Below are 143,158 nucleotides of genomic sequence, written 5' to 3' on the forward strand. Positions count from 1 at the left end.
GAAACCTGGAGAGTCCATCAAACTGACCTGTGCTGTCTCTGGGGCCCAGGTCAGTGCTGCAGAGTGGAACTGGGTCCAACAGTCACCAAGGAAAGGACTGGAATGGATGGGGCGCATTCTGAGTAGCGAATATGGAGGAACCACTGGCTACAATCCAACATTCAGCGGTCGAATCAGCATCTCCAGGGACTCCTCCAGAAATCAAGTGTATCTTCAGCTGAAGTCTCCGACAGCTGCAGACACGGCCGTGTATTACTGTGCGCAAAACACTGTGAAGCAAAGCAATGGGGAAGTCATGCCAAAACCACACGCAGACCTCAAAAGCTTCTGCACGGACAGTTTGCTGCTTCCACCAGAAGTCCACAGAGCTCATATTACTACTGTGGTGAAAGTCCAACACACCTGATCATGTCAACACCAGAACACAAAATGATATGCAAGCCACTGAAATGCTTCCTCTGCATTGCTTACCTCTAGACTCCATTTCTTGGATGTGCTCAGTGTGAGAAACAAATAGGGACCTGGAGATAGCATAGCTGTGAGGCAGCCTCCCCTGGGGGCTGGGGGATAAGAATAGGCCCTCAGTTTGGCTGTACTTGTCGTAAGAGGCGACTAAACAGCCACCGGGTAGATGGGACTTGTTAGCCTGGGAAGGCAGCTCATCCGAGAGAAGGAAAACTCTGATCCCAAACCTCCACTGCCTTGTGGCTACATCCAGTTATGGAAAAGGCTTCAGGAGTCAACCTCAAGGCAAAATCCGAAGCCAGAGTCCCTGAGGCAGTTCATGGCTGAACACAGTCACGTTCTGGCAACTCCTGCGATGCCGCTGGAACCAACCGTATTGGCTTCTGCCTTTCCGTTGGACCATTTCAGCGATGTGGAGAGGGGGGATTTGCTGCATGGGTAACAGTCTATCCTCCATATCTGCTTTACCCAGGCTTCGCGCAATGGAGAAGGCACTGTTCCAGAACCACTATTCAGAGCGCAATACCATAGTCTTCCGAGACTGAAGGATGCCATCCCAAAGAGGCAGTCAGCATCATCCTCCAGTGATGGCCTCCGGCTCTGTCCATATTTTAGGACCGTGCATCTCTTGCCTGCCCACCCACCCACCCAGCGCCCAGTTGATGGTGATTAGTGATTTGTGGTGGTGGTGATGAGTGGCCACAAACTGGGAGAATGACCCACAAAATGGCAGATGCGTTTCAATGTCAGTAAGTGTAAAGTCATGCACATTGGGACAAAAAAAAATCAAACCTTCACTTGTAGGCTAACGGGTTCTGAGCAGTCTGTGACAGATTAGGAGAGGGATCTTGGGGTGCTGGTGGACAGCTCGATGAGAGTGTCGACCCAGTGTGCCGCGGCGGTGAAGAAGGCCAATTTCACCTTGGGGTAATTAGAAAAGGTATTGAGAATAAGACAGCTAATATTGTAATACCATTGTGCAAATCAATGGTAAGGCCACACCTGGAGTATTGTGTCCAGTTCTGGTCACCACATCTCAAAAAGGATATAGTGGTGATGGAAAAGGTACAGAAGAGAGCGTCTAAAATGATTACTGGGCTGGGGCACCTCCCTTACAAAGAAAGGCTACAACATTTGGGACTCCAGTTTAGAAAAAGGGCGCCTGAGGTGGACATGACTGAGACATGCAAAATTATTCAGGGGATGGATAGGGTAGACTGAGGGATGCTCTTTCCCTCTGACACAATACCAGAACCAAGGGACATCGTCTAAAATTGAGTGCTTGGAGATAAGAACAGACAAAAGAAAATATTGCTTTACCCAACATGTAATTAGTCTGTGGAACTCCTTGCCACAGGATATGGTGATGGCATCTGGCCCAGATGCCTTTAAAAGGTGATTGCACAGATTTCTGAAGGAAAAGTCCAGCATGGGCTACAAGCCATGATGGGTATGTGCAACCTCCTGATTTTACAGTAGGCTGATTTTAGACATTGGAATGCCAGTTGCAAGGGAGGGCCCCAGGATGCAGTTCACCGAGGCTATCTAGTAGGCTATATGATAGTTTTTGGGTCTCCTCATCCCTCTTCTCTCAGCCCTGCACCAGCCGATTTGCAGAGGAAGTCCAAGGAGAAGCAGTGGGCATGTCGAGCTGGAAAATGGGGAACAGGATCTGGCAAAAGTCACTGCTGCCAGATCCATACCCTCCAGCCTTCAACACGTCTGCCAGTTCCTCCCCCTGCCTTCCCCTACCTACAAACTACCCCCACATGGTTTACACTTGTCTACCTCCCCATCTTGCTTGTTCCTGATCCTTTCAAAGGACCCCCTCCCAGGCCACCCACACACAGTTCTGGCTTGCAATTGCCTGAGATGTTAGCTGCATCCTGCAATACCTGGGCACCAAGCTATGACATCACCGCCAGGAGTGTTGAGGCAGTTTGGGCAGCCAGTGCAGTCCTGCCTGGTCCCAGGGAGGCAGCCCAGGGTCACGGGGCATCAGGGGGCCCACAAGCTCCATCCCTTGACTATGAAACCCACAAGCTCCATCCCTTGACTTCTTCCTAATTAAGACCTATCAAGCTCCCCCCCCCCTCCTAAAAACAGCAGCGATGCTGATGAATTACAGCAGAAATCCCCAGTTCATGAACCAGGTTCATTGCTGAAGGAGGAGGAAGTCATATCCAGATGTTTCCTACCAAGGGTGTGCTGGTGATATTCAGCACGGCCTTCACTTTTGGACTGTTCTGTTCTTTCTTACGGTGCTGCTCACCGAAGTCAAAATCAGAAGGGGCTTTCCTCTTGGAGACAAAAGGCTGCTGGTAACTGCAATGCCATGTATCCTGCCATACTTCCCACGTCCTTTAGGTGGCAGCATTGCCTCTTCAGGAAAGAGTTCCAAGGCTGCATTTCTCAAGGGAAATGGACCATGGTGAGACCAGCTGAGAAATGCAATTCCTGGGAAACTGCAAAGTGATCTGTACTGACCAACAACAGTCTCAGTGCTAGCTAGAGGTGTTGCCAGGGCTTGGAGCTGGGCCCTTCAATATGCCATCATCCCCATGTCCTGTAGGTGACAGCCTTGGCTCTTCAGGGACGAGATCCAAGGGAGTGTCCCACTACCTGTTAGCCACCCTCTGGCTTGCAACCTGATTGCCAGCACTTTCAGTTCTTGAGTGAAGCACGAAGGACTAACCAAGGAAAACTAGTGCTTCCAGCACCACTGCACAAGAAATAATGGAATGGGTGCACGGGAGGGTCCGGATCAGTGGATCACTCAATCTAAGGATACCAGATCTGTGAATACAGAAGCCACCTCTATTTCTTATGGAAATTAAACAGCCACTGGTCCTGTGTGTGCTTATTGATAGCAGCAAAATAACTTGGTGGTAGAATTTCCCATAGGAGAAGTAAGAACATAAGAACAGCCCCACTGGATCAGGTCATAGGCCCATCTAGTCCAGCTTCCTGTATCTCACAGTGGCCCACCAAATGCCCCAGGGAGCACACCAGATAACAAGAGTCCTGCATCCTGGTGCCCTCCATTGCATCTGACATAGCCCATTTCTAAAATCAGGAGGTTGCACATATACATCATTGTTACCAAAAAGGCTGTTTTGTTTAGGGGAATTATTTATATTAGCCTTCTGGAAACTTTTGGGACCATAGGCTGGTTACAAGACAGCATAGAGCAAAGAAATTCCTTGTTTAGCTTAATGAGGAGAGTGGGATGAAGGTAACTTTCAATCAAAGGTTTATATTTTTATGGAAAAACACACAAAGGTAACATAATACACATGGAGAATTGATAAGTATATACTTGTCTGGTGTGCCTAACTCGTGGTGGATGCATGTGCTATGTATTTGGGTGCATCCGAAAAGGAAACAGAAATGGATTAGGGAGGTATTTTAGGGGTTCCTTAATCTGCTAAACCCAGTTGCTGACTAAAGATGGGGGAGAAGGGAGGGGTAGGTAGGGAAGAAGGGGGGGAAGTTTAGACGCACAATATATTTACCTGTCGGGGGGGGGCAGTTGGAGGAAGAGTCCCGCAGGACCACTCTCGCATGAGAGCAATCAGAGAGAGACCACATGTGCTCTGAGTTCTCTCTTATAAGAGTTGTCTTTGACCTGGAAGTTGACCTAAACTGAGGGAAGTATCCCAGAGCTGTGGGCATGCTCAGTAACACACAATGGTACACGTGGAGTACGTGATGAACCGGAAGGAAGGCAGCTTACCAGCCAGGCTGACCTTCTGGGGGTAGGGATGCAATCTGCATAAGGTGCTTAAGAGTACAACAACAGAACAATAGACCTTTTCCTCTGGTGCAGGCTTGTTTTGCATAATCAGGAGACAAAGTGATTAGGTTATACATTGACCTGCAAGGAATTGGGGGTTTGTGTAATTCATGTGTTTGTAGCTTGGCCATGGCCCTTAGAAACATGTGCTGGGGGAGGAGTGGCCTGCTTGCTTGGTCTATATAGTCCAAAATACATAACTAGATATAAAAACACAACTTGGAAGGGAAAAGGGGATTTTCACGTAACATCATGGCTTGTAACCTCTAATGGATTTTTCTTCCAGAAACTTGTCCAATCCCCTTTTCCAAAGAGATGAAGGAAAACAGCAATCTTTACTACTGGTTTCATAAGAACAGCCCCACTGGATCAGGCCATAGGCCCATCTAGTCCATCTTCCTGTATCTCACAGCGGCCCACCAAATGCCCCAGGGAGCACACCAGATAACAAGAGACCTCATCCTGGTGCCCTCCCTTGCATTGGCATTCTGACGTAGCCCATTTCTAAAATCAGGAGGTTGCACATACACATCATGGTTTGTAACCCATAATGGACTTTTTCTCCAGAAATGTGTCCAATTCCCATTTAGAAGCATCTAGGCCCAATGCTATCATCACATCTTGTGGCAAGGAGTTCCACAGACCAACCACACGCTGACTAAATAAATATTTTATTTTCTCTGTCCTAACTCTTCCCACACTCAATTTTAGTGGATGTCCCCTGTTTCTGGTGTTATGTGAGAGGGAAAAGAGCATCTCTCTATCCACTCGATCCTTCCCATGCATAATTTTGTACGTCTCAATCATGTCTTGAGATTCACCCTTCGTCCCCACACGAAGGAGGGGCAACTGCCCTCAGTGGTCTTGAGGGGGTTATGCAGGACAGCAGAGCTCAGTGATGGACTCTCCACACACATTTAGGGACAGAACGTTTCCCCCGTATTCTCCATGAGGGGGGTTCAGTCCATGGAAGCTGCAGGAGGGATTCCCAGAGTCCTCCTGTTTTCCCCAGTAGTTTCCCTCCCTCAGGTGGACAGGGGCACCTGGGGAAAGGTGAGAGTCGGCTCTACTCCAGCCTGGTTTTCATTCATAAATAGGGACTGAAATGCTCTTTTAAAGCCAAATCAAACTCCTCCTCCACTTTCCTCATAAACCCCAATTCTGCCTGGTAAGTTGATAATAGGAATTTGTATCAGTTCCGTGCCAGGTTAAATGTCAGAGCTTCTGCCCAGAGAATCCTGGGTCTTGGTCTTGGATGGCTGCTGAACATTCACTCTTATTGATTGACAGCCCATCTCCCAGACCTTCTCAGCAGAAGAAAACCTGTCACCCTTACCTGCCTTCCTGGAAATTCTCAGAGATGCTAGAACAGGTCCAGGTGTGCAGAGGGGTGTTGGTTCTGGGCTTGGCTGAGTCTCCTCACCAACGGCATCAGTTTTCGCTCAGGTACTGCACGGGAGAACCGGAGTCCTTTGATGGAGTTTGGGGCAGGTCGAGTTAAGTCAAAGGCGCTGGAATCAGCAGACACACCGTGGCTGTCATCTGGGGAATACAGAAAACCTTGTCAGGCCCAAGGCCGCCCACCCTCATTCTCTCCTTTCATTCTGCTTACAGCTCCATGGTCTTGAGTGTCTCTCTATGAATTGACCACTGCCAGCCCCTCCACGGGCTCACCCATCCTGCCCTTTTGCCCCCTGCTTGCTTTTCCAGTGTGATGCCATTAACCAGAATGCCTGCAACAGGCCCTGCTGGGTAACCCCAGAGGGATCCGCTACCTTGGAGCGCTCCAAGAGTCTCTTTCTCACAGCAGAATCAAGGGGAGCAACAAGTCCACCTCTGCCGGCCATCACTGAAGGAAGCAAGCAGGTGACTGCTGATATCCAGGCCAGTGTTCCACTCTCAGGGAAAAGCAAGCAAGCACACACAGAAAATCAAGTTGCAGGCACAAAAATCACAAAACTACGTGACTCGAGCACTTGCGATCGCGACTATTTTCCAAGTCATTGTCATGAGTCACAACCAAAGCAGTGACATTGGTGACTGAAGTTGACAAGAGTCGCAGAAAAACACATGTTTTCAGGACTCAAGACAAGTAATCAGGACTCAAGTACCCATCCCTGCTTATAGCTTCCATGTGCTGTCTGTGAGAAGGAGGGCATGCTTTGGTGGCCTAGTGGGGAAGCGAAAGGGATTTTGGCAGTGGTGGGCAGGACTTTTAGTCACCCAAATGTGGAGTGAGACAATGGGGCTTTCTGAACATTTCTCCTTCTTTTGAATAAAAAGAAGAGGAAACCAGGATCAATCAAAACACTGCCTATAAAAGTCAAAGAAGCCATTGTAGGGGGTGGGAGACCGCTAGAGCTTATTACCCCTCCATGCAAAGATTACCCCCACAAGGAAAACTAGATAGCAAAGGGTCGAGCCCAGTTTCCTATACAAGGGGACTGAAGGAGGCTGCGTTGTGATGAAGATGCATTCAGTCATGTGGCAAACTTGGGAATGCTAAAGCGATACCACTTAGACACAAATGAGATCTGGATCAACATATTTGGGAGCTGCAAGATTTAGGGTGCCTGATGGAGCCTGTTTCCCAGTGTGTTGAGTGGTCCCGAAGCAGGAAATGAAGTACCTCCTGCTGTCTGAACTGCTATGTGTACGTTCCCAAGAATGGTTAAGAACTTCCAAGGCTCAAAGAGAGCAGCCCCAAAGGAGAGAGTTGGTCCCTTACCTGACTCCTTGGAAAGAAATGTGGGACATGCCAATCGTTCTGAAATTTGCACTTCATCGGTAGAGATATTGAACACACGTCCACAAGGCTCTTGTTCAAGGGCCACGGTTCCATGTATCAGTTGTGAGAAGCTCCCTACCAGCTCCATTTTACCTGCCAAGTTGACCAATATGCAGGTGAGTTTGGCTTGCCTGTTCAAATACCAATCTTCAGGTTCTGGGCGATGGGCACAGACTTTAACGCCTGGATTGCTGACACCTAGTGCAGGGGTGTCAAACTCACTTCATCTCGGGGGCCACACTGGATTCATGGAATTTACTGAGGGCCGGTATTGTACATCACATTTGTATACCAACAGAGACAATGGCTACTAGAGCGGGTAATCCCCATTCACAGCCATTGTAAGCCATTACAGCTAGATCCACCTAGCTAATTGGGTAAGAGGCACATTTTCAAGTGGGTGCTCCTTCTTTTAGCAGGGGGAGAGTAACTGGCCCACCTCACCCCAGCACTGTCAGTTCTAGTGGCTGTCTGCTGGTATTCCTTTGCATCTTTTTAGATTGTGAGCCCTTTTGGGACAGGGAGCCATTAGTTATTTGATTTTTCTCTGTAAACTGCTTTGTGAACTTTTAGTTGAAAAGCGGTATATAAATACTGTTAATAATAATAATATGCTGCCACCACGGCCCTCAGAATGCTCCTCTGGATGCAACTGGAGCTCTGCTGCGCTCACAGTTGGAGCTCGCAGGGGTAGGGTGGCCCCAGAACTCCCCCAGTGCACAAGGACCACTGGAAAAGGCTCCACGGGCTGTATCTGGCCCGTGGGCTGTATGTTTCACACCCCTAACCTAGAAGTTAAAAACAGTCCCCCGTCTAACAGTAGCTGAGTTTGGGTTAGCCTCTCTCCGATTTGAAATAGCCCAATTGTAGGAGCAGGGGACAGAACTCTGTCCCAAAAAGCTTAGCGTTAACTCTTGCAGCACAGCGCCCCAGTCAGCTGGCTCTCAGAAACTCCATCTCACAGCCCCCTCCTACAGCTTCGCTCAGACCTTATCCCATTCAAAGACACTGGCACTTACTGCCACCATTGCCTGTGCACATCCCTTACTCGGGGCCCCAGGCAAAAGAGCCAATACACCTTTAAAAATTGCTTTCATTACCCAAATTAGCCAAGTCTTATCTGGGGCTTCAGGATGTAGACTCAGCACACCTTGCGATCCACCCAAGCAAATCCAAGACCTATACCAGTGCCTTTTACTTACCACTGATGTTTTGGTCGCAGGTAAAGTGAGTAGCCCCATTGCAGGGCTGGTTACCTTACCTGGGAGAAGGGGACGGAGATCCCCTTCTCCCAAGGCGCCTCCCACAGTAGCACGTTTTTTAAAAACGCTTTTTTAACAACGCTGTTTTTTAAAAACGCTTTTGTGTATGTGTGTATCTGTTTTGTGTTTGTTTTTAATAAAATTAAAAAAGTATTATAAAAAAAGAATTCAATTGAAAGTGACATCTGCTGGTGAAAAGTGGAACCATTTGGATTTTTTTTTCCTCTTTGAGATACACAGAACTCCACTCATATTTCAGTATAAGCTTTCCTATATGGGAGTATATCAATATGACAACAAGCAGAAGAGCCAATACTATGGAACAAGCAAAAGAACAACCAAAACACCCAAGATCACCAATACAGACTCCAAAGAGAGAACTTAGTGTGGAATTTTTGGAACATGTTTCAGCAGTTTCAGGTTAAAATTGAATTAAAAATAGACTCCGTTGAACAAGAGCTTGAAGACCTGAAATTGGATTTGAGAAAGGATATGGTTCAGCTGGAAGAATCTGTCAAACATATCAAAGAAGAATCATTGATTGTAGAATGGAAGTCCCGAGCTTGGAACAAGAGAAAACATTGGATATGATATGTCTGATGGAGCAAGCAAATAAAGAAAAGATATTGAGATTCAGAGCTGTTCCAGAGAATTTTGGAGGAGCTGGAGAAGATTGGAGACAGCGAATGGTAGAGGTTCTAGCTCAGTATTTGCGAACAGAAGAACAAATCATTGATTCAGAAGTTGACCAGGTTTAGAGTTAAAACAAGATTTGCCACACTACATAAAGCTGCTAGAGATATTCTGATCCATTTTACTAGGAAGAAACTGGGAGATAAGGTATGCAAAAGCAAGTCTGCAGACTGAAGGATGTTGTCCTCAATAATACATCCTCAAGGACATATTATAATCTTTAAGGAGATCCCTCTTAGGGCCAAATTCTGATTTTCCATTGCCAGTGCAGCAGAGCCCATGGGGCACACACAGCAGTCAAAGAGGCCTCCTCAAGGTATGGGAACATTTGTTCCCTTACCTTAGGGCTGCATTGCAGCTGCACCGGTGCTGGAAAATTGAAAAGACTCGGGCCCTTAAAATCCTATGGAAGAGGAAGGATTATGTATTTTTGACAGAAGAGTTGAAAAAGAGGAAGGTTACGTTTAGATGGGGAAAGCTGGAGGGTTTGATTTTCAGATTTCAACAAAAAATCTACTGGCTGGATACAGTTCAAAAGACAAGAGATTGTATGCAGAAATTGAAAGAAGAACAGGAAGACTTATGAGGAAAAGAGGGAAAAATCAGAAGATGTGTAACAGGATTAATGTCAGGAGGAGGAGACTCTGATGGACAATGCTGTTCTTGTTAAAATAGAAGAGGAACTGAGTTTGTTGATTAAAAGACTGACATTTACTTTGAATGTAAACTTTAAAGATAATTTTTATAAAATCATGTTGAGATGATATTTGACTCTAGATAGATTGGCAAAAATGTATGAAAATGTACCGAATAGATTTTGGAAGAGTAAAAGATATGAAGGAATTATCTATCACATATGAGATATGTATCACATATGTGATAGAACAATCCTTCTTATCTTTCACCCTTCTAACATCTATTTGGTCTATGCAATTGGCTTGGAATTCATCTATCATCTATCAATAAAGCTTCCAAACCCTCCTAAAGACCTTTGACTGTTTTAGAAGCATGTCAATAAAAAGAACCCCAAAATATTTCTGTCACTATGAAGCAGGAAACACTCCCAATTTGTCTTTGCTCTGTATGTCCCATGTTCTCTGCTATTTCAGGAGCTCACATCCTTGGGAAAAGGATGCTTTCTACATTGGAGTTAAAAGCAAGAACTCCACACCTGGGGACCTGCTGAAAGAAGCAAGCAGGTGCTTGGAGCCCTTGGCTGTCCCTTGACACTGTTCATTTATGAGCTTCCAATGAAGTTACCACTGAACTGGGGGGGAGGAGGGGAGAGGGAGGAGAACATGGCTGTTGAATGATTCATGAACGGCGGCTGCATGTAAAAATTGCCACCCAGCAAAGAAGACCAGTCATTCAAGGGGAGAACTCTAGCCCATCTCGTGGATGGACAGGCTTTGTACTACTGGGTGTGGAGCTGCACAAATTGTGGATAAGCAAGCCAGGTTAAGCTCCTGGGACCTGCCCCATCCACAGTATTTCATGGTAATAACGCGTAGATGGCCCTAAGAAGGAAAATTGATCTAAATGTGAGGCCAAAAGGAGGGCTGGAAAGCGACACTCACCTGGATCTCGCTGGTCAGGAGGAAGAGGCAGGCTTAGCCCCAGAGCAAAGAGCCCCACAAGTAGGAGGAAGGTGCTGGAGAGCATGGTGGGATCCAGAGAGTTGTCTGAGCCCAGCAATGGAGGCACTATATAGCATTGCTGAAGAGATTAGGGTGGGTACCGGCCAGCAATTGCCTACGTGGTGCCACCCAGAGAGCCTGGCAAGACAATTCCAAAAACCTCTTGGCTGTCTTGTTGGTTTGAGCAAACACAAGGCGTAACATTAACAGCAACAACAAAAAATTCACTCCATACCTGCCATCCTGAAGATTCTCAGACGCTAGAAAAGGTTCATGTGTGCAGTGGGGTGTTTATTCTGGCCTTCGCTGGAGTCCTCACCCACTGCATCAATTCCCGGTCAAGTACCATGCGGGAAAACCAGAACCCTTTGAAGCCAAAGGTGCTGGAATCAGGGGACACACCATGCCTGTTATGTAAGGAATGCATAAGAACACAAGAACAGCCCCACTGGATCAGGCCATAGGCCCATCTAGTCCAGCTTCCTGTATCTCACAGCGGCCCACCAAATGCCCAGGGAGCACACCAGATAACAAGAGCCCTGCATCCTGGTGCCCTCCCTTGCATCTGGCGTAGCCCATTTCTAAACTCAGGAGGTTGCACGTGCACAACATGGTTTGTAACCCATAATGCACTTTTTCTCCAGAAATGTGTCCAATTCCCTTTTAAAGGTATCTAGGCCCAATGCCATCATCACATCTTGTGGCAAGGAGATCTACAGACCAACCACACGCTGACTAAATAAATATTTTATTTTCTCTGTCCTATCTCTCCCCACACTTTAGTGGATGCCCCCTGGTTCTGGTGTTATGTGAGAGGGAAAAGAGCATCTCTCTATCCACTCCATCCTTCCCGTGCGTAAATTTGTATGTCTCAATCACGTCCCCCCTCAGGCAGCTCTTTTCTCCACAGGCTCACCCATCCTGCCTTTTTGCCCCCTGCTTGCTTTTCTGGTAGTGATCCCACTAACCAGAATACCTGGAACAGGCCCTGCTGGGTAACCCCAGAGGAATTTGCTACCATGGAGCACTCCAAGAGCCTCTTTCTCACAGCAGAATCAAGGGGAGCAACAAGTCCACCTCTGCCGGCCATCACTGAAGGAAGCAAGCAGGTGACTGCTGATATCCAGTCCAGTGTTCCACTCTCAGGGAAAAGCAAGCAAGCACACACAGGCACAAAACCGAGTCGCAGGCACAAAAATCACAAGACTCAGCAACCAAAAAATAAAATCAAGAAGCAAAACATTCAGGATCAATGGAAAACCATGACTAGAAAAGCAAAAGAAGCCATTCAGGGGGAGGCATGCGTGCTTCTTGCATGCAAAGATTGCCCCTCAGCAATTCAAACCAGGCATTCAAGTGGGAATCCTGGCCCATCTCATGGGCAGGCAGGCAGGCAGGCATCGTACTACTGCATGGGGAGCTGCTGGCATTTGGTGATAAAAAGCCACGTTTAGCTCCTGCTGCCTGCCGCCCTCCCCAATGTATTTCCTACTAATTGTTATCTAGTGGATCCATGCGAATGAAGGAAGGCTTAGAGATAACAGCTCAATACGATTATTCCATCTTCAGAAGAGGATCTGGCAGAGTTCTGTGCCAGGGTGAAGGGTGCCCCCCAGACCTGTGCCAGGGGTGCCAGGGCTGCCTGAAATGAAGGGGGCGCCCCATACCCTCTGCCAGGGGCGCCAGGGCTGCCTGGGAACTCCGTGCCAGGGGATGAAAGTGCCACTCCCAGACCTGTGCCAAGGGAGCTCCTTGCCAGGAGAGGAAGGGTGAGCCCCCAGACCCTCTACCAGGGAGCCTGGCTGCCTGGGAGCTCCTTGCCAGGGCTGTCAGGGCTGCCTGGACGAAGGGGGCCCCCAGACCCTCTGCCAGGGGCGAAGGGGGCCCCCCAGACCGTGCCAGGGCGCCAAAGTGCACCCCTACCGGTCGGGGCGGGGCCGCGACACACAGCTGTCCTCCGCCGGAGAACGAGGCGCCTCGCGGGGGCGGGACTCGACCCTGTTCGGACCCACCCGCCGGACGAGCCCAGGTCCCGGCGAGACCGCGTCCCGGCGCGCCGGGGGGAACCTCTGCCCTGCGGAGCCTGGGCGAACCCGCTCGGCCACCGCAGCCGCCGGCAGGGAGGGAGCCGCGCGCCCCCCAGAGGCTCTGCGCTGCGCTGCGCGGGGAACGTGGGAGCGCGCAGACACGCGTCTCCGGGGGTGTGCGGGGGAGTCTGTGCCCTCTGCGTGCGTGTCTGCCCCTCTGTGTGAAAGCTGGGTAGGACTGGGCCCTTAGTCTTCCTGGGGGTCAGTCCCTCCCACTTACTTGTGAGTAGACATGCCCAGGATTGTGCTCTTAATGCTCTTTCTATACTGCCACCCCTGGCAGAGTGGAAATCAGTCAGAGCCCCTGCCCAGGGTCTTGCAGCCTGAGTGTTGACAGGGGAGAGGGAAACCGCCTGCAGTTATGGGCACAAGTGGACAAGTCCCCTGCCCCGAGGGGCTTACAATCGCCATGTTGACCTGAGACAAGGGGGAAGGGGTGGCAGAAGTCATATGAAAGGGAACGGGTGTAAATAGTCAGTGGATGATTTGCAATGAACACCCTGCTAGATCAGGCCAGAGGCTCACCCAGTCCAGCTTCCTGCACCTCCCAGATGCCTCCGGGAGCACAGGGACAACAAGAGACCTGCCCCCTGGTGCCCTGCCTTGCAGCTGGTATTTGGAGAGAACATACTTCTAGGACCAGGAGGTAGCAGATCCCATAGCAAGTCAGCCTGTGATGGACTTTTCCTCCATCAATCTGTCCAATCCCTTTTTCAAGCATCTAGGCCAGTCACCATCAGCACTTCCTGTGGCAAGGAGTTCCACAGATTACCTGCACGCTGGGTCAAGAAATATTTTCTACTGCCAGGGAAACTCTGCCCTGAGGAGCGTGTGTGTGTGTGTGTGTGTGTGTGTGTGTGTGTGTGCGTGCGCCGCTCTGTGTGAGTCTGTGTCCGTCTGCGTGTGTCCCTGTGTCTCTGCACCCCTGTGTATGTGCTTCCCAGTGTGTGTAGGGGCCTCTGTGTGTTGTGTGTCTGCTCCCCGGTGATGGTAGGGGCCTCTTTGTGTCGCGTGTCTTTATCTCGGTGTGTGTAGCTGCCTCTCCCTGTGTGTGTGTCTGCTCCCCGGTGTGTGTAGTGGCCTCTGTGTGTTGTGTGTCTGCTCCCTGGTGTGTGTAGGAGCTTCTGAGTGTTCATGTGTGCACCCCGGTGTGTGTGTGGGCCTCTGTGTATGTGTGTCTGCTCCGCGGTGTGTGTAGGTGCCTCTGTGTGCTGGGTGTCTGCTCCCCGGTGTGTGTAAGCGCTTCTGTGTGTTGTGTGTCTTTATCTTGGTGTGTGTAGGGGCCTCTTTCTGTTTGTGTGTGTGTTTGTGTGTGTGTGTAGGGGTCTGTTTTTCTTGAATTTCTGATTGTAAGCGTCTTGGTGCAGAGCCCTGTGCTCTCCTAGGGATTGTACAAATTCTGTGGATATTATGGATCTGGATTTTCAGAACTGTGTTTGACGCAGTCCCTCATCAAAGGCTGCTGAGAAAACTCCACAGTTAGGGAATAAGAGGGCAAGATCTTCTGAAGTTCTTGAAGAGATGCCAACACAGAGATGCTAGAACAGGTCCAGGTGTGCGGAGCGGTCTGGCCTTGGCTGGGGGGTCCTCACTAACTGCATCAATTCCTGCTTAGGTACTGCATGGGAAAACTGGAACCCTTTGACAGCATCTGAGGCAGGTTGAGCTAAGTCAAAGGTTCTTGAATCAGGGGAAACACCATGGCAGTCATCTCAGGTATACAAAAACCCATGTCAGGTCCTTATTCACTGCAAGTTGGATAGATTTGGGCCCTTAGGGTGTCCTATTAGTAATTTGCAAGCTGCTGAACCAGTCAAGGAAGGCTCTTCTGCCGAGGAAAGGTCCACCCCTCCTGGTCCAGACCAAAGGTCTATGAACGGCCTGTGTCAACCCAGATCTCACTTTTGCTGAGTGGTATCACATCAGACTTCTTATACGTCCCATGACCAAATGCTCCTCCTTCAGCCTTCCCCCCTCCATCTCAATGGCGTAGCTGGAGGGAGTGCAAAGTACTATGTTTTGCGGAATGCAAGGGACGTACGCCTCTGTTTTGCTCCCCATATGGAATGGCTCCAAAGGGGAGTGGGAGGGGCCCCTTGCACACTGCGGTGTGGCTCCCTTGAAAACCTAAGGCTTCGCACCACCTCTAGCTATGCCACTACTCCATCTGCCCCCCTGAGGAGATAGAGAAATGGTGCACTGCATCCCAGATGTTTTTTGTCCATTTTATGGTCATGGTTTTAATTGATCCAGAATATTTTTCCCTTTTTGTTGCTGAGGGTTCAGAGTGTCCCTATGGCTAGAAGGGTGACATACAAATCTGCTAAGTAAAGAAAGGGACAACACACATGGATATTCCTGGTTCCCTGTGGGGTCTTACTTAAAAAAGAATGGCACACCTCACTCCCATTTGTATGGCATCTTCCCATCGGGGCAAGAGATTTTATTATCCTGTTCTCATAAGACATACGTGGATTGGTGGGAAGCAGCCAGGATAATGCCTTCCAAGCTGCAATGTCCTTTCTTTCCCATCATGTCTTGTGACTTTACAGACATGACAAACAAGTGATTTCATTATTGCTTATGTGAACAAGATCATCTTTGGCACAGTGGATGCAACTTTCCTGCGACTTTCTCTCTCTGGAACAGATCGTTCAGGAACCTGCAAATTAATAGATTCACGGTGCCTTGAGCTGGGGTTTGTCACATCTTTATTCTTTCTGGTGCCCAAACAAGCGTTCCCTTACGTTGAGGAGGTCTGCCCCTCCAACCTTGACTTGCCCCTCCAACTTTACCTTGACTGCCCCTCCAACTGCAGGATGCAACTCAACCCCCCTCAGAGCTCTCTGAGGTCCACTAGATGCCTCAGAGAGCTCTCAACAAGATACCTGCATAATTGTGTCACTCCCGTGCACTAAGTAGCCTACTTCTAAAACCAGGAGGTTGCACTTACCCATCACGTAACCTGTGATGGGCTTTTCCTCTATATGTCTGTCCAACCCCCTTTTAATGACGTCTAGGTCAGGTGCCATTACCACATCCTGTGGCAAGGAGTTCCACAGATTAATTATGTGCTGGGTAAAGAAATATTTCCTTTGGTCTGTTCTAGCTCCCCCACCAGTCAATTTTCATGGATGTCCTCTGGTTCTGGTGTTGTGTGAGAGGGAAAAGAACTTTCCTCCACCCTCTCTATCCATCCCGTGCGTAAATTGGGTAAGTGCACTCCTGGCTGCTACTGGAATGGACCTCAGTACTTAAATAAAAAGCATGGTCACAATTATGCTTCGAATAGGACGACATTTTCCGGACTTTATGTGTCAACTGTATTTAACTGCAGTTGACTTTGTGTGTCAACTGTATTTAACTGCAGCCACATGTTCAACCCTGGCATCTTAAGCATTTTGGGGGTGCATTCTGGGCTCCCCATTTTGAGGGAATGACTACAAATTCACACTTTCAGAGACTTTTCCTCTAGCAATTGCGGTGTGTGGCTTTCAAAGCCTAAACCAGTGATTTTCAATCTTTTTCATCTCACGGCACACTGACAAGGCACTAAAATGGCCAAGGCACACCACCACGTTTTTGACAACTGACAAGGCACACCGTGCTGCCAGTGGGGGCTCACATCTCCCATGTTAATAAATGACCTACCCCCAAATTCCTGTGGCACACCTGTGGACCACTCATGGCACACCAGCGTGCCACAGCACAGCGGTTGAAAATAGCTGGCCTAAACCTTCGGAAATTTCACTCTGAAACGAACCCCTGATGTTTCAGTCATGCTGTGTCCTTAGCAAGAATGCTTTGAATTGCAGCCTTGGACTGTACGTAGACCCTGTTGTTGTGTTTCAAGCCATATGGAAGAATCTACCAATTATGAAACCCACATCTGTGAATGAGAGCCCAATCCTGAGCTGCCCGGGGTGCAGGGCTGCAGTGACACCGAAAATGGGTAGCCACCGCCACTTTTGTCCCCTTCCTCCGGGTAAAGCAAGTAGTCCTGCAATGGGGCTACTCGATTTGCCGCCAACCCAAAGCTTGACGGCGAATCAAGAGTCACTGTGTAGGGTGGCGAGCCCAACATGGAAGCTCTGGATCCGGTGTTGTAAAACTCCACCAGTTCTGCCTCCCTCCTTCCCTGCTCCCTCCCCCCAGGATGCCTCCTCCCTGCCCTCCCCCTCCCCCGAACGCCTTCTCCCTGCTCTCCACCCGCCTCCCCCTTCCCAGAACGCCGCCTCCCCTTACCTCTCCACTTACCCCACTTTCCTCTTACAGTCCCCGTGACTCCCGAGTGGAGGAGCTCTGGTGGGCTGCCCAGCAGTAGCCCAGCACTGGGGCTCACGCAGCAGTAGGGACTGCAAACATGCCTTACGGCACATCCAGGATCGGGCCCTGAGTCTGTGTATCTGAAGCGTCTTCCTCTATGTGACAGAGATTGCACAATGTCATGAATGAGCTTGCTCAACCACTTCCCTTCCTGCTTTTTGCCTTGGCCTCTGCCTCACTCGGCTCACTGTGCCTCCTGCGCAGTAATACGTGGCCGTGTCTGCAGCTGTCAGGGAGCTCATGTGAAGATAAATTTCATTCTTGGAGGAGTCAGATGAGATGGTTACCCGGCCTTGGAGAGAAGGAGCGTAATCTGTACTCTCAAGTGCTGGGGATATATTTCCCATCCAATCCAGTCCTTTCCCAGGTGGCTGCCGGATCCAGCTCCAGAAGTAGCTGTCAATGTCGTTGCTGTCATCAGAAAACGTGGCCGCGCATGTCAGGTTGAGGGTTTCTCCAGGCTTCACCATTCCTGATCCCGACTGGACCAGCTGCACATCTGAGAGGACACCTATGCAAAACACATGAGAAAAGAGTCTCAGCACTGGGGCTTCTTTTGGGAGTAACCAGGTTTCATAAGCAACAACAGCAATAATAAGGGGCAGTCCAAAGAGCGTTTTGTCTCTCCAGCGTTTCATCAGAATGAATCTATTGGTTGTGAAGTGCGATGTGTGTCAGTGAGTGCCATCCAGGTCGATTGAACTTGTCTCTGGGACGCCACCACTAGGGAGACCCCAATGAGGATGGGAAGCATAATAGGCCCTTATGGGCAATGACAAAATACTTACAGAATGGCCCAACCATTAAAAGAACCAAAAGTGCAGCAAACAGGTTCATGATGTTTTGCGGTCAAGAATGGTAACCCGTATTCAGGTGCAATCAGGGAGACACTGTAGAGCCACCAAATTCCCGTGGCTGCCTATTAAAGGGCAGCTCCCTGGGAGGAATTTGCATATCTGTCAGCCAGGAGACTTAAGGCTCTGTGGCTGGATGAAGCAAACTGTGAGCATTTCTGCTGCCACCTTTCTTTGAAGGAGATCATAGCTGATGTTCGAATCATAGGCCCTTTGTCCCTCTAGCTCAGTATCGTCATCTCTGATTGAGGGGCGTTCATCAGGGTGTCCAGGGGGGGGGGTCTTTCCCAGAAGCCAGCAGGGTTGGAGTGGGACTTTCTGCCTGGAAAACAGGAGCTCTACCTCTGAGTTACGGATCTCCTGCTCTCTTAGGGAGCTTCCTGAGGGCTGATCTCACGGGCCACACTAGATGTGACTTGGAGAATCTCTTTGCCCCAGTGTTATGTGCTTTGTGAAAAAGCGACTGTGTTGAGGCAGTGGAAGGTTTTGGACCAGGAGCTAAATGAGTGCAGAGGAAAGATTAAACTACTTGCCCTGCCACAGTCTTGCATTTAATAATTTCTCTAGGATGTGTGACCTGTGTCTCTTGTCTGAGGGAAGATTCCCTGATAGGCTTTCAAGCAGCCCCAAAGTGTATCAGGATATCACCCCTAAGAAAAGAGAAATTGCTACAGTCCCTAAAGGCTCTGCTTGCAGATGCTGCCTGGGAAGAGCTCCTCCCCATGAATAGGGAAGTTGGCAAAATGCAAGAGCGTTCCTGGGAAGCAGTGCCATAGCTTCCATAAGCTGCATGGAACCACATGGTACTGCGTGACGCTTCTGGTGTCCCCTGGGGGGTGGCAAGTCCTCCTGCCCACAGCCCTCCCAGTGATTCCTGGTACAGTCTGCTCCGACTGCTCTGAGAAAGGCTCTGTGGGTGAGTTTTGACCACCCCCAGAGCCTTCACCGGGGCCGATTGGAATTGGCTGCACAAGACATAATTGTGGCCAATTGGCTGCACCGAGGAAGGATTTGGGGATGGGCAGAACCTGCTGTTCTCTGAGCCTTCCTCGGTATGGCAGAGAAAGACTCCATGGGTGGGTTCTGCCTGATCCCAGAGCCTTCGTTGATGTGGCCATGCTAGAAGTAATTGCGGTGACATCATCACATCACTACAATTACTTGGGGGGGGGTAACCAGAACGACCCAGGGTGGTGCGCCGGTTGGCTACACCACTGCTGGGAAGAGGCCAAACAGATCGGAAATGTTCAGGGACTGCTGCAAAGAGAAAAATCTTCTCTGTTTCCTATTAACTATGAAATGCTGCCACCTGCTGATGGGCAAGTATTTATTTCTCATGCTGAGCATGATAGAGCAGGGGGTGCCCAAACCCAAGCCTGGGGGCCACTTGCGGCCCTCGGGGGCTCCCAATCCCAATGGTAGAGCTTAGAGCTGGGGTGCTCAATAGGTGGATTGCGATCTACTGGTAGATCGCGAGGCAAAATGAGTAGATCGGGGAGTGCCGACCCCCCTCCCTTCAGGTGCCTCTGGGAGGAAACGCCGGGAGTAAGGCCCATTGTACTCAATGAGGCTTACTCCCAGGTAAGTGCGGCTAGGATTGCAGCCTCACAGCCTAATCCTAGGCATGTCTACTCAGGAGTAAGTCCTGTTATACTCAGTGGGGCTCAAGGTACACCAACATACATTGTACACATAAATGTTATATGTTATGATGGCGCGAACATTGTAAAAAAAACTCTGGTAGATCTCCGGGCCTTGCTGGGTTTCAAAGTAGCTCTCGAGCCAAAAAAGTGTGAGCACCCTTGGCTTAGAGAATCAGCTCTAGCCAGATGAACTACAAGTATAGAGGAGGGGGGAAACGGTGATAACAAAATAAAAACACATAACCCTGCCTTCTGAATTTCTCATTTTTGTAAAAAAAAATAAAAACCCCAAACCTGCATGAATAAACTGTTTTATTTTTATTTATTATTTAATGGGGGAGGGGGCATGGCTAATGACTGCAGCTGCATCTGCTGACACTATGCCAGCGATATCATTTTAAAATGATTATAATTTAAAATTGTAATGTACAGTACATTTTGAATTTAAAAAAAAGCAAAAAACATACCACCGCATTTTGCACTTCTAACTTCAGGAAACACTGAAATCCGTGGGAAAAAATAAAACTGCTTTCTCCCACCTCTAGATATATGAACTCTGCGGAATTCTGGGAGAAGCAGTGCAGGTCACGAGGTCTGAGCAGGTCATGAGGTCTGGTTTTGGCATGACTGCTCCATTGCTTTGTGCCACTGTGCCTTTAGCACAGTAGTACACAGCTGTGTCTGCAGCTGTTGGAGACCTCAACTGAAGATACACTTGGTTTCTGGAGCTGTCCCTGGAGATGCTGGTTCGGCTGCTGAATGCAGGATTATAATAGGAGGTCCCTGCATTTGCAGAGCTCCGAATGGTCCCCATCCATTCCAGGGCTTTCTCTGGAGGATGCCTTATCCAGGTCCAGTAGTGATCGCTGACCTTGGCACCGGAGACAGCACAGTTCAGTTTGAAGGACTCTCCAGGCTTCACCTTATCTGGGCCCCATTGGGTCAGTTGTAGACTGCAGATGTCGCCTGCAAACAAAGGCAGAAACCTAAACTGAGCACTGGATTATTTTATGTGCTTGTATTGGCAACCTTCAGTCTCGAAAGACTCTGGTATCGCACTCTGAAAGGTGGTTCTGGCACAGCGTCTAGTGTGGCTGAAAAGGCCAATCCGGGAGTGACAATCCCTTCTACACCAGGAGCAAGTTCAGTCTGTCCCTGGTCTGTCTCCCTGGCTATGGGCCTTCCTTCTTTGCCTCTTAGCCTCAGACTGTTGGCAAAGTGTCTCTTCAAACTGGGAAAGGCCATGCTGCACAGCCTGCCTCCAAGCGGGCCACTCAGAGGCCAGGGTTTCCCACTCGTTGAGGTCCATCCCTAAGGCCTTCAGATCCCTCTTGCAGATGTCCTTGTATCGCAGCTGTGGTCTACCTGTAGGGCGCTTTCCTTGCACGAATTCTCCATAGAGGAGATCCTTTGGGATCCGGCCATCATCCATTCTCACGACATGAGCGAGCCAACGAAGGCGTCTCTGTTTCAGCAGTGCATATATGCTAGGAGGAGCTAGAAGGGAAGATATAAGTTTATGTGCTTATAATACCATTTACTCATGATATAAATCCTCACCTGGTGTGACACTCAGTACAATGAGAAGAAGCAACAGGGACTTCATCTTTTCTTCTCCCTTCCTTTGGTGCAGAACAGGGCAAGGAGGGCAGAACAGGGCAACCAGGGCAAGGAACAAACCCTGATGATGCTATTTAAACAGAAGGAGCCTGCAGGGAAGATTTGCATAAAGGGCATTGGCCGGTCTTGGGCTGATGAAGCAAAGAGGCTAATAGAGGGAGTCATGCCAGGCTTAGAGCGCAATCCTGAGCTCAGTGCACTGGCCCTACACCAGTATTGGCACAAGCATGCCATAAAGCATGCCTGCAACACTCAGCACTGGTTCAGGGCTGGCACCGACTCAATGCCAGTCCGCGCTGAGCCAGCACCAGCCAGAAGTCCACTACACGCCACCTGGAGCAAGGGAAGACCTTTGGGTGGTGAAGAGGTCTGCTGGGGCTGGGGGAGCTGTTCTGGGGTGGGAGGAGGGCTGGAGACGGGGTGGGGCCAGCGTCACTCTGCTCTTCCAGATCCAGAACACTGCGTCATCTGACACGGGGCCTCTCAACTATGCACCAGCAAAATAGCCGGTGTAGACTTGAGTAGTCCTATTGCAGGGACTGTGCCCTTACCTGGGGGAAGGGGACAAATGTTCCCCCAGGGAGACGTCCATGCCTGCTTGGTGTACATAGGATGCAGCAGCCGCCATTTGGCCATTCTGGGCACTGGGTAGCTCAGGATTGGGCTGTGAGTTGAAAGAGAATGGATGCTGTACAACCACAGCATCTGATCTTAAGATTGGGAGAAGCCTTCTTCTTTGTCTAGATTGGCAAAACACCCATCTGGGTCACTTACGTCTTGTGCCTTCAGACTTTTGTCTTGAAGGAATGTTTGGAAGATTCCACAATTCACATCTCTATGTGAATCTCTATGTGAATCTCTATTGCCTGGTGAAGGAGAGGGTAGTGGCGAAAGGCAGAACGTTTGAAGGGTGTCAAGAGATGTTGGGCTGGGACCAAGTTCCCTGGGAATCATCCCCATGTCACAGGGCATCAAGGCAGTTGATCAGAGGCAGGAAACTTCCGGAGGCTGGGACCACCAACTTACAGCTGGAGAAGAGTGATTGCGAGGAAACAGTCATTTGGCCCCTCGAAAACTTCATCTTTGTGCAGTGCAGTGTGTGAGGATCCCCAGGCTGTGGAGGAGAATGACTAGGCCAAAAACATACTATACACAATGTGGTGTCAACACCATGTCATTAACAAGGCACCCCAGGGCTGGCTGTAGACTTCCTTATGCTGGAGATGCCATGTCCCCTTATCCAATGGTGTGCATCTGCGCACTTCCTCATTTCCTCTCCTCTCTGCCCCCTTCTTCTTTTTCCTATCCTGGGGGTGTAAGGTGAAGGAGCACTGAAGGCAAGTAGATTGCCTCTTGGTTCTACCTACTATAATGTCTCTTGGATGGTTTGGGTGAAGGAGGCACCTGGGAAGGGATTGGAGTGGATTTCATGATGTAGAAGCAAACAATACAGTTGACCTAGTGAAAGAGCATTTTGCCCTCTCCAGAAGAGCCCCTCAAAGGCCCTGCATTGTCTGCACATGCTGAAATTGGACAACACTGCTGTGTATGATGGAGGAGCATTGCAGTGTCTGTTGGTGTTTGAAGCAGAGCTGAAGAAAAAGAAATGCATTTCTGGAGAGTCCTTGGCGATGGCACTTAGACTGCTGAGCAGTACAGGGTGTTTCGTCCATCTCTAGTGTACAGTGCCTCCTGGTCACAAGGTGTTGGGTGGGTGGATGGTCAAAAAGGTATTTGGTCCAGAAATATGGCTAGAGCCCGAGGTCATCACCAGAGTATGATGCTGACAGTCTCAGTGCTGTGTTAGCTCTAGGTCCCAATTCGTTTCTCAGGCTGAGCGTGGCAAAGCAGTGGAGCCTACAGTCGGGCTCTGCACAGGTAATATTTCTGTCCCTTGGATATCATTTGATGGGATAAGAGGCACTCCTTCCTTACACCCTCTCTGCCAGCCATCATAAGCGAGATGTTGGTAGAGCTGACAGGATCGGAAGGGCTTTACCCAGACTAGCTACATGAGCTGTGTGTATTTCTGGGAGAAACAGTGACGATTATGAGGTCTGAGGGTGGTTTTTGCATGACTCCTCCATTGCTTTGCTTCACTGTGTCTCTCGCACAGGAATAGATGGCCGTGTCTGCAGCTGTCACAGAACTCAAGTGAAGATAGACTTCATTTTTGGAGGTGTCCCTGGAGATGACGATCCGATTGCTGAATGCAGGATTGTACTGGGTGGTGCCTCCTCGTTCAGTATCCCGAATGTAACCCAGCGATTCCAGTCTTTTTACTGGAGTCTGTCGAATCCAGATCCAGTAGGAAACACTGACCTGGGCCCCAGAGACAGCGCAGGTCAGTTTGAAGGACGCTCCAGGCTTCACCATTCCTGGGCCAGACACGGTCATCTGTGGACCGGAAAAGATGCCTGCAAAAGGAGCAGAAATATGAAGTGGGCACAGGGTCATGTATTCAGCCCATATTGTTTTTCACTATTAGCTAGGATGCAGGGCTGGGAGGATTCAACCATGCTTCAGTCTCTCCTTTCCACACCTGATTCTGAGACTCTGGATAATGTCACTTCCTTTTTATCTGGGGTAATAGCCAGGCAGAGCCCTGGGACTCTGGGCAGCGACTGATGTTTATGCTTATGTTGTGTTGTGTTGTCTTTGTATATTCCTGTTTTGTTCTGTTCTTTCTCTGTATTTTATGCCAATAAAGGTCTTACTGAACTGAAACTGTTTTTCACTAGTGACGTAATTCCTCACCTGGTGAGACACTCAGTAAGATGAGAAAAAGCACCACAGACTTCATCCCTTTTCCCTCTCTCTCTCTCTCTCTCTCTCTCTCTCTCTCTCTGGTGCAGAAGGAAGGGGTCTCAACCAGGGCATGGAGCAGACCCTGATGATGCTATTTAAACAGGAGGAGCCAGCAGTGCAGATTTGCATCAGGGGCATTGGCCAGTCCTGCACTGAAGAAGCAAAGAAGTTAAAAGGGGGAGTCTAACCAGGCTTAGTTCACAACAGATGCTGTAGAACCATGGCACCTGGTGAGCTAAAGATTGAGGGAAGCCTTCCTCTTTATCTAGCTAGGCAAAACATCCATCTGGGTCATGTACATCTCTCTTTCTGACTCAGACTTGTGCCTTAAGGTGGTGAAGATCTTACTGGAGTGTGAGGCTGACAGTCTCACTGCTTTGTCAGTCCCAGGTTCCCACTCATTTCTCACACTGCACGTGACCAAGCAATAGAATCTAGAGTTGGATTATGCAGAAGGAATACTTCTGAGGCTCGTATATCATTCTATGGGATAATGTGCACGCCTTCCCCTCACCCATTTTGCCTGCTATCGTAATGGTAGAGCTGAAAGACGACAGATGTGCTCAAACCAGACTGGCTATATGTGCTCTGTTCTATATGAGAAGTCCCCCAGGACTTCTGGGGGAAACGGTGAAGGGTCTGTGTGAGGTCTGAGTGTGGTTTCTGCATGACTGTTCCATTCCCTTGTGTCGCTGTGCGTTTTGCACAGTAATACACGGCTGTCTCTGCAGCTGTCAAAGACCTCAACTGAAGATAGACTTCATTTTGGGATGTGTCTCGGGCGATGCTGATTCGACCATTGAATGCAGGATTGTACTGGGTGGTGCCTCCTCGGGCAGTATCCCGAATGTATCCAAATGATTCCAGTCCTTTCCCTGGAGCCTGTCGGGTCCATTCCCAGTAGTAACCGCTGACCTGGGCACCAGAGACAGCACAGGTCAGTGTGATGAACTCTCCAGGCTTCACCATTCCTGGGCCTGACTCCACTAGCTGTAGACTGGAGGAGATGCCTGGAAAGAGGGGCAGAAATATGAAGTGGTCACAGGGTTATGTATTCAGTCCATATTGTTTTTCACTCATGACATAACTCCTCACCTGATGAGATGCTCAGTACAATGAGAAAAAACAACAGAGACTTCATCTTTTCTCCCTTCCACAAGGAGTCACAACCAGGGCGGGGCAGATACTGAGGATGCTATTTAAACAGGAGGAGCTTGTGGGGCAGATTTGCGTAAAAGGCGTTGTCTACTCCTTTACTAAAGAAGCAAAGGGGAAAAAAAGTCATGTCAATATCACTTGATGATTATTTCAAAGGCAAGGGACACTGGAGAACCATGGCATCTGGAACTGGTGATCTTCTTGCAATTGTTATCTGGTTCATAATTCTTCACCTGGGGAGATGCTTAAACATTGAGAAGAAACAACATGGAATTTATCCATTTTTCTTTCTTCCTTTTGAAACGGGTAAACATTTCAGAACATTTCAGGGGATGGACAGAGTGGATAGAGATATCTTTCCGCTCTCGCGTAAGACCAGAACCAGGGGACATCCACAAAAGCTGAGTGTTGGGAGAGTTAGGACAGACAGAAGACTGGAGACATTGCCTGCAAAAAAGGCAGAAATATGAGCTGGGCCCTGGATTCTTTTTGTGTTGGTTTTAATGTTTTTCATCCATTGCACAATTCTTTACCTGGTGGGACACTCAGTAAAATGATCAGTAGCAACATAGACTTCATATCTCTCTCTCTCCCCTCCCCCACGTGCAAAATGAAGGGGTCTCAACCATGACATGGAGCAACTCCAGATGTATTTATACAGGAAGAGCCTTTTGGGCAGATTTGCATAAAGAGGTTGTGCCCCTTTAAGAAGCATTCAAGAAGCATAGAGGATTAAAGAGGGAGTCTTGTTAGCAGAAGGATATTTTGATAGCAATGGATGCAGTAGAACCCCAGACCTGGATTTGGTGAGCTTCTTATGACTGGAAGACACGCTCTTCTGTGTTCATCTAGATTTTGCAAAAGTGTCATGATTTTTCCATCAGTATCATGTACATCTCTCTTTGCGAGTCAGACATGACCCAAGTGCTAGTCTATAACTTCTAACATGTTCTGTCTTGGACAATTTTTTGGAAGCCACCATAATTAACATCTCAATGACTCATTACCTGGAGAAGGAGTGGGTAGGGCTGAAAGGAAGAATGTATGAAGGCTGTCAGGGTATGCTGGGAACAGGCTGTGTTCTCTGGGAGTCTGGAGACTCTCAGGAATCTGGACCTTCTTATTTCCAGCTCAAGATGAGTGATGGGAAGGACTGTCAGCTCAATTAGAACAAATGTCCCTTGGTGCAATGCAGTAGCACCAGTGCAGTCTCCACTGCATTCAGTTCTGGAATAGAGGCTGCTGGTGGTCTCCGCAAGGGAAGAGGAGATTTGTTCCCCGCCCCCATGATAAGCCCTAGAAGCCTCTATGTAACTGCTTTTGCTTGCATAAGCAAAATAGCTGATGCAAATCCAAGTAGCCATATGTTGGAAGATCAGGCCTGGGTAGCAGGGTGTTGGGTGGTTATATTGGTGGTCAAAGAGATATACGGCCCCCAAATATGGAGAGAGTTTGAGGTCCTCACTGGGGTATGATGCTGACGGTCTCCGTTATGTTTGCTCCAGGTCCCTTGTAATTTGCACCCTGACAGCCCAACTCTATAGGAGCATAGTGCTTTGTGGAACAAATGTTATGGCTGTTGTAAAAGTGATTCTGGCAGCGCACTACTTCGGGAAGGCCAGAGTCTTCCATACTGCGTCAAAGGATTGCTGGCCAACAGAGGAAATGTATCAATGGCTTGTGCCATGGGGTTTAAGTTTTCCTTGTTCTTGCTGCCCTTAAGTCTCCTCTATATTAGGAGCCTATTTCAAAACCCTGATATGCCAAGTCCTACTCTGGGAGCTGGCAAGCTGTTAGGCTGGATTTAAGTGAGACCCCCTCCCCACCCCGATCCCCTGATAATCAGTGGAACTCCATTGTTGCAATAAAATTGGTTTATCTAAGAAATAGCCACAGTTTGGTTACAAAATAATAGAAGGCATTTAAATTAGTCAGACCGAAATGCAATTAGAAACACATCAGAATAAAGCAGCACACACAGTTTCTGTTCTCTAACACTGTAACCCGCACTCCAGACCACTAAGCCTCTGGGCCTGGGTTTCAGGCAGGTCCTTCTATCAACTCTCCTGCATTTGAAAAAGATCCAAGACATGAAGAAGGTCTGACTCTTCCCTTTTGAATGACATGATGACCCGTTCCAACCAATATGAAGGCTAGCCCCACCGAGTCTGACTGACTTATCCCTAAGGTAGGGGTGCCCAAACCCTGACCCAGGGGCCACTTGCGGCCCTTGCGGACTCCCAATCCAGCCCACGGGTAGTCCCCAGTTTCCAATGAGCCTCTGGCCCTCCAGAGACTTGTTGGAGACTGTTCTGGCCCAATGCAACTGCTCTCAGTGTGAGGGTGACTGTTCGATCTCTCACATGAGCTGTGGGACAAGGGCTCCCTCCACTGCTTGATGTTTCACATCTGTGATGTAGCAGCAGCAGAGAAGGAAAGGTCGGTCTTGTTTGAGTAAGGGCTTTTATAGGCCTTGAGCTATTGCAAGTCCTTCATTCATTCATATAAGTTCCATCTCTAATATATTCATTTATGTAAATGTATGTAAATTTATTCAAATTTGAGGTGTGAATTTTCTTTTTTTATTTCTGGCCCCTGACAGTGTCAGAGAGATTTTGTAGCCCTCCTGCCAAGAAGTTTGGACACCCCTACCCTAAGGCAATCTGCCCTTCCTCCTCCCAGCCAGATCTTGCAGGTGCTTTGAGTTAAGCTTGGCCGCTATCTTGTAGGCAGCACTGTGAGATTTGTTACCAGGGTCTGAGCTGGTCGCATCCAGACTCTGTCAAGAACTCTCGCTGCTGAAAATACTGTTGCCAGGATCATGTAACAGGAAGGTGGAATTTCGACAGGCAGGGATTTTCCTCCACAGCTGGCATATCATTCTGTGGCATTGTTGTACACCCTTAAAGGTGGGCAGGCGCTGGAGGCAGAGTCTAGGTTCGCCTCAGGTCTGAATTGAGCCAGATGTCCACACCTTAGAACAGAGAACTCTATCTTTTAATCAGAATGAAGGAGGTGCAAGGCAGGGGAGCGTCTGCAAATAACAGTATAAAGAGTTAACTCTTTGCACTGGTATTTGGAGATGCTCTCCTGCTTTGCGCAACCTGAGTTGCTGCCAAGCACAACCTGAGGAGCTCATCTGTCCCACCCCCCTTTGGCTAGCCAGCCAATCAGCTGGCAGCAAAGACCTGCTGCTGGCTGACAGGGGGTGGGGAAAGCCTGGCAATTTTTGCTAGCACGCCAGAGAGACTAGCAGTTCATATGCTTTGCTTCAAGCACTTAAAAGCTGCGTCACGTTACCCCAGCACTCTTTTCCCAAACATACAGTTTCTTGCCAACTCTTGCACATGCCCGATCTTGTCTGATCTTGGAAGCTAAGCAGGGTCAGGCCTGGTTAGTACTTGGATGGGAGACCACCTGGGAATACAGGGTGCTGTAGGTTTATGCCATAGTCTTTCGAGACTGAAGGTTGCCAACCATTGGCAAAGTTGCACAAAGGAACAGTACACCCTGCAACCTTTCTCTACTGTGGGGCTTATCTGTTGGGAAGGCTCTGGGAAGACCTTCACCTTGCTACCTTGCTGTTGTAAGTGGTTTTGCAGAAATGAGGTTAAGCTACAGAATTTTACTAGCTGCTTTTAGCAAAAAGAAAGGGGGGGTCTTCTGTTCTGAACCAAAGCTTTGAGGCCCAGAACTTAACCACTACATCTCCATATATTCCCATCACTTCCATGGCTAAGAATGACCTGGGACCCCTGTCTGTTCACAACACTCTCTTCCATCCACTCTGTCTGCTGCCATCACGAATGGGCATTTTGGCAGTGCTGACACAAGCTGGCATGTCAGACTTTTACCAGGTTAGCTATATTAACTCTGCAGGCTTCTAGGAGAAGACTGAAGGGTCTGTGCAGGCAATTGTGTCTGAGTGTGGTTTTGGCTTGAGAGCTCCATTGCTTTGCTTCACAGTGTTTTGTGCACAGTAATACTTGGCTGTGTCTGCAGCTGTGAGAGGGTTCAACTGAAGATACACTTGATTTCTGGAGGTGTCCCTGGAGATGCTGATTCGACTGCTGAATGTTGGATTGTATTGGGTGCTTCCTCCATCTGCAGTATTCTGAATGTACCCAATCCATTCCAGTCCTTTCCCTGGAGGCTGAAGGATCCAGCTCCAGTACCAGTCACTGACCTGGGCCCCATGGACAGCACAGTTCAGTTTGAAGGACTCTCCAGGCTTCAACTTGTTCGGGCCCCACTGGGTCAGCTGTAGACTGGAAACACTGCCTGCAAACAAAAGGAGAAATATGAATTGGGTACTGGATTCTTTTATGTGCTGGGCTTTTAATGCCTTTCCCACATGACATGAATCCTGACCTGGTGAGATGCTCAGCACAATGAAAAAAAGAAAAAGCACCCCAGACTTCATCACTTCTCCTTCTTTCTTTCTTTGATGCATAAGGGAGTCTCAACCAGGGCATGGAGTAGATCCTGATGATGCAATTTAAACAGGAGGAGCCAGCAGGGCAGATTTACATAAAGGGCATTGGCCAGTCCTGCACTGCAGGAGCAAAGAAGATAAAAGGGGGAGTCATGCCAAGATAGCTTGAGGATTATTTCAAAGGCAAGCAATGCTGCTGAACCATGGCTTTTGGATCTGGTGATCTTCTTCTGATCGTAAGAACTTAAGAACAGCCCCACTGGATCAGGCCATATGCCCATCTAGTCCAGCTTCCTGTATCTCACAGCGGCCCCACCAAATGCCCCAGGGAGCACACCTGATAACCAGAGACCTGCATCCTGGTGCCCTCCCTTGCATCTGACATAACCCATCTCTAAAATCATGAGGTTGCACATGCACATCATGGCTTGTAACCCGTAATGGATTTTAACTCCAGAAACTTGTTCAATCCCCTTTTAAAGGCATCCAGGCCAGATGCCGTCACCACATCCTGCGGCAAGGAGTTCCACAGACCAACCACATGCAAGTAAAGAAATATTTTCTTTTGTCTGTCCTAAATCTCCCAACACTCAATTTTAGTGGATGTCCCCTGGTTCTGGTGTTATGTGAGAGTGTAAAGAGCATCTCTCTATCCACTTTATCCTTCCCATGCATAGTTTTTGTGTGTCTCAGTCATATTCCCCCTCAGGCATCTCTTTTCTAGGCTGAAGAGGCCCAAACGCCGTAGCCTTTCCTCATAAGGAAGGTGCTCCAGAATTGTAAATGAGTTCATGATGCTTCTTCTGGGGAGATGCTTAGAAAATGAGAAGGAACTGACAGTGGTCAATGCTCTTTGCCAACATCAGAGAGAGAGAGAGAGAGAGAGAGAGAGAGAGAGAGAGAGAGAGAGGCTTTTGATCATCTTACGGAGTGTCCTACCAGGTGAAGAATTATGCAATGGGTGAAAAATATTATAAGCCCAACACATTAAAAAGTCCATTGTGGGGCCCAGGAATGGTGAAGTCTGAGAGTCCTTCAAACTGAACTGTGGTGTCTCCCATGCCTTGGTTGCTGATCACCACTGGAGCTGGAATGGACAGCATCCAGGGAAGTGGCTGGAATGGATAGGGCAGATTGGAAACCATGGGACCACTGGCTACAATCCTGCATTCAGTAGTCGAATCAGCATCACCAGGGACACACACCACAAGCATGTGTATTTTCAGTTGAACTCTGCAACAGCTGCAGATGTGGCCAAGTATTACTGTGCAAAACGCAGTTGAGTGAAGCAATGGAGATGCCGTGACAAAACCATACTCAGTCACAACTTCCTGCACTGCTCCTCCCAGAATCTGCAGAGCTAATGTAGCCAGTCTGGTTAAAGTCTGACACTCCAGATTGTTTCAGCGCGACCAAAATCTCCATCATGATGGCAGCAGTGAGGGTGGATGGAAGGAGTGTCTATTATGCTACAGTCTACGGCAGTGTTCTTGGGGTTGGGACCCCAACTGGGTTGCGAAGCCCAAGTTGTGGGGTTGCGGCAACTTACAGGAATGAAAAGGGTTGAAGACCACTGGACTAGAGCACCACCATGTAAAGGGGGAGGCATCTGGTGTCCCCCTTCAGGAACCAGGAGATGGTGTCCCAGTCCTGCTCAGATTCTGAGCAATTGTGCTAAAATAGCTTTTGCTAGTGCCAGGCTTCATGGTAACTTTCTCTGCTCTAATAAGACTAATTGGCTACAGTGAAGAGTGCTAGGAGGTCATAAGAGGGGTAGGGATTGGAGGGTGATGGGGTGGCTGTGGGCATGGGGAGATAAGGTCCTGGGAAGGGGGATGGGACTAATGAAGGAGCCCCTAGTCACATGGTTTACTTATTGATATATTACGACAAAAAGGCTAGCTATGTTCGTTCTGCAGACTTCTGGGAGAAGCAGTGAAGGGTCTATGCAGGCAGTTCTGTCTGAGTGTGGTTTTTGCACGGCAGCTCCAATGCTTCGCTCCACTGTGTCTCTGGCACAGTAATACGTGGCCGTGTCTGCAGCTGTCGGAGAGTTCAGCTGAAGATACACATGATTGTGGTGCGTGTCCCTGGTGATGCTGATTCGGCTCCCAAATGCCGAACTGTACTGGGTCTTTCCGCCATCTGCAGTATTCTGAATGCGCCCAATCCATTCCAGCCCTTTCCCTGGAGGCTGACGGATCCAACCCCAATAGTAATCACTGACCAGGGCACCAGAGACACTACAGCTCAGTTTGAAGGACTGTCCGGGCTTCACTATCCCTCCGCCCCACTGGGTCAACTGTAGACTGAAAACATCGCCTGCAAAGAAAGGCAAGAGGAATTGGGCATTGGATTCTTTCACATTATGGGTTTCTAATGCCTTTCACTCATTGTATGAATACTCACCTAGAGAGATGCTCAGTACAATGAGAAAAAGCACCACAGACTTCATCTATATTGCTTCTCCCTTTGGTGCAGAATGAAGGGGTCTCAACCAGGGCATGGGGCAGAACCTGATGATGCCATTTAAACCAGAGGAGTCAGTGGGGCATATTTGCATAAAGGGCATTGGCCAGTCCTACACTGAAGAAGCAGAGGATAAAAGAGGGTTTAGCCAGGCTTAGTTCACTGACAAAGGATGCTGCAGAACTATGGCATCTGAATCTGGTGATCTTCTTAAGATTGGGAGAAGCCTTTTTCTTTATCTAGACTGGCAAAACACCCATCTGGGTCATTTTTGCCCCTCTTTCTGACTCAGACTTGTGTCTTACGGCTATGACATTTGTCCTAACAAGGTTTTGCCAGGGAGCACTGGAAGATTCTGCTGTTAACATCCCAGTGACTCATTGCCTGATGAAGGAGAGGGTAGAAGGAAGGTTTTTGAAGGCTGTCAGGAGATGCAGGGCTGAGACCGCAATCCTATGCACCTGAGAGCATGTCCCATTGAACTCAGTGAGACTTACTTCTGTGTAGATAGGTATAAGATTGTACTGCAAGTTATCTCGGAATTCGGCATCAGGTTGCAGGGAATGAAGACAGCTGATGGGAGAGGTCTCAGGAGCTTGGAACATACAAAAGAAGAGTGTTTGGGAGGAATCCATCAATTGTCCCCTGCTCTCTAAAATCAGACTTGAACCAGACTGGCTATATGAGCTCTATAGACTTCAGGGAGAAGCAGTGAAGGGTGTGTGCAGGAGGTTGTTAGGTCTGAGTGTGGTTTTTGCATGATTGCTGTATTGCTTTGCTTCACTATGGATCTTGAACAGTAGTACTTGGCTGTGTCTGCAGCTGTTGGAGATTTCAGCTGAAGACACACAAGACTGTGTGTGGTAGGTGTCCCTGGTGATGCAGAGTGCTAGACTGTACATAGGGGTCCCACTGGTTCAAATGCGCCCCATCCATTCCAGCCCTTTCCCTGGAGGCCATCGGACCCAACTCCAGGAGGCATAACTGACCAGGCACCAGATACTGAACAGCTCAGTTTGAAGGACTCCCCAGGTGTCACCATAATGTTTTTCGCTCACTGCATAATTTCTCAGCTGGTGGGATACTCAGTAAGATGATCAACAGCCACACATTCATCTCTTTTCCTTCACTTTGTCTTCGAAGAGTTCTCAACCAGGGCACTGAGCATCTCCTGGTGATGCTATTTAAACACGAGGGGCCTGAGGAGGACATGTGCCCATTTAAGAAGCATTGAAGAAGCAGAGAGGATTAAAGAGGGACTCTTGTTAGGGTTAGCAGATGGATATTTTGACAGCAATCGATGCTGTGGAACCCCAAAATCTGAATTTGGTGAGATGCTTAAGACTGGAAGGCTTGTTCTTCTCTTTTAATATAGATTTGCAAAAGATCCGAAAGTGTCACGTACATCTCTCCTTGTGACTCAGACCCAAGGGATAGACTATAACATGGTAGTGTCTTGGACACTTTTTGGGAAACGGACTCTCAGGGACAGAGGGGGAGGTGGTATGAGTTGAGGGAGGGTGGAACGAGGCAGCAATGTGGGGAAATCAGGTCTGGGAAGGGGGCAGAGGTTGGCAGCAGTTGCAGCCACTGAATCCTAGCTCCCTTCCCAGAACTGATCCTGTGGTATGGATCCATGCATAGCTGCACCAGCAAATTTGTGGGGCAGGAGGTCTGGTCTAGAGGGTAGAGCCTCCATTTGCCTGAAGATAACATCTGAAGGTCGCCAGTTTGAGGCCACCGGCACCGTGCGACCTTGAAGCAGCTGACAAGCTGAGCTGAGCTATTCCATCTGCTCTGAGCGTGGGAGAACGGAGGCCAGGATGGAGGCCAGATCAGAACGAAACATCTGAATTGTTGTGGCTCTTGAAAGATAGAGCCTTCTTTCAATTGTAAAAATCCCTACGGGGATTTAAATTATCCTGCCTATGTAAACCGCCTTGAATAAAGTCTTGAATAAAGATCAAGAAAGGCGGTATATAAATACCTGTATTATTATTATTATTATTATTATTATTATTATTATTAGTAGTAGTAGTAGTAGTAGTAGTAGTAGTAGTATGAGTAAAGTCTCTTCTCTGCAGAGGTTCAACTAGAGGGGACCTCTGCAACTGCCCCTCTCATGGACGCAGCAGTAGCCATTTTGGTGTCACTGCACCAGAGGGGGTGGAATATATACAATTGGGCTCGGAGTATGAATGAAGTCAAAGTTTGGGCTGTACAGAGGAACTGCATCAATGGCTTGCATATCATTCTATGGGCCGTAGACTATGTGTAATACACACACTCCTTCCATCCACCCTCTCTGCCCAAAATGATGGGCATTTTGGTAGTGCTGACACAAACTGGCATGTCAGACTTTAACTAGGCGAGCTGTATTAGCTCTGCAGCCTTCTGGGAGAAGGTCTATGCAGTGAAGGGTCTACGCAGACAATGATACCCGAGTGTGGTTTTTGCATGGAAGCTCCATTGCTTTGCATTACTGTGTCTCGTGCACAGTAATACTTGGCTGTGTCTGCAGCTGTCAGAGAGTTCAACTGAAGGTACACATGATTGTGATACGTGTCCCTCGTGATACTGATCCGACTGCTGAGTGTTGAATTGTACTGGGTGGTTCCTCCTCGTGCAGTACTCTGAATGGACCCCACCCATTCCAGCCCTTTCCCTGGAGGCTGACGGATCCAACCCCAATAGTGATCACTGACCAGGACACCAGAGACACCACAGCTCAGTTTGGAGGACTCCCCAGGCTTCACGCTCCCTCCGCCCCACTGGGCCAACTGGAGACTGGAGACGTTGCCTGCAAACAAAGGCAAAAAAAAAAAAATGACTTGGGCTTTGGATTCTCATTATGTTGGGCTTATAATACCTTCACCCAATGTGTAATTCTTCACCTGGTGGGACACTCAGTAAGATGATCGACAGCCACACAGACTTCATCTCTTTTCCTGCCCTTGCTCTCCCTGGTGCAGAATGTAGAGATCCCAGCCAGGGCATGGAATGACCCTGGATGATGCTATTTAAATAGGAGGAACCTGTGAGGCAGATTTGCATAAAAGGCACATGCCCCTTTAAGAAGCACTGAAGAAGCCGAGAGGATCAAAGAGGGAGTCTTGCTAGGGTTCACAGAAGACCATTTTGGGAGCAATGGATGGTGTAGAATGTCAACATCTGGATTGACGGGCTTCTTATGACCGTCACATTCAAGACAGAATGTTCTTCTGTACACTTCTAGATTTGCAAAAGGCCCATCAGTATGATGCATGTCTGTCTTTGTGACTCAGAACAGATCCTAGGGCTATGATATGTCCCAACAAGGTTTTGTCTTGGAGGATTGCTTGGAAGCTGCCATAATTAACATCTCAATGACTCATTAACTGAAGAAAGTGGATAGGAGTGAAAGGGAGAATGTCTGAAGGCTGATGGGATACAGGACACAGTCCAATTCTCTGGGACTCTGGCACCAGGTTGTAGGGCACCAAGATAGCTGATGGGAGGGGAGGACTCCATAAGAACATAAGAAGAGCCTACTGGATCCAGCCAAAGGCCCATCTAGTTCAGAGTGTATCTTCCAGCGGCCCACCAGAATGCCTCAGGGGGAATTCAACAAGATACCTGTATGGGAGAAGGCAACCCTTCAAGAATCTGTATCGGGCTTCAAGGGCACCAACCAGCACCTTGAATTGGGCCTGGAAGCACACCAGCAACCAGGTTGGCAAAGCAGGGGACTGAGGCATTTGGATCAACAGACCCCAGGAAGGATTTGGGTTGCTGCAGTCTGTACCGATTGAATTGGAAATCAAGGTCCGCAATGGCACCCTGACAGACTGTGGTTGATCCCCCAGTGCAAATTCACCCCCCACTACTCGCCTGGGGCTAACGGAGCCTTGCGCAATCCAAGGCTGCGTTGGGGAAGCCTCTCTTAGGTTCCCCAACGCTATAAACTGTGCTTCTGGGAAACCAGAAGCGCAGTTTCCGACCCCCAATCGGGAGCTTCAGAGAGGCTTCCGTGGGGTCCTAAAGCCTTGCGCCTGGGGCATTTGCCCCATATAACATAATTCGAGGTCCGCAACTGACCCACTTCTAGAGGCTGCATGGATGGGTGGGCTATGGTGTACTTTGCACAACCAGTTCTGGGTTAAAGACATCACTGCACAATGAACTCTTCCAGAATTTTCATTTTAAAAATGGTTCTGTGAATTATTGCAAATTTTAATATTTGGAAATTTAAGCTTTTGGATTCAGTGAATTCAGAAAGCCTTATTGTGGATTTTGTTCCCTTTCTTTGAAATGCAAGAGGCAGGTGTCTAGCCTAGAAAAGAGGCGCCTGAGGGGGGACATGATTGAGACATAAAAAGCCTGAGGGGGGATGGACAGAGTGGATAGAGAGATGCTCTTTACACTCTCACATAACACCAGAACCAGGGGACATCCACTAAAATTGAGTGTTGGGAGGGTTAGAACAGACAAAAGAAAATATTTCTTTACTTGCATGTGGTTGGTCTGTGGAACTCCTTGCCACAGGATGTGGTGATGGTGTCTGGCCTGGATGCCTTTAAAAGGGGATTGGACAAGTTTCTGGAGGAAAAATCCATTACGGGGTACAAGCCATGATGTGTATGCGCAACCTCCTGATTTTAGAAATGGGCTATGTCAGAATGCCAGATGCAAGGGAGGGCACCAGGATGCAGGTCTCTTGTTATCTGGTGTGCTCCCTGGGGCATTTGGTGGGCCGCTATGAGATACAGGAAGCTGGACTAGATGGGCCTATGGCCTGATCCAGTGGGGCTGTTCTTATGTTCTTGTGTTCTTATGTCCTGCCTCAGTTGCTTCATCCCCCAACTAGTCCTTTCATTCACAATTTCCTTTATCTCATTCACACCCATCTGTGCCCAACCAGCCTCTGAACCATTGACCAGTTTCCTGCTCTAACTGTGGGAGGAAACAGACAGTCCTGAGGAGAGGAGAGGCAGGAGGGGCAAAATCCCTGGGGCCTGGGCTTCCAGGGGGCCTGGGCCATTACTAAACAAAATTTATTACAAAATAAATGTGGGTACCTCAACGTCAGACTATCCAGGGCTGCATTTCCACCACAGCTTTAATCCACTTTTATGCTATTATGCCAATGCATTATGGAGGGTAACGCTATCATAGGGATGTCAATTCATACAGAGGGCTGAAGTCAGCATTCATGATGCCTCCTGAGGGCCAGAAGGTGACATCATTAATCAGAAAGTGATATCATTAATCAGAAAGTGACATCATTAATCAGAAAGTGACATCGTTCAGCAGATGATGGCCAGAAATAAGCACTTCGTTCTCACATAGAAAGCTCTCAGATTCCTTAACAAACTACAGTCCCCCCATAATGCATCGGGGAAATAGAAGTGCATTGAAAGAGGATTAAAGCTGTCGTGGAAATCAAGCCCAGGTCTTCTCCATATGCACCACGGTGTATTAGTACAATGCACATATGAGCAAGTGAAATTGACACCCTCACACCAGAACGACTGGGCCCAAGTAGTAGGTCACCCAGTTCCGTTCACATAATTTCCACCTCCCAATAGTCAGCTCCTAGTTTAGTGTGTGTCTAGAACAGGGGTGCCCAAACCCCGGCCCTGGGGCCACATGCAGACCTCAAGGTCTCTCAATGTGGCCCTCAGGAAGCCCCCAGTCTCCAATGAGCCTCTGGCCCTCCAGAGATTTGTTGGAGCCTGCACTGGCCCGACGCAACTTCTCGCAGCGTGAGGGCGACTGTTTGACCTCTCACATGAGCTGTGGGATGAGGGCTCCCTCCACTTCTTGCTGTTTCACATCTGTGATGCAGTAGCGACAGCAAAGGAAAGGCCAGCCTTGCTTTGTGCATGGCCTTTTATAGGCCTTGAGCTATTGCAAGACCTTCATTCATTCATATAAGTTCGTCTTTAATATATTCATTTATGTAAACTTATGTAAATTTATTCAAACTTTAAATGTAAATTAATTCTTTTTCCCCCCGGCCCCCGACACAGTGTCAGAGAGCTGATGTGGCCCTCCTGCCAAAAACTTTGGACACCCCTGGTCTAGAACACATGGCACTGGATCAAGTTGACATGTATCTTGGCATTGCTTGAAGGTGAAATTAACAGGTTAGAGGACGAATATAAGACTGGAACACAGAAGAGAAAAGAGAAACATAAAATAAAATATTAAAAAGGCCAGGCAAGTTGACTTCACCTGGGCTTTGTTTCAAAATCATCACACAGTAATGAGGGAGAGAGTGAAACCCAGTTATTGGACGCCCGTGCATTTTTTGAAGAAGAAAACACACATGAGGAGGACTTTGCTGAGGTAGAAGAAAAGAAACCCAGTAGCATTCCTCAGAGTAAGGATGTCAGAGGGTGGTGGGGATGAGTGTGCTAGAGGAAGGGTGGGGAAGGGGGCCTAATCAGGCATCTTGCCCTGGGCCCAATGCCAGCTGCCGGCAGCCCTGCAAACAGAAACAGAGCAGGTTTCCTGCCCAAGGTTAATGTTGAAAACCCCAAGAGAGGGAGGTGCCACTTTGCTAAGTGTTTGGGGGTGACAAGGTGCCCTAGCCAGATATCTGAGACAGATGTGACATCTGCAAAGATGAGAGAGAGAGAGAGAGAGAGAGAGAGAGAGAGAGAGAGAGAGGTGTTGAATTAATGAATAATTCTTTAAGGCTGCCTTATTAAATGCAGTGGGACTTGATACTCAGTACACATGCATAAGGCAGTGTAGAGGAACAGCATTGGTGTAGCACTTGAGTGTTTGAGAAGGACACACAGGATTGTTATGGACATCTACCTGAACTTTTCCACAGCACGCCACTACTTTTCCATACAGCAGCGTTTCCTGAATCTGCCCCATCAGGTTATTCCGAAACTGGACTTGATTTTGCTTTGCATGTGGAAAGGCCGACAACAGCAACGTATATTTGAAGAACATCAGACCTTTGTCAGTTCCAGGAGGCTGAGAACAAATGGCTTGCATCATGGCACAATCTTATGTTTGTTTGCTCGGAAATAAACTTCACTATGTTCAATAGGACTTAATCCCAGGTAAGTGTGTATAGGATTGCAGCCTAAGGGCCCAATCCTATCCAATTTTCCAGTGCTGGTGCAGTGGTGCAAATGGGGCACGCACGGCATCCTGTGGTGGGGAGGCAGTCACAGAGGCCTCACCAAGGTATGGGAACATTTGTTCCCTTACCTTGGGGCTGCATTATTGTTGCACCAGGGCTGGAAAGATGGATAGGATTGGGCCCTAAGTAAGTTCATAGCAGGTGAGATTCCAACCAGGGAAGATCCTATTCACAGTTACCCACTGTGCTACATTCACCCCAGTGTGCCTAATGTTTTCAATTACGTTGAGGACCCATAGAAGGATGTACAAAGAGAAATCTAATTTATAGGCCAAATTCAAGTCATGTTACTGTGATTACTATCCATCCAAACATCCTTCCACTCCATCTCTTTGCCCATCCTTTAAACTTGGGGTGGCAGAAGTCTGGTTTTGATGGAAACTTCTTCTGAATAAGGTGTGTAGGATCATCCTGTATATTGGCTTGAGGCTCTTGTTTAACTGGTTGATGAATAATGACCATCATTTGCATTCTCTGCCTCTGTCAAGACAGAGTTCCACTGGGCTTCCACTAGGACTTGTGCTTTCTGTAAAAGCTTCAGCATCAAGCCCTATGTAAGTCAGTGCAGTGACATACAAAGAGAACTAGACTAGATTTGACCAGATGGAGAGTGAAGTAGAAAAAAATGGAAGAACATAAGAACAGCCCCACTGGATCAGGCCATAGGCCCATCTAGTCCAGCTTCCTGTATCTCACAGCGGCCCACCAAATGCCCCAGGGAGCACACCAGATAACAAGAGACCTCATCCTGGTGCCCTCCCTTGCATCTGGCATTCTGACATAGCCCATTTCTAAAATCAGGAGGTTGCACATACACATCATGGCTTGTACCCCGTAATGGATTTTTCCTCCAGAAACTTGTCCAATCCCCTTTTAAAGGCGTCCAGGCCAGATGCCGTCACCACATCCTGTGGCAAGGAGTTCCACAGACCAACCACACGCTGAGTAAAGAAATATTTTCTCTTGTCTGTTCTAACTCTCCCAACACTCATTTTTAGTGGATGTCCCCTGGTTCTGGTGTTATGTGAGAGTGAAGAGAGAGAAGGTAGATCAGTGTATGGAGAACAATGGACATTTTATAGATAGGTACTTGAGTGTATGTTTAGGAAGATGGGGGGCAGGGGGAATAATTGACCAGTTTAGTTTCCAGCAGACATTTCAATCATACTTTTATTATTGATGTGTATCCCCAGTTCAGTTGGGTACATCATGGTGGTCTACACTTTTTCCATTTTCCACTGGTGTCCTTTCTTGCTGAACATGAGAAGTTTTTGCAAGAGTGCTAGTCCATGAGCCACAGTGATGTACTGCCATACAAAAACTCTCTGAGTACGTGATAGAAGATGTGTGTGTGTGTGTGTGTGTGTGTGAGAGAGAGAGAGAGAGAGAGAGAGAGAGAGCCAATGTAGTAGAATGGTGCAGAGGGAGGTCAATGATGGGGGGTTGGGTTGGGCAGATCAGGCCAAGATCAGGGTGTGAATGATGGTATTGGCACACACTCTGTCCTATTCCCATTCCCGAACTTGACGAGCCTGTGTGAATAAAACTGGAACTTGTGCCAGCTGGCACAGGTCCAAGTTGACCCATAGCATTTGCTGGGACTTACCCAGGGAAAAGGGCACATGTTATTGCACTCAAGAGCAGTGCTTGGATCTGGGGGGGGGGGGGGAGAGAGAGATTTGCTAGGAGACCAAACTTTGCAGAGATAATAATTTCCTCTTCAATTATCTAAATTGCAGTACTTACTGCTCCCTGCCAAAGCTTCAAGATATTCCCAGAAGGTCCTAGCAAAACAATCCAGAAGTAAATCTGAAAGCCATTATAAACCCCCCTTCATTTATACTGCTGAGTGTTGTGACACGGGTGTAGAGATAGGCAGAGAGGGCTCAGTCACGGTGACTCTGGCACTTTCCTTATGAGGTTTTGTTTTCAAATCTTGGGGGTTGTTTCAGGCTGGCTTCCTAACTTTGTTGCTGTTAAAACAAAAGCCAGTAGATTTCTCTGCGTGAAGCAGATTCTCAATGCTGGCTGCCTTCCAAAGGGGCTCAATCAAACTCTGCTGGTGCCAGCGGAGAGACTGTAGATTGAGCAACATGACGGTTTGTGCGTAAAGACCATTTTTGTGTCTGATGGTGGTGGTGTTGCTGCTCCTGTTGTCTCGCATCGTGTGCAAAGTCGAGACTATCAAGTGCCCTGGGAATGATCCCATCCCAGTTCTACACGAGTGGTATCAGCCTGGTGACCTCCTCGTTGGTGGGGTTGCTTCTCAGATTGTTTACATTTTCAACAAAGTGTCCTTCAATGTTCAGCCTGCTGAGGAGCTGGGTACTGATTTTCCAATGTAAGGAATAATAATTTTTTTTTTCCCCTTTTCCTCCTATGTCCGGTGAGCTCAGAAACCTAAAAAATAGAACGTGGAAAAATATACTTATTAGGACATTCTTTCCTATGCATGTATGTATTGTGGGTTTAGGCTGTCAAGGTCCATGGTGTACCCCTTCTTGCAGTTTATATTACAGTTATTATTTTAAAACATCCACATGAATTAAACTCTTCACCATCCACTTGGAAGGAGGTCAGTGAAAGAGGCAGAAATACCTGTCTTCACTGGCCCTCTTACACTGTGAGAACCATAACTGAGAAGTTCCCTCCCTCTCTTATCTCAGGTTGGGCTGGGAACTATGGTGCCCCCAAAGTGGAGGGAAGGGCTTGGGCAATTTCATAGAAAGGAAATGGGGTTTCTGAGATAGTTATTTTATTTTTTAGATTCATATAGACCAAGAGATCCTCAGAACATCTTATCACACTTTCACACCACAGTTTCTGCTTTCCGGGAAGCAGAGCATGACTGATGCTCTTCTGCTTGGAAAGCCTTCATTTTGTAGACATATACTTGAACTGGAGAGTGCTCTCTACTACCTTTCTCCTAATCCCAAACCATTGATAGCTTTATAGGCCAAATCTTGCACCCTGAGCTGAGTTCAGAGGCAAACTGCAGCCTAGAAAAGAGACACCTGAGGGGGGGACATGATTGAGACATACAAAATTATGCAGGGGATGGACAGAGTGGATAGGGAGATGCTCTTTACACTCTCACATAATACCAGAACCAGGGGACATCCACTAAAATTGAGTGTTGGGCGGGTTAGGACAGACAAAAGAAAATATTTCTTTACTCAACATGTGCTCGGTCTGTGGAACTCCTTACCGCAGGATGTGGTGCTGGCGTCTAGCCTAGACGCCTTTAAAAGGGGATTGGACAAGTTTCTGGAGAAAAAACCCATTACGGGGTACAAGCCATGATGTGTATGCGCAACCTCCTGATTTTAGAAATGGGTTATGTCAGAATGCCAGATGCAAGGGAGGGCACCAGGATGAGGTCTCTTGTTATCTGGTGTGCTCCCTGGGGCATTTGGTGGGCCGCTGTGAGATACAGGAAGCAGGACTAGATGGGCCTATGGCCTGATCCAGTGGGGCTGTTCTTATGTTCTTATGTTATGTTAAACTAGTAACTGTTGCAGCAGATGAAAAATTGGTGTAATAAGGTCCGAATGGGCACTTTTATGTCATAATCCTTGTAGCTGTATGTGGACCAAATGCATTTTCTGTACTGTCCTCAAGGGCAGACCCACAGAAAGTACACGGGAATAATCCAAGCTAGAGGGAACAACAACATGAATGACTCAGGCCCAGTTTGATCTATCTATTGATAGGATAGCATGCACTGCAGAGGTGTGTCTGAATAAGCCTGTCATTCCCTTTGCAGTTTCGTGACCAAGTTCTACCAACACATCCTGGCCTTGGCATTTGCAGTAAATGAGATCAACAAGAATCCCAAAATCTTGCCCAATGTCACACTTGGGTTCCACATCTATGACAGCTATTATGATGCAAGGATGACCTACCGAGCCACTCTGGACCTTCTCTTCAAATCACATCGATTTATCCCAAACTATGAATGCAGTACCCAAAAGAATGTTGTAGCCATCATTGGAGGACTCGGCTCTGATACCTCCGTCCACATGGCAGACATCTTGAGTCTCTACAAAGTTCCACAGGTAGGATTTGTTATGTGGATTCTTATATATTATACACTTGGTGGATAAAGTTTTTTCCCCTCTTACACAACACCAGAACCAGGGGACAGACACTAAGACTGAGTGTTGGGAGAATTAGAGCAGACAAAATAAAATATTTCTTTATCCAGTGTATAATTAGTCTGAGGAACTCCTTGCCACAAGATGTGGTGTTGGCATCTGGTCTGGGTGCCTTCAAAAGGGGATTGGACAAATTTCTGGAGGAAAAGTCCATCACAGGTCACAAGCTATGATGGGTATGTGCAACCTCCTGATTTTAGAAGTAGGCTATCTCAGAATGCCAGGCGCAGGGGAGTGCAGCAGGATTTAGGTCTCTTGTGCACTCTTTGTGGCATGTGGTGGGCCACTGTGAGATACAGGAAGCTGGGCTAGATGGGCCTTTGGCCTGATCCAGTGGGGCTCTTCATATGTTCTTATGTACGTCTTGCTATTCTGGGAGTGATTTTGAGGTAAATAAGAAGAAGGAGGGACAAAGAACAGGAATTTTGTCTGAAAAGAATACAGTTAGAACAAAGCCAGTTGTCTCAGAAAAGGAATTAATTGGTACATTCCATAACTTTTAGCCCATTTTTTGCATTGACTAGTTCCAAGAACCAGTATGATGTCCTTTTTTTCCCCACACTGAGAAAGTTCAGGCAAATGGATAAATGAATTTCAGGAATGCTAAACTTGAAAATTCAAGTTTTTATTCAAGTCATTTGGTTTTTAGCTTGACAAATAGTCACTGGGCAAAAAGGCACTGAATAAACATATTCACTGAGACATTCCTCATAACAGCTGTATAAATTTATCAGTGTTTTCCTTTTAGCTCACTTATGGCCCATTTGCCCCGGATGAGAGTGACGCAAAACAGTTGTCTCCCTTTTACCGCATGGTCCCGAACGAAGCACATCAGAACCAGGGCATCATCCTATTGCTTAAGCATTTTGGATGGAATTGGGTGGGGCTCTTTGTGGTGGATGACGAGAGCGGAGACCACTTCTTGCAGGCCCTAGAGCCATTGCTTTCCCAGCATGGAATCTGTTCATCCTTCACTGAAAGAATCAAACGACAAGCCCAGTTGAATCCTATGGGTGAAATTAATGACATGGTAGAGAGCGTATCTCAGCCTTTCACGGATCTCAGAACCAATGCATATGTTGTCTATGGAGAAACATTGTCCATTATGTGGCTGAGCTATTTCTTGCTTCTAGGTGCTCCTGGCTATAGTGAAACCACCTCCCTTGAAAAGGTGTGGATTATGACAGCCCAAACAGATTTCGCACTAACCGCTCTGCAAAAGGGCTCTGATCTGAAGTTTTTCCATGGTGCCATTTCTTTCACTGTTCACGCCCATGAACTTCCAGAGTTCCTGAAATTTCTTCAGGTCATAAAACCTTGCTGGACACAGGGAGATGGGTTTCTCAAGGACTTCTGGGAGCAGGCCTTTGACTGTACATTTCAGTGTCCGCCAACGAGAGATGATGAAATATGCAGTGGGGAGGAGAGGTTGGAGACCCTTTCTGGGGTTGTCTTTGAAGCACGCATGACTGGCCACAGCTACAGCATCTATAATGCTGTCTATGCTGTGGCACATGCTTTGCACACCATGTACTCATCTAGATTCAATTACAGAGCAATGGTGGAACATGAAAGACCTGAACTTCAAAATTTACGGCCTTGGCAGGTAGCTATGACTACACTGTATCTGTACAAGGTGGGGATATTTTTATATTATTTGTTTACTTTTCACATTTGCACGCCACCTGTCATCCAAGGAACTCAGATAGTTCCTTATCTCCTTTTGTCATCACCACAACCTTGTAAGGTAGGTGAGGCTGAGAGAGAATGACTGGCCCAATGGCACCCAGAAAGCGTCATGGCTGAGTGGGGATTTGAACCTGGCTCTTCCAGGTTTAAGTTCACCAGAAACACTATATCATCATGGCTCTCCATTGCTAGGATGCACCGCTTTCCATCTGAATCTGTTGGCAACCTTCAGTCTCGGAAGACTATGGTATCGCGCTCTGGATGGTGGTTCTGGCACAGCGTCCAGTGTGGCTGAAAAGGCCAATTCGGGAGTGACAATCCCTTCCACACCGGGAGCAAGTGCAGTCTGTCCCTGGTCTGTCTCCCTGGCTATGGGCCTTCCTTCTTTGCCTCTTTGCCTCAGACTGTTGGCCAAGTGTCTCTTCAAACTGGGAAAGGCCAAGCTGCACAGCCTGCCTCCAAGTGGGCCGCTCAGAGGCCAGGGTTTCCCACCTGTTGAGGTCCACTCCTAAGGCCTTCAGATCCCTCTTGCAGATGTCCTTGTATCGCAGCTGTGGTCTACCTGTAGGGCGCTTTCCTTGCACGAATTCTCCATAGAGGAGATCCTTTGGGATCCGGCCATCATCCATTCTCACGACATGACCAAGCCATCTGAATCACTGGAATTGATATTGTACCCTTCAACCATTGACAACAAGTACTTGTTCATCTGCTCTCCTTTCCTGGCAACTCTTGGAAAAGAGAAGCTCAGTTCTCACAAGAGAGATTTGCAAGATTTGGAAATCAGTCACAGTCTTACTCATTGCTTTCTTTTTCTTTTCATAACTAGATTCATCCTCTGCTTCAGGGCGTTACCTTTAACAACTCGGTTGCAGAAACAATGTCCTTTAATGAGGACCAGGAAATGGGAGGTGGATTTGACATAACGAACACACTCATGTTCCCAAACAACTCCTTCTATAAAGCGAAAGTTGGGAAGCTGGATCCCAGTGACCTTGAAGGCAAAGCACTCACCATTAATGATGATTTGATTATGTGGCCCAGACGTTTTAACCAGGTATAGATACCAGGCTGTGCTTGGAAGTTTTTTTTCTTTTCTCCTGATGGGTAATTTGGGAGGCCAAATTTTTCTTTTCCTGAATCACCTGATCCCATCAATCATTTTATAAGAAAGTCAGTGCCACTTGTCCCATAGAAACATTAAGAGTGAAGTAACATTTCAGTGCTGCAGAAAAGTCTGTTCCTTGCTACATTTTGCATCGTAAGAAAGTACCTTCTAAGCATCCCTAAAATCAGTGAGACAATTTAATCGTTTCCAACTTGCACAGGATTGAGGAACTCTAATTTTCTTAGGATACAACCCACTCTCAGTATTTCTAATGCTTTTTATTGCATACCAATAGAGCTGTAATGAAGCCAGATAAGATTTCTTCGTAAGTCACCATCAGTAGCCATCTCTCCTTTCTGGCTACTGGCTATTAGGTCTGTAAGTGGTTATTTCTATGTGATACAGCATTTGTGTTGATCAGGGGTTTCAACATCAGGGCTCCTGGACCTTTAACAACTGTGTAAAAGAGGGAATTTCAGCATTGCAGCTGGTCATCTCATGCAACTTGGCACCCGGGGCTTGCGGCCCCCAGTCATAAGAACATAAGAACAGCCCCACTGGATCAGGCCATAGGCCCATCTAGTCCTGCTTCCTGTATCTCACAGTGGCCCACCAAATGCCCCAGGGAGCACACCAGATAACAAGAGACCTCATCCTGGTGCCCTCCCTTGCATCTGGCATTCTGACATAACCCATTTCTAAAATCAGGAGGTTGCGCATACACATCATGGCTTGTACCCCATAATGGATTTTTCCTCCAGAAACTTGTCCAATCCCCTTTTAAAGGCGTCTAGGCTAGACGCCAGCACCACATCCTGTGGCAAGGAGTTCCACAGACCAACCACACGCTGAGTAAAGAAATATTTTCTTTTGTCTGTCCTAACCCGCCCAACACTCAATTTTAGCGGATGTCCCCTGGTTCTGGTATTATGTTAGAGTGTCCCTCCATTTGCACACCATGGACAGTTCTGGGGCTTTCTAGAAACCCAGTCCCCATTGACTCTAATGGGACTTACTTCTGAGTAGACATACATAGGATTGGACTGCCAGTCAGCTGATCACAACTTATTATTATTATTATTATTATTATTATTATTATTATTATTATTATTATTATTATTATTATTATTATTATTATTAACAACAGTATTTATATACCACTTTTCAACTAAAGTTCACAAAGCAGTTTACAGAGAGACAAGGTAGAATTAAAGAAAGAAGATGAATTAACTTATAAATATGACTGGTTCGGTTACAGGCAGATCAAAGCTCTATTTGATGCAGATAAGAGAACTGTTGGTTTTAGGCAAAAAAAAATTCTGAACTGGAGGAGTTGTTATTGGGAGAAAAAAAAAAGCAAAACTCAAAGATTTATAGATTGATAAACGAGTGGTACACTGCAGATGAACTTATAAAAGTACAAATGGTGAAGTGGGCAGTGAATGTAAATAAAGAAATAAAGATGACAGCTTGGGAACATCTTTGGAAGAAGTCATTAAAGATTTCGCTATGTAATAATATAAATGAAAACTGTTACAAAATGATATACAGATGGTACTTAACTCCAAAAAAATTAGCGAATATGAATAACAAGTTATCAAACAAATGTTGGAAATGCCATGAACATGAGGGGTCATTCTACCATATGTGGTGGACGTGTAAAAAAGCAAAACATTTCTGGTCAGAAATACATATAGAGGTTACGAAGGTACTAAGGTATACAGTTTATAAAAGTCCAGAATTGTTTCTGTTAGGTTTAAATCTGGAGAAAATACTAGTTAATGATAGAGCCTTATTATGGTATATGGTGACTGCAGCAAGGATGGTATATGCAAAGTACTGGAAACAAGATAAAGTCCCCGATATAGACGAATGGTTACAAAAGATGATGTATATAATGGAAATGGATAAGCTCTCGAGAAGTTTGAATGAGGAAATGTCAGAGAAATTTTACTTGGAATGGCATAAATTTAAAGTTTATTTGGAGAAAAATTGGGAGGTTAGGGGTCTATTATGGTTATTTGAATGATAATAAGAGCTATATAATGAACAAGAGTTTAGCTTGGTAATAAATAAATTTGGTATAATTTAGCCTGGTATAAATAATTAAATTTGCAAATGGTAAAAGACGCTGTGGGAAGTCCGAGGTGGGGAGGTAGGTGGGGAGTGGAAATGGGATAAAGGTAATGATTGAAATGAAAATTGTTGATTTGGATTTATTGAAGATACAATGTATTGTGATAATCTCAATAAAAATGTTAAAAAAAAAAAAAAAAAGAGGAAAAAAAATCATTCCCTTATTTGTTGATAGGTGGTACCTGTTTCTTTGTGCTGTGATGTCTGCCAGCCTGGTCAGGAGAAGAAAAAGGAGGAAGGGAAGAAATTTTGCTGCTATTATTGCGCTCCGTGTCCAGATGGGAAGATTTCAAACCAGAAGGGTAGATGAACTTTTCCTGCATATCACATGAATTCAGGTGGCGGGTTACCAAGTGGTACCTTATCATATCTGATAAGCATCATGCCTGATGCTTGTCTGTGTTAGCCTCTGCGGAGGATGCAATATTTTTGCACAGTATCAGAAATCTGAAGAAGCATCAAGCAATCAATCAAACAGTGCCATTTCACAGATTGAGTTGCAGTTTTCTAAATGGGGACAATTGGGGGATGCAATGTGTGAACCAGGCTCCCAGAACTGAGAAATCCAAAATTCCAGCAGGGGTCACAGTTCTCTGGGTTGATCAACAAGTCAGAATGGCTTGTGGCTTCTTTCACATCATTGCCTGTGGAAACAGATCCTTCAGTGTCTTCAGAACAGGCCTGATCATCTTGAGTTTGGAAAGTGCTGGCACAATGTGTGATGATGGCCACATGCAGCTCTCCATTTATTGATTTTTTTTTTTTTCATTGTAACTATGCTGGTACAAGTCAATTGGAATTGCAAGCAAATATCACTGCACACAGAGTATGTATGCGTCACCCACATATATGTTAACTAAGAGCCCCATCTTATGGGCATGTTGCACCACCAGAACTTGCATTCTGTGTTTTGCAACTGCTGTAAACCGTGTTGTACCACCAGAACACAAGTTCAACATGATTTACAGCAGCTGCAGAAACATGATGCACCATTCAAGACAATCCGGTTGCCTCTGCAAGGAGCCAATGGTTGTGCACTAGGAAAAGTTCTGGCACTGGTAAGTCAGCGTGGTGGAGTGAGCAGGGGAAGGGGTGAGAGGAATGGGGTGAGGAGGAATGGAACAGAGACTGAGGCAGGGAGAAGGGTGTGCAAGGACAGGAAGGGGGCTGTTAGTGATAGTGGCACCATTGATAGTTGTTCTTGGCTTTCCTGGTTCACTCAGATTCACCTTCCCAGGTTCACTCAGATTTGTGCCAGAAATATTGCTTGAGTACACCCATTAGGGCAGTGGAGGCTTACCTCCGGCCAAGGGAACATAGGTCCCTATCCTGGAGGAGACCTCTGAGATCTCCAATGGTGCAGTGGTGCGGGGCGGGGGGGGGGTGAGGTTAAATAGGATTGTAAAAGTCACTTACTTAAAAGAAAGTTTACTTCTTTTCCAGTGTTTGTTGAGGATAACACAAAGATAAAAAAGATAAACAAAGAATAAAATAAAGTCAGTATGCATTAAATTTGACGTAGTGTGAACGTATAGTAACATAGGAAGTAGTAAGAGGATATACAACACTGTACACAGAACCAGCAGTTAGAATTCAGTATGAACACAAGATTCTGTGCTACTTCTGCTCTTCGGGGTCATTATGAGAATCAATCCAATGTCAGACAATGATCGGCACACCATTTGGCTCTCTCCTGTTTTTTATTTTCCCCCCGTAGATATGGACGACTGTTTCACGTGTCCAGGAGATCAATATCCTAGTAAGGACCATGATCGATGCATCCCTAAAATTCAAAGCTTTCTGTCTTTTGAAGAACCTATGGGGATCGGTTTAACCTCTCTTGCTGTTTCTGGTTCCCTGATCACAGCTTTGGTGCTTTGGACTTTTATTAAGCACAAAGAGACTCCCATAGTCAAAGCTAACAACCAGGATATCACTTACACACTCCTTGCCTCTCTCCTACTCTGCTTCCTTTGTGCTCTGTTATTTCTCGGACGTCCAAGGAAAGCAACCTGCCTTCTCCGACAATCTGCTTTCGGCATCATCTTCTCAGTGGCTGTTTCTTGTGTGTTGGCCAAAACCATCACTGTGGTTGTCGCTTTCATGGCCACCAAGCCAGGATCCAGCATGAGGAAGTGGATGGGAAAAAGACTGGCCTACTCCATTGTCCTTTCCTGCTCCCTGATCCAAGCAGGCATTTGTGGGGGGTGGCTGGCAACCTCCCCCCCATTCCCCGATTTAGACATGCAGTCACTGGCTGGTGAGATCGTAGCAGAATGCAATGAAGGTTCTATCATCATGTTTTATCTTGTGTTGGGCTACCTGGGACTTCTCTCCATCATCAGCTTCACGATGGCTTTCTTGGCCAGGAAGTTGCCTGATACTTTTAATGAAGCCAAACTCATCACCTTCAGCATGCTGATCTTTTGCAGTGTGTGGTTGTCTTTTGTCCCCACCTACCTGAGCACCAAAGGGAAGTACATGGTGGCTGTGGAGATCTTCTCCATCTTGACTTCAAGTTTTGGGTTGCTGGGCTGCATCTTCTTCCCCAAATGCTACATTATTTTGCTGAGACCTGAGTTGAACAGCAGGGAGCAGCTAATAAGGAGAAAGAATTAATAGTTTGGGTTACTCAAACCTACCTACCCCTTCTCCCCCTGCTGATGGAGGTGTGCTGAAGGAGTACGTACTGTATCCTAGGGTGGGGGTAGTTCCAGAGGTCTCCTCAAGGCATGGGAACTTTTGCTGCCTTGCCCAGGGGAGACCCTCGGCTTTCTCTATGTGTTTCCTTGGCCCTGCACCAGTTATTTTGCTAGTGCAAAACTGAGGAGGGTAATGGCAGTAGAAAAGAGGGGGATAGGATAAAGTCACACGTCAGCCAGTCTTGCCCTCTTCTTCTCAGTTCTGCCACCCCCAACTCCCTCCAAGTCCAGAAACTTCCCATTTCTTTCACTGTCGACCCCCACCTCCATTCACCAGGGGAGTCTTCTCCACTGGTCATAGAACCTGGCTACCAGAGACTGTGCTACCACTGCATTTGGTTGAGGAAGTGACATTCCGCCAGCATCCCCTTCCTTCCTTCCTTCCTTCCTTCCTTCCTTCCTTCCTTCCTTCCTTCCTCCAGCCTTTGGCTGCAGTCCCCCTCCACAGCAGCCTGCACTGTACAAGAGAGGCTTCAGGCCACAAAGAGTTGCAAAATGTGACCCACCATAATGTGCAGCCAGGCCAGCACTACAAGTGTTGAGTGGTTGTGGCCATGTGCCAGAGAACTCCAGAAAAGCCCTGGGAAGTTGATGTCTAGGGGGGTGAACAAGTGGGTCGGTTGGGCAATATGGGGAAAGTAGGGAGAGGAATGGAGCGGAGACCAGAGGAGGGAGGGGAACATATTGCGTCTGAGAAGTGGGTGGTCTGGGTGGCAGTTGCTCCACTGACATCCTATCGCCCTTCCTGGTTTTGAACCAGTTCACTTGGACTTGTGCCAGCAAGATTGCTGGCACAGGTCTGAGTAGACCTATCATAGCAGTGGAGGTCTACCCACTGGCAATGAATCCCTTCCTTGGAGGAGACCCCTAGGGCTGCCCCCTTGCAGGATGCAGCACAGACTCCAGTGGTGCAGCTGCATTGGTCGGGGTGACGGGGATAGCAGGAGGTGGATTGGTCTGTAACAGTGATTTTGAATATTTTTCATCTCATGGCACACTGACAAGGCACTAACATTGTCAAGGCACACCATCAGGTTTTTTTTATAGTTGACAAGGCACACCATGCTGCCAGAGGGGGGCTCACATCCCCATTGGCCCTACTAATAAATGACCTATCCCCAAATTCCTGTGGCACACCTCTGGATCACTCGCGGCACACCAGTGTGCCACGGCACAGTGGTTGAAAATGGCTGGTCTGTAAGTTTTACAACATACTGAGAAATACCCCCTCTAGGCAGAGCTGGCCCATCCATGAGCCCAAATGAAGCAGGCATCAGTAGACAGGTGGAGGAGCGCCCATTTGTGTCTGCCTACATGCCCCCACTGCCCCTTCTTCTTCCACTCTCTAGATTGGAAAAGGAAGAGGGGGACACAGAAGACGAGGAAACGTGTAAAAGAAATGAATGTTGGGAATTTTTATCAAGCACAAAGAAACCCCCATTGTTAGAGCCAACAACAGGGACATCACCTACACCCTCCTTGTCTCCCTCCTGCTCTGCTTGCTTTCCTCTTTGCTGTTCCTTGGCTACCCTGGGAGAGTGACCTGCCTTCTCCGACAATCTGCTTTCGGCATCATCTTTTCGGTGGCCGTATCCTGCGTGTTGGCTAAAACCATCACTGTGGTGGTGGCTTTCATGGCCACCAAACCAGGATCCAGCATGAGGAAGTGGGTGGGAAAAAGAATGGCCAACTCCATTGTCCTTTCCTGCTCCCTGATCCAAGCAGGAATTTGTGGGGTGTGGATGGCAACCTCTCCCCCATTCCCAGATTTAGACATGCAGTCACTGGCTGGTGAGATCATAGCAGAATGCAGAGACGGTGCTACCACTGCATTTGGTTGCGGAAGTGACATTCCACCAGCGTCCCCTTCCTTCCTTCCTTCCTTCCTTCCTTCCTTCCTTCCTTCCTTCCTTCCTTCCTTCCTTCAGCCTTTGGCTGCAGTCCCCCTCCACAGCAGCCTGCACTGTACAAGAGAGGCTTCAGGCCACAAAGAGTTGCAAAATGTGACCCACCATAATGTGCAGCCAGGCCAGCACTACAAGTGTTGAGTGGTTGTGGCCATGTGCCAGAGAACTTCAGAAAAGCCCTGGGAAGTTGATATATGGGGGGGTGGTGAACAAGTGGGTGGGTTGGGCAATATGGGGAAAGTAGGGGAAGGAATGGAACGGAGACCAGAGGAGGGAGGGGAACATATGTGGTCGGGGTGGCATCCTATCGCCCTTCTTGGTTTTGAACCACCTTCCTTGGTCCACTTGGACTTGTGCCAGCAAAATTGCACAGGTCTGAGTAGACCTATCACAGCAGTGATAGAAGAGTGGCAAGTGGGAAGAGCAAAGGCTGGTACATTGTCGAGTAAGGGGGTGCAGCATTCAGCATGCTGCCTCAGACATCAGGAGACCTGGGACAAGCCCTGTCTCTAGGGACTGCCTATCATCGATGTATTCTATCACTGATCAGAAGGGGGAGACCAATTTTATCATTGTCAGTCCTTCTTCAAAAGTATTTTCATCCTGCCTGACTTCAACACAGGGCAGCGATGGTCAACTTTTTGGGCTTAGTGTGTCAAAAAGTTGGAAAATACCTAACTTGACACGGCTGGCATGTCAAACCCCCCCCCCCTCCCAAATAATTCTTTGCATATTCATTGATTTGAGAAAAAATCCAGTCCAGTTATGTGTGGTGCTATGTATTATATAAAGAAACATCAAATGATTACAAAAAAATGAAATACATGTAAAATGAACTCAATTGGTGAACGCTGGCTTGTCACCCAAAACATAGTGGCGTGTCAACTTTGGTTCACGTGTCATCACGGTCATTGGCTATAGTTCTCCTGTTGGTGTGTCCTCATCTTGAAGCATACCTTCCCCCCCCCCCACATACACACACATGGAAGAAGACTTCATGGGAGAAAAGAAGAACCAAACAAAGCCACAAAAAACGTCTGCTGATTGTACCTCTAGAAGTGCAAACTCTGCAGGATCAATTATCAATTATCTCCCCCATAATTATCCAAATAACTGTAATTGATTCGGGGGCAAAGCTCCAGCAGCGTTCAAGACAGCAGTAGGAAAACAACCAATAGGCACATCTGACAGTAGTTATAAACTCCACAGCCACCCCATTCAGAGTTTGAATGAGAAGGAAGACGTGGGTAGGACTTGAGACAGTTTCACCCTTTCATGATATAGTTCTGGCTTCCAATCGGTGTACACTGATTGCCATGCAAGGCATGTTTTTGCATCCTTGTTGATTTCAAGGCCACTTTGATTGACTTCTTTTGATGCATTGCCTTGTCAGAGTCAGCTGCCATCCAGTCTAGCTTGCTTAAGCTAGGCTGACACCTGTGATGGAGCTGTAGAAGAAACCAGAAGACTTTCTCCAGAAGGAAACTTTGCTTAACCATGATGGTGATTTTGGTGCTGCTACTTCTGTTGCTTCACGTGGTGTGCAAAGCAGAGACTGCCCCATGTTCCGTGATCGACCCTCTTCCCGCTCACCACGAATGGTATCAGCCAGGCGACTTCCTTATTGGTGGGATGGCTTCTCAGATAGCGTATCTTTCCCCCAAAGTTTTCTTCAAAAAACATCCATTACAGGAGCTGGAATTTGATCTTCCAATGTAAGGAATCCTTTTTTAAAATCTCCTTTCCGTGTTGTACGGACTTTGAAACCTAAGATTGCATAATACAGGAATTAGAAATTTCGGAGAACGGATTAAAGAGAATGTTCATTTCTTGCTTGGACATTTACATTCCCTGAATTTTCTATTCTTTACTTTGCTTGTAGAATACCTGGGTTTATTCTTCTTACAATAAGAAAGACCTTCCTATTTTTGGAAGTGGACATAATATTTTACTTGCATTCAATTTTGCATATCCTAAGATGCAACTTCTACATGAAGCAATAATTTGCTTAAAATTCTGTTAAAGACAATTTTAAAAAGCAAGCGGAAAAACGACCGCTGCAAGATATTGCGAACGAGGTTGAATATGAGGAAATCAAGCAAGAAAGAAAGCTGCCGATTTGAAAACGAGCCATCTGTGAAATCCGTTGAGCCCATAACCATATGCGATTAGATTTTTTTTTTTTAAAGCAAAGGCTGTAATGCTATATGCACTTACATGAGAGTAGGTCCACTTGAATTCAGTGTTCTGCTTCTGAGTAGACAGGCATAGGATTACACTTTTAGAAGACAATGAAAAATGTTAATAATGGGGGGGCAGCTGCAGTATAGGACTGGTTAGCATGGTTGGCAACCTTCAGTCTGGAAAGACTATGGTATAAGCCTACAGCACCCACTATTCCCAGGAGGTCTCCCATCCAAATACTAACCAGGCCTGACCCTGCTTAGCTGCCAAGGAACTGCAGCAACTATTACCCTGCACATGCACCTGGTTTTTAGCGGGGCTACATATGCCCCCTCCCACATTTGTGCTTTAGGATCTTCTTACCATTGGTACTGATGTACTCACTGATTCTACTGATGGGCAGGCCCATGTGGGAGAAGGGGATCCTTCAGATACTCTGTTCCGGAACCATTTCAGACTTCATAGGATGTAAACAGGAGATTGTGCTTGGAAATGAACCGGTAACCAATGAAGACCGCACAATACTGAAGTTACATACTCCATAAAGCAGGTCTTGGACAAAATCTTGACTGCCATGCTGTGCACCAGCTGATATTTCCAAGCACTTTCCAGAGACAGCTGCATCTAGGGTGTAGGAATCTAATCTGGATACAACCAAGGCACTTGTAAGGGTAGTCAGACCTGCCTCATAAAGAAAACAGTTTGCATTCATTGTAGAATCTGTTCCTTGAAGAGTATAAAACTCACTTTTTTCAGTATGGTGACCAAGTTCTACCAACACAGCCAGGCATTAGCATTTGCCGTAAAGGAGATCAATGAAACTCCCATGATTCTGCCCAGCGTCACAATTGGGTTCCACATCTGTGACAGCTACTATGATGAGAGGATGACCTATCGCACCACTCTGGACCTGCTTTTCAAATCACAAAGATTTGTCCCCAATTATGAATGTGGCACCCAGAAAAATTTAATAGCCGCTGTTGGGGGGTTGAGCTCTGATATCTCCTTCCACATGGCAGAACTCTTAGGTCTCTATAAAATTCCACAGGTATGATTCATACATCTGGGTTCGTAGGTTGGGGAGGGGGTGTGTGGCCTCTCTAGGTCTCTGGGAGGCAGGGGGTGGTATCCTGCTGGTGGGGGGGGCAATAGCCTGTGGTCTTGGTCCCAGGTGGTACTAGCGCCAGGATCATCACTGAATTGAACTAGGTCTAAATATGACATTCTAACTACTACACAACACTGACTCACTTAAGAACTTAACTTTTCATTCTTTAAAGATTTCAAGCGACTTTAAAGTCCTCGACACACGCATCCACACACAACACCCACCTCCCATTCTGTGACACAAATGCACATTAACCTCATTGGCACGTGGGACCTGATTGCTGGTCCAGATAGGGGAGGGAAGAGGGCAGAAAACTTCTATTTAGAAAACCATTATTCTTAGAAGGTGTAGTGGGGTGGGGAGAGTCAAGCACCGCTGGCAGTCGAGAGGCAAACTGCAGTCCCCGTGTGATGGTTCAGAAGGGATGAAAAGCAAAATCAAAAGACCTTGTCAAGGGTAGATTTTTCTACAAGGCCTTTGTTGACATCGTATTATTGGAATGCCGTTTTTGTCAACTCAAAAATTCCATGCCTTCCTTAGGGAAAGAGGAAGCAGAAAGTTGAGTGTCTATCAAATTTCTTTCCCATAGAGATGCCTATGACAATTACTGGGCTTCACCCAGATACAAGCACCTGATGCCTTGAGGCATTTAATACATGCATAAATGATGAGGCAGCAACTGTTTTACCCTGAACATGCCCAATCTCGTCTGATCTCAGAAGCTAAGGAAGGTCAGGCCTGGTTAGTACTTGGATGGGAGACTGCCTTGGAATACCTGGTGCTGTAGGCTTATACCATAGTCTTTCGAGACTGAAGGTTGCCAGCCATCTCCCTATACTGAACACTATCTCCCGATCTCGTCTGATCTCAGAAGCTAAGCAAGGTCAGGCCTGGTTAGTACTTGGATGGGAGACTGCCTTGGAATACCTGATGCTGTAGGCTTATACCATAGTCTTTCAAGACTGAAGGTTGCCAACCACCAAATGATGAGGTGAGCATTGGAAACCTACAAGTCTTTGTGGCGAAGCATTCCTTGCTTAGCCCCCTTCCACCACCACTATGTCCTAACCCTCTCATATGTCCGTTTTGTGCAGTTCCTGCTAGGATTTTTTCTACCTGTTCACAGAGGAGCTACAAATTTGGGAGGTTTGAAAGCCCACAGTCCCACCTGACTGCAAATGAAGATTCAAGTGTTCAGGGGAGAAGAATCAGTGAGCTGAACAAAAATATCCAGTTGGTTGTTACATCTGAGAGCTGTATCTGTGACAGCTATTGTTTTTTGGGAGGGAGAAGATCGTAGGAGAAACATTCCATGGGTGGGATTCCCATCTACACATCAACAATTTTAGCAGGCTCTGTCTGTTTATCCCATTAGTCAGTCAAAATGGGTTATATTGCACCATTTGATTAAACAGGCAACAAAGCCAGGGAATGGCTGATGAGTGTGGAAATCCCACCCTTACAGAGGAATCTTTTGCCCTTGGTGTCCTTTGGAAAGGTCCCCTGCACACCACCACTTCTAGCAGGAGCAGCCTGTTTAACTTGAGTGCTTGATTCAGCCAGAAGACCTTCCCCCTCTCTCTGGGCTGCGTGAAGTCAGAGAACTAGGAGGCTCGCAAGTCATCCCTGACTTCGAAATGGTGCGTGGGTTCGTGCCACTCAAAAGTGAGCTGACCCTAACCCTAACCCTAACCCTAACCATTTTTGATTCTGGGAGGAAAAGTCTTGGCATTCCCAAGTGGGTCTGATGTAAACCACAGGTGACTCACCATTCCATATTTTTTTTCATGTGTCCTTCAGAAATTGTACCATATTTCCACGTTAGCTAAAGATTCTTTGACTTTTAGCACATGGGCCGCAACCAAACTGGAAAGCTAAATCCAGATTTTAGTTCAGTGGAATCATGCTAATTATGTGAAAAGGAACTTGCATGTTTATGTGCTCAGCTATGGCTCCTAAGCTTTTTCTGATATACATATTGGTACTTATAGCTCACTTATGGCTCATTTGCTCCAGAAGAGAGTGATACATCAGGGGCCCCTTCCTTTTACCGCATGGTCCCGAATGAAGTCCATCAGTACAAGGGGATCATCCACCTGCTTAAGTACTTTGGATGGACGTGGGTGGGGCTCTTTGTGGTGGATGGCGAGAGCGGAGACCACTTCTTGCAGACACTGGAGCCATTGCTTTCCCAGCATGCAATCTGTTCTGCCTTCACTGAGCGAATCCAAAACCAAGGTCAACTGCGTGACTTGCATGAAATGGGACACATGGCCAAAGATATTCAGCTACATTTCACAGATGGGAAAACCAGAACCTTTGTGGTCTATGGTGAAATGATGGCCTTCATGTGGCTCATCATCTTAATGGCTTTTACCATTTCAGAGAGTATGGAAAAGACGTCTCTTGGAAAGGTGTGGATCATGACCGCTCAGTTTGATTTTGCTGTATCAGGAGTTATCAGGCATTGGAATTTTGACATGTTCCAAGGCACCCTTTCCTTGGCTGTGCACTCCAATGACCATCCAGGGTTCCAGGCCTATCTTCAGAACGTGAAACCCAACTGGACCCATGGAGATGGGTTTCTCAAGGAGTTCTGGGAGCAAGTCTTTGACTGTTCACTTGCAAATCCAAGCCAAAAAGAAGAGGATGGACTGTGCACTGCCAAAAGTGCACTGTCTAAAAGTACTTTTGCAAGCCAAAAGAAGAGGATGGACTGTGCACTGGTGAAGAGAAGCTGGAGGGCGTTCCTGAGTCTGTTTTTGAAATGCAGATGACTGGTCAAAGCTACAGTATCTATAATGCTGTCCATGCTGTGGCCCATGCTTTGCATGCGTTATACTCCTCTAGAGCCAACCACAGAACCATCAAGGGGGATAAAAGACTTCAAAATGTCCAGCCTTGGCAGGTAATGTCTCTTCCAGGGCTGGCCTAAGACCACCTGGTGCCAAAAGTGGCATGCCAAATTCTGGACCCCTTAGCCAAAGATGTACCGGCCTCTGCCCCTCCCATTCAAAGAACTCCAGTCTCCTATTAAAAACCAGTCCCATAATAGCACCTGCAGGATGAAGAGACTTGACAATCTATGGAATTATCTGTGAACACGGCCCAGGCAAACAACAGATCAAAATAGAAAAGGGAAAAATGCAGGGGAATTCATCACACTAACAAAAAAGAATCTGAAACAGAAGAAACTATATAGTTTTATATATCTTCACCAACAAATAAGGATACTTGTCTGCAAGTGTGGAGATGAACCATTATACGTATTATGTTGTCCCTTCGTTTCTTCTCTTCTAAGTAGCTCCACCCATCCCTTCAAGATATTTCATTCAACAACTCGGCTGGAGAAGAAGTCTACTTCAATGAGAAAAGGGAAACGGCGACTGGATTTGATATAACAAACTTAATGATATTTCCAAACAACTCCTTCCTTAGACCGAAAGTTGGAAGCGTGGATCCCAACGCACGTGAAGGCAAAACACTCACAATTCACGAGGATGCGATTGTATGGCACAGAAGTTTTAACCAGGTGTGGATTCTGGGTTTTTCTTGGGGGTCCAGTATCAAGAAGTATGTTTGAGAAGGCAGAAGTCTTTAAATGAAACTGGTCATTTTCATGTTCAGAGCATAATGAGAGATGTGGGCAGCACAATCCTAACTTGCACTGGAACAAAGCCTGATGTTCAAAGCCTAATGAGAGATTTGGGATGGGCAGCACAATCCTAACTTGCGCTGGAACAGGCAGGCCTGCGTTGTATCCAGTACAAATTTGGGACCGACTGTGGCTCAGCCAGGGGCAAGGGGGAACTTTCCCTCTTACTCTGGGGAGAACTGCAGCGGCGCCAATGGGTCTACTTGGATCTGTGCCACCTGACAAGATGGCGGAGGCTGAAGCAGAATGGAGCCGCCTGAAGCCATTCCCTGCTGCTTGGGAATGGGGGCTAGGATTTGACATAACTGCTGGGTCCTGGCCTCAGCTCCCACTCCCTGCTTGCCCGCCCACAGGCCTGCCCACCTGCCACCCACAGTCCTCCTGAAATGCCTCCTCCCTGCCTCCTCCTTGGCCTCCATCCGCACCCCAGACCCCTGTGCCGGCCAAGTTCGGCTGACATGTATCTACCATCTCCTGCTACCGTGGAGGCTGTATTTGGCCTTTGTGGGCCAGCACACCTCTGTGAGCTGGCACAGATTAATTTCATTGAGGCGCAAACATGCTTTATGGTATGTTTACGACCCTCCCGGGCCGGCACAAGGGACTTGCGCCGGCCCAGGGCACAATTAGGATTGTACCCCAAAAATGGCAAATATCTCAGTTCCTCATAGCATTTGGAAACAGTTTCCGTTTTCTCTGTCAGAAATTTGTTGTTGTTGTTAAGAATATTAATGTACTGTTTTTTCAGCAACAACACAACCATTTACCATAGTTAGTTATTTGCTTTTGTCTGCAAACCATTTTGGGAGGTTGTGTTGTTGCTGAAAAACAGTACATGAATATTCTTAACAACAAGAATTCCCCCCCCCCCCATTTTCACTCTTTTAAAAGTCTGAGAGTGACATCACTTCTGGGGCATCATTTTGAGCTCAGCACTGGGTTACACAATCATTAGCTCTGCCACTGACTGACAGGAAACATTGTCCGGGATGTGTATGCCTGACTTTCATGCACGACGTCTTAGAGTTTTCCAAGTCGCCTGATCACTTCTGTCTTTGTAGATTGACAATAGGAAAAGCCCAACTCCACTCACCCTCTACTCTCTTCATGTTTATTGATAGGCACTGCCCCTGTCTGTGTGTAGCGACTCCTGCCAGCTTGATCATCAGAAGAGAAAGAAAGAAGGGAAGAAATTTTGCTGTCATGAATGTGCCCCATGCCCGGAAGGGAAGATCTCAAATGAGACAAGTAGGTGAAGGGTGCAATCCTAGGTCGCCCTTGGGCGGGCGCAAATCCCTTGCACCGGCCCAGGAGTGTCGCAGACGTGCCCTAAAGCATGTTTGTGCCTCCTTGAGAGTCGACTGGGCCAGCGCTCAGACACGCACCAGCCCACGGAGGCTGAATCCATCCTCTGAGCCAACTTGGGGAGGGAGTCTTGCGTTGGCTGAGCTCAGCTGACGCAAACCTCTGTGGTGGGTGGGGGAGAAGGTGGGAGGGAGGTGTTCCAGGGTGGGGAGGGCAGGCAGAGGGCATTCTTGGGGTGTTCAGAGGGTGGGCGGGGAGCAGGAAGTGGGGCTGGGAGCTGGCTGTTATGCCGGATTCTAGCCCCTGTTCCCAACTTATGCCACCTCTGGAGGTGGCGCAAGTCTAAGGAGACCCATTGGGGATGTGGTGGCTTGCTCGGGGGTAAGGGGAAAAGTTTCCCCAAGATAGGGCCCCGAAGTGGCTCAGCCAGAGGTACCTCTGGCTGAGCCACTTCGTGGCCCTATCTTGTGCTGGATACAGCACAGGCTTCCTAGTCTGCCTATTCCAGCACAAGATACAATTGCACTGAAAGTTGTCCAACAAGTATTCCAGCATACAGGGCTCCTTCAGACGTCCATTTCTACAGTGATAATTTCCTGCGCTGTGCATGTAACCACTTGGTAACCTTGGGTTGGTTCTTAGGACTAGTGATGGCCCAGCAGCCGTAGACCGAGTTACAGCCACCAGTGTTGGGTGCAGGGGTGGGGGGTGCAGACTTAAGATGACCTGTTTCTCACCAAGAAACACTGGTTAAAATGGTGTACAGTAATGCAGACTGCAGAGAGAGACAGAGTAAAATATGTGTTGCAATCCTTGCCCCAATGCCACCGACACACAGTGGGAGGGGCCACTTACGCGGGGCTTCCTGTACTTGCTTCTAGAAGCCCTGTTATGGGGCTTCCTGTACTTGCTGCCCCCCACCCTGGCATTGTTGCATACTGGGAAAAATGAGAAATACCAACAAATGTAGCTAGGCTCGTTCTACATAGGAACATAAGAACAGCCCCACTGGATCAGGCCGTAGGCCCATCTAGTCCAGCTTCCTGTATCTCACAGCGGCCCACCAAATGCCCCAGGGAGCACACCAGATAACAAGAGACCTGCAAGGCCTCCTGGGAATTGTAGTTAAGAACACAAGAACAGCCCCACTGGATCAGGCCATAGGCCCATCTAGTCCAGCTTCCTGTATCTCACAGCGGCCCACCAAATGCCCCAGGGAGCACACCAGGTAACAAGAGACCTGCAAGGCTTCCTGGGAATTGTAGTTAAGAACATCAGAACAGCCCCACTGGATCAGGCCAGAGGCCCATCTAGTCCAGCTTCCTGTATCTCACAGCGGCCCACCAAATGCCCCAGGGAGCACACCAGATAACAAGAGACCTGCAAGGCCTCCTGGGAATTGTAGTTAAGAACACAAGAACAGCCCCACTGGATCAGGCCATAGGCCCATCTAGTCCAGCTTCCTGTATCTCACAGCGGCCCACCAAATGCCCCAGGGAGCACACCAGGTAACAAGAGACCTGCAAGGCTTCCTGGGAATTGTAGTTTAAGAACCTAAGAACAGCCCCACTGGATCAGGCCATAGGCCCATCTAGTCCAGCTTCCAGTATCTCACAGTGGCCCACCAAATGCCCCACGGAGCACACCAGATAACAAGAGACCTCATCCTGGTGCCCTCCCTTGCATCTGGCATTCTGACATAGCCCATTTCTAAAATCAGGAGGTTGTGCATACACATCATGGCTTTTACCCCGTAATGGATTTTTCCTCCAGAAACTTGTCCCATCCCTTTTTAAAGGTGTCCAGGCCAGATGCCGTTACCAATCCTGTGGCAAGGAGTTCCACAGACCAACCACACACTGTGTAAAGAAATATTTTCTCTTGTCTGTTCTAACTCTCCCAACACTTAGTTTTAGTGGATGTCTCCTGGTTCTGGTGTTATGTGAGAGTGGAAAGAGCATCTCCCTATCCACCCTGTTCATCCCCTGCATAATTTTGTATGTCTCAACAAAATTCTCATGACAAAACTGACATATCACATAAGAAGTTTTTTGCTGTTGGCATTTACATTTTATTAACCCATCAATATTTTTTCTGTTCTGCCTTTCTTCCAGACAGGGGGTCTCAAGGTGACTTACAAAGGTCAATAAACAAGGAAATGAATTAAACATATTTAAAAGCCAAACAATGCAACTGATTTAACAGAAATAACAAGGCATAACTAATTAGGACAAATGCCCGGTGTAACATCTTCATATAGCAGCCAAAAAACAGACAAGGTGGGGAACCATGTGGAATCCTCTGCAGGGTGGGCACCACAACAGAGAAGGCCCTCCTGCACATCACCCCCAAACATGCCTCTGTGGATGGCGGCATGTGTAGGAGATCCTCTCCAGATGAAGTCAGGGGAAGGGCAGATGCATGACCTCTTCCTTCTTTTTCAGACATGGCCGACTGCTTCCAGTGTCCAGAAGTCCAGTATCCAAGCAAGGACCATGATCAGTGTGTCTCTAAATTGATAACCTTTCTATCATATGAAGAACCTTTGGGAATCAGTTTAGCTTCTCTTGCCGTTTGTTTTTCTTTGATCACAGCTTTGGTGTTTGGAACTTTTATGCAGCACAAAGAAACCCCCATCGTCAAAGCCAATAACCAGGATATCACCTACTTGCTCCTTGTCTGCCTCTTGCTCTGCTTCCTCTGCTCTTTGCTCTTTCTTGGGCAACCCAGGGAGGTGACCTGCCTTCTCCGACAATCTGCTTTCGGCATCATCTTCTCTGTGGCCGTTTCTTGTGTGTTGGCCAAAACCATCACTGTGGTTGTAGCTTTCATGGCCACCAAGCCTGGATCCAGCATGAGGAAGTGGGTGGGGAAAAGACTGGCCAACTCCATTGTCCTTTCCTGCTCCTTTATTCAAGCTGGCATTTGTGGAGTGTGGCTGGCAACCTCTCCCCCATTCCCAGATTTAGAGATGCAGTCAATGACTAGAGAGATTACTGCAACATGTAGTGAAGGGTCTGTCACCATGTTTTATCTTGTCTTGGGCTACCTGGGACTTCTGTCCATCATCAGCTTCACGGTGGCTTTCCTGGCCAGGAAGTTGCCTGATACTTTTAATGAAGCCAAATTCATCACCTTCAGCATGTTGGCATTTTGTAGTGTGTGGCTGTCCTTTGTCCCCACCTACCTGAGCACAAGAGGGAAATACATGGTGGCTGTGGAGATCTTCTCCATCTTAACTTCCAGTTTTGGGTTACTTGGTTGCATCTTCTTCCCCAAATGCTACATTATTGTGCTGAGGCCTGAGCTGAACAACTATGCAACTACCGCGGCATCTCTCTCCTTAGCGTTGTAGGAAAGCTGTTTGCCCGAGTTGTACTAAAGAGGCTCCAGGTACTTGCAGAGAGCGTCTATCCAGAATCGCAGTGTGGATTCCGAGCCAACAGGTCCACCACTGATATGGTATTCTCCCTTAGACAACTGCAGGAGAAATGCAGGGAACAACGACAGCCACTCTTTATAGCCTTCATAGATCTCACAAAGGCTTTCGACCTGGTCAGCAGAGACGGCCTCTTCAAGATTCTCCCCAAGATTGGATGTCCACCCAGGCTCCTCAGCATCATCAGATCTTTCCACAAGGACATGAAGGGCACTGTTGTCTTCGATGGCTCCACATCAGACCCTTTTGACATCCGAAGCGGAGTGAAGCAGGGCTGTGTTCTTGCACCAACCTTGTTTGGGATTTTCTTCGCTGTCCTGCTGAAGCAGGCCTTTGGAACTGCAACAGAAGGCATCTATCTCCGGACCAGATCAGACGGAAAGCTCTTCAACCTCTCCAGACTGAGAGCAAAATCTAAAGTCCAGCTGAAATGTCTGCGTGACTTCCTCTTTGCCGACGATGCAGCTGTCACTACCCACTCTGCCAAAGATCTCCAGCAGCTCATGGATCGTTTTAGCAATGCCTGCCAAGATTTTGGACTGACAATCAGCCTGAAGAAAACACAGGTCATGGTTCAGGATGTGGACTCACCTCCCTGCATTACAATCTCTGAGCATGAACTGGAGGTTGTCCATGACTTTGTGTACCTTGGCTCAACGATCTCCGACACTCTTTCTCTTGATCCCGAGCTAAACAAGCGCATCGGTAAAGCAGCTACCACGTTTTCCAGACTCACAAAGAGAGTCTGGTCCAACAAGAAGCTGACGGAACATACCAAGATCCAGGTCTACAGAGCTTGCGTCCTGAGTACACTTCTGTACTGCAGCGAGTCATGGACTCTTCGCTCACAACAGGAGAGGAAACTGAGCGCTTTCCACATGTGCTGCCTCTGACGCATTCTCGGCATCACCTGGCAGGACAAAGTTCCAAACAACACAGTCCTGGAACGTGCTGGAATCCCTAGCATGTATTCACTGCTGAAACAGAGACGCCTGCGTTGGCTTGGTCATGTCGTGAGAATGGATGATGGCTGGATCCCAAAGGATCTCCTCTATGGAGAACTCGTGCAAGGAAAGCGCCCTACAGGTAGACCACAGCTGCGATACAAGGACATCTGCAAGAGGGATCTGAAGGCCTTAGCGATGGACCTCAACAAGTGGGAAACCCTGGCCTCTGAGCGGCCCGCTTGGAGGCAGGCTGTGCAGCATGGCCTTTCCCAGTTTGAAGAGACACTTTGCCAACAGTCTGAGGCTAAGAGGCAAAGAAGGAAGGCCCATAGCCAGGGAGACAGACCAGGGACAGTCTGCACTTGCTCCCGGTGTGGAAGGGATTGTCACTCCCGGATTGGCCTTTTCAGCCACACTAGACGCTGTGCCAGAACCACCTTTCAGAGCACGTTACCATAGTCTTTCGAGACTGAAGGTTGCCAATACAAATGTGCTGAGGCCTGAGCTGAACAACAGGGAGCAGTTAATGCGGAGGAAAAAAATAATTTAATTAAATCAACATTATTGTCAGCTCCTTGTGACATTTCACTATACCTGGAGGAGGCATGTAAGAGATTATAAAATGTAGGCAGCTCTGAGAACTTATATTAGAATAGGGGGACTCTTTGCACAAGCCTTTGGAACCTGGGGATCCTCTTCCCCCATGAGCCCCATAGAAAACACAGCAAATTTCCTGAGGTCATCTATCCCCAGGACCGCAACACTGTGAGTGGAGGAGGTTGCTCTAGAGCAGGGGTGTCCCAACATTTTGGCAGGAGGGCCAAGGAATGGCTGAAATTGACTGTCAATAAATATTGTCTAACTTTGTCCTTGGTATATCTGTCCTGCAATATGTGCTTCTGATGTTTAGCTCTCTAGCTCCCCGAGTGCTGGTTTCTCTCCAAAGGGTGTGCAGACAGAAAGGTTTTTGACTGAGCTCTAGCGAGATCTGTCTCACTGTGTGTCTAGCACAGTAATACATGGCTGTGTCTTCTGCATTCAGGCTGTTCATTTGCAGATAGAAGTTGGAGCTGTCCTTGGAGGCTGTGAATCTCCCTTGGATTGCAGGGGAATAGTTGTTGCTACTAGAGGAATAGTAGTCAACAAGCCATTCCAAGCCTTTCCCAGGCTTCTGCCGCACCCATTCCATGCTGTAGCTGTTAACATTGAAGCCGGTGACTGCACAGGTCAGTTTATGGGCTTCTCCAGGTTTTGTCAGTACTGACTCTGATTGGGTCAGAACCACCTGCTGTGAGAGGGCGCCTGGTGGGGAAAGAGAGACATAGTTGAGATGGAAGAAGCAACAACCCAGAATTGAGCAAGAGAAATTATTAAAATTTAAACCCAACGCACATGAGGAAGAGGCAGCCAGAGCAAGTAGTATCTGCAATAAAGATGGCATAGTGGTGCAGCAGACTGAACCTCAAGGGGACTCTGAGTTCTTCTGTGTCAGGAGGTCTGCCAGAGGTGAGAAGCTCTGAGGGCTTAAGAAAAAACCGGGTGCATTTAGCTTTGCATACAAGACTCAACGGAAGTTGGGACGGTATAAATATGGGGTCCAAACTCTTGGGGAGCAAAGAACGCTTGATAGCAGTGTTGGTGGAATGGGGAAGGAGCACAGTCTCTCTGTGATGTGTGTGTGGGGGACATCACCCCATCAGAGGAGTCCCACTGTGAAGATCATTGGTGTGGTGCAGAAGGCTTCCCCTTTCTGGCGGTTCTTGGAGCTGTGCCCAGTTTGCAAAATGCTCCATGAAGCTGGGGCAGATCTTTCCTGGCTGCTCAAAGCTGTTCTTTGTTATTCATGGATTTGATCGTCCTGAATCTGGGAGGCTTGCAAGGGATCCCAGATTGACTAGCATATGTGTATGGCGCAGGAAGGGTGTAGAATCTAGTTTGGAAAGGGTGCAGCCAGTTCTCTATTGGGGAGGGGGAATTGCTAGGCTTATTTCCCAGTCAACCCAATGCAAGCCACAGGTGTGTCTCCTGTGTCTCATGATGCGTGTGTGCAACCTCCTGATTTTAGAAATGGGCTATGTCACTCCCGAATCGGCCTTTTCAGCCACACTAGACGCTGTTCCAGAACCACCTTTCATACCATAGTCTTTCGAGACTGAAGGTTGCCAACTACCTATGTCAGAAGGCCAGATGCAAGGGAGGGCACCAGGATGAGGTCTCTTGTTATCAGGTGTGCTCGCTGGGGCATTTGGTGGGCCGCTGTGAGATATAGGAAGCAGGACTAGATGGGCCTATGGCCTGATCCAGTGGGGCTGTTCTTATGTTCTTCAACTACAATTCCCAGGAGGCCTTGCAGGTCTTCTTGTTGTCTGGTGTACTCCCTGGGGCATTTGGTGCAGGAAGCTGGACTAGATGGGCCTGTGGCCTGATCCAGTGGGGCTGTTCTTATGTTCTTATTATGTCCTGTCTCTAACATTATGTCTTTTGAATACTGTACTTTAAAAATAGACAATAAAAGTGTGTGTGTGTTTTAAATCATAGCCAATGAAAATTCATCATTGCAGTTAAATGGAACTTTCAGGTTCCGTTACAGTACAACTTAATCCTGGGATCATATAATGGGGGGAGCCCATCTTGCCCTGCTTGACCACTCAGAAATCCACCAGGATTTTCAGGACAAACAGGAGGGGTATTCCCCATCCCTACAGCTGAATGGTGGCAGCCATGTTCACCTGCTTAATTTCTGGAAGTAAGGCAGCTGTTAGAGGTAGAGGAACAGGGCCAGAAGGACAGGTGGCAACCCTGTCAGAGTTGCTCAGAGGACAACTGAGAGCCCAAGGAAATTTGCAAAGTTCTTCAGGTGTATTCCCAGCACCACATCACTCGGATGAGAGCAAGTGAATCTGAGAACGTCTTCCTTTCCCAGGCTTCTTAAAGGAACAAAAGGCTTTTAATGGGGGCAGTACTGGAAAGCCTGTATGAGAGGGAATGCGGTGGAAGTGATTCTGTGCTAGTGTATGGATCTGCACCATGCTAGCAAGCATCAGTGACATCTTCCTAGCGGTGTGAAACAAGAAGACCTGGGAGCAACCCCAGCAAGCTGGCGCTAGGCCAAAGAATGACAGCTGTCTATCATTAATCACTTCTCCATCAGATCTGTCTTCTGGGTTTCTATTGGGTTTCTGACTATTGGGTTTCTGGCTTCCCAGAGCCTCCTCTGGTGACAGAGGCCATGAAGTCTTTTTGTCTAGGGGGAGGCCCCCTCCCTGTGCATCTGGTGGCTCCCTTCACCTAGTGACCCATTAGCTATGGCTCCCCATTAGTGCTACAATCCTATACATTGTATAGGGTGGAGTATTCTTCACTAAAGTGCCCCTTCACGGCATCTGAGTAGTAAATGGGAGTCGAGGATGTATCAATGTAGGTCACCCATTCCAGTCCCTTCCCGGGAGCCTGTCTCACCCAGTTCATCTCATAGCTGCTGAAGGTGAACCCGGAGGCTTGACTCCACCAGCTTGACCTCTGATTGAACACCTGGGGAGAACAAGACATTTTAGATGCATTTAGAGTCACAGTGCATATTAACAGCTGCTTTGCAACCTGTTTGAAAGAACACCTTGGAAGACTGCTAAAAAACAACAAATTTGGAGCCTGGATAGCATTTTTCTTCCTTTGCTTTGAGAAGTCTTGGCTGGAAAGTGATCACTGTGACACACACAGGTGTTGTGTCTCTGGGGCAGGGTCAACATAGGACTGATTTATACTGGAAGACACCCCTGCGTTTACATGCACCTCTGAATAAAAGAGCAAGACACATGTATACACATAGACATAATTTGGGAACCAAGGAGCAATTGCTTAGGAGCTCTGTGGGTAGAAACGGTGAGATCAAATTATACAAGAGAAAGGAGCATTTAAGTTAAAGGAAATACATGAAAATAAAATAGAGTAGCTCATAAGGAAGGAATTGTGGAATCTTTGCCTTTGACAGTTTTCACAAAAGGGAGCCTGAGTATCCACAAGGGAGAGTTTAAGCTTGCAAATCCCACTTGAAGGCAGAGTTGTGGACGGTGCTGTATACATCCATTCCTTCACTTTGCCTTTCACTAAGTAGAGGGAAGCATGTCCCCTATAATGCGCAAGGCAGCAAATAAGAAAGCCAAGTTTAGGAGAACTAGGGCAGTGATTTTCAACCTTTCTCATCTCATGGCGCACTGATAAGGTGTTAAAATTGTCAAGGGTCACCATCAGTTTTTGGACAATTGAGAAAGCACACCATGCTGCTGGTGGAGAGAGGTCTTGCACACCCCTAATGGCCCTACTAAGAAATGACTCTCCTTCAAACTCTCGTGGCCTACCCTGCAGACCATTCATGGCACACCAATGGTTAAAAATAACTGAACCAGGGACTTGGTTGCAATAATAAATTTTACCTAGTCTGTTCACTGTAGATAGCCCCAATAATCAGTTAGAGAGAGCACTAGTCTTTGGGTGGGACGGTATTCACATATGGCCATCTCCACAGACACAGGTCACCGTATATACAGGTCATTGTCTAATTCCTTTTTCTGAATTTTAAATATTATCAGCGTATGTTATTTAAAATTTTAGTTTGTTTCCCCTAAGCAATCCTGTTTACTGCACACAGTGAAATGTGTGTGTGTGTGTGTGTGTGTGTGTGTGTGTGTGTGTGAGGGAGATCACACACCTTTGGTTTTTGTAGGAAAGGCTGTTGGGGAGTCAAACTCCCAAGGGATTAGTACAGTGTCTGTTTGCAGCCCAACTATTCAGGAAATGATTAACCTCATGACAGAAACCACAGAACAGCCTTTCGGTTTCTCCAAAGCTTTCTTGACACGGCCAACAGTATTTTGCATTTTTTTTTAGGCCACTGCTGCCCTCTTGTGAACATAGCGTGAGTTTTGAGATCTTGTTTCATGAAATAGTGCTTCTTTCTTACGTGTGATATGAGGTTTGGGAGAGACCTATCCGACAGTCCCACTTGAAACATATGAACAGTATGGTAAGAAAATGTAGCTGGTCCCTTTATTGGGAAGAAGGACAACATAGCCAAAGATTTCTAAAAACAGAGTGAATGGAAATCAAAATATTTTCCCCGCTGTTGCTTTGAAAAGGATTGTGTGGAAAGAGATCACAGAAGGACAGGAGTTGAGGAAGAGAGACGCAGGACTGATGGGCAGCCCAATCCTGAGCTGCCTGGCCCCCAGGGCTGCAGCAGTGCCAAAAAGGCTGCTGTGGCATCCTGAAAGTGCTGGAGAGCCACTGACAACTCTTTGAGGTTCCTCAGGGGAGGGGGACACACTACTTGACTCTGCATTGGGTATTTATCCATAAGAACCTAAGAACAGCCCCACTGGATCAGGCCACAGGCCCATCTAGTCCAGCTTCCTATATCTCACAGCGACCCACCAAATGCCCAGGGAACACACCAGATAACAAGACCTGCAAGGCCTCCTGGGAATTGTAGTTTAAGAACCTAAGAACAGCCCCACTGGATCAGGCCACAGGCCCATCTAGTCCAGCTTCCTGTATCACACAGCGACCCACCAAATGCCCCAGGGAGCACACTAGATAACAAGACCTGCAAGGCCTCCTGGGAATTGTAGTTTAAGAACAGCCCCACTGGATCAGGCCATAGGCCCATCTAGTCCAGCTTCCTGTATCACACAGCGACCCACCAAATGCCCCAGGGAGCACACTAGCTAACAAGACCTGCAAGGCCTCCTGGGAATTGTAGTTTAAGAACCTAAGAACAGCCCCACTGGATCAGGCCACAGGCCCATCTAGTCCAGCTTCCTGTATCTCACAGCGGCCCACCAAATGCCCCAGGGAGCACACCAGAGAACAAGAGACCTGCATCCCGGTGCCCTCCCTTGCATTGGCATTCTGACATAGCCCATTTCTAAAATCAGGAGGCTGTACATGAGTAAAGCAGCCCTGTGTCCAGCTGGGAGGCCCAACGCGGGGCTATGGATCTGGCAGAGCAGAGCTCTGCGGTCCCACCCCTCCCCCTCCCTCACCTCCCCGTCCTCTCCCCACCATCAAACACCCCCCCATGCCCCCACTCTCCATTCTGCTGCCCAGCACTTGCCTGAAGCCCCGGTTGCAGTCACCCAGGCAGGAGTCCTGCTGAGCCAGTGCCCAGCAGTAAATGTTGCATGTGTGCCTCATGGTGTGTTTGCAGAGCTGGTGCAAACTGATCTGGATCAGGCCCGTAGGCTACAATCCTAAACTTAGTATTGGGGACTTAGCACGTATGTGGTTTCTTAAGAGAGTATTGTGATGCCTGCAAATCAGTCTCCAACCCCCCCTCTCTTTCCAAAGGAAAAACTTGTGGCAGCCGTCAACACAGAGCAACACAGAGAGGGAGAGGGAGCAGCTAACAGACACAGGAAAAGGCATGATTTAGAGGAAGTTAGAACTTACAGCTGGCTAAATCTTATCACTAACAGACCTTTTTCGCTGACAAGCTAATAAAGTGCCTAACCTAACCGCAGACATATCATCAGACACTAGATGGATATAGAACAGCAAGCATCGTGAAACGGTCACAAACAAGACTTCCCTTTGAGAAGGCAAGTGCAAGAAAGAGTGAAGAGGGTGGGTGCATGAAGAAGGACAGTTAGGAAAGTTACCAAAGGGAACTTTCCCTTTTTAGGATGTTTTGTTTGAATGACAACTGAAATGTACAAAAGGATGTCACACCCCACTGGACCTGGGCCTTCTGAATTTGAGCGAGCAGAGCTCTCAGGGGTCCCAGGCATGCCTTGCTAACCAATAAAAAACCTTCCTAGCCTTCCACCTTCTAGTGTCTTGCTTATTTGTTCTCAGCAGCACTGGGCAGAATCCACCCGTCGGACCAACTGGCTCTGCCCTTCCGGGCAGGGGTACAACAATTGTTTTATGTAAAGGGCAGGAGGTCTGGTCTAGAGGGTAGAGCCTCCATTTGCCTGAAGATAATATCCACAAGGTCGCCAGTTCAAGGCCACCGGCACTGCGCGACCTTGAAGCAGCTGACAAGCTGAGCCGAGTTATTCCATCTGCTCTGAGCATGGGAGGATGGAGGCCAGAACGTGAAACCAGATCAAGAAAGAAACATCTTGAATGTTGTGGTTCTTGAAAGATAGAACCTTCTTTCAATTGTAAAAATCCCTATGGGGATTTAAATCGCCTGCCTATGTAAACCACCTTGAATAAAGTCTGGAACAAAGACCAAGAAAGGCGGTATATAAATCCTGTTGTTGTTGTTGTTGTTGTTGTTGTTGTTGTTGTTGTTGTTGTTGTTGTTGTTGTTAATAATAATAATAATAATAATAATAATAACAATAATAATAATAATAATAATAATGCCAATTAACATTCTTGAATCTGAAATCTACAATCCTATATACATGCTTTCCTGGATGTAAGCCCCACTGGACACAACGGGACTTACTTCTGAGTTGACTTGCAAAGGATTATGCTCTCAAACAGGAAATTGCCCCTGCATTTACATACATATTGGAATGAAAGAGCAGCAAAGCCATACACAGCCATACACAGTAAACAAGATTTAGGGGACTGGCTTATGAAAAGAAACGGACTCAGAGGCATGGGTTCAAAGTATATGACAGGCAGGCAGACTTAAGTTACATTTAAGTGATAATAAAATGCAATATCTCATCCATAGAAGAAGCATTTCACGGAATTTTAGACATCTTCAGCCAAAGGAAGAAGGCCAGTGGAGGAAGAAGGGCAGACAATTCATCACTATAGACAGTCGGCCTAGAACCAGAGCTGAGAACCTGGAAAAGTTTTTCAGTGATTCTCAAAGCTGTGCAACAAACTCTCACGGTACAACAGCAGACCTTTGGCAAGCACACCAGTTGAAAACCACTGCATTAGCTGCAGTACTCAAGCTTAACCTTAATGTGATGCTTATAACTCAAGCTTAATATGATGTTGTTGGATTCAAGTCCTTATGTTAACATCAACTTAAATGGGAAGTCTCCATTTTATGACTTTACAGGAGTGTGGGATGGGGCTACTGGCCTTTTTTGCACTTAACATATTTCATCATTCATTTGCTCTGTTGCGTTCAAACCAACTTGGAAAGGAGAGTTTTTGCCAGGTTTCAGATTCACTTCCTCTCACAGTGAGTCTCTCGCACAGTAATACACGGCAGTGTCTTCGGGTTTCAGACTGTTCATTTGCAAATACAGTAGGCTACTGGGATCATCCCTGGAGATGGTGAAACGGCCCTTCACTGCATTTGAGTAGTAAGCGTATATTGAGGGTGAACCTATGTAAGCAACCCATTCCAGTCCCTTCCAGGGAGCCTGTCGCACCCAGTGCATCCTGTAACTGCTGAAGGTGAACCCAGAGGCTCCGCAGGAGAGGCGGAGAGAGTCTCCAGGTCTTTTAATGCCCCCTCCAGACTCCTCCAGCTGGACTTCTGATTGGACACCTGGAAAGAAAAAGATTTTGGAAACGCTTGATATATGTAAGCAACAAAAAGAAACCGGCCTCTTTATCTGAAGGAAGAAAAATAACCTCTGAAGACGGCTAAAATGGGAAAAATACGAAACCACAATATCATTTTTTCTTTGGGTGTGAGGGGTCGAGTAGAAAGCAGTAGCAGAAAGACAAGGGTTGTGTCTCCGAGTGCAACTGGGGTAGGGAAAGAATAGAAGCATGGAGCTGCCCCTGTATTTACATATCCATCAGAATAAATCATTTATTGCAAGATTGCAAGATTCTGTGCAATCTTGTGCAAACACAAGATGAGACAAGATTCTGGGGATTGGTTTAACACAGTGTTTCCCAAACTTCTACAAACAGGAAGTGGCTTTAAATCAAGTGTGTGTGTGTGTGTGTGTGTGTGTGTGTGTGTGTGTGTGTGTGTGTTTAACTATTACAGAGGCTTGGGGAGCCCTGCAGAGGCATCTGTAGGCTGGAACCCCCTTAAGTAAGTGGGAAAAATGCCTCCCACCAGCTACAGCGCGATTCTGGGGCTTGTGTTGCTGCCTTCCCCCCTCCCCTCCCCTCCCCTTAAGGGGCCGGAGCTAAGTGCTTCCCAGGCTGGTGGGACACAACTCACCAGTTTGGAAACCTCTAGTTTAATGTCTATAGAAGGAAGAGTATCAGACTGTTGGGTTCAAAATATGGGACAGGTAGCAGACTTACATTAAGATAAAAATTCAGATGAAGAAGAAGGTTAAAATTCAGATTAAGATGCAAATTCTTGACAATGTTCAGTAACTCAGCAAGGGAAGAACCTGTTGAGGTAATGTGCAGTTTTCAAGGTATTTAACTCAAGAAAGATGCCCACTGAGAATAATTTATCTTTCAATATCCTGCCTTGGAGTAGGCTGTTGACATGGAGCTAGATGACACTGCGCTCCATCTCTTCCTGGTTTTCAAACTCCTTGGAAATGAAAGGATGGACTGTGATTGCACTCTGCACATGTTCAGAGGCACACTCATTTTTCTGATAATGACATGCATTCTATGTGTGGATTCTGAAATTAGTCACAGCCCCCTAATACACTTGTTCTGTCTCTGAGCCATATCTCCTGCAGAGTCTTGTGAAGAGTTTGCTTGCCTCATCAGGTGGTCTCAGGTGAGCTACTACCTTCCTCCTCAATCCTCCCTCCTCTTCTCCAACACGGGGATAGATGCCGAGATAACGCATGTGAAGGGCTTCCAGTGCTTGAAGTGTGCTATGGAGATGCTACATATCCATGTGAGGCTCACATGAGCATTGAACAGGCTCAGAAGAATTTATCCCCATTTGCTGCTTTCTCTCCTTTGCCCACACTCTTAACCTCCTGATACTTTCTGCATTGGTCTGAATCATTGTGTGTCTCTTGTACAGTAATAAATGGCAGAGTCTTCAGCTGTCAGGGCACTCAGCTGGAGATAGACCTCGTTCTTGGCTGTGTCCGCTGAGAGCCTGATTCGCCCTTGGAGAGATGTGTCACTGTACTGGTTTCCACTGAATGGATAGATCCATCCCATCCACAGCAATCCTTTGCCGACTGGCTGCCGCACCCATTGCCAGAACACGTTTTGTGTAGCAATTGGAAGCCCTGAGATAGTGCAGGTGAGACTCAACGATCCCTCCAGTTTCAGATCCTGGACACCGGATTGTACCAGCTGAATTTCTGCAAGGATAGCTTCATGCAAGACAGACAAACCAAGGAAGTTGTTAAACCCTGCCCTTGTTTATTTCTTTGCATTTAATTCTTTCCCCAACTCCCTCCCAAATATAAACTCACTTGAGGGAACAACCAATAGCATAAAGAACAGCAATGAACTCATTTTTTTTTTTTTAAATGGAAGCTATGATTGCTTCAGGAAACCCTCAATGAAGAAGGCGGAAGTGGGCAGCCTAATATCCTGCAGTCGAATTTAAACTGGAAACAGTCACATCCCCATTTGCATAAAGTTTGCTTTTTTGATATAATAGGCAGGAATGAGACATCCTTTGATACACATTGCTTTGCTTGGATCATTTGAAGCTCAAGCGTATGCATCTCTACTCAGAAGCAAGTGCCACTGAGTTCAATGGGACTGGCACCAAAAAGCCTAGGATCTTAGGCTTGCAGTGATAGTCGCTCCATTGAAAAAATTTCTTTGTCCACTCTTTGCTTATGACCCAATGTGGTCTGATCTGTCAGGAGCTGGTGGGTTGGCAGGTGGGCTGGCAGCCTTGCCCTTTGGATAAGGGACCCAGCTGCACATATCCATTTCAACTCTATATTTCTTTTTTTTTTTTTTATACATTCTCTGCAAAGTGAATGACCTCAGTAGTCATCAATGGGCTACCTCCATCAGTAGTCCCATCAGTAGTTCCATCAATGGGCTACCTCCAAGGCCTCTCTGACCTTTGAATTGACTGCATTTATTTATTTATTTATTTATTTATTTATTTATTTATTTATTTATTTATTTATATACTGCCTTTCTCATCCTCAGAATATCTTCAGATATTACTCAAGGCAGTTTACACAGGCAACAAGCAGAACATCCAATCGCAATAAAGAGAAATCTTAGCATCACGATGACTTTGTGAATTAACTCTGGATTGGTTCTTTGCTTCTGCCCTTCTCGAAGCAGAGGGATGGTTATCTCATGCAATATGTGAAGCAGCAAGCAAGAAATCACGCTTAGTTATGTGAGCAATGGAACAAGAAGAAATCTACAGGCCTGATTCTTAAATCTCCAGTGACCAAACTAGGAATAAGTTGCGGGGTGCATAGAAATACCTGATCTTCTCTTTAGATTATATATAAAGTGACCTCTATAGTATCCAGGTCCAAATTTCATTTTCTTGACAATCAGTTGGGCGAGTTAGGACAGACAAAAGAAATTATTATTTTTTTAACCAGGCTGTGGAAGTCTGGATAGCATGTTGCAAGTCATGTCTAGCCCTAAACCAATGAGGGCTCAGTTGATTACCAGTTCACTGACAGTCCAAACAGAAGTAATGTAATTTTCTCCCCTTGTAATTATCCAGATCCCTGTCATTGTCTTTCCTTACCAATGTTCCAAAGGCTGTTTTTAGAAAAACAATCAATACACATGTTTGACACAGTTTATAAATCCCTTTACCTGGGATTGGAGAGACACAAAATGCTAATATGTGTCAGTTTCCCTTTTGGTTTTATACATCAGAGTTGAAATTCAAGTCCTGGCAGTCTTGGCTGAACTTCAAGGCAGGAATTTGTACTCCTGTTGGTGCAGAAAGTAGGGGTGGTTCATTTATAGCGACAGGTCCTAGCAGATCCTAGTGCAGCCTGTTTAAGTCAGGCTGTTGCCAAAAACAGGAGAATCTGCACCTATGGAGAACTTTTGCTGCCAGAATGTTGGGGCTGGTGAAGTTGCTGCTTCTGTTGCCTTGCTGGGCGTGCAAAGCAGGTGTGGCCAAGTGCCCCCTGAGCGATCCTCTCCCCGTCCCACATGAGTGGTACCAATCAGGGGACGTTCTCCTTGGAGGGATTGCTACTCAGATCCTTTACCATTTTTATGACTTCTCCTTCAGAGGATGTCCTTCTCAGGAGTTGTTTGAGGTTCCAATGTAAGGAATTGTGGTTTTTATTTTAATTTTTAAAGTGTACCATTTTTGCAGCACAACACCCATGATGCCGAGGGATAACTGCAAGAAAAGACTCTTCCACAGTAATCTTGTGCATGTCTGCTGAGGGGTAAGCCCTGGGCTTACTCCCAGGGAAGTACAGGATCACAGCCTTTGTTGCAGAGCATGCAAGCTGATTGTAAGGTACTGTTAGGAAAAAAAAAAATGTCAGTGTCTTACTTTTATGGATTCAAAATGGGGCTCCCCTAAGGTTACATAACATTGGACTTGCTGTTCCCTTTCTAGAAAATGCTTATTTATTTCCAGAGTTATCCTTTTTTCAGTCTGACTTCCAAAGTTGTATCATCCGATTGTGAATGGTCAAGAAGTTTAATTACAAGAATGTGCGGTCTGTGATGACAAGGTGGAACTCTTGCACTAGACCATTTTTAAATGATGTCCCACTTCTGCATGGATGTGAAACCATGGGTACCCAACGCATCTCAAAGAGATGCAGAAGCTGTAAGAAGCAAATGGTCTTTTACAAATAGCAGAAAAGAATCCTGATGCCATAGACTTCAGCATAGCAGAAGGTCACAGGGTCTTGGGTTTGGCTTATAAAGTTCACCACGTTCAGAGGTGACATTCCAGAGAAGGAGTACAGGAAAGAGACAGTCAGACAAAACACCTCTCTTCCGTCCAGCGTGTACCTGTTTTCTCAGTGGCATAGCCAGAGGGGGTGCAAAGCTCTAGATTTTGTAGGGAGCCTTGCTGCAGAGTGAAAGCAGCCCCCCCCCCTTCGGAGTCAGGTGTTTGCCTCTGTTTTGCTCCCAACACCCAGAATGGCTCCAAAGGGGAGGGAGAAGGCCCGCATGCTGCAGAGAGACTCGCTGAAAAAGTGCTTTTCACTTCCTCTAGCTATGCCACTGTGTCTTCCCAATGGAGAAAAACAGACGACAACAGCTATAGCACCTTAATCATGAAGAATTTTATTTTGCACGAGTATCCTTGGGCCAGAACCAACTTCAGATGCATCACATCACTACCAAATGATGTGTGTGTGTGTGTGTGTGTGTGTGTGTGTGTGTGTGTGTATCTCAAGCACAAAGAGGGGCCAATATTGGGTTTTATGTTTACAGTGTGATGCCAAAAGGTCCAACAACCACAGAGAGAGCAAAAGGTGTGCTCAAATAGTATCCAGTTTTATGCATCCCAGATATTACCAGAGATGTCTATTAGCTTAGAAACACCAGTAACAAATATAAGGCACGTAAATGGCCAGAATGGGGCAATATTGTGGTAAAATGTGTATATGTGTACTTTGAAGAATGTTGCATAATGAAGAATTTTCCTGTAAAAAAGAAATGTATTTTGCAGTGTGATAACAAAGCTGCATCAGCATGTCCTTGCTTTGGTCTTTGCTGTACATGAGATCAACCAGAATCCTCAACTCTTGCCCAACATTACTCTTGGATTCCACATCTGTGACAGCTACTACAATGAGGGGATGACCTATCGGACCACTCTGGACTTGCTCTTCAAGTTTCATCGATTTGTCCCCAACTATGAATGTCACACCAAGAAAAATCTCAAAGCTGTCATTGGGGCACTAAGCTCGGATATCTCCTTCCGCATGGCAAACATCTTGAGTCTCTACAAGATCCCACAGGTAGGACACAATTAATGATATAGGGCACAATGCTAAACAGGTCTACTCAGAAGTAAGTCCTATTTTGTTCAATGGAGTTTACTTTCAGGAAAGTGTGGTTAGGATTGCAGCCATAGTCTCCCATATTTATCCCCATATTTGGGGAGGGCACCAGGATGAGGTCTTTTGTTATCTGGTGTGCTCCCTGGGGCATTTGGTGGGCCGCTGTGAGATACAGGAAGCTGGACTAGATGGGCCTATGGCCTGCTCCAGTGGGGCTGTTCTTATGTTCTTAACTACAATTCCCAGGAAGCCTTGCAGGTATCTTGTTATCTGGTGTGCTCCCTGGGGCGTTTGGTGGGCCGCTGTGAGATACAGGAAGCTGGACTAGATGGGCCTATGGCCTGATCCAGTGGGGCTGTTCTTATCTCTGTTTTCTCCTATTATTGATGGAATAATTTCAAGGTTCAGGAGGGGTAGGTGGGAAGAACTACTTCTTTGTTGAAAAGGGGTATATAAGTATTTTTAATAAAAATAGAGAAGGAACAAAAACACATTCGAAGCATTGCATTGTAAGCCTTCATCTTGAGAAAACTTAAAAAAAAAAAAAGATTAGTTGGTTTTAACAAAAATGTTTGATTCAACAAAGCTACAAAATCTTTTAGCAAATGTCTGCAGCATCATTTAAATTGCATCATGCACATTTTATGAAAAAGTAGTACATACACATTTTAATTGATAAATATAATTATTTTTAAATAAAAAGCATGCATGAATCAGCAACCATCTTCCTTTCTCGTCTCTAAATTTTCTGTACATTTTCTTTTAGCTCAGATATGGCTCATTTGCTCCTGAAGAGAGAGACACAAGCTCTATCCCCTCTTTGTATCGTATGGCCCCAAATGAAGCACCGCAAGCCTTTGGAATTATCCGGCTCCTTCTACATTTTGGCTGGACGTGGGTTGGGCTCTTTGATGTGGATGATGACAGCGGACAATGTTTCTTGCGGGTCCTTGAGCCGTTGCTTTCCCAGCATGGGATCTGCTTAGCCTTCACAGACAGAATGCAAATACAAGTCCTGGTGCATGCAGTGAACACAATTAATGACATAGTCTCCCATATTTATCACGCTCTCCAAGATAGCAAGGCAAGCACACTTATCATCTATGGAGAATCTATGGCTGTAATTTGGCTGATGAATTTTCTGCTACTAATGGATCCTGAATCTAAGAAGAGCACGTCTTTCAGGAAAGTATGGATCATGACAGCCCAAATTGATCTCTTAGTAACAAGCTTTCAAAAGAACTTTGATTTTCAGACGTTCCAAGGTGCCATTTCCTTCTCCGTTCATGCAAGTGAGCCTCCAGGTTTCCAGAAATTTATCCAGATCTTGAAACCTTTTTGGAGACCAGAAAATGGTTTTGCTAAAGATTTTTGGGAGCAAGCCTTTGACTGTTCATTTCCAAATCCTGGGGTACCAGATGAGATTGATCAAACATGTACTGGGAAGGAGAAGTTGGAGACCCTTCCTGGGTCTATTTTTGAAATGCACATGTCTGGCCACAGCTACAGTGTTTTTAATGCTGTCTATGCTGTGGCACATGCTTTACATGCCATGCACACATCTAGATCCAATCACAGACCAATGTTGAAGGATGAAAGAATTGAACGTCATGATCTCCAGCCTTGGAAGGTAATATCTCACAAAGAAATTATTTTATTTGCCTCTATGTGGAGCTTCCTGCCATTAGAAATCTAGTTGGTGCCTTCTCTGCCTGTTAAATATCTTTCACTTTGCCATGAACAGGTTGGCAGAGAAGTGATTCACATTCCAGGTACAACTTCATGGATAACAGTTGAAGTAATCACATAACGTAGTAAACAGTATTCATTAACAAAATGTGAGGGTCTACGTTTCTTCCTATACATGGATCCTGAAAAAAAGATAACCTGAACTTGTTTATTCTTCTGTCACTGCCATTTGACCAGCATTTTCAGTGAATCTTTGTTAGGTGGAACTCCTTAAAACCTACCACGAGGGAAAAAAGTTCATAAATCTCTGCACAAAGATTCCATTATGTCGCTATCCCTTTCTTTTTCTTTTATCTCTCCAAACTAGCTCCATTCATTTCTTCAAGGTATTTCATTTAACAACTCTGCTGGACAAAGAGTCTTTCTTGATGAAAAGAGGGAAGCAGGAGGTGGATTGGACATAATGAATTTAGTCACATTTCAAAACAAGTCATTCCACAAAGTGAAAGTTGGAGGAGTATATCCAAAGGCTCTTGGAGGTCAAGAATTCATCATTAATGAGGATCTGATTTTGTGGAATACAGGTTTTAACCAGGTAGGGGTTCTGGGGTATTCATGGATTCCAACATTCTCTGGAGAGGGGAATTGTTTTGCCAGATTCCAAGGCCAAGCTCTGCCTGGAGAATTATGCCCACTTTAACCTTCTTTCCCCCAACAAATGACCCTGGTTCTACCATGCAGTCCTGCTCGACCCCACCTCCAGGGTAGCTCACCTGTTCAACCTGCAGAGGTCCTCTCTCCTGCCAGCAGCCTCCCACCACTACAGCAGCCCCTCGGTCCTCAGCAGGTCTTGGGTACAGCAGCCACACACCAAACTCCAGTATCTCCAGCAGTCTGTTCCAGCAGTCCCTTAGTCAGAGTATCCAGGGCAAAGTCCAAAGTCAATAAGCCAAATCACAGTCCAAAGTCAGATTCCAAAGTCAATAAGCCAAGTCAGTCAGTCAGTCTCCTCTCCAACCTACACTCCTTCTGCAACCCACAAACCCTCCCTGCCTCAGGTGCTCCTTATATCCCTGAGGGCCCTATTGCCTTCAAGTGGCTGCAACTGTGCAGCACACTCTGCTGGATGCCAAGGCCTTACCCTTAAAGAGGCCACTGCTGACACCACATCACACCACTGGCCTCTTCGCTAGATCTTCCGAGATTCCAATACAGGAATTCATGGGCTAGAAATTTCCTTTACTGCAGAACCTTATCATCGTTGATGAGGTTTGACCAGAAAGTGATCAGGCTTGATCATGATGGGCAGCCCAATTCTACTAAGTTCCCCTGCACTGAAGCAGTGATGCAGTCATGACTTTACTGCATCCCTTGGGGGAATTTAGAGGCAGAAAGTCTCCTCAGGGTAAGGGGGACATATCTTATTTTTTCAGACCAGCATCACTACTTGAGACTCTCAGCACTAGGCTGAGTAGTTCATTTATTTGCTTCAGCCAAAAAATCAGACTGCAAAATGTGTATTCAAAGTGCTCAGAAGATGATAAACTTTTTTTTTTTTGCTTGTACGATATTTCATACTTTATACAAAGTATGAAAGTATACATACTTTCATACGTACTTTTCATACATACATACTTTCATACTTTTCATACAAAGATTTTCATACTTTCTCTGATATTTCATATGATATTTCAGAGATTCCATGTCTATGGCTGCAATCCTAACCACACTTTCCTGAGAGTAAGCCCCATTGAACAAAATAGGACTTACTTTTGAGTAGACCTGATTAGGAATGTGTCCTATGGCTCACTTCTTTCTTTTTAGATCAGCTGAAATGACCATTAAAAAAAAAAAAAAAAAGATCTAACTTTATCCCATTCTAAATTAATTTCATTTTGTTGATAGGTACTCCCCATTTCTGTATGCAGTGAGTCCTGCCATGTTGGTTTTCAGAAGAGAAAAAAAGAAGGGGAAAAATTTTGCTGCTATGACTGTGCTCTGTGCCCAGATGGGAAGATGTCAAACCAGAAAGGCAAGAGATATAATACACTATGATGAGATATAATACACTATATATATACAAGAGGTATAATGCACTATGATGATGATGATGATGATGATGATGATGATGATGATGATGATGATGATGATGATAGTGTTTTTACTGCATGTTCCAGTAAGATACTCTCAGAAGGGGTAACAGTGTCATTCCAGTACCCCCAGCCCAAGCTGAAAAAAAGATAACGTCATTCAGGTGATAATTTATCAAATAATTAACTTAGGGCACAATTCTAACCAACTTTCCAGCACTGACCTAGCTGCAATTCAACCCCAAGGTAAAGTAACAAACATGTCCATATCTTGAGGAGGCCCCCTTGACTTCCTTCTCACTGCAGGATGCTGTACACACTACATTGACTCAGCTAGGTCAGTGCTGGAAAGTTGGTTAGGATCGTGCACTTACAATGGTATACATGTAACAGAAAAGAGTCTATCATCCACCTCGTACACGAGAACAATTTCTGGTCTGAAACAGGTGATCTCAAAGACAGTGCTTCCAAAGGCACTCGGTTCACTCATAAGAACAGCCCCACTGGATCAGGCCATAGGCCCATCTAGTCCAGCTTCCTGTATCTCACAGCGGCCCACCAAATGCCCCAGGGAGCACACCAGATAACAAGAGACCTGCAAGGCTTCCTGGGAATTGTAGTTTAAGAACATAAGAACAGCCCCACTGCATCAGGGCATAGGCCCATCTAGTCCAGCTTCCTGTATCTCTCAGCGGCCCACCAAATGCCCCAGGACCATCATTCGGAACATAATTCCATCCTTAAGTGTCTGCGGAAATGGGAGTTGCTATGTAGATTGCACCGACTTCTGTCTTCCTGTACCATGTGCAGAGGAAGTTGTGCAGAGTTTGTTTCTGTTGACCTGTCCCATGTTGCTGAAGGTCCCTGAATGGCTTACAAAAATCTATTTCTTTCTTGTTTTGCAGACGCTGCTGACTGTTTCACATGCCCAGAAGATCAGTATCCAAGCAAGGACAGAGATAGATGCATTCCCAAAGTTATAAGCTTTCTGAAGTATGAAGAACCTTTAGGGATCAGTTCAACTTCGCTGGCCTTTTCTTTTTCCTTGATCACAATGCTGACCCTTGGAATTTTTATGAAGCACAAAGACACTCCCATTGTCAAAGCGAACAACCAGGACATCACCTACACCCTCCTCATCTCCCTCCTGCTCTGCTTCCTCTGCTCTTTGCTCTTTCTTGGACAACCTACAAAAGTGACCTGCCTTCTCCGGCAGTCTTCTTTTGGCATCATCTTCTCAGTGGCCGTTTCTTGTGTGTTGGCCAAAACCATCACTGTGGTTGTAGCTTTCATGGCCACCAAACCAGGGTCCAGCATGAGGAAGTGGGTGGGGAAAAGACTGGCCAACTCCATTGTCCTTTCCTGCTCCCTGATCCAAGCAGGAATTTGTGGGGTGTGGCTGGCAACCTCTCCCCCATTCCCAGACTTGGACATGCAGTCACTGACCAAAGAGATCATTGCAGAATGCAATGAAGGGTCTGTCACCATGTTTTATCTGGTCCTGGGCTACCTGGGACTTCTCTCCATCATCAGCTTCATGGTGGCTTTCCTGGCCAGGAAGTTGCCGGATTCCTTTAACGAAGCCAAGTTCATCACCTTCAGCATGCTGGTCTTTTGCAGTGTTTGGTTGACTTTTGTCCCCACCTACCTGAGCACCAAGGGGAAATACATGGTGGCTGTGGAGATCTTCTCCATCTTAGCCTCCAGTGCTGGCTTATTGGGTTGTATCTTTTTCCCCAAATGCTACATTATTTTGCTGAGGCCTGAGCTGAACAACAAAGAGCAGCTAATTAGGAGAAAGAATTAAAGCATTTAATGTCCTTTATCTAGTGGTGGATATGGCATGGAGATAGTGGGCCTACTCTGAAGAGTCAGCTGCATACTTATCTAAGCCTTGGTACTCACATTTATGCATTTAAGTAATTCATTAACTTCCAGCTTTAAAATTAAAATCAAAAATTGGTTACATTGCTTTCTAAAAAATCAAAATGGTTTCAACAGATATACAATCAACAAATGTGTGACAATTATATATGAAAAATAGAGAATAAAACCTGTGATTGTTTGATAACTGATATAATTTCTAGTTCTCTTCTACAGTTCTTCTGTTCTACTGTACTCTGTCCTTACAGCCCAATCCTGTGTAACTCCCCGCATGGTGTTACAGCAGCATCAACACAGTGTCCACAGTATCCCATGGGGGAGTTTCAACCTTCTCAAGGTTAGGGAGCATTAGTTCCTTTGCCCTAGGATAAGCCCCAATAATATTTTGGTGCCAGCTTTATAGCCGGCACAAGTCTGAGTTGAGCTATGAAGGCAGATCAGGCCAAAGAATGGGGTTAGGATTAGGTAGGTGCCGCAGCTGCCCAACCTGCCCTCTTCCTGGGCATGATTTACCTTCCTCTCTGCCCCCATTGCCTCCAAGTTCTGCCTCCCCCATCCTGCTCTTTGGATCTGTTCTCCTATGACAAGAACAGTCCCCCCCCCCCACTAAATTTGCATGTGTCAGAAATGCTGCTATTAAAGGCAGAGGAGTAGGGCCAGTTGACAAGTTGGCATACCTGATTAAAGTGACTATCTTGCCCTCTTCTTTCATTGTGAATACAGGATGCAACTCACAGGGCAGATTTCTTATGAGCATAAGCCTGGGGGTGGGTGGGAGAGGAATGAAGGGATGGAAAGCTGATCGCTCTTATCCTGTACACCTTTGTGGTGTGCTAGGCCCTCAGTTTGGCTGTACTTGTCGTAAGAGGCGACTAAACAGCCACCGGGTAGATGGGACTCGTCAGCCTGGGAAGGCAGCTCATCTGAGAGAAGGAAAACTCTGATCCCAAACCTCCACTGCCTTGCGGCTACATCCAGTTATGGAAAAGGCTTCAGGAGTCAACCTCGAGGCAAAATCCGGAGCCGGAGTCCCTGAGGCAGTTCACGGCTGAACACAGTCACGTTCTGGCAACTCCTGCGATGTCGCGGGAACCAACTGTATTGGCTTCTGCCTTTCCATTGGACCATTTCAGCAATGTGGAGAGGGGGGATTTGCTGCATGGGTAACAGCCTATCCTCTATACCTACTTTACCCAGGCTTCACGCACTGGAGAGGACACTCTGTTCCAGAACCACCATTCAGAGCGTGACACCATAGTCTTCCGAGACTGAAGGATGCCAACAACAACAAAAAATAATGGCCAAGGGAGATAATGGCATGATGATGATGATGATGATGATGATGATGATGATGATGATGGCAAAGGAAGTGACCAAGAAACATAAAGAAGACACACATACAAGTCTTTGTGTGGGAGGGGCAAGGGCAGAGATCCCCCGGGTTGTGTCGCTAAGGGGAGCGAGGGGGGTGCTTTTATTCACAGACGGCCAGCGTGAGGTTCAGGAGGTGCGGGATCATGACCCACCAGCTTGTGTCAAGCTTTCCTCATCCCTTTAAGGACCGGGTGAAAGGGGGAGGTAGTTTTCAGGAGGTGCTTTTTGATTGCTCAGTTTGAACGCTCTAAGCAGCCCTCTGCAGGGCTCCCTAATGCTAAGAGTGTTCAAACTGAGCCAGCGAAAAGCACCGCCTGCAAACTACCTCCCCCTTTCACCTGCTCCTTAAAGGGATGAGAGACGCTTTACACAAACTGGTGGGTCATGGCCCACCAGTTTGAGAACCACTGCTTTAGGGGAAAATCAAGACATTAGTGGTTCCATTTCAGGAAAAGCACATTTTTGTTCCGCCCCGAAAACAATTTTAGAAGAGAAAACTGTCATTACACTCTGATGGAGCACCCAATTGACTTACAACTTTCAACACCAACCAACACCAGCCTGTTGTATTCAAAGTACTTCCCCTTTTTGTCTTGCTCTGTGTCACTGTGTTCCCTGCTACAGTAGTAAGTGGCAGTGTCAGAATCTGTCAGGGAGTTTAACTGGAGGTAATACTCGTTCTTGGAAGTACTAGCAGAGATGGAGGCCCAGCTGCTGAAGGCGGAGGCAAACTCCATTTTCCAGGTGGAACCTTTTTGGTAGTATCCCCTCCCAATCCATTTCAGCCCTTTGTTGTGAGGCTGGCGGATCCAGTGCCAGTAAGAGTTCTGCGAATTGATGGCAACACCTGTCACTTTACAGACCAGGTGGAGGTTTTCTCCGGGTCTCATAACTCCTGTTCCGGATGATTCGAGCTGAACATCAGAGGAGGCCCCTTGGAAAGAGAGAGGACATGGCAATCAAAGCAAAAACCACTTCATCGGTCTATGAACTGCAACAATATCATGAACTATCTGCCCAGTGAATCCTTACATCTTGGAGCAGCCATCAAGCAACACCAGAAGAACAGCAATGACACCATCACACTACTGAAGAGATGCCCTAGTCCGGCAGGAAGGGTGAAGTTTTGGACTGAGGACACCCTGGTTTAGGGTCTCTCCTTTTGAAGAGGGAGTCAGTCCATCTCAGCAGCCACCTGGAGGGATTTGCATGACTCCCTCCTTCATTGAGACATAAACTATAATGGTGTAGCTGATATATGATTGATTTCAAGGTTTACTCCTTGTCTGTGCCTGTCACATGTAAATAAGGGTGTGTGGGTGGAAGAAGAGAGGAAAAAGCTTTATAACCAGCTCTGTAATAAACCAGAGTGCTACACTACTGTGTGTCTCCCTTGAGCTAGAACGGTATCATTTGGGTCTTCCTAAGTCAGAGGGAGGCTTTAACAACCCAGGATTGAAAGATTTGAGTTTAGCCCCAGCTACAAATACACTTAGAAGTTATAATCACATATGGGATATTCAAAATGGATTTGAAAATCTCTCATACTAGAGGTCAGGAGACAGCAGGACAAAGGAGAAAACGATGGTTGGATATGGATGGATCCATTTTAAAATGGATTTGAAAATCTCTCATAGCAGGACAGGTCAGGTCAGGTCAGGACAGGACAGGTCAGGAGATAGCAGGGGAGAGAGAGAGAGAGAGAGAGAGAGAGAGAGAGAGAGAGAGAGAGAGAGAGAGAGAGAGAGAGAGAGATTTCTACACCCTACACCAGAAAGGAAATAATACCTTTATACCTTGAGACTTTTCGGCGAGGCCTGAAGACCTTGCTGTTTAAACAAGCCTTCTGACTTCATGGCCTTTTAAACATCTTTTATACATCTTTTAGTTGCTTTTTTACAGGCCTGATTCCTCTAAGAACTGCTGTTTTATGCTCTTTTTTATTCTGACTTTTATCTGACTACTGTTTTTATGGTTTCCGTTAATGTGTTTTTAATATGTTTTTATCTGTTTGTGAAATTATGTTTTAATCTGTAATCTGTTTTTATATGTTGTAAGCCGCCCTGGGTCCCTTTGGGGAGAAGGGCGGGATAGAAATAAAGTTTATTATTATTATTATTATTATTATTATTATTATTATTATTATTATTATTATTATTATTATTATACCTTTATGTTTCCAACTTTTGTTTCATGAAATCATTTCTCTTCTTCCATTGCTCCCTTAAAAGTTGCTGAACCCAGAGGTAGCTCACAGCTATCAAGACTAGTAGATCTGTCCTCCATAAATTCAAAACTCACCTAGCTGTACTGAAAGTAGTGTGATGCAGGGAACAGGAATGTGTATGTGGTGCTGGAAGTCAACTTTTGGCTTTTCCGAGAAAGGGGTCTGATGCATATATCTAAAGTGAGTAGGGACTCCTTGATGGAAAATGACAAATGGAGACTCATCTCCTGCTAGGGTTACTGGACCTTATAATAAGCTCCAAGGACTCAAATGATCAAGAGATGCACTCAGAAACTCCATTGTTGACAGTTATTCCCACCCCATTTGACAGGGCAAGTTTTCTGCTATGGGGGAGGGGGTTGAGTCGTGGTGAAGGGGTTTGGGGGCAGCTTATGGGACTTTCTGAACATATTAACTGAAAGCTTGTAATGTCACTGTAGGATGTGAATGTGGATGTTTGAGATTGGAGAGTCTAAGGCTGTCTGCTACTCCAACCTCCTTTCTCAAGGCAGAAAAGGGGGAGAGAAAGAGTAGCAGTGGTGGTGGGGATAGGGGCAGCTTGTGGGGTTTTTGAATATTCTGTTGTAACATCTAATGAGGTTGTGGATGTTTGAGACTGGAGAGCTGTCAAGATCAACAGCAAGTTTTTGCCAGGCTGGAGATTCACTTCCCCTCACTGTGTCTCTCGCACAGTAATACATGGCGGTGTCTTCGGGCTTCAGATTGTTCATTTGCAAATGCAGCAGGCTGTTGGAGTCATCCCTGGAGATGGTGAAGCGCCCCTTCACGGCGTCCGAGTAGTAAATGGGAGTTGAAGCTGTACTGATGTAGGCCACCCATTCCAGTCCCTTCCCAGGTGCCTGTCGCACCCAGCTCATGCCATAGCTGCTGAAGGTGAACCCGGAGCCTCGACAAGAGAGACGGAGGGACCCCCCCAGGGCTTTTAATGCCCCCTCCAGACTCCACTAGCTGGACTTGCGACTGGACACCTGGAAGGAGAGAGATTGTAAAAGGACCTGTGACACACTGACCCCAGAATTCAACACTCTCCCTTATTTGAGAAAGGAAAAGATACCTCTGAGTGCTGCTGAAAGGAAAAGAAGCGGAAGCCAAAAGATCATTCTGCCACCTATTGCCTTGTGAGGGATTGCCTGGCAAGTGGGTCACGGCACACTGGGTGATGCTACTGGGTGCAGTTGGGAAGGGGAAGCCCCATTTAAAGAGGAAGCGTCCTTTGCATTTGCATTTACCCTCTGCATAAAAGTGCCTCCTGGGCCTTGGTCTATCTCCATCCCTCCCCACATTCGCAGCACACGTGGCTTGGGAATGGGTAATGCTCACTGTATGCATGTGGATGAATAGGTCAAGAATTAAGAAGTGTGGGAAAAGAAAGTGGATATAGGCTAAATAATAAGAAAGATACAACCATTGAGGGACGGAGGTAACTGCTTCTTTCCTGCAGTTTCCTTGGCAATGATTGATGGTTCTGGATCCCTCCAGGGACTGTTTTTATGTACAACTGGGAATGTACTCCTGCAAAAGAACTCAAGGACCCAGTGCCATTTCTGTTCCTTGTTTCTTCCCTTCTCAAAGCAGAGGAAAGCTGTTATTTGAGAAACAGCATGTAATTCCAGCCATGTTTGTATACATGATCTTACAAGAAGGTCTGTAGAAGTCCTTGCCACAGGATGTGATGATGGCATCGGGCCTAGAAGCCCTTAAAAGGGGATTGGACAAGTTTCTGGAGGAAAAATCCATTACGGGGTACAAGCCATGATGTGTATGCGCAACCTCCTGATTTTAGAAATGGGTTATGTCAGAATGCCAGATGTAGGGGAGGGCACCAGGATGAGGTCTCTTGTTGTCTGGTGTGCTCCCTGGGGCATTTGGTGGGCCGCTGTGAGATACAGGAAGCTGGACTAGATGGGCTTGTGGCCTGATCCAGCGGGGCTGTTCTTATGTTCTTAAGAACTGGCATCTGGCCTGACTCTGGTTACTGGGAAACAATGCCACCTGATGACTCTGGAGGGCAGTATACTGGCCAGTCACCCGAGACCATCTACCTGCCCTTCTATTGTCCCTGTGGGAGATGTGGTCCTTAACAGTATTTTCTTCCTGCCCCGTCTCCACACAGTCTCTTTTCCTTGCAGACCATCACAGGAGAAGGAGATGTGTGGGCTATGTGCTCAGTCTCCACAATGGCGGACCACATCCCGCTTCCCCACACTTTCACACAAAGGGAATGGCTATTAGGGTTTTCTGTTTCAAAGTAGTAGGGGCCTCTGAGTAATCAGAAGATGCATGTGTATAACTATGGACTGTGAGTAAAGTATTTCTTATGAACCCTTAACCAAACCTCTGCTCCAGTGTATGTTTTACTGACAGCAACTAGCCCAGACTGTGGGATATTTTACCATAGTAAGGGAGTGCTTTTGGCGTTTACTCTGCTTTCCCCCTCCCTTCCAACAGGTAAGTCACAAGATATACCTTTACTGATGGCACTTGGGACAAGTCATGAGGAGCCTGGTTACATATCAATTTCTCCATAAATAACATACAAGTAGGCAGCAACTGTTACCCTGCACATGCCTTATCTCATCTGATCTCGGAAGCTAAGCAGGGTCAGGCCTGGTTAGTACTTAGATGGGAGACCGCCTGGGAATACTGGGTGCTGTAGGCTTATACCATAGTCTTTCGAGACTGAAGGTTGCCAACCAACCAACCAACCAACCAACATACAAGTAGTTCAATCTGCTTACCCCTTTTCTGATCTCTGGGCTTTCCCAGAGTTTGTTGATTCCAGTTTATTGCATGCTGCCTACATCTTTCTTATGGACCCATCTAATTATATATGATTGGTGCTTTCCCTGCATTCCCACAAGTTGTCCACAAAAAAGCCACAGAGAAAAAAAGACATAGTGGAAATGGAAAAGGTGCAAAAGAGAGCGACAATCCTGCAGATTGGAGTGATAAATCACTTCTGGGAGACCCACAGAGGGGGCTGTGGGCCTCCTGAACCCTCTCCAAGGCTTGTTGACCCCATCCCCCCAGTAGGAAGACAAGCCTCTGGGTGCACCAACCCCATGATTGCTGCGGTACCACCATGGCACACCTCCCTCTCAGTTCTTGCCACCACTTCACAGCAGTTTACGAACTCCCAGAGAGTTTGAGAATCTGTGTGGCTACAAGTCTTCTCTTTTGGAGAACATAAGAACATGTGAAGAGCCCTGCTGGGTCAAGCCAGAAGATCATCTAGTCTAACTTTCTGTGTCTCTCAGTGACCCACCTATGGAAGGGACAAGATGTGCAGGAAGGATGTAAGGCTAGAGAATTCCATTCTGGGTAACCATCAAGCACACATTGCTTGAGGACATAAAACAGAGGGAGAAAGAACATCTTGGCCCATTGCCATGACTTCCTTAGATGTCTACCCCTTGTGGCACAGACACAATATGCTGCGTTGCTACATACTCCAACATGTGCACCATTTCCTGGGACCGACCCAAGAGCAGGGTCTCCCAAACCACATGGAGTGAACCAGTGGCACACCCTTGCTTGCTTACGATTGCAGCCTTGATGGCTCAAATCCTGTAAATCTCCCATTTTCCCGAGAAATCTAACACTGAGTGAAGATTGGAAGGGGTGTCACAGTGGGGACTTTTACACAAAACTTATTTTATTATTCCTATCCAACATGGGTGAACACTTGACCAAGTCAACCTGATTTGCTGCTGACTGAACAAGTGTTACACTGGAGTGGCTTTTTTCTCTTCTCTTGGATTACACTCATGGTAGAAAACAAACCTGGTCAGGTATCCAAAGATGATATCAGAGTATTTGGAACACAAAATACATGTTTCCTGATGAATGTTTGTGAAAGTTTACCATGCTAAGCAGTGATCTCTTCTGTGCAAAATGTATAAATTCTTCTGGGCCCAAAACATATTTGAAGACCACCCACACTTTTTTAGTCCCTGCTTCCCCTTTTTGTACAGATGCCAGACTCGCTCTGTGTCACTGTGTCCCTCGCACAGTAATAGGTTGCTGTGTCTGCAGCTGCCATGGAGTTTAACTGGATTGAGTACGAGTTCTTGGAAGAATCAGTAGTAATGGAGATCCGACTGCTGAAGGCAGAGGCATACTGGGTGTACCAACTGGAACTACTGTAGTATCCCCTCCCCATCCATTCCAGTCCTTTGTTGGGAGGTTGGCGGACCCAGCTCCAATAATAGCCAGTAGTGATGGAGTAACCAGAGACAGTACAGGTCAGTCGGAGAGATTCTCCGGGTTTTACGATTTCTCCACCAGGTTGGGTCAGCTGAATTGCAGATGAGAGCCCTGGTAGAAAGAAAGGAAAAGTATTCCATTTCAAATGGATTTCTGCTGTGAAACAGAAATATATGACTTAACTTTTTCATATCCCTATATAATCATTCACCAATGTGGCTCAGCATACTGGTTATTCATAAGAAGAAGAAAAATATTTGTAATGAAAGTGTTACTTTGCGTAATATTTAATTTAGGTCAAAGAGTCTTAAATCTAAAATGAATCAGACTAATAGTATCTGCCTGTCATCTCCTCCGTGACTTTTCGTTCCATTAGAAGGTATTCAGACCACAAGAACTCACCAGGTGTCAGCACTAAGAAGACAAAGAGGCCTAAGGTCTCCATCCTGCTTTCCTAGGTTGTCTGTAGTCCAAGGTGCTGCTGTTTCAGGAGAGGAATAAAACAATGGGGTCTATTTGCATATCCAGCACATGCCCCATTTTCAAACATAAGAAGCACCATGAAGCCCTGACTTGCTCCTTCTCGTCTCATTGGGTCATGTGGTGGTAATAAGACTGATCAGCCAATCAGGAGTTCCCCGGTTTCCACATCACCTTCACCATGATCTGTTTAGGTGGCAGGTTTGGTGTCAGAGCTCAGCCCTGCTGGGCAGTGGCTGAGAGCCCAAGGCCAGTAGGGATGTTGTGCCAGACTGGTGATCATACTCTCAGGGAACGAGCAGTGGTGCCATGATGGTCTTTGGGCTTAGGAAGCTGGTACCAGAACTGCTAGGACCCCTTTGGCAGTCTTTGGACCCCTTTGGACCACTCTTTTAGGGTTGAAACATGCAATAGTTCTATTTTTGGCTTACAGAGTTGTCGTACGGGCTTCAGTGCAGGTGCTCAAGATTTCTGGAGTTCTGTAGTCTCAAAATATATGAAAAATATTCAACATTATCAAACACCGTTTGCAGAGCACAGACTCTATATGAGCGCACGTGTTGTAGAGTGGGCTGGACAGAAGTGGAGGGCTGATCACCTACATCCTGCACACGGGTGCATTGTATTGCTAATTGACAAGGGGGTTGTGTGGTGAGGGGGAGAAAGGAGATTGCCCTGAAGCAGAAGGAAGAGGCCCATGTCTGAGTACATGCGCATGGAGGGAGTAGCCATCCCACAGGTGAGTACCAATGTCATTCTTGTCCCTTTATGGTGTTCCTTATCCCTCTTAGGGCGCAATCCTAACCAACTTTCCAGCACGGAGGTAAGGGCAATGCAGACCTGAGGTAAGGGGACAAACATTCCCTTACCTGAAGAGGCTTCCAGCCCCCCACAGGATGCAGTGCATGCCCCATTGGCGCAGCTGTGTCAGTGCTGGAAAGCTGGTTGGGTTTGGGGCCTTAGTTTCTCAGCCACAGCAGAACCATTGACCTGTTTGTGTGTAAGTTCTGGTGGTTGTGCGCTTGAGAGTGGAAAGTAGCACACAAACGGTTCTCAGCATATTTCTGCCCCAGGACGTAGTATTGTCAGATCTACATTTTGGTTGTTCTTTCCATGTCCTTTAACTGTGGGCAGAATTCTTCAAAAGTCCGGCTTCCTGCATCCCAATGAAATTCTATTGTCTCTGTGTTGTTGTAATCTCTTCTTTACTGACTGGATCATCATTTGAACTCTTCGCCTTCAAACAAACAAGCAAGCAAGCAAGCAAACAAACAAGCAAACAAACAAACAAACAAACAAACAAACAAACAAACAAACAAACAAACAAACAAATGTCAATTATTATGGGCCAGCATAGTTTCTGGGTGACGGAGCTGTGCATTCCTCAAGGCAGATTGTCACAAGAAGTCAGGACCTAGGAGAGGGAGGAGTAAAGGGGGAAATTTGTACCCAGGCCCAGGTTCAAAAAGGGGGCCCAGGAGCCAAAGGAGGGGGCCCAGAAAACTCCTCGGATCTTACATTTTCCTATCTACTCGGACTTGTTTCCCACACTGGATGCTGGTGTATGTTCCATTGACAGCAACAAGCCCAGGTGCTGAGCTGTTTTACCAAAGGAATGGTGTGCTTTTGCTGATTCCTCTGCTTCCCTTCACCTTCCATCACTAGAGAAACATTTAGCGTTGTAACCTGAGACAAGTCATGGGGTGCCTGGTCACGTATTGCTTTCTCTGTAAACATGGTACAAGTAGGTCAGTCTATGTACCTGTTTTTGGAACCCTGGGCTTTCTCAGAGTTTAGTGCCTGCCCCTACAACTCTGCTATGTTAAAGTCCTGTCCAGTTAAACATGTAGGGTGCTTTCCCCCCATTCCCAAAGGTTGTCCGTGAGCCACAAAGAAGGCGGGTAGAGAATCAAGCAGGATTAATGAATGTCTCTACACCCTCTGTTGATTTTATGCACTGGTAAATGGAGGAACCAGTTGTCTCCCCTTTTAGGAGAGAATGGGTGGAAAGTATTTTGGGAATCAGATCCTCAAGAGACAGGTGCAGTGCCCATTCTAAGGAAACCACCAAGAAGAGCCTCACAGCTGAAACCACAAAGCAGCCACTTGAAAGTCTGTTTTACTTTCTTCATGGCTGAGGGCAGTTAGTTCTTTTCTGTGCATCCCTGCTGCCCCCATGTGCTCAACTTGTAGATGTAAGTTACAAGATCTGGTGGAATGTTCTTCTTAGGGAACATCTATGATCGTCAGATGACAACTTGGTTTCTTGGATCTCACTGAGTGCATAACCCTCTTTGGGCATTCCCTGTTTTTTGGGGGGAAGCAGGCCAGGGCCAGCAAGAGCCCAAGTACTCACAATAACAACATAGAATTTGCTCACCCTCCTTCTTTGGGTGTGGGGTAGGGAGAGTTTGGTTCCCTAGGCCCAATCCCCACTGCTGTGCAGCTAAGAAGTAGGAGGCAGGTGAGCAAGGAAGAGGATAAAGTAGTTGCTCCGAGCAGTTTTTGTTCGCAAAATCATTTCTTGCAGCATGTCCTGCCGTTGCTCCCCTAAAACTAGTGTTCAAGGAAATAGCATTGCTGAACCCAGAGGTTGCTCAGCAATCATGACTCATATAAGTTAATAGGCCCATCCTCCACGAACCCAAAACTCACCTTGTTGTGCCGACAATAGTGCAGCAAAGGAAACAGGAACTGCATAATAATAATAATAATAATAATAATAATAATAATAATAATAATAATAATAATAATAACAGGTATTTATATACCGCCTTTCTTGGTCTTTATTCAATACTTTATTCAAGGCGGTTTACATAGGCAGGCTTATCCAAATCCTTTATTAAATAGGGATTTTTACAATTGAAAGAAGGTTCTCTCTTTCAAGAACCACTACATTCAGGTGTTTCATTCCGATCTGTTTAACATTCTGGCCTCCATCCTCCCACGCTCCGAGCAGATGGAACAGCTCAGCTGCAGCTTGCCAGCTGCTTCAAGGTCACACGGTGCTGGTGGCCTCGAACTGGTGACCTTGTGGATGTTATCTTCAGGCAGACGGAGGCTCTACCCTCTAGACCAGACCTCCTGCCCAGCATATTCATTGCTGGCAGCTCTACCTTTGGCTTTCCTGAGAAAGGGTTCCAATGATGTACCCTTTGTGAGTGGGGACCTTCTTGGTGAAAAAACACAGGATAGAAATTCCTCTCCCATCAGGGTTCCTGGAATTTTTAGTGAGCTCCAAGATCCCCTGTGATGGTTTGTTCAAAAACACTTAGCAAGACCATTGCGGCCTGCCGCTCTCAGCATCTTTCTCAAGGCAGGGAAGAGGGAGAGAGTGGGTAGTGGTGGAGGGATTGGGGAGGGGCAGCCTATGGATTTTCTGAGTATTGTAACTATAAGCTTGAAAAGCCCCTTGTGGAGGAAGTGAAACTGACTAGAGAGCTGTCTTGGTCAACAGAGGGTTTTTGCCAGGCTGGAAATTCACTTCCTCTCAATGTGCTTCCTGCACAGTGATACAAGGCTGTGTCTTCAGGCTTCAGGTGGTTCATTTGCAGATACAGCTGGCTGTTGCAGTCGTCCCTGGAGATGGTGAAGTGCCCCTTCATGGCAGCTGAGTAGTCAATAGGTGATGAGTATGTACCTATTCGTGCAACCCATTCCAGTCCCTTGCCAGGAGCCTGTCTCGCCCAGTTCATCCAGTAGCTGCTGAAGGTGAACCCGGACAGGAGAGGCAGAGGGAATCTCCAGGTCTTTTCACTTCTCCTCCAGACTCCACCAGCTGGACCTGTGACTGGACACTTGGAAGGAGAGAGATTGTAAAGAGACTTGTGACACTTTGACCCCCAGAATACAACACTCCTCCTTATTTGAGAGAGAAAAAGATACCTCTGAGCTCTGCCGAAAGGAAGAGAAGTGGAAGCCACAATATCATTTTTCCCCCTGCTGATTGTCTTGAGAGGAGTTGGCTGGCAGGTGGGTCACAGCACACTTTGCAGTGCACACCTCTGGGTGCAGCTGGGAAGGGGGATCAGCATTAAAAGAGGAAGTGGCGTTTGCATTTGCAAATCCCTCTGCCTAAAAGCACCTCCTGGGCCTTCATCTACCTCCGCCTCCCTCTGCATTCACAGAGCACATGATTTAGCAAAGGGTGAAGCTTACAGTATCCATGTGGAAGGCCAGGCCAGGAATTAGGGAGTTTTAAGTGTGAGTAAAGAAAGCAGAAATAAGTTAAAGAATGAAGCATTCCACGCAATGATTGATAGTTCTCTGTTCTTCCAGGGATAGTTTTCATATCACACCTGAGGCCAGAATCCTGCAATAGACTTCAATGACCCAGGGTTATTTCTGTTCCTTATTTCTTCACTCCTCTTGAATAAAGGAGCTGTTCTCAACTCAAGTACATTAAGCTGAGATGTCATAATCTTCCTTGTCTTCATTTTACTCAGTATTTATTCAGTGTTTTAACAGCTTAGCTTTCAAAGATCCCTTTCACTCACTGAACGTCTCTTTGTAAGTCAGCAGCCAACTTTGCTGCATAATTTGCAACTAGAGACCAGGGATGTGCAGTCAGGGAAGGCAGGGAAGGCAGAGCCTCACCGGACCAAATAAGTTTAAAAAAAGAAGACAGAGCATCTTCCCCTTGAGGGTCTGATCCCAAAAATACTTTCCGCTGGTCCTCTCCTAAAAGCTGAAGCAACGGGCTCTTCGATTTACCATGAGGAAGAACAGGCGTTCATTGATCAAGCTTGGTTCTCTAACCACATTCTTTTTGGCTCATACATCAACTGTGCTATGTAAAATCATTAATAAGAACATTAAAACCATTTGGAGGGGAAGTGACTATTTAAACCAAAGCATTACAGAGGCACATGGGACAGACATCAACCCAGCACCCCAATGCCAGACAGAACAAAAATGCTTTGAGCCCTCACAGAAAACCATGAGGGAGGAAGTAGTTCTGAATTCCCCCCTGGAAGGGAAGTCCATAATTTTGGTGTCACTACAGAAAAGGCTCATCCCTCTAACTTTGGATAAAGACTGCACTTTTAGGAGAACCCCCTTATATAACCTAAGAGGGTGGACCAGAATGTATGGGAGAAGGTGGTCCCTCAGATAGCTTGGACACAAGTGCCTTGAAGGTCAAAACCAGCACATTGAATTGGGGTCAGAAATGAATGCACAGCCAGTGTAGTCCAACAGAGTGGCTCAATAGAGTAAAAATGCCTAGTTCCAGTATCCACACAGCCTATCGTGGTCTACACTAATTGCAGCTTATGAACCGTCTTCAAGGGCAGCCCCATGTGAAGCATGTTATAGTAACCAGTCTTGAAGTCACTACGACATGGACCACCAAATATGATTCCGTAGAACTGTTTGGAATACCAAGTACCTATTGCCTGATGAATGAAAATGAATTTTTAGCATGGTAAGCAGTGATCTCTCTTACAGGAAACATTGTTCTCAGCAATCTACATATTAAAAGACCAGCCACTTTATTTTTTAAACCCTGCTTCCTCTTCTTGCCCAGATGCCAGACTGACTCTGCGTCACTGTGTTCCCTTGCACAGTATTAGACAGCTGTATCTGCAGCTGCCATGGAGTTTAACTGCAAAGAATACACATTCTTGGAAGCTTCAAGCGTGATGGAGATCCTGCTCTGGAAGGCTGATACGTAATTGGTGTACCAGGTGGAACTACTGTAGTATCCCCTCCCTACCCATTCCAATTCTCTGTTGGGAGGTTGGCGGATCCAGTTCCAAGTATAGCCAGCAGTGATGACGTAACCAGAGACTGTACAGGTCAGTCGGAGGGATGCTCCGGGTTTTACTTTTTTTTCACCAGGCTGAGTCAGCTGAATTCCAGCTGGGAACCCTGGCAGAAAGAAAGGGAAAGTATTACATTTAAAATTGATTTTAACCGTACAACAGAAATAGATGCGTTAAAATGTTTTTTTGTTTTCCAAACTCCGATATGATCATTCATACATATAAACGCAGTCGTTAAGTTTCTGCTCAGCATACTGGTTATTCACGAGAAAAAATTGTGGCAAAAGTGTTAATTCATATAATGTTTTATTTAGATCGTTGTTGGCAACCTTCAGTCTCAAAAGACTATGGTATCGCGCTCTGAATGGTGGTTCTGGAACAGCGTCTAGTGTGGCTGAAAAGGCCGATTCGGGAGTGACAATCCCTTCCACAACGGGAGCAAGTGCAGTCTGTCCCTGGTCTGTCTCCCTGGCTATGGGCCTTCCTTCTTTGCCTCTTTGCCTCAGACTGCTGGCAAAGTGTCTCTTCAAACTGGGAAAGGCCATGCTGCACAGCCTGCCTCCAAGCAGGCCGCTCAGAGGCCAGGGTTTCCCACCTGTTGAGGTCCACTCCTAAGGCCTTCAGATCCCTCTTGCAGATGTCCTTGTATCGCAGCTGCGTTCTACCTGTAGGGCGCTTTCCTTGCATGAGTTCTCCCTAGAGGAGATCTGGCCATCATCCATTCTCACAACATGACCGAGCCAACGCAGGCATCTCTGTTTCAGCAGTACATATATGCTAGGGATTCCAGCTCGTTCCAGGATTGTGTTGTTTGGAACACAGCAGCCTTTAGATCAAGCAGCCTTAAATATAGTGAATTGGACAGATAGAATCTCAAAAGCATGTCCTCTCCCCAGTGACCTTCTCTTCCAATAGGAGACAATACAAGAACTCACCAGGCATCAGCACTGAGAAGGCAATGGCGAAGAGGAGTAAGGGCTCCATCCTGCTTTCCAAGGGGGGCTCTAGCGCAAGGCGCTACTGCTTCAGGAGAGGAATTAAAAAAGGGGTCCATTTGCATATCCAGTGCATGGTGTTCTTCTAGATATAAGAAGGGTTGTGACACACAGCCCTGACACACTCCTCACCCCATTGTGTTATTACAAAAGAGAAAGTGGGCTGAAGAGCAGGGGTGACTAGATGGCAGGGGTGGTGACAAAGACTGGTCAGACCATCATAGGTTCAGTCTTCCTTACCAGACTTTGAATCTTCAGCCCTGCGTTGAAGAACAGGCTAGAAAATATGGAGTGTAGGAAAAAAAAGCTGTGTTAGAAAGAAGCCTCTGGGGAGGGGGGAAATAGCCCCATGAAGGAGACTGCGTGTGGAGTCTTCTCTCAGAAGTTTCCAGGACGTTTTCCTGTCAGGTTTGACTGCCAAAGGAAGTCACAAATGAACAGGCGTAGAATGGTCTCTAAGGGCGCAGTCCTAACCCCTTATGTCAGTACTTTCCAGCACTGACTTAAGGGCAACGCAGGTCTGAGGTAAGGGAACAAACATTCCATTTCTCTGAGGAGGCCTCCTGGAGTGACACGCAACTGTAGGATGCAGCACACGTCCCATTGGCACCGCTATGCCAGTGCTGGAAAGTACTGACATAAGGGGTTAGGACTGCGCCCTAAGTTGCATGACAGGGGCTTGGTATTTGTTTTTGTTTTTGTCTCCTCCTCCCTTCAATCTACTCACACCTACTCACTTCAACCTACTCACAAATGTACTGGCCAGTACTGTGTCCTGAGTGTGCATGCACATGTGTGTTTGCACTGTTGGCAGTGGTAAAGCACCAAAAGGCGCATTAAGCAGAAGGAAAGCTTTACATGAGAGTTGTGTTCAAAAGCCAAAGATTATTTAAAGAAAACACATCTGTTTGGAAATGATGGATGTGGATCCTGTGGCTAATCTGACTGGCCACAGATATTTCTTCAGGAAGAACATGAGAACATCAGAAGAGGCAAGGGCCCATCTAGTCCAGCTTCCTATATGTCACAGTGGCCCACCTTTGGAAAGGGCAGATATTACAGGAAGGATGTAAGGCTAGAGAATTTCACTCTGGGTAACCAGGTAAACCTCCTCCTTCCCTCAAGCCCCAGCCTCACCTCCTGCAACCACCTCCCCACCTCCCACCACGTCTGCTGCTGCTGTCGGTCTGAAAGATGGCTTCTGGATTGCCCACAGCGTCTTTCAGGGTGACCTAAAAACATAAGAATATAAGAACAGCCCCACTGGATCAGGCCATAGGCCAATTTAGTCCAGCTTCCTGTATCTCACAGCGGCCCACCAAATGCCCCAGGGAGCACACCAGATAACAAGAGACCTCATCCTGGTGCCCTCCCTTGCATCTGGCATTCTGACCTACCCCATTTCTAAAATCCGGAGTTTGCACATACACATCCTGGCTTGTACCCCGTAATGGATTTTTCCTCCAGAAACTTGTCCAATCCCCTTTTAAAGGCATCCAGGCTAGGCGCCATCACCACATCCTGTGGCAAGGAGTTCCACAGACCAACCACATGCTGAGTAAAGAAATATATGGGAAAGAAAGGAAGCAAAGGAAGCAGGCAAGCAAACACACACACACACACACTGAAGAGAGTCAAGACTTGAGTCAAATTCATGTCATGACTCTTTCTGGGTGCCCAAGTCAGTGACATGCATGACTGAAGTCAGAAAAAAACAAACAAACAAAAAAAAAAACACTTGTTTTCAGGACTCAGGTTGAGTCTGTGAGTCTTAGTTCCTCATCCATGTGGGTAACCAGCAAGCATGCATTACTTGAGGACAGAAAAAAATGGGGGGGGGGGATCATCTTGTCTCCCTGCCAGGCTATTCCTACCAGGCCATGCACCCTGCTGGTTTGGATACAACACTGCCACATTGCTGTACACACCAACATGTGTGCCATATTAAAAATATATATATTTTATTATTCCTATCCAACATGGGTGAACACTTGACCATGCCAACATGATTTGCTCTGGGGACTCTATTCATGTGTAAGTGTTACATAGCAGCGACTTTTTTTTTCTTTTTTACTTTTCTCTTTGGATTACAGTCATGGTAGAAAACAAACCTGGTCAGGTATTCAAATATAATTAGATTTGGAAGACCAAATACATGTTGTCTGATGAATGATCATGAATGTTTACCATGGTAAGCAGGAATCTCTGTTGTGAGCAAAATGTATGTGTTGTTCTGGACAAATAACATATTTTAAAAAACCAGTCACATTTTTTAGTTCCTTCTTCCCCTTTTTGCACAGATGCCAGACTTGATCTGTGTCACTGTGTCCCTGGCACAGTAATACGTGGCTGTGTCTGCAGCCGCCATGGAGTTTAACTGCAGAGAATACGTGTTCTTGGAAGAATCAGTAGTAATGGAGATCCTGCTCCTGAAGGCTGAGGCATATTCAGTTGTCCAGGTGGAACTACTGTAGTATCCCCTCCCAATATATTCCAGTCCTTTGTTGGGAGGTTGGCGGATCCAATTCCAAGCATAGCCAGTAGTGATGGAGTAACCAGAGACAGTACAGGTCAATCGGAGGGATTCTCCAGGTTTTAGCATTTCTCCACCAGGCTGTGTCAGCTGAACTGCAGCTGGAGATCCTGGTAGAAAGAATGGGAAAGTGTTACATGTTAAACGGATTTACCCGTACAACAGAAATAGATCCTTAACATGTACCCCCTCTCCAAATCTCAATACAGTCATTCATACATTTGAATGCAATTCTTAAGTTTATGCTCGGCATATTGGCTATTGAAAAGAAAGAAAAGAAAAAAACTAATTGTGGCAAACGTGCTACTTAGAGTAACATCTGAATTGGATCAAGCAGTCTTGAATATCAAATGAATTCAAATGATAGTATCTGTCCCACTCTCCCCAGTGACCTTCTCTTCCAACAGAAGCCATTCAGACCTCAGGGACTCACCTGGCTTCAGCACTGAGAAGACAAAGAGAAAGAGGACTAAGGGCTCCATCCTGCTTTCCAAACTGGGTCGTAGCGCATAGCGCTGCTGTTTCAGGAGAGGAATAAAACAAAGAGGTCAATTTGCATATCCAGCGCATGCCCCATTTTTGAAATATAAGAAGCACCATGAAACGTAGCTCTGACTTGCTCCTTCTCCTCTCCTTGCGTCAGTAAGGATGACTGAGCTGCCAATCAGGAGTTCCCCAGTTTGAATCTCACTACTGCCGTGATTGGCTGACTGGGTATCAGAGCTCAGCCAGGCTGGGCAGTGGTCCCAAGACAATTATGTGGTTTTCCGGCTGGACTGGTGATGGTGCCCAGTGTTCCACCAGGGGGTGAGCAGTGTTGGTACCATGAAGGGGACTAGTGTAAGCTCTGCCTTAGGGCTTCCAGCAACCTGATATCGGAACTGCTACAACCCCACTGGCAAGTCACTCTTTTGGGGTTTCCGTTCTCCAGTTGCAACATATAATAGTTATATTTTGAACTTACAGAGTTCTTCTAACAAACTCCACGTAGCTGTCCAAAATTCCTGAAGTTCTGTAGTATCAAAATAGATGAAAGTCATCCATGTTATTAAACATCGTTCACAGTACATAGACTCTATATGAGCACAAGCACTGTGCAGTGGGCTGGAGTGGTGGTGGGAAGCTGGACACCTTCATCCTGCACCCGTGTGGATTGTGTTGGGAATGGCCAAAGGGGCTGTGTGGGGGTCATGAGAAAAGAAACTCCCAAGAAGTAGAAGGAAGGGGCCATATCTGAGGAGTACATGAACATGAAGGGGTTACCCATTTCAAAGATGAGTAGCACTGTGCATTTATTATGTCATTCTTGGTTCTTCTTTTGAAGTTCCTTGTCCCACTTGATTGTTTGTGTGTGAACTGTGGTGGTTGTGTGTATGACAGTGGAAAGTAGTCTGTCAAGCAGTTGTCAGTATATCTGCCCCGGTATATAGTTTTACCTGACCTGCATTTTATTCCATTCTATTTTTTTTTTTTTCAAACTATAGGTGGGATTGTGAGAAAGTCTGGGCTCCTGTGAGTTCTTGGGCATACAAAAGTGCAGGACAGCTGTTGGGTTGTGGCTAGTTGGGTGTGTGTGCATTTGTCAATTACACAGGCCAACACACATTTTGCTTCCTTAAACCTTACACCAATTCCTGGGTATATTTGGGGTGCCAATTCCAAAAACGGCATCCGTTTTGCCCTATCACGTCTAGTTTCAGAGACACGGCATAGCCTCTTTAGTAAATGGTTCAAGCAAGTTCCTCATGAGGAAGCCTACACCATGGCTTCCTCATGAGGAAGCTGCTTGAACCATTCACTAATGAGGCTATACTATATCTCCAAAACTAGACGTGATAGGGCAAAACAGATGCCGTTTTTGGAATTGGCACCCCAAATTCATATCAAGCCACCATAAAGTTTGGGAAAAACTTTTCTGACCCTCAGTTTTGTAGGCCTGTGTTATTCTTACAGGGCACAATCCTAGCCAGGTCTACTCAGAAATAAGGCCTACTTTGTTCAGTGGGGCTTACTCTCAGGAAAGTGCGGCTAGGATTGCAGCCACAATCTATTACATGCTGACTGGATCATCATTTCATCAAAACCCTTTCAACAAACAAATGTTAATGATTGTGGGCCACCATGGTTTGGGGATGAGGGGTATGTGCTTTCTTAAAGGAAAACATCCACAATATATGGACCCTTAAAGCTGAACACAGCTCTCAATTTTGTGTGGCAGTTCTACCGCGTCTTCATCTGGCTACAGCATATAATGATTTTCTTTGCAAAACATCTTGGTCTCTGCCTTCTGTAATGAAGGACATTAGAGAATTGAGGGTGAGTGTGGTTCATTTGCAGAGGTAGGAAATGCTAGAATTCATCAACCCCTGGCTTGGAATGAGCCCGGGGAATTCACAAATTCACATTCTAAGACAGGCTCCTCGACACCCTCACCAACCCTCTGTTTCTAAGCTGGGGGGGGGGGGAATGCATGATATTCAACTGGTATTGGATACACTAGTATTGAGGAAGAATTTTGCTGCACAGCTGAAACCACAAAACAGCAACCTGAAAGTTCCTTTTACTTTCTTCATTATATTGGCAACCTTCAGTCTCAAAAGACTCTGGTATTGCGCTCTGAAAGGTGATTCTGGCACAGCATCTAGTGTGGCTGAAAAGGCCAATTCGGGAGTGACAATCCCTTCCACACTGGGAGCAAGTGCAGTCTGTCCCTGGTCTGTCTCCCTGGCTATGTGCCTTCCTTCTTTGCCTCTTAGCCTCAGACTGTTGGCCAAGTGTCTCTTCAAACTGGGAAAGGCCATGCTGCACAGCCTGCCTCCAAGCGGACCGCTCAGAGGCCAGGGTTTCCCACTTGTTGAGGTCCACTCCTAAGGCCTTCAGATCCCTCTTGCAGATGTCCTTGTATCACTGCTGTGTTTTACCTGTAGGGCGCTTTCCTTGCACGAGTTCTCCATAGAGGAGATCCTTTGGGATCCGGCCATCATCCATTCTCACGACATGACCGAGCCAACGCAGGCGTCTCTGTTTCAGCAGTGCATACGTGCTAGGGATTCCAGCACGTTCCAGGACTGTGTTGTTAGGAACTTTGTCCTGCCAGGTGATGCCGAGAATGCGTCGGAGGCAGCGCATGTGGAAAGCGCTCAGTTTCCTCTCCTGTTGTGAGCGGAGAGTCCATGACTCGCTGCAGTACAGAAGTGTACTCAGGACGCAAGCTCTGTAGACCTGGATCTTGGTATGTTCCGTCAGCTTCTTGTTGGACCAGACTCTCTTTGTGAGTCTGGAAAACGTGGTAGCTGCTTTACCGACGCGTTTGTTTAGCTCGGTATCGAAAGAAAGAGTGTCGGAGATCGTTGAGCCAAGGTACACAAAGTCATGGACAACCTCCAGTTCATGCGCAGAGATTGTAATGCTGGGAGGTGAGTCCACATCCTGAACCATGACCTGTGTCGGTCAAGAGCATTTGTCTGTTATTTTCTACGCATCACTGCTGCCCCCATGTGCTCATGTTGTAGATGAGGGTCTGGTGGTATGATCTTCTAAGGCAGGGGTGGACAAACTTTCAACTTTAGAGATCCTGGACCTATAACAATTGTACAGAGGAGGGAATTTCAGCAGGTACAGATGACAAGCTGTACCTGCTGAATTTCTCTCTCCTACACAATTGTTAAAGGTCCAGGATCCCAACAGTTGAAAGTTTGCTCACCCCTGTTCTAAGGAGTGTGACTAAAATGATTACTGGGCTGGGGCGCCTTCCTTATGAGGAAAGGCTACAGCGTTTGGGCCTCTTCAGCCTAAAAAAGAGGCGCCTGAGGGGGGACATGATTGAGGCATACAAAATTATGCATGGGAAGGATAAAGTGGATAGAGAGATGCTCTTTTCCCTCTCACATAACAGCAGAACCAGGGACATCCACTGAAATTGAGTGTTGGGAGAATTAGGACAGACAGAAGAAAATATTTCTTTACTCAGCGTTTGGTCAGTCTGTGGAACTCCTTGCCACAGGATGTAGTGCAGGCATCTGGCCTAGATGCCTTTAAAAGGGGATTGGACAAATTTCTGGAGGAAAAATCCATCACGGGTTACAAGCCATGATGTGTATGTGCAACCTCCTGATTTATCTCTAACTCAGTGCAAGAAGGCCTGTGTAAGTCTGCCAGGCATAGGAAAGTGTCAGGATATGGTAGAGGCCACCTTCACCAACGCCCTGGGTCCCTTTAGGGAGAAGGGCGGGATATAAATAAAGTTTATTATTATTAGTTTATTACCCCACTTTGTCCTGTCTCAGCCACTTTGCACCCTCCTCGCACCATGGTACACCCCCTCTCCAATCCCATTCCATTCTCTCTCTGCCTTCCACCTGCCCCTGCACAGCTCGGTGCTGTAATCAACTCTGGCAGCAGCTGGGGATCTAGAGGCAGTGCTGGTGGGATGGCGAAGGCCATTCCACTAGCGCTGCTTGCTCATGATTCATCGCAAACACGCTCCGGTGCTAGCTTTGGTACTACTGTGTAACTAGCTCAGCACCTACACAGAAAGGACAGAAAAGACAGGGACATAGAACATGTTGTCCCCCTGCCATGACTTTCTTAGCCTTGCTGCCCTCTGCTGGTACAGGTGCCACAATGCCACATTGCTGCATACTCCAACATGGGCACCATCCCCTGGGAAAGACCCAAGAACAGAGTCTTTCAAACCACATGGACCGAACAGCAAGGCACCAGTGGCACATCTTTGCATGCTTATGTTTGCAGCATCAGTGGTTCAGATCCTGGAAACCTCTCTGTTTTCCTCAAAATTCTAGAACTGAGTGAAGTTTAGAAGGGGTGTGTGTGGTGGCGGGAACTTTAATAAAAACCTTACTTTTTTATTCCTGTCCAACATGGGAGAACACTTGTCCATGCCAACATGATTTGCTCTGGGGACCGTATTCATGTGTAAGTGTTACATAGGAATGACTTCTTTTTTTCTTTTTTACTTTTCTCTTTGGATTGCAGTCACGGCAGAGAACAAACCTGGTTGGGTATCCAAGGATGATGAAATCAGAGTACTTGGAAGACCAAATACATGTTGTCTGATGAATGATCATGAATGTTTACCATGGTAAGCAGGAGTCTCTGGTGTGTGCAAAATGTATATGTTGTTCTGGGCAAATAACATATTTAAAAAACCAGTCACATTTTTTAGTTCCTTCTTCCCCTTTTTGTACAGATGCCAGACTTGCTCTGTGTCACTGTGTCCCTGGCACAGTAATACGTGGCTGTGTCTGCAGCCGCCATGGAGTTTAACTGCAGAGAATATGTGTTCTTGGAAGAATCAGTAGTAATGGAGATCCGACTGCTGAAGGCTGAGACATATTCAGTGTACCAGCTGGAACTACTGTAGTATCCTCTCCCCATCCATTCCAGTCCTTTGTTGGGAGGCTGGCGGATCTAGTTCCAAGCAGAGCCAGTAGTGATGGAGTAACCAGAGACAGTACAGGTCAATTGGAGGGATTCTCCAGGTTTTAGCATTTCTCCACCAGGCTGTGTCAGCTGAACTGCAGCTGGAGATCCTGGTAGAAAGAATGGGAAAGTGTTACATGTTAAACAGATTTACCCATACAACAGAAAAAGATCCTTAACATGTACCCTCTCTCCAAATCTCAATACAGTCATTCATACATTTGAATGCAATTCTTAAGTTTATGCTCGGCATATTGGCTATTGATAAGAAAGGAAAGAAAAGAAAAAAACTAATGGTGGCAAACGTGCTACTTAGAGTAACATCTGAATTAGATCAAGCCGTCTTGAATATCAAATGAATTCAAATGATAGTATCTGTCCCACTCTCCCCAGTTACCTTCTCTTCCAACAGAAGCCATTCAGACCACAGGAACTCACCTGGCTTCAGCACTGAGAAGACAAAGAGAAAGAGGACTAAGGGCTCCATCCTGCTTTCCAAACTGGGTCGTAGCGCATGGCGCTGCTGTTTCAGGAGAGGAATAAAACAAAGAGGTCAATTTGCATATTCAGCACGTCCCATTTTTGAAATATAAGAAGCACCATGAAACGTAGCTCTGACTTGCTCCTTCTCCTCTCCTTGCGTCAGTAAGGATGACTGAGCTGCCAATCAGGAGTTCCCCAGTTTGAATCTCACTACTGCCGTGATTGGCTGACTGGGTATCAGAGCTCAGCCAGGCTGGGCAGTGGTCCCAAGACAATTATGTGGTTTTCCGGTCGGACTGGTGATGGTGCCCAGTGTTCCACCAGGGGGTGAGCAGTGTTGGTACCATGAAGGGGGCTAGTGTAAGGGCTTCCAGCAACCTGATACCAGAACTGCTACAACCCCACTGGCAAGTCACTCTTTTGGGGTTTCTGTTCTCCACTTGCAACATGTAATAGTTATATTTTGAACTTACAGAGTTCTTCTAACAATCTCCACGTAGCTATCCAAAATTTCTGAAGTTCTGTAGTATCAAAATAAATGAACATACTAAACATTGTTCACAGCACATATAAGAGCACAAGCATTGTGCAGTGGGCTGGAATGAAGTGGTGGGAAGCTTCATCCTGCACCCATGTGCGTTGCATTGAGAATGGACAAAGGGGTTGCATGGTGGTCATGAGAAAAGAAACTCCCAAGATGTAGAAGGAAGGGGCCTTTCTGAGTAGAAGAGCATTTCAAAGATGAGTAGCACTGTGTACTCGTATTATGTCATTTTTGGTCTTTTTTTGCAGTTCTTTGCCCCGCTTAGTTCTGTAGCAGCAGCAGAACCACTGATGCGTTTGTGTATGAATTGTGAAACCACAATTGTGTGCAAAACCACAATTTTGGTGGCTGTGCAAATGAGAGTGGAAAGTAGTCTGTCAAGCAGTTGTCAGTATGCCTTGGTATGCAACCTTACCTGATCTGAATTTTCATTGTTCAATTCATTTTTTTTTTTGACTATAGGCAGGATTGTGAGAAAGTCTGGGTTATTGGATCCCACTGAGAATTCCTGGGTGTGCAAATGTACAGGACAGCTGTTGGGTCACAGCTAGTTGGGTGTGTGTGTGTGTGTGTGTGTGTGTATTTGTAAATTATTGTTACAATCTATTACAAGCTGACTGGATCATCATAATGTTCTTATGTTCTTATAAGAAAATATTTCTTTACTCAGCGTGTGGTTGGTCTGTGGAACTCCTTGCCACAGGATGTGGTGATGGCGTCTAGCCTGGACACCTTTAAAAGGGGATTGGACAAGTTTCTGGAGGAAAAATCCATTACAAACCATGATGTGTATGCGCAACCTCCTGATTTTAAAAATGGGTTATGTCAGAATGCCAGATGCAAGGGAGGGCACCAGGATGAGGTCTCTTGTTATCTGGTGTGCTCCCTGGGGCATTTGGCTGCTGTGACATACAGAAAGCTGGGCTAGATGGGCCTATGGCCTGATCCAGTGGGGCTGTTCTTATAACTAACTAACTAACTAACTAACTAACTAACTAACTAACTAACTAACTAACTAACTAAATAAATAAATAAATAAATAAATAAATAAATAAATGCCAGTGATTGTGGGCCACCGTGGGTTATGGGTGATGGGTCTGTACTTTCCTAAAGGCAAACGTTCACAAGATATGGACCCATAAAGCTGAACACAGCTTTTGATTTTGTGTGTTAATTCTGTAGGGATTCCATAAGCTTCCTGCTTCTGCTGCTTGCTGGCTGGGCCCACAGACTGAGGTGGGTGGCACCACCCCATTGTGTGATCATCCGGCTACAGTATAGAAAGAAACTTTCTTCGCAAAACGTCTTGGTCTGTGCCATCTGTAAGGACGGACATTAGAGAATTGAGGGTGAGTTTGGTTCATTTGCTGAAGCAGGAAACGTTATAATTCCTCAACCCCTGGCTTGGAAGGAGTCCTGCTCTCTCTCCCCAGGGAATTCACATTCTAAGAGAGGCTCTTCAGTACCCTCACTAATCCTCTGTTTCTAAGCTCGGGGGAAATGCATGATTGTTCAACTGGTATTCGATACACCAGGTTATTGAGGAAGGATTTTGCTAAACAGCTGAAACCACAAAACAGCAACCCTTGACTTTCTCCATGGTCAAGAGCATGTTCTGTTATTTTCTCTGCGCCACTGCTGCCTCCATGTGCTCAAATTGTAGATGTGAGTTACAAGGCCTGGTGGTATAGAACTTGCTCACCATCCTTCTTTGGGTGGCAGAGAAGGGAGAGTTTCGCTCACTAGGCCCAAACCCCTCTGCTGCACTGCCCAGAAGCAAGATTGCAAGCAAGAGGATAGTGTAGGTGCTCCTAGCAGCATATTTTCTTTCACAAAAGCACTTTACTGTGGCATGATTCTCTCCGGCCTTTGCTCCCACAAACCGGTCATTGGAGAAATACCGTTGCAGAACCCAGAGGTAGCTCACGGCTATCATGATCAGTAGAAGTTAACAGAACTGTCAACTGTGAATCCCAAATTCACCTTGTTGTGCCAACTGTAGCCTGGTGCAGAAAACTCCGACTGCATGCGTGACGCTGGCAGCCAAACATTTGACGTCCCTGAGAAAGGGCATTGGTGCGTGTACTTGTTGCGGCCAGGGACTGCTCCTCAGTGGAAAACGTCATGGAATCTCCTCTCCCATCAGGATTCCTGAAACTAATAAGAAGTTCCAAATCTCTCAGCGAGCCCCAGTGCTGCCTGCTGCTCCCAGCGCTTTTCTCAAGGCAGGGAAGCGGGGGAGAGTGGGTGGTGATAGATGGGTTGACGGGCAGCCTGTGGAACTTTGTGAACATTCCAACTGACGGCTTGGAAAGCCCCCTTGCAGATGCAGAGGTAGCTGACTGGCAAGCTACCCTGTTCAACAGAAGGTTTTTGCCAGGCTGAGATTCACTTCCTCTCACGGTGTACCTTTGCACAGTAATACATGGGCTTCATGTATTTGGGCTTCAGATTGTTCATTTGCAGGTAGAGCAGGCTGTTGGAGTCATCCCTGGAAATGGGGAAGCGCCCCTTCACGGTAGCCGAGTAGTGAAGGAGTGATGAGGTTGCACCGGTTTCTGCCACCCATTTCAGTCCTTTGCCAGAAGCCTGTCTCACCCAGTCCATGTAGAAGTTGCTGAATGTCCACCCGGAGAGGCCAAGGGACTCCCCAGACTTTTGAATGACCCCTCCAGACTCCTGTAGCTGGACCTGTGACTGGACGCCTGAAGCAGAGAGATTGTAAAGGGTCCCATGACACACTGACCCCAGAATTCATCACTCATCCTTACATGAGGGAGGAAAAGAGACCTCTAAACACTGCTGAATGGAGGAGATGCTGAAGCCACAATATCATTTTTCTGCCTATGGTCTTGGGAGGGGTTGCCTGGTCACAGCACACTGCGGTGGTGCCCCTAGGTTCAGCTGGCAGGGGGGAGCATGATTGAAAGAGCAAGTGGCCTTTGCACACCCTTCCTCATAAAATCACCTCCTGGGCCTTGGCCTACCTCCATCTCTTTCTGCTTTCCCAGTACACTATACTTGGGAATGGAAAAAGCTCACTGTATGCATATGGAAGACCAGGAATTATGGAGAAAGAAAGAAAGAAAGAAAGAAAGAAAGAAAGAAAGAAAGAAAGAAAGAAAGAAAGAAAGAAAGAAAGATGTTTGTCTTCTGTTACATGAGGAGCAGCAAGTTTTCCAGCCACTTTCACACACCCTGTGTCCCAGGGCAAAGGTTAGCAATGGTAGCCCCCCCCCCCCCGCAGAATGCTGCAATCTCCGCATGCAAATTCATACACACACACCCCAAACACTGACCTGGAGCGCACGGTGCCTACCATGACTCCAGGGCATGTCGGGGAAGCCTCCTGAAGGTTCCCTGACGCTTTAAACTGTGCTTCTGGCAAACCGGAAGCACAGTTTACGGCTCCATCAGGAGCCTCGGAGAGGCTTCTGCAGGGTCCTAAAGCTGCGTGGGGCTCCGTGCCTGGGTGTTTGCCCCATCAGATGAATGGGAGGTCTGCCACTGCTGGTTAGGATACTACAGATAATTTTACACCTCAATCCTAACCGGCTCTGGTTAAGAGGAGGCTGAAGCTCTACTCTGGGTAAGGGGACATTTTTGTAGGCTGACCAATGAGGCTTCTCAGATATGCACCAGCAATATCTCTAACTCAGTGCAAGGAGACTTGTGTAAGTCTGACAGGCTCAGGAAAGGGATAGGATATGGCAGAAGCCACCTTCGCCAAGCACACCCCACCTTTTCCGATCTCAGCCATTTGACCTCCTCCTCACACAACAGTAAGCCCCCTCCCCGCTCCCATTCCATTCTCTCTCTGCCTTCCACCTGCCCCTGCACAGCTCCGTGCTGCAGTCACCTCCACCACCAGCTGGGGATCTAGAGGTAGTGCTGCTGGGATGGCACAGGCTGTTCCACTTGCTCTACTTGCTCATGATTCCTTGCAAATGTGCACCGGTGCTCGCGATGGTGCTAACATGGATCTATCTCAGCACCTAGACAGAAAGGACAGGGAGACAGAACATCTTGTCCCCACTGCCACTGCATTCCTAGTCTTACTGCCCCCTGCTGGTTCAGGTGCAACAATGCTGCATTGCTGCATGCACCATTTCTGGGACTGACCTAAGAGCAGTGTCACCCGGACCACATTTACTGAAGAGTGACGCACCAGTGACACATGCTTGCTTCTGATTGCTGCCTCAATGGGTCAGATCCTGGAAACCTCTCATTTTTGTCAGAAATCTAATGCTGAGTGAAGTTTGGAAGGAGTGTGGTGGTGGGCAAGTTTATGAAAATCTGATTTTATTATTCCTATCCAACTTGGGAGAACTCTTGACCATGCCAACGCGATTTGTTAAGGACTGTACTCATGTGTGTTACATAGGAATGACTTTGCAGTTGCAGTTCCTGATAGAAAACAAAACTGGTCAGGTATCCAAAGATGATGAGATCAGAGTACTTGGAATACCAAATACATGTTGCTTGTTGAATGATCATGAATGTTTACCATGACAAGCAGGAATCTCTGGTGTGTGAAAAATGTATATGTTGTTCTGGGCAAATAACACATTTAAAAACCAGCCGCATTTTTAGCCCCTGCTTCCCCTTTTTGCACAGATGCCAGACTTGCTCTGTGCCACTGTGTCCCCTGGCGCAGTAATAGGTGGCTGTGTCTGCGGCTGCCATGGAGTTTAATTGGATTGAGTACGAGTTCTTGGAAGAATCAGCAGTAATGGAGATCCGGCTGCTGACGGCAGAGGCATAATCGGTTCTCCAGGTGGAACTACTGTAGTATCCCCTCCCCATCCATTCCAGTCCTTTGTTGGGAGGCTGGCGGATCCAGTTCCAAGTATAGCCAGAAGTGATGGCGTAACCAGTGACTGTACAGGTCAGTCGGAGGGATTCTCCGGGTTTTACAATTTCTTCAGCAGGTTGTGTCAGCTGAACTGCAGCTGGGGACCCTGGTAGAAGGAATGGGAAAGTATTACATTTTGCTTAAATTTTAATGGTGTAATAGATGGTTTAAGCTGGTCCCTCCCCCATCCCCAAATAATCATTCACACACGTGAATGCAGTTGTTAAATTTTGGCTCAGCATACTGATTATTGATAAGGCAAACTATTAGTGCCAAAAGTATTGCTTCGCATAACATTTGATTTAGGTCAAGCAGTCTTAAATATCAAACAAATCAGACTGATAGTATCTGACCCTCCATCTGGTCTTCCCTGGTGACCTTTTCCTCCAACCGAAGAGATTCAGGCTAGAACAACTCACCAAGCTTCAACAGTGAGAAGACAAAGAGAAAGAGGGCTAAGGGCTCCATCCTGCTTCCCAAGGGGGGCTCTAGTGTAAGGCGGTGCTGTTTCAGGAGAGGAATAAAACAAAGGGGTCTATTTGCATATCCAGGGCACGCCCCATTTTCAGATATAAGAAGCACCAAGAAAGGAAGCCCTGAAGTGCTCCTCTCCTGGTCTCATGAGATAGTTACAAGACTGACCAGCAAATCAGGAGTTCCCCAGTTTGCATCTCACCTCCAGCATGATCTGACTGGAGGCAGATTCAGTGTAAGAGCTCAGCCTGGCTGAGCAATGACCGAGGGACCCATTAGGGTTTTTATTTTCTTCTGCCAAGCTGGTGATGCTGCCCAATATTCCATCAGGGAGTGATCTATGGTGCCATGAGGGGACTAGTGTAGGCTGTGCCTCAGGGCTTCCAGCGAGCTGGTACTGCAACTGCTAGGACCGCTTTGTCTGGTCGTTTTTTGGGGGGTTGGGACATGTAGTTTAGGTGGAGCCTATTTATCCTTTAGTTCCGTTCCGTGACTTGGCACCATTAACAAAAACGCGTTGTGCTAAATTGCATAGAGTTTCATAGACCTGCAGCCTGACACTTTTGGATGGAAGGAAACTAAGGCAGCTGTTATCAATCCCCTCCCCTCTGCCCTCCCATTGCCAGCTGCCCGGCTTCTTTCACAGTTGGAATGAAAGCTGATCTTTTAAGAGTCCAGCCCTGTGCATTTCTACTCAGAAGTAAGCCCCATTCCAGTCAATGGGGCTTACTCCCAGGAAAGTGTGGAGAGGATTATAAGCTATATCTCATGCTTTGCTTGGTGGGAAGGCTTGCCTGTGTTGGTGATAGCCAGCACCATGGGAGGGGGGGGGGTTGCTTGTGTTGGTGATAGCCTGCACCATGGGGAGGGGAATTCGGCAAACACTCCCTGGGTTTTTTAAAGCAATCCCCTCTGTTCCTACCACACCTGCCACTGCGTGTGTGTGAGTGAGAGAGAGAGAGAGAGAGAGCTCCACCTTGCTGCACATGTTCTGGTTACACAGGGTTTTCCATCTCCCTCTTTAGCCTCTTTGCTGGCTCAGGGGCTCCAGGAGTGTTACTGTTTCTTTGCAAGGGGAACCTCTTCCAGGGCTTCAGGGCTATTTCCCTGCCTGGGCGAGGTGGAGCCTTTTTGCAGTGTTTGGGCTGCCTGGAAACAGAGCGAGATGCCAGTGCAGGGCAAAGGAAGCAAAGGTGTGTGTGACTTTCTGTTCCCCACTCCTTTCTCATTGAGACAAATCTGTGGATAAATAGGCTGCAGTTCTATTTTTGACTTACAGAGTTGATGTAATGAACTCAGTATAGCTGTTTAGGATCTCATTCTGTAGTTTCAAAATAAATAAAATAATCAACTTTTAAAAACACAGTTTGCACAGACTCTAGTATATAAGCAGAACCATCGTGATGTGGGCAGGAATGAAGTGGTGGAAAGCTGGCCAAAGTGTTTGTGTAGTGAAGGGGAGGAAAGAAATTGTCAGCAAGCAGAAGGAAGGGACCCATATCTGAGTACATCAGCATGAAAAGAGTACCCATTTCACAGATAAGTACCAATGTCATTCTTGGCCCTTGGTGGTGTTCCTTGTCACTTTTAGTTTTGCTGCAGAAGCAGCATCTTTGCTGCAGAAGCACAGTTTGTGTGCCAGTTCTGGTGGTTGTGTGCTTGAGAGTGGAAAGTTCTCAGCATATATCTGTCTCAGTTTTGTCAGATCTGAATTTTGATTGTTCTATTAACTGTAGGTTGCATTCTAAGCAAGTCTGGGTTCCTTCATCATCCCAATGAAATTAAGCCACTAACCACATCTCACTGGACTGGGCCATAAAAATGCACGGCACAGCTTTTGGGTTGTGGGTTGATGTGTGTGGTGTTTGTAAAGTTTTATTTCAATCTGTTCTATGCTGCCTGTTCCATAATTTGATCAGAAAACAGGACATACACCATTAAAATAAATGTCAATTATTATGGGCCACCGTGGTTTGTGGGTTTGTGCATTCCTCAAGGCAGATTTTCACAAGACATGACCCATCAAGCCAAACACAGCTGTCAGTCACTCATTGCAATTTATGACGTTCTCCCAAAGCTTCCTGCTTTTGCTGTCTGCTCCAGTGGAATCTTCCATTTCTAATGTGTGATTATTCAACTGGTGTTTGATACACCAAAGCACTGAGGAAGAATTTTGCAGCACAGCTGAAACCACAAAGCAACCGCTTGAAACCACTTAGTTTCTTCATGGCTGAGGGCATATTCTGTTCTTTTCTGTGCACAGCTACTGCCCTCATGTGCTCGACATGTGGATGTAGGTTACAGGAGCTGGTGGTTTTGCAATGCTCTTCCTAGGGAACATTTCTAAGTGTCTGGTGACAACCTGTGTTCTTGGATCACACTCAGGCTACAATCCTAACCACACTTTCCTGAGAGTAAGCCCCACTGAATAAAATAAGGCTTACTTCTGAGTAGACCTGGTTAGGATTGTGCCCTAAGTATCTAGCCCTGTTTTCGCATTACCTCTTTGGCGGGAGAGGGGAGGATGCAAGCCAGGGCCTTGTGAGCTCCAAGATCCCCTGGGATTATTTGTTCAAAATCACTCGCAAAGCTTAGTATTTTTCTGATCTCCTTTCTCAAGGCAGGGAAGGAGGAGAGAGTGGGTGGTGGCAGAGGGGCAGCCTGTGGAGCGCTCTGAACATTCTAACTGAAGGCTTGAAAACCCCTCTATGGATGCGGATGAGGACGACTGGAGAGCTTTCGGGGTCAACAGAGGGTTTTTGCCATGCTTCAGATTCACTTCCTGTGTCCCTTGCACATGGTTGTGTCTTCGGGCTTCAGATTGTTCACTTGCAGATACAGTAGGCTGTTGGAGTCATTTCTGGAGATGGTGACGCACCCCTTCACAACAGCCGAGTAGTCTATGGGTGAGGAGTATGTACCTATTAGTGCAACCCATTCCAGTCCCTTGCCAGGAGCCTGTCTCACCCAGTTCATCCAGTAGCTGCTGAAGGTGAACCCGGAGGCTGGACAGGAGAGGCAGAAGGAATCGCCAGGTCTTTTCACTTCTGCTCCGGACTCCACCAGTGACTGGACACCTGGAAGAAGTGAGATTGTAAAGAGACTTGTAACACTATGACCCCCAGAATACAACACTCCTCCTTATTTGAGAGAGGAAAAGATACCGCTGAACTCTGCCGAAAGAAAGAGAAGTGGAAGCCACAATATCATTTTTTCCACTGATTGTCTTGAGAGGGGTTGCCTGGCAAGTGGGTCACGGCACACTGGGTGGTGCTTCTGGGTGCAACTGGGAAGGGGGAGCACCATTTAAAGAAGATACTGTATTTGCATTTGCATACCCTTCCGCATAAAAACACCTCTTGGGCCTTGGTCTGCCTCCATCCTGCTCCACATTCACAGCACACATGACTTGGGAATGGGGGAAGCTCACTGTATCCATGTGGAAGAACAGGCCAGGAATTAAGAAGTTTACATGTGAAAAAACAAAACAGATACAGATGAAAGAAGAATCAAAATACAGTCCCTAAGCAAGGGAGTAGACTGCTTGATTTCTGCAGCTTTCTTGACAATGACTGACAGTTCTCTGTTCCGAGAGATAGTTTTTTCTATCATACCTGAGTACAGACTCCTCAGTGCAATGGACCTTGGTGAGCCCGTGCTTTGTTTTGTACCTTGTTTCTCCCCTTCTCAAAGCAGAGGGAAGCTTATCTTCTGTGACACGAGAAGCCTCAAGTTTTCCAGCCATGTTTACACACATGGATTTACTAGATGGAATCAGGACTGGTTGACTCTAGTTAGGTCACCAGAGATCCCTTTAGTGCTGGATCCTGGGTCAGGTCATGAGATGCCTGTTCACACATCATCTCCACTGTAAATAACGTCTCCCATTTTCTGACTTTTTCAGAGTTCATTGATTCCAATTTATTGCCTGCCCCTACATCTGGTTCTGTCTAGTTATACATGTTGGGTGTTCCCTACACCACCTTTCCCATGGGTTTTCCAGCATTGACTCGAATCTGAGGCCACTGACTTGGACGTGAGTCCCCACGCATACAGAATTGAGTCGGTGTGCTTGCTTATCTTTTTGCAATGTGAAAGACCTTGGACCATCATTCAGGCTGGGTGAGCAGCAGGGAAGTTCCAGTGGGGGGGGGCGCAAGTGGGCTCTCTTGTCCATCTCAGAAGGTACCAATGATAATTGGAAGAAGGTTTTTTTTCCCCTGGACAAGTGAAGGGAGAAGGTGGGAGGGGAAGCAATTCCTAGCTATCCAGGAGAAACTCATAGCATGGCTCCAGCAGGCTCATTGAACAACCAGCCATAGTGGGGCAACTACTCAGTAGAGTTGCAAAGGATTGGGTCATACTGGTAAGAATCCCAGCTGCTGCGTGTGACCATCATCCCTCTTGCTGCTTCTGCCCCCTCTCTTGTGCAGTCCATCCCACTCCCTCCCACCTCGTTTCCAGATGGGACGGGGACATCGGGGAGTATTAAATGAGAACGCTGGCACAAACATACCCTGGCAGCAGCTCTGTTGTTTTCCATGGCTGATGTTTTAATGGAAAAGACTCAGAACTTTAGTCCTTTAGAGTCCCCAAAATGCTCTAGGGTGACTCAGAAAGTCAGCCCGTTAGGACTTATTTTTGAGTTGAGTTGAAAGAGGCAGAAACTTGTGACTTGACTCGAGTGAAGCCATGCTGGACTTGCCCGTCTCTGGTCCTTAGGGTGCCATTCTTGGTCCTTTTCTCAGTTCCTTGTCCTTAGTTCTGCAGCAGAGCCATTAGAACATAAGAACACAAGAAGAGCCCTGCTGGATCAAGCCAAAGGCCCATCTAGTCCAGCTTCCTGTATCTCACAGTGGCCCACCAAATGCCCCAGGGAGCACACCAGATAACAAGAGACCTGCAAGGCCTCCTGGGAATTGTAGTTAAGAACATAAGAACAGCCCCACTGGATCAGGCCATAGGCCCATCTCGTCCAGCTTCCTGTATCTCACAGTGGCCCACCAAATGCCCCAGGGAGCACACCAGATAACAAGAGACCTGCAAGGCTTCCTGGGAATTGTAGTTAAGAACATAAGAACAGCCCCACAGGATCAGGCCATAGGCCCATCTCGTCCAGCTTCCTGTATCTCACAGTGGCCCACCAAATGCCCCAGGGAGCACACCAGATAACAAGAGACCTGCAAGGCTTCCTGGGAATTGTAGTTAAGAACATAAGAACAGCCCCACTGGTTCAGGCCATAGGCCCATCTCGTCCAGCTTCCTGTATCTCACAGTGGCCCACCAAATGCCCCAGGGAGCACACAAGACAACAATAAAAAGACTACAGCACCACCCGGTATTCCCAGGAGGTCTCCCATCCAAGTACTAACCAGGCCTGACTCTGCTTAGCTTCCAAGATCAGGCGCTTTCCGAGTAGTATGGCCATAGACATTGATGTTTTTGTGCCACTGATATTTGTGTGTGTGAGTTGTGGTGGTTGTGTGTCTGAAACTGGCAAGTAGCCTCCCAAGCAGTTGTCAGGGTATATCTGCTCCCATATGCATTTTTGCCAGCTCTGAATTTTGATGGTTCCATCCATGTTCTTTAACTATAGATGGGATTCAACAGACTGAAAGACCAGGCAGATTTTTGAAACTCCTGCTTCCCCTTTTTGTATGATGCCAGACTGGCTCTGTGTCACTGTGTGTTCCCCTGGCACAATAATAGGTGGCTGTGTCTGCAACTGCCATGGAGTTCAACTGGAGAGAATAAGTGTTCTTGGAAACATCACGAGTTACAGTCATCCTGCTCTGGAAGGCCGAGGCATAATTGGTGCCCCAGGTGGGACCACTGTAGTATCCCCTCCCTACCCATTCCAGTCCTCTGTTGGGAGGCTGGCGGATCCAGCCCCAACCATAGCCAGAAGTGATGGCGTAACCAGAGACTGTACAGGTCAATCGGAGGGATTCTCCGGGCTTTACGATTTCCTCTCCAGGCTGCGTCAGTTGAATTGCGGCTGCGAAATCTGGTAGAAAAAAAGGAAAAGTATCACATTTTAAATGGATTTTCAGTATAACGTGGAAATATATGCCTTAAAACAGCCATTTTCAACCTTTTTCATCTCATGGCATACTGACAAGGCAGTGAAGTTGTCAAGGCACACCGTTGGTTTTTTGACAATTGACAAGGCACACCATGCTGCTTTGGGAGGGGGGCTCACATTCGCAATGGCCTGACTCATAAATGAACTTCCTCCAAATTCCTGTGGCATACCTGTGAACCATTCATGGCACACCAAGTTGCCATGGCACACTGGTTAAAAATCATTGCCTTCAAATATCTCTTTGTACCCTGTTATAACCATTCACAAATTCAAATGCAGTTAAGTTTTTGTTCAGCATACTGGTTATTCATAAGAAAAAAATGTTTCTATAGGTCAGGTGATCGTATATATCAAGTGATCTCATATGTCAGTGAAATGGACTGATAGTATCTGCCCCACTTGTCCAGTCCCCAGTGACCTTCTCTTCCATTAGAAGACATTCAGATGACAAGTACTCACCAGGCTTCAGCACTGAGAAGACAAAGAGAATGAGGACTAAGGGCTCCATCCTGCTGTCAAAGCTGGACTCTAGCACCAGGCGCTGCTGTTTCAATAAAACAAAGGAGTCCATTTGTATGTCCTTTGCATGGTGTTCTTCTGGATATAAGAAGGGCTGTGACACACAGCCGTGACACCCTCATCACCCCATCCTGTCATTACAGCTAAGAAAATGGGCTTCAGAGCAGGACTCTGCCATGATCTGACTAGATGGCAGGGGTGGAGTCAGAGGTTGACCAGCCCATCAGAGGGCTTGTCTGCCTTACCAGTCTTTGAATCTTCTGCATGGGAGGCTGTGGTAGTGCCAAATGGGCTACCAGGTGATGGGTAAGTGTACCACAGAGGGTCCACTGTAAGGCTTTGTCCCAACACCCTGATAACCTAGAGCAGTGGTATTCAAACTTGAGGGTCCTGGTCCGTTTCCCCTTAAGGGGCGGGGGCAGCCAGGAGGCAGGGAGGAGGCAGCGGCACGATCCCCAGGATCACGCTGCTCAGGGGGGCTGCAGGGGCTTGGTGCACTTGCCCAAGCCCCCTGTGGCCCCCTGGGGGTGCGAGGAGCCCTGAGCGATCTTCGACAGGGCTCCCCGGGTCAAGGAAGGTGACAGCGGAGCGATCGTACCCCGCTCCGTTAAACTGGAAGCGGTGTGCGATTGCCTCACTTCCCCTCTTGACCGGGCTGCAGGGACTGGGGTGCACCCTCCAGTCCCTGCAGCAGCTGTCCCTGGCTGTGGAGAGCCGGATGCGAATGCCTGCAGGGCTCCTCGGGTCAGGGAAAGTGAGAGTGGGGCAATCGCGCTCCGCCTCCGCAAAACGGGAAGACACCAGGGGAGGGTGCAGCTCAAAGTGTCAATTCCAGCATTCTAGGAACAGCAGCTTCACCTGTTCCTACAGCTGCGACCCCAACAGTTCTGGGAGCAACTTCTCCACTTGTTTCGGGATGAGGGCCTCCAACTAATCTGAGAGCAGTTACCCCCAACACTTCCAGGAGCTGAAGCACCACCTGATTGGAGAGCAGGAAGTCCACATTTATGGAAACTGCATCTCCAGCTATGCAGAAAATTGTGGCTGTGGAAATTTTTCAGACTGCAGAGGGAATCACTTGGGAATTACGTCTACAACTACTTAAGGAGCAGGAGCTGTGACAGTTGTGGGAATGGTGGCTCCAACTGATTAGGGGGCTGAGACTTCAATTGATTAGTCAGTTAACGGACTTCATCCCAGGGTTTGACCTGGGGGGGGGGGTGGTTTGTGGGCTTAGCAATTTGACTGGCATCTTGACTCCATCTGCTGGACATCACAGGTTACTGCATCCATTTGATGAAACCTGTTTGTGGTGCTTTCCAGCCAAGCTCAGGCATTTCCTCAAACTGCTTCTACTTTTACCACCCCCTTCCTTTCCCAACATTGCTAAATTCCCTTTGCATAAGATTTTTAATAAATTACTTAAACTACTTGTATGTTGACCCTTGATCTGTCCAGTCCATGGTCATGGGAAATTCAGTGTGTTGTCAAGTCTCCTTGCCCTGCAGGTGCCACTGTGGTTTAGATGTTTAATAAGAACTCCGAAGGGTGATGCCTAGCTCACTGTATTTGCTTTTCAGGACCTTTTCTGCATTTCTCCCCACGTTTGCAACCAGATTTTACTGTGCCTTGGTACCCCTGCCTCACAAGACCCCGCGTACCCTGTGGTGCTTCACACTCAACCCAGCAGCAATAATTAGGTAACCTTTGCTATGGCAAGCCTGGTCATTGACCCACCAAAGTCTTCTATTTTCCAGTCTTGATGACACATTGATGTCAAACTGATGACATTTAGTGCCTCTATCCCCCCCCTCCCGGTCAGTATTATGTGTGTGCTTTAGTGAGCCTAAGACTGATTGCCAACTTTTTGCTTGGCCCCATTTCCCAATGCAATGCAAATAGTCTCATTCAGTTTCAATTTCAGAACCTTTATGGCATATCACACACATACATAGACAAACAAAGGCTTGAAGAGTAATAATAATTCCTTAAATGTTAGGGGGTACAACCCATTTCTCTAATACTATTGATTGAGCCTCCATGTTTCAGGAGATGCTTTAGAAAAGCCCCCAAAGTCTCAATTAAAGTCAAATCCTCAGATGACAGCAAGTCTCATTCTCATCATGGATGGGCCGTCCCTGGGGGCAGGACTTGTGAACTTTCTTGCTCCAATGTTCCTAGTGGCCACGTACTTTTCCTAAGAAGGAGACTGATGCATCCATGCTCTGTGAGCAGAGCCCCTTCCTCTCTGAGAAATGAGGCAAGGAGCCTCATTTTTCACAAATTTTTGCTGGTCAGAGAGTGAGCTTGAGGATCCCATGTGATCAAATGATCACAATCACTCAGATTGCCCCATGCTACTTGCTACTCCAACCTCCTCCCTCTAGGTAGGGAAGTGGGAGAGCATAGGTAGTAGGAGCAGAGGCTTGGGACAGCCTGTGGGCTTCTAAGTGAAGGCTTCTAAAGCCTTGAGCTGCACAGCCTTGAGGACACAGATGTGCCAGACTGGAGAGCTTTCATAGTCAAGAGAAGGTTTTTGCCAGGCTTCAGCTTCACTTCCCCTCACTGTGTGCCGTGTACAGTAATACATGGCTGTGTCTTTGGTTTTCAGATTGTTCATTTGCAAATGCAGCAGGCTGTTGGAATCATCCCTGGAGATGGTGAAGCGCCCCTTCACGGCATCCAAGTAGTGCCTGAATGATGAGTATGTACCTATTTGTGCCACAAATTCCAGTCCCTTGCCAGGAGCTTTTCTTACCCACTCCATGTAATTGCTGCTGAAGGGGAACCCGGAGACTTGGCAGGAGAGGCGGAGGGACTCCCCAGGCCTTTTAAAGTCTCCTCCAGACTCCACCAGCTGGACCTGAGACCGGACACCTGGAAGGAGAGAGACTGTAAAGGGACCGGCGACACATTTGACCGCATAATTCAATGCTCCTCCTTATTTGAGATAAAAAAGATACCGCTGAGTGCTGCTGAACAGAAAAGCAGAAGCCATAGTATCATTTTTCTCGCCTATTGCCTTGAGAGGGGTTGCCTGGCAAGTAGGTCACAGCACACTGGTGCTTCTGGGTGCAGCTGGGAAGGGGGAACCCCATTTAAAAAGGAAGCTGCCTTTGCATTTGCAAATCTCTCTGCATAAAAGTGCCTCCTGGGCCTTGGTCTACCTCCAACCCTCTCCACATTCACAGCACACTCTAGAATTTGCTCCCCTCTTAATTTCTCTATCCCGCTAAAGCATGGGCAAATGGCTCCTTATCTGAGTATTCTGATCAACCCCTCTGAACGTCATGCAATCTCCTTGGCAAGATTCAGTGTGTTTCCATCCAAGGTCACAGAAGGCAGATATAGGCAAATACCATATAAAGAACGCCTCTGCCCTTGTAATTTGGGAAATGTTGAATCAATCATACACATTCTTTTTTATTGTCCTCGGCACACTAGATCCCGCCACACTTACGTGACTCCACTTCTCGGCAAAATGAATGGGCTTTCGGATGAGGCAAAACTGAAGGGTCTCCTAAATGACTGCTCACCAGATGTGCTAGAGGGAGTGTCTACATTTTTACTTTTGGCGATTTCTAAGCCTTCTTAATGTAATTTGTCAAAAATGTTGATATTTTATGTTGAACTGTAAATGTTTTATTAGTAATTTAGTATCTTAACTCCGTTTTTGATAAACGGGATTAGGACTAATTATGTTTGCTTTTATGATTTCTCTATCTATGCCTAATAAAGGTTCGTTCATTCATTCATTCATTCATTCATTCATTCATTCACAGCACAGATGACTTTGGAACTGGTGATGTTCACTGTATCCATTGGGAGAACAGGTCAGGAATGAAAGAGTATGAGTGTGGGAAAAGAAAGCAGAGTTAGAGAAAAGCCTCAGGGAAAAAAAACCAGCCATAAATCATTGGGGAGACTGCTGCTGGAATCTCCTCTCAGACGTTCCCATGAAATTTTCCTGCCAGAATCAACTGCCAAAGAAAGTCACAAATGAACAACTACAGAATTTCCTCAAAGTTGTACAACAGGGACTTGGTATTTCTGGTTTCCTCCTCTCTCCAACCTACTCACAACAAACGTACTGTTCAATCCCAGCTGATTTTCTTTTGAGCGTGTGTGTCTTTGTGTGTGCACTTTGGGCAGAGATAAAGAACCAAAAGGCACATTGCTATTGTTGGCAACCTTCAGTCTCGAACGACTCTGGTATCGCGCTCTGAATGGTGGCTCTGGCACAGCGTCTAGTGTGGCTGAAAAGGCCAATTCGGGAGTGACACACATTCAGAAAGGAAGCTTTACATGAGGTTTGTGTTCAAAAGTCAAAGATAACTTTATTTAAGGAAAACACAACTTTGTAGGGAAGGGTGAATGTTGTTCCCACAGCTAATCTGCCTGGCTTCCGGTCTTTTGTTCCAGAGGAAAATAAGAAGAGCCCTGGTGGATCAGCCAAGGCCTCATCTAGTCCAGCTTCCTCTTTCTCATAGTGACCCACCTATGGAAGGGAGAGTGCAGGAAGGATGTAAGGCTAGAGAATTGCACTCTGGGTAACCAAGAAGCATGCATCACTTGAGGACAGAAAAGAGAGGGAGAGAGAACACATTGCCTCCCCAACTACCTTACCATCCAAGCCTTACTATCCCCTACTGCTACAGATGCAACATTGCCATATCGCTGCTTACTCCAACATGTGCACCATTGCATGGGACAGACCCAAGAGCAGTGTCTCCCAAACCACATGGACTGAAGAGTGAGGCACCAGTGGTATATCCTTGCTAATGTTTGCAGCATCAGTGGTTCAGATCCTGGAAACCTCTTGTTTTTGTCAGAATACTCATATTGATTGAAGTTTGGAAGGAGTGTGGTGGTGAGAACTTGGAAGAACTCTTGACCATGCCAACACGATTTGCCAAGGACTGTATTCATGTGTGTTACATAGGAATGACTTTGCAGTTGCAGTTCCTGATAGAAAACAAACCTGGTCAGGTATCCAAAGATGATGAGATCAGAGTACTTGGAACACCAAATACATGTTGCCTGTTGAATGATCATGAATGTTTATCATGGTAAGCAGGAATCTCTGTTGTGTGCAAAACATATATGTTGCTCTAGGCCAGGGGTGCCCAAACCACGGCCTGGGGGCAACTTGCGGCCCTCAGGGACTCACAATCCGGCCCGCAGGGAGCCCCCAGTCTCCAGTGAGCATCTGGCCCTCCAAAGACTTGCTGGAGCCCATGCTGGCCTGACGCAACTGCTCTCAGTGTGAAGATGACTGTTTGACCTCTTGCATGAGCTGTGGGGCAAGTGTTCCCTCCACTGCTTGCTGTTTCACGTCTGTGATGCAGCAGTGGCAGTGAAGGAAAGACTAGCCTTGCTTTGTGCAAGGACTTTTATAGGCCTTGAGCTATTGCAAGATCTCCATTCATTCACACAAGTCCCATCTCTAATATATTCATTTATGTAAATTTATTCATATTTGAAATGAAAATTAATTCGGCCCCCAACACAGTGTCAGAGAGATGATGTGGCCCTCCTGCCAAAAAGTTTGGACACCCCTGCTCTAGGCAAAGAACATATTTAAAAACCAGCCACATTTTTTTAGTTCCTTCTTCCCCTTTTTGCACAGATGCCAGACTTGCTCTGTGTCACTGTGTCTCCTGGCGCAGTAATAGGTGGCTGTGTCTGCAGCTGCCATGGAGTTTAACTGCAGAGAATATGTGTTCTTGGAAGAATCAGTAGTAATGGAGATCCTGCTCCTGAAGGCTGAGGCATAATTGGTTCTCCAGGTGGAACTACTGTAGTATCCCTCCCCCATCCATTCCAGTCCTTTGTTGGGAGGTTGTCGGATCCAGTTCCAAGCAGAGCCAGAAGTGATAGAGTATCCAATGACTGTACAGGTCAGTCGGAGGGATTCTCCGGGTTTTACAATTTCTCCACCAGGCTGTGTTAGCTGAACTGCAGCTGGGGACCCTGGTAGAAAGAATGGGAAAATATTACATTATACTTAGAATTTAATAATAGATGGTTTAAACCTGTGCGCCCCCTCCCATATCCCAATATAATCATTCACACATGTGAATGCAGTTGTTAAGTTTTGGCTCAGCATATTGATTATTGATAAGGCAAATTATTAGTGCCAAAAGTGTTACTTCACATAACATTTAATTTAGGTCAAGTGGTCTTAAATACCAAACAAATCAGACTGATAGAATCTGATTTGTCCCCTGCTGACCTTTTCCTCCAACTGAAGAGATTTAGACTAGAAGAACTCACCAGGCTTCAACAGTGAGAAGACAAAGAGAAAGAGGGCTAAGGGCTCCATCCTGCTTCCCAAGGGGGGCTCTAGTGTAAGGCGGTGCTGTTTCAGGAGAGGAATATAACAAAGGCATCTATTTGCATATCCAGAGCACGCCCCATTTTCAGATATAAGAAGCACCAAGAAAGGAAACCCTGAAGTGCTCTTCTCCTGGTGTCATGAGGTAGTTACAAGACTGACCAGCAAATAAGGAGTTACCCAGTTTGCATCTTATCTCTATCATGATCTGACTAGAGGCAGATTTGGTGTCAGAGCTCAGCCTGGCTGGGCAATGACTGAGGGACCCATTAGGGTTTTTTCTTCTTCTGCCAAGCTGGTGATGCTGCCCAATATTCCATCAGGGGGTGATCTATGGTGCCATGAGGGGGACTAGTGTAGGCTGTGCCTCAGGGCTTCCAGTGAGCTGGTACTGCAACTGCTAGGACCGCTTTGTCTGGTTGCTTTTTTGGGGGTTGGGACATGTAGTACAGGTGGAGCCTATTTATCCTTTAGTTCCGTTCCGTGACTTGGCACCATTAATAAAAAACATGTTGTGCTAAATTGCATAGAGTTGCATAGAGCTGCAGCCTGACACTTTTGGATGGAAGGAAACTAAGGCAGCTGTTATCAATCCCCTCCCCTCCTCTCTGTACTCAGCCCTCCCATTGCCAGCTGCCCGGCTTCTTTCACAGTTGGAATGAAAGCTGATCTTTTAAGAGTCCAGTCCTGTGCATTTCAACTCAGAAGAAAGCCCCATTCCAGTCAATGGGGCTTACTCCCAGGAAAGTGCGGAGAGGATTGTAAGCTATATCTCATGCTTTGCTTGGTGGGAAGGCTTGCCTGTGTTGGTGATAGCCAGCACCATGGGAGGGGTTGCTTGTGTTGGTGATTGCCTGCACCATGGGGAGGGGTATTCAGCAAACACTCCCTGTTGTTTTTTTTTTTTTTTTAAAGCAATCCCCTCTATTGCTACTGCACCTGCCACTGTGTGTGTGTGTGAGAGAGAGAGAGTGAGTGAGTGAGTGAGTGAGTGAGAGAGCTCCACGTGTTCTGGTTACACAGGGTTTTCCGTCTCCCTCTTTAGCCTCTTTGCTGGCTCAGGAGCTCCAAGAGTGTTACTGTTCCTTTGCAAGGGGAACCTCTTCCAGGGCTTCAGGGCTATTTCCCTGCCTGGGCAATGTTCTGGATACACAGGGTTTTCCATCTCCCTCTTTAGCCTCTTTGCTGGCTCAGGGGCTCCAGGAGTGTTACTGTTTCTTTGCAAGGGGAACCTCTTCCAGGGCTTCAGGGCTATTTCCCTGCCTGGGCGAGGTGGAGCCTTTTTGCAGTGTTCGGGCTGCCTGGAAACGGAGCAAGATGCCAGTGCAGGGCAAAGGAAGCAAAGGTGTGTGTGACTTTCTGTTCCTCCACCCCTTTCTCATTGAGACGAATCTGTGGATAAATAGGCTGCACCTGTAGTTATATTTTTGACCTACAGAGTTGTTGTAATGAACTCAGTATAGCTGTTTAGGATCTCATTCTGTAGTTTCAAAATAAATGAAATAATCAACTTTTAAAAACACAGTTTGCACAGACTCTAGTATATAAGCAGAACCATCGTGATGTGGGCAGGAATGAAGTGGTGGGAAGCTGGCCAAAGCGTTTGTGTAGTGAAGGGGAGGAAGGAAATTGTCAGCAAGCAGAAGGAAGGAACCCATATCTGAGTACATCAGCATGAAAAGAGTACCCATTTCACAGATAAGTACCAATGTCATTCTTGGCCCTTGGTGGTGTTCCTTGTCCCTTTTAGTTTTGCTGCAGCAGCATCACTGATGTGTTTGTGTGTTAGTTCTGGTGGTTGTGTGCTTGAGAGTGGAACGTTCTCAGCATATCTCTGTCTCAGTTTTGTCAGATCTGAATTTTGATTGTTCTATTAACTGTAGGTTACATTCTAAGCAAGTCCCAATGAGATTAAACCACTAACCACATCTCACTGGACTGGGCCATAAAAATGCACGGCACAGCTTTTGGGTTTTGGGTTGATGTGTGTGGTGTTTGTAAAGTTTTATCTCAATCTGTTCTATGCTGCCTGTTCCATCATTTGATCAGAAAACAGGACATACACCATTAAAATAAATGTCAATTATTATGGGCCACCGTGGTTTGTGGGTGACAGATCCGTGCATTCCTCAAGGCAGATTTTCACAAGACGTGACCCGTCAAGCCAAACACAGCTCTCAGTCACTCATGGCAATTTATGACGTTCTCCCAAAGCTTCCTGCTTTTGCTGACTGCTCCAGTGGAACCTTCCATTTCTAATGTGTGATTATTCAACTGGTGTTTGATACACCAAAGCACTGAGGAAGAATTTTGCAGCACAGCTGAAACCACAAAGCAACCGCTTGAAACCACTTAGTTTCTTCATGGCTGAGGGCATATTCTGTTCTTTTTCTGTGCACAGCTACTGCCCTCATGTGCTCGACATGTGGATGTAGGTTACAGGAGCTGGTGGTTTTGCAATGCTCTTCCTAGGGAACATTTCTAAGTGTCTGGTGACAACCATCGTTCTTGGATCACACTCAGGCTAACCAAACTTTCCTGAGAGTAAGCCCCATTGAATAAAATAAGGCTTACTTCTGAGTAGACCTGGTTAGGATTGTGCCCTAAGTGTCTAGCCCTGTTTAGGCATTCTCTCTTTGGAGGAGAGGGGAGGATGCAAGCCAGGGCCTAGTGATCTCCAAGATCCCCTGGGATTATTTGTTCAAAATCACTCAGAAAGCTTAATATTGCTCTGACCTCCTTGCTCAAGGCAGGGAAGGAGGAGAGAGTGGGTGGTGGCAGAGGGGCAGCCTGTGGAGCGCTCTGAACATTCTAACTGAAGGCTTGAAAACCCCTCTATGGATGCAGATGAGGACATCTGGAGAGCTTTCGGGGTCAACAGAGGGTTTTTGCCATGCTTCAGATTCACTTCCCGTGTCCCTTGCACATGGTTGTGTCTTCGGGCTTCAGATTGTTCATTTGCAGATACAGCAGGCTGTTGGAGTCATCTCTGGAGTTGGTGAAGTGCCCCTTCACAGCAGCCGAGTAGTCTATGGGTGAGAAGTATGTACCGATTCATGCAACCCATTCCAGTCCCTTGCCAGGAGCCTGTCTCACCCAGTTCATCCAGTAGCTGCTGAAGGTGAACCCGAAGGCTGGAAAGGAGAGGCAGAGGGAATCGCCAGGTCATTTCACTTCTGCTCCGGACTCCACCAGTGACTGGACACCTGGAAGGAGAGATATTGTAAAGAGACTTGTGGCACTTTGACCTCCAGAATACAACACTCCTCCTTATTTGAGAGAGGAAAAGATACCTCTGAGCTCTGCCGAAAGAAAGAGAAGTGGAAGCCACAATATCATTTTTCCACTGTTTGTCTTGAGAGGGGTTGCCTGGTAAGTGGGTCACGGCACACTGGGTGTTGCTTCTGGTTGCAGCTGGGAAGGGGGAGCACCATTTAAAGAAGATACTGTCTTTGCATTTGCATACCCTTCCGCATAAAAACACCTCTTGGGCCTTGGTCTGCCTCCATCCTGCTCCACATTCACAGCACACATGACTTGGGAATGGGGGAAGCTCACTGTATCCATGTGGAAGAACAGGCCAGGAATTAAGAAGTTTACATGTGAAAAAACAAAACAGATACAGATGAAAGAAGAATCAAAATACAGTCCCTAAGCAAGGGAGTAGACTGCTTGATTTCTGCAGCTTTCTTGACAATGACTGACAGTTCTCTGTTCCGAGAGATAGTTTTTTCTATCATACCTGAGGACAGACTCCTCAGTGCAATGGACCTTGGTGAGCCTGTGCTTCGTTTTGTACCTTGTTTCTCCCCTTCTCAAAGCAGAGGGAAGCTTATCTTCTGTGACATGAGAAGCCTCAAGTTTTCCAGCCATGTTTACACACATGGATTTACTAGATGGAATCAGGACTGGTTGACTCTAGTTAGGTCACCAGAGATCCCTTTAGTGCTGGATCCTGGGTCAGGTCATGAGATGCCTGTTCACACATCATCTCCACTGTAAATAATGTCTCCCATTTTCTGACTTTTTCAGAGTTCATTGATTCCAATTTATTGCCTGCCCCTACATCTGGTTCTGTCTAATTATACATGTTGGGTGTTCCCTACCCCACCTTTCCCATGGGTTTTCCAGCATTGACTCGAATCTGAGGCCACTGACTTGGACGTGAGTCCCCACGCATACAGAATTGAGTCGGTGTGCTTGCTTATCTTTTTGCAATGTGAAAGACCTTGGACCATCATTCAGACTGGGTGAGCAGCAGGGAAGTTCCAGTGGGGGGGGGCGCGAGTGGGCTCTCTTGTCCATCTCAGAAGGTACCAATGATAATTGGAAGAAGGTTTTTTTCCCCTGGACAAGTGAAGGGAGAAGGTGGGAGGGGAAGCAATTCCTAGCTATCCAGGAGAAACTCATAGCATGGCTCCAGCAGGCTCATTGAACAACCAGCCATAGTGGGGCAACTACTCAGTAGAGTTGCGAAGGATTGGGTCATACTGGTAAGAATCCCAGCTGCTGCGTGTGACCATCATCCCTCTTGCTGCTTCTGCCCCCTCTCTTGTGCAGTCCATCCCACCCCCTCCCACCTCGTTTCCAGATGGGACGGGGACATCGGGGAGTATTAAATGAGAACGCTGGCACAAACATACCCTGGCAGCAGCTCTGTTGTTTTCCATGGCTGATGTTTTAATGGAAAAGACTCAGAACTTTAGTCCTTTAGAGTCCCCAAAATGCCCTAGGGTGGCTCAGAAAGTCAGCCCGTTAGGACTTATTTTTGAGTTGAGTTGAAAGAGGCAGAAACTTGTGACTTGACTCGAGTGAAGCCATGCTGGACTTGCCCGTCTCTGGTCCTTAGGGTGCCATTCTTGGTCCTTTTCTCAGTTCCTTGTCCTTAGTTCTGCAGCAGAGCCATTAGAACATAAGAAGAGCCCCGCTGGATCAGGCCAAGGGCCCATCTTGTCCAGCTTCCTGTATCTCACAGTGGCCCACCAAATGCCCCAGGGAGCACACCAGATAACAAGAGACCTGCAAGGCTTCCTGGGAATTGTAGTTAAGAACATAAGAACAGCCCCACAGGATCAGGCCATAGGCCCATCTAGTCCAGCTTCCTGTATCTCACAGCGGCCCACCAAACGCCCCAGGGAGCACACCAAATAACAAGAGACCTGCAAGGCTTCCTGGGAATTGTAGTTAAGAACATAAGAACAGCCCCACTGGTTCAGGCCATAGGCCCATCTAGTCCAGCTTCCTGTATCTCACAGCGGCCCACCAAACGCCCCAGGGAGCACACCAAATAACAAGAGACCTGCAAGGCTTCCTGGGAATTGAAGTTAAGAACATAAGAACAGCCCCACAGGATCAGGCCATAGGCCCATCTCGTCCAGCTTCCTGTATCTCACAGCGGCCCACCAAATGCCCCAGGGAGCACACAAGACAACAATAAAAAGACTACAGCACCCGGTATTCCCTGGCAGTCTCCCATCCAAGTACTAACCAGGCCTGACTCTGCTTAGCTTCCAAGATCAGACAACATCAGGCGCTTTCAGATTAGTATGGCCATAGACAGTGATGTTTTTGTGCCATTGATATTTTTGTGTGTGAGTTGTGTGTCTGAAACTGGCAAGTAGCCTCCCAAGCAGTTGTCAGGGTATATCTGCTCCCATATGCATTTTTGCCAGCTCCGAATTTTGATGGTTCCATCCATGTTCTTTAACCATAGATGGGATTCAACAGACTGAAAGACCAGGCAGATTTTTGAAACTCCTGCTTCCCCTTTTTGTATGATGCCAGACTGGCTCTGTGTCACTGTGTGTTCCCCTGGCGCAGTAATAGGTGGCTGTGTCTGCAGCTGCCATGGAGTTCAACTGGAGAGAATAAGTGTTCTTGGAAACATCACGAGTTACAGTCATCCTGCTCTGGAAGGCCGAGGCATAATTGGTGCCCCAGGTGGGACCACTGTAGTATCCCCTCCCTACCCATTCCAGTCCTCTGTTGGGAGGCTGGCGGATCCAGCCCCAACCATAGCCAGAAGTGATGGCGTAACCAGAGACTGTACAGGTCAGTTGGAGGGATTCTCCGGGCTTTACGATTTCCTCTCCAGGCTGCGTCAGTTGAATTGCGGCTGCGAAATCTGGTAGAAAAAAAAGGAAAAGTATCACATTTTAAATGGATTTTCAGTATAACGTGGAAATATATGCCTCAAAACAGCCATTTCCAACCTTTTTCATCTCATGGCGCGCTGGTAAGGCAGTGAAGTTGTCAAGGCACACCATTGGTTTTTTGACAATTGACAAGGCACACCATGCTGCTTTGGGAGGGGGGCTCACATTTGCAATGGCCTGACTCATAAATGAACTTCCTCCAAATTCCTGTGGCATACCTGTGAACCATTCATGGCACACCAAGGTGCCGTGGCACACTGGTTGAAAATCATTGCCTTCAAATATCTCTTTGTACCCTGTTATAACCATTCACAAATTCAAATGCAGTTAAGTTTTTGTTCAGCATACTGGTTATTCATAAGAAAAAATGTTTCTATAGGTCAAGTGATCGTATATATCGAGTGATCTTATATATCAGTGAATTGAACTGATAGTATCTGCCCCACTTGTCCAGTCCCCAGGGACCTTCACTTCCATTAGAAGACATTCAGATGACAAGTACTCACCAGGCTTCAGCACTGAGAAGACAAAGAGAATGAGGACTAAGGGCTTCATCCTGCTGTCAAAGCTGGTCTCTAGCACCAGGCGCTGCTGTTTCAATAAAACAAAGGAGTCCATTTGTATGTCCTTTGCATGGTGTTCTTCTGGATATAAGAAGGGCTGTGACACACAGCCGTGACACCCTCATCACCCCATCCTGTCATTACAGCTAAGAAAATGGTCTTCAGAGCCATGATCTGACTAGATGGCAGGGGTGGAGTCAGAGGTTGATCAGCCCATCAGAAGGCCCGTCTGCCTTACCAATCTTTGAATCTTCTGCATGGGAGACTCTGGTAGTGCCAAATGGGCTACCGGGTGATGGGTAAGGGTACCACAGAGGGCCCACTGTAAGGCTTTGTCCCAACACCCTGATAACCTAGAGCAGTGGCATTCAAACTTGAGGGCCCTGGTCCCTTTCCCCTTAAGGGGCGGGGGCAGCCAGGAGGCAGGGAGGAGGCAGCAGCACGATCCCCAGGATCACGCTGCTCAGGGGGGGGCTGCAGGGGCTTGGTGCACTTGCCCAAGCCCCCTGCAGCCCCCTGGGGGTGCGGGGAGCCCTGTGCGACCTTCGGCAGGGCTCTCCGAGTCAGGGAAGGTGACAGCAGAGCTATCGCGCCCCGCTCTGCTAAACCGGAAGCAGTGTGCAATTGCCCCACTTCCCCTTTTGACTGGGCTGTAGGGACTGGGGTGCACCCTCTAGTTCCTGCAGCAGCCGTCCCTGGCTGTGGAGAGCCGGGCGCGAGCACCTGGAGGGACTCCTCAGGTCAGGGAAAGTGAGAGTGGGGAGATCGCGCTCCGCCTCCGCAAAACGGGAAGACACCAGGGGAGGGTGCAGCTCAAAGTGTCAATTCCAGCATTCTAGGAACAGCAGTTTCACCTGTTCCTACAGCTGCAACCAAAACAGTTCTGGGAGCAACTTCTCCACTTGTTTCGGGATGAGGGCCTCCAACTAATCTGAGAGCAGTTACCCCCAACTCTTCCAGGAGCTGAAGCGCCACCTGATTGGAGACCAGGAAGTCCACATCTATGGAAACAGCATCTCCAGCTATGTGGAAAATTGTGGCTGTGGAAATTTTTCAGACTGCAGAGGAAATCACTTGGGAATGATGTCTACAACTACTTAAGGAGCAGGAGCTGTGACAGTTGTGGGAATGGTGGCTCCAACTGATTAGGGGGCTGAGACTTCAATTGATTAGTCAGTTAACGGACTTCATCCTAGGGTTTGACCGGGGTGGGGGTGGGTGGGTTGTGGGCTTAGCAATTTGACTGGCATCTTGACTCCATCTGCTGGACATCACAGGTTACTGCATCCGTTTGATGAAACCTGTTTGTGGTGCTTTCCAGCCAAGCTCAGGCATTTCCTCAAACTGCTTCTACTTTTACCACCCCCTTCCTTTCCCAACATTGCTAAATTCCCTTTGCATAAGATTTTTAATAAATTACTTAAACTACTTGTATGTTGACCCTTGATCTGTCCAGTCCATGGTCATGGGAAATTCAGTGTGTTGTCAAGTCTCCTTGCCCTGCAGGTGCCACTGTGGTTTAGATGTTTAATAAGAACTCCGAAGGGTGATGCCTAGCTCACTGTATTTGCTTTTCAGGACCTTTTCTGCATTTCTCCCCACGTTTGCAACCAGATTTTACTGTGCCTTGGTACCCCTGCCTCATAAGACCCCGCGTACCCTGTGGTGCTTCACACTCAACCCAGTAGCAATCATTAGGTAACCTTTGTCTATGGCAAGCCTGGTCATTGACCCACCGAAGTCTTCTATTTTCCTGTATTGATGACACATTGATGTCAAACTGATGACATTTAGTGCCTCTATCCCCCCCCCCCCGTCAGTATTATGTGTGTGCTTTAGTGAGCCTAAGACTGATTGCCAGCTTTTTGCTTGGCCCCATTTCCCAATGCAATGCAAATAGTCTCATTCAGTTTCAATTTCAGAACCTTTATGGCATATCACACACATACATAGACAAACAAAGTCTTGAAGAGTAATAATAATTCCTTAAATGTTAGCAGGTACAACCCATTTCTCTAATACTATTGATTGAGCCGCGATGTTTCAGGAGATGCTTTAGAAAAGCCCCCAAAGTCTCAATTAAAGTCAAATCCTCAGATGACAGCAAGTCTCATTCACATCATGGATGGGCCATCCCTGGGGCCACTCCTGGGGGCAGGACTTGTGAACTTACTTGCACCAATGTTCCTGGTGGCCACATACTTGACTTTCCTAAGAAGGAGACTGATGCATCCATGCTCTGTGAGCAGAGCCCCTTCCTCTCTGAGAAATGAGGCAGGGAGCCTCATTTTTCACAAATGTTCGCTGGTCAGAGAGTGAGCTTGAGGGTCCCACGTGATCAAATGATCACAATCACTCAGATTGCCCCATGCTACTTGCTACTCCAACCTCCTCCCTCTAGGCAGGGAAGTGGGCGAGCATAGGTAGTAGGAGCAGAGGCTTGGGACAGCCTGTGGGCTTCTAAGTGAAGGCTTCTAAAGCCTTGAGCTGCACCTGCCTTGAGGACGCAGATGTGCCAGTCTGGAGAGCTTTCATAGTCAAGAGAAGGTTTTTGCCAGGCTTCAGCTTCACTTCCCCTCACTGTGTGCCGTGTACAGTAATACATGACTGTGTCCTCAGTTTTCAGATTGTTCATTTGCAAATGCAGCAGGCTGTTGGAATCATCCCTGGAGACGGTGAAGCGCCCCTTCACGGCACCCAAGTAGTGCCTGAACCAAGTAGTGCCTGAGTATGTATCTATTTGTGCCACAAATTCCAGTCCCTTGCCAGGAGCTTTTCTTACCCACTCCATGTAATTGCTGCTGAAGAGGAACCCGGAAACTTGGCAGGAGAGGCGGAGCGACTCCCCAGGCCTTTTAATGTCTCCTCCAGACTCCACCAGCTGGACCTGAGACTGGACACCTGGAAGGAGAGAAACTGTAAAGAGACCAGCGACACATTTGAACCACATAATTCAATGCTCTTCCTTATTTGAAATAAAAAAGATACCGCTGAGTGCTGCTGAAAGGAAAAACAGAAGCCATAGTATCATTTTTCTCGCCTATTGCCTTGAGAGGAGTTAATAATAATAAATAATAATAAAACTTTATTTTTATCCCGCCCTTCTCCCAAAAAGGGACCCAGGGCGGCTAACAACATATAAAACAAATTAAAACATAATTTCACAGATAAAAACATATTAAAAAACACATTAGCAGAACCCATAAAAACAGTAGTCAGAAGAGTCAGAATAAAAGAGCATAAAACAGCAGTTCTTAGAGGAATCGGGCCTGTAAAAAAGCAACTAAAAGATATATAAAAGATGTTAAAAAGGCCAGAACGTCAGAAGGCTTGGTTAAACAACAAGGTCTTCAGGCCTCGCCGAAAGGACTCAAGAGAGGGAGCCATTCTCAAGTCAAGGGGAAGGGAGTTCCACAACGTTGGTGCCACTACTGAGAAGGCCCTATTTCTTGCCGCCGCCCCACGTACCTCCTTAGGCGGCGGCACTTGTAAAAAGGCCTTCTCTGATGACCTGAGAGGACGAGCCGGATTGTATGGGAGTTGGCGATCTCTAAGATAACCTGGCCCAGAGCAGTATAGGGCTTTAAAGGTCAAAACCAGCACCTTGAATTGGGCCCGGAAATGAATGGGCAGCCAATGTAGCCCCCGGAGAAGCGGGCTGACAGAGTCAAACCGCCTAACTCCAGTGACCACATGGGCCGCCGCATTCTGTACTAATTGCAGTTTCCGAACCGTCTTCAGGGGCAGCCCCACATAAAGCGCGTTACAATAATCTAACCTCGATGTCACCGTAGCATGGATCACCGTGGCCAGGTCTGCACGATCCAAGTACGGACGCAGCTGGCGCACCAGCCGAAGCTGAGCAAGCTTGGCAAGAGGGTCACAGCACACTGGATGGTGCTTCTGGGTGCAGCTGGGAAGGGGGAACCCCATTTAAAAAGGAAGCTGCCTTTGCATTTGCAAATCTCTCTGCATAAAAGTGCCTCCTGGGCCTTGGTCTACCTCCAACCCTCTCCACATTCACAGCACACTCTAGAATTTGCTCCCCTCTTAATTTCTCTATCCCGCTAAAGCATGGGCAAATGGCTCCTTATCTGAGTATTCTGATCAACCCCTCTGAACGTCATGCAATCTCCTTGGCAAGAGTCAATGTGTTTCCATCCAAGGTCGCAGAAGGCAGATATAGGCAAATACCATATAAAGAATGCCTCTGCCCTTGTAATTTGGGAAATGTTGAATCAATCACACACATTCTTTTTTATTGTCCTCGGCACACTAGATCCCGCCACACTTACATGACTCCACTTCTCAGCAAAATGAATGGGCTTTCAGATGAGGCAAAACTGAAGTGTCTCCTAAATGACTGCTCACCAGATGTGCTAGAGGGAATTTCTAAATTTTTACTTTTGGCGATTTCTAAGCCTTCTTAATGTAATTTGTCAAAAATGTTGATATTTTATGTTGAACTGTAAATGTTTTATTAGTAATTTAGTATCTTAACTCTGTTTTGGATAAACGGGATTAGGGCTAATTATGTTTGCTTTTATGATTTCTCTATCTATGCCTAATAAAGGTTCATTCATTCATTCATTCATTCATTCATTCATTCAGTTATTATTGCAGTTATTATTGCAGTTATTATTAACTGCAAACAAAGCAACTGTATCACACAAAAAAGGAAAGAAGACCTCGCATTGATACGAGCAAGACCCGGGATCAGAGAAAAGTGGAGGAATTTGCACGAGCACTTGAGGAATCTCTTCCAGGCCCGGTCGATGCAAACGCATCCAACAGATGGGAACATTTCAAGAATGCCGTTTACAACACCACCTTGTCCATATTTGGCAAGAAGACCAACAAGACGGCAGACTGGTTCGAAGCCCACTCTGAGGAGTTGACACCAGTCATTGAGGAAAAGAGGAGAGCTCAAGCAGCATACAAGGCCTGTCCCAGTGAGCGCAACCTGCAGGTCCTCCGAGGTGCTCGCAGCAAAGTCCAGCAGACTGCCAGGAGATGTGCTAACGACTACTGGCTCCAGCTCTGTTCCGAGATACAGATAGCAGCTGACACGGGCAACATCAAGGGGATGTATGATGGTATCAAGCAGGCCCTAGGTCCAACACAGAAGAAAATTGCCCCTCTGAAGTCTGCCACAGGCGAGGTCATCCAGGATCGGGCGCTGGGTGCAGCACTACTCTGAGCTATATTCCAGAGAAAATGTAGTCACCGAAGAAGCGCTGAACAACATTGAGTGCCTGCCTGTGCTGGAGGAGCTTGACAGTGAACCAACCCTAGAAGAACTTCACGTGGCCCTGGACTCCCTTGCCTTTGGCAAGGCACCTGGAAAAGACAGCATCCCTGCTAAAGTCCTAAAGTGCTGCAAAGAGATCATCATCACTGAGCTGCATGAAATCCTTTGTCTCTGCTGGATAGAAAGTGGAGTACCTCAAGACATGAGGGATGCAAACATCATCACGCTGTACAAGAACAAAGGCGACAGGGGTGACTGCAACAACTACCGTGGCATCTCTCTCCTTAGCGTTGTAGGAAAGTTGTTTGCCCAAGTTGCACTAAAGAGGCTCCAGGTACTTGCAGAGAGCGTTTATCCAGAATCACAGTGTGGATTCCGAGCCAACAGGTCCACCACTGATATGGTATTCTCCCTTAGACAACTGCAGGAGAAATGCAGGGAACAACGATAGCCACTCTTTATAGCCTTCATAGATCTCACGAAGGCTTTCGACCTGGTCAGCAGGGATGGCCTCTTCAAGATTCTCCCCAAGATCGGATGTCCACCCAGGCTCCACAGCATCATCAGATCCTTCCACAAGGACATGAAGGGCACTGTTGTCTTCGATGGCTCCACATCAGACCCCTTTGACATCCGAAGCGGCGTGAAGCAGGGCTGTGTTCTTGCACCAACCTTGTTTGGGATCTTCTTCGCTGTCCTGCTGAAGCAGGCCTTTGGAACTACAACAGAAGGCATCTATCTCCGGACCAGATCAGATGGAAAGCTCTTCAGCCTCTCCAGACTGAGAGCAAAGTCCAAAGTCCAGCTGAAATGTCTGCGTGACTTCCTCTTTGCCGACGATGCAGCTATCACTACCCACTCTGCCAAAGATCTCCAGCAGCTCATGGATCGTTTTAGCAAGGCCTGCCAAGATTTTGGACTGACAATCAGCCTGAAGAAAACACAGGTCATGGTTCAGGATGTGGACTCACCTCCCTGCATTACAATCTCTGCACATGAACTGGAGGTTGTCCATGACTTTGTGTACCTTGGCTCAACGATCTCCGACACTCTTTCTCTCGATACCGAGCTAAACAAACGCATCGATAAAGCAGCTACCACGTTTTCCAGACTCACAAAGAGAGTCTGGTCCAACAAGAAGCTGACGGAACATACCAAGATCCAGGTCTACAGAGCTTGCATCCTGAGTACACTTCTGTACTGCAGCGAGTCATGGACTCTTCACTTACAACAGGAGAGGAAACTGAATGCTTTCCACATGCGCTGCCTCCGACGTATTCTCGGCATCACCTGGCAGGACAAAGTTCCAAACAACACAGTCCTGGAACGTGCTGGAATCCCTAGCATGTATGCACTACTGAAACAGAGACGCCTGCGTTGGCTCGGTCATGTCGTGAGAATGGATGATGGCCGGATCCCAAAGGATCTCCTCTATGGAGAACTCGTGCAAGGAAAGCGCCCTACAGGTAGACCACAGCTGCGATACAAGGACATCTGCAAGAGGGATCTGAAGGCCTTAGGAATGGACCTCAACAAGTGGGAAACCCTGGCCTCTGAGCGGCCCGCTTGGAGGCAGGCTGTGCAACATGGCCTTTCCCAGTTTGAAGAGACACTTGGCCAACAGACTGAGGCAAAGAGGCAAAGAAGGAAGGCCCATAGCCAGGGAGACAGACCAGGGACAGACTGCACTTGCTCCCGTTGTGGAAGGGATTGTCACTCCCGAATTGGCCTTTTCAGCCACACTAGACGCTGTTCCATAACCACCTTTCAGAGCGCGATACCATAGTCTTTCGAGACTGAAGGTTGCCAACTACTATCTATGCCTAATAAAGGTTTATTCATTCATTCATTCATTCATTCATTCACAGCACACATGACTTTGGAACTGGTGATGTTCACTGTATCCATTTGGGAGAACAGGTCAGGAATGAAAGAGTATGTGTGTGGGAAAAGAAAGCAGAGTTAGAGAAAAGCTACAGGAAAAAAATATAGCCATAAATCATTGGGGAGGCTGCTGCTGGAATCTTCTCTCAGACGTTCCCATTAAATTTTCCTGCCAGAATCAACTGCCAAAGAAAGTCACAAATGAACAACTACAGAATTTCCTCAAAGTTGTACAACAGGGACTTGGTATTTCTGGTTTCCTCCTCTCTCCAACCTACTCACAAGAAATGTACTGTTCAATCCCAGCTGATTTTCTTCTATATGTGTGTGTGTGTGTGTGTGTGTGTGTGTCTTTGTGTGTGCACTTTGGGCAGAGATAAAGAACCAAAAGGCACATTGCTATTGTTGGCAACCTTCAGTCTCGAACGACTCTGGTATCGCACTCTGAATGGTGGCTCTGGCACAGCGTCTAGTGTGGCTGAAAAGGCCGATTCGGGAGTGACACACATTCAGAAAGGAAGCTTTACATGAGGTTTGTGTTCAAAAGTCAAAGATAACTTTATTTAAGGAAAACACAACTTTGTAGGGAAGGGTGGATGTTGATCCCACAGCTAATCTGCCTGGCTTCCGGTCTTTTGTTCTGGAGGAAAATAAGAAGAGCCCTGGTGGATCAGCCAAGGCCTCATCTAGTCCAGCTTCCTCTTTCTCGTAGTGACCCACCTATGGAAGGGAGAGTGCAGGAAGGATGTAAGGCTAGAGAATTGCACTCTGGGTAACCAAGAAGCATGCATCACTTGAGGACAGAAAAGAGAGGGAGAGATAACACATTGCCTCCCCAACCACTACATTCCAAGCCTTACTATCCCCTACTGCTACAGATGCAACATTGCCATATTGCTGCTTACTCCAACATGTGCACCATTCCATGGGACAGACCCGAGAGTAGTGTCTCCGAAACCACATGGACTGAAGAGTGAGGCACCAGTGGTATATCCTTGCTAATGTTTGCAGCATCAGTGGTTCAGATCCTGGAAACCTCTTGTTTTTGTCAGAATACTCATATTGATTGAAGTTTGGAAGGAGTGTGGTAGTGACCACTTACAAAAAAACTGATTTTATTATTCCTATCCAACTTGGTAGAACTCTTGACCATGCCAACACGATTTGCCAAGGACTGTATTCATGTGTGTTACATAGGAATGACTTTTGTCTCTTTTCTTAGGTTGCAGTTCCTGATAGAAAACAAACCTGGTCAGGTATCCAAAGATGATGAGTTCAGAGTACTTGGAATACCAAAAACATGTTGCCTGTTGAATGATCATGAATGTTTACCATGGTAAGCAGGAATCTCTGTTGTGTGCAAAACATATATGTTGCTCTAGGTGCCCAAACCGCAGCCCGGGGGCCACTTGCAGCCCTCAGGGACTCACAGTCCGGCCCGCAGGGAGCCCCCAGTCTCCAGTGAGCATCTGGCCCACCAAAGACTTGCTGGAGCCCATGCTGGCCTGACGCAACTGCTCTCAGTGTGAAGATGACTGTTTGCCCTCTTGCATGAGCTGTGGGACAAGTGTTCCCTCCACTGCTTGCTGTTTCACGTCTGTGATGCAGCAGTGGCAGTGAAGGAAAGGCTAGCCTTGCTTTGTGCAAGGACTTTTATAGGCCTTGAGCTATTGCAAGATCTCAATTCATTCATACAAGTCCCATCTCTAATATATTCATTTATGTAAATTTATTCATATTTGAAATGTAAATTAATTCAGCCTCCAACACAGAGAGATGATGTGGCCCTTCTGCCAAAAAGTTTGGATGCCCCTGCTCTAGGCAAAGAACATATTTAAAAACCAGTCACATTTTTAGCCCCTGCTTCCCCTTTTTGCACAGATGCCAGACTTGCTCTGTGCCACTGTGTCCCTCGCACAGTAATAGGTGGCTGTGTCTGCGGCTGCCATGGAGTTTAACTGGATTGAGTACGAGTTCTTGGACGAATCAGTAA

At 47.0% G+C, this 143,158-nt stretch overlaps 4 protein-coding genes, 2 pseudogenes and 1 gene segment (V, D, J or C); 3 read left to right on the forward strand and 4 right to left on the reverse strand.

The window, feature by feature from the left end:
• Window positions 1-29,020: 29,020 nt before the first annotated feature.
• Window positions 29,021-32,027, reverse strand: LOC136653536 (uncharacterized). The gene is made up of 3 exons (XM_066630428.1): window positions 31,982-32,027; window positions 31,568-31,894; window positions 29,021-29,418 (listed from the first exon to the last, which is right to left on the reverse strand). The coding sequence occupies exons 1-3, from the start codon at window positions 32,025-32,027 to the stop codon at window positions 29,021-29,023; spliced, it is 771 nt and encodes a 256-aa protein (XP_066486525.1).
• A 12,126-nt stretch (window positions 32,028-44,153) lies between these two features.
• Window positions 44,154-50,894, forward strand: LOC136653537 (vomeronasal type-2 receptor 26-like). The gene is made up of 4 exons (XM_066630429.1): window positions 44,154-44,948; window positions 45,861-46,088; window positions 48,451-48,577; window positions 49,993-50,894. The coding sequence occupies exons 1-4, from the start codon at window positions 44,154-44,156 to the stop codon at window positions 50,892-50,894; spliced, it is 2,052 nt and encodes a 683-aa protein (XP_066486526.1).
• A 7,336-nt stretch (window positions 50,895-58,230) lies between these two features.
• On the forward strand, window positions 58,231-66,072 carry LOC136653538 (vomeronasal type-2 receptor 26-like). Its single transcript, XM_066630430.1, has 6 exons — window positions 58,231-58,810; window positions 58,870-59,084; window positions 59,481-59,708; window positions 60,953-61,079; window positions 63,581-64,436; window positions 66,021-66,072. The coding sequence occupies exons 1-6, from the start codon at window positions 58,231-58,233 to the stop codon at window positions 66,070-66,072; spliced, it is 2,058 nt and encodes a 685-aa protein (XP_066486527.1).
• A 13,033-nt stretch (window positions 66,073-79,105) lies between these two features.
• LOC136653539 (vomeronasal type-2 receptor 26-like) lies at window positions 79,106-84,895 on the forward strand. The gene is made up of 3 exons (XM_066630431.1): window positions 79,106-79,267; window positions 82,904-83,030; window positions 83,994-84,895. Exons 1-3 carry the CDS (start codon window positions 79,106-79,108, stop codon window positions 84,893-84,895), a joined length of 1,191 nt encoding a protein of 396 aa, XP_066486528.1.
• A 34,796-nt stretch (window positions 84,896-119,691) lies between these two features.
• LOC136654819 (5S ribosomal RNA) lies at window positions 119,692-119,803 on the reverse strand (annotated as a pseudogene).
• A 3,618-nt stretch (window positions 119,804-123,421) lies between these two features.
• LOC136653540 (immunoglobulin heavy variable 3-11-like) lies at window positions 123,422-127,300 on the reverse strand. The segment is given in 2 exon segments: window positions 123,422-123,852; window positions 127,252-127,300. Coding segments are annotated over 2 exon segments (480 nt in total).
• Window positions 127,301-132,751: 5,451 nt separating this feature from the next.
• Window positions 132,752-132,870, reverse strand: LOC136654612 (5S ribosomal RNA; annotated as a pseudogene).
• Window positions 132,871-143,158: the final 10,288 nt, after the last annotated feature.

Source organism: Tiliqua scincoides, chromosome 5, assembly GCF_035046505.1.
Source record: "Tiliqua scincoides isolate rTilSci1 chromosome 5, rTilSci1.hap2, whole genome shotgun sequence".
NCBI lineage: Eukaryota > Metazoa > Chordata > Lepidosauria > Squamata > Scincidae > Tiliqua > Tiliqua scincoides.

Coding starts and splice junctions, on each gene's coding strand:
- LOC136653539 (XM_066630431.1), top strand. CDS start 79,106: ATGACCTATCGGACCACTCTGGACTTGCTCTTCAAGTTTCATCGATTT. Junction 79,268..82,903: donor GTCTCTACAAGATCCCACAG/GTAGGACACAAT, acceptor TTTTGTTGATAG/GTACTCCCCATTTCTGTATG. Junction 83,031..83,993: donor GAAGATGTCAAACCAGAAAG/GCAAGAGATATA, acceptor CTTGTTTTGCAG/ACGCTGCTGACTGTTTCACA.
- LOC136653536 (XM_066630428.1), bottom strand. CDS start 32,027: ATGAAGTCTGTGGTGCTTTTTCTCATTGTACTGAGCATCTCTCTAG. Junction 31,895..31,981: donor TGTACTGAGCATCTCTCTAG/GTGAGTATTCAT, acceptor CTTTCTTTGCAG/GCGATGTTTTCAGTCTACAG. Junction 29,419..31,567: donor CAGAGACACAGTGGAGCGAA/GCATTGGAGCTG, acceptor TTTTGTTTGCAG/GCAGTGTTTCCAGTCTACAG.
- LOC136653537 (XM_066630429.1), top strand. CDS start 44,154: ATGGTCCCGAACGAAGCACATCAGAACCAGGGCATCATCCTATTGCTT. Junction 44,949..45,860: donor AAAATTTACGGCCTTGGCAG/GTAGCTATGACT, acceptor TTTCATAACTAG/ATTCATCCTCTGCTTCAGGG. Junction 48,578..49,992: donor GAAGATTTCAAACCAGAAGG/GTAGATGAACTT, acceptor TTCCCCCCGTAG/ATATGGACGACTGTTTCACG.
- LOC136653538 (XM_066630430.1), top strand. CDS start 58,231: ATGGTCCCGAATGAAGTCCATCAGTACAAGGGGATCATCCACCTGCTT. Junction 59,085..59,480: donor AAAATGTCCAGCCTTGGCAG/GTAATGTCTCTT, acceptor TCTTCTAAGTAG/CTCCACCCATCCCTTCAAGA. Junction 64,437..66,020: donor TGCTACATTATTGTGCTGAG/GCCTGAGCTGAA, acceptor AAATGTGCTGAG/GCCTGAGCTGAACAACAGGG.